This window comes from Megalops cyprinoides, chromosome 4 (assembly GCF_013368585.1).
Source record: "Megalops cyprinoides isolate fMegCyp1 chromosome 4, fMegCyp1.pri, whole genome shotgun sequence".
NCBI classification, from domain to species: domain Eukaryota; kingdom Metazoa; phylum Chordata; class Actinopteri; order Elopiformes; family Megalopidae; genus Megalops; species Megalops cyprinoides.
In genome coordinates, this window is record NC_050586.1 from 35,007,818 (window position 1) to 35,121,051 (window position 113,234).

General features: G+C 46.4%; 3 protein-coding genes across 8 annotated transcripts; 1 reads left to right on the forward strand and 2 right to left on the reverse strand.

Annotated features, from left to right (window-relative positions):
- Positions 1-2,893: 2,893 nt before the first annotated feature.
- On the reverse strand, positions 2,894-81,398 carry wdfy3 (WD repeat and FYVE domain containing 3). Of its 6 annotated transcripts, XM_036526028.1 has the most exons (66): positions 75,956-76,062; positions 66,387-66,597; positions 64,193-64,316; positions 61,855-61,964; positions 59,208-59,369; positions 58,527-58,719; positions 57,459-57,645; positions 56,909-57,075; positions 54,648-55,160; positions 54,111-54,212; positions 51,758-51,951; positions 49,863-50,320; positions 47,548-47,631; positions 46,485-46,671; positions 45,716-45,930; positions 44,474-44,586; positions 42,807-43,044; positions 40,973-41,073; positions 39,713-39,931; positions 38,111-38,292; positions 36,203-36,434; positions 35,223-35,383; positions 34,595-34,706; positions 33,849-34,039; positions 32,290-32,442; positions 31,555-31,628; positions 30,888-31,049; positions 30,486-30,580; positions 30,221-30,341; positions 29,329-29,546; positions 28,461-28,657; positions 27,608-27,742; positions 26,740-26,919; positions 25,914-26,147; positions 25,648-25,747; positions 25,028-25,188; positions 23,744-23,973; positions 22,698-22,807; positions 22,204-22,386; positions 20,752-20,909; positions 20,089-20,166; positions 19,012-19,239; positions 18,394-18,459; positions 15,902-16,070; positions 15,186-15,349; positions 14,514-14,662; positions 13,470-13,590; positions 13,253-13,338; positions 12,770-12,850; positions 12,617-12,671; positions 12,383-12,502; positions 11,207-11,324; positions 10,920-11,026; positions 10,398-10,551; positions 9,974-10,065; positions 9,187-9,399; positions 8,558-8,705; positions 8,094-8,248; positions 7,372-7,530; positions 6,736-6,915; positions 6,092-6,274; positions 5,563-5,659; positions 4,819-5,184; positions 4,309-4,420; positions 3,614-3,811; positions 2,894-3,024 (listed from the first exon to the last, which is right to left on the reverse strand). In XM_036526028.1, the coding sequence occupies exons 1-66, from the start codon at positions 75,982-75,984 to the stop codon at positions 2,904-2,906; spliced, it is 10,716 nt and encodes a 3,571-aa protein (XP_036381921.1). In that variant the 5' UTR covers positions 75,985-76,062; the 3' UTR covers positions 2,894-2,903. The 6 variants fall into 6 exon arrangements, with proteins under 6 accessions (XP_036381921.1, XP_036381916.1, XP_036381919.1 ...); XM_036526023.1 differs by lacking the exon at positions 18,394-18,459 and having other exon boundaries at positions 75,956-75,984; XM_036526026.1 differs by lacking the exons at positions 18,394-18,459; positions 75,956-76,062 and adding an exon at positions 81,229-81,398 and having other exon boundaries at positions 2,904-3,024.
- Positions 81,399-85,315: 3,917 nt separating this feature from the next.
- si:dkey-193c22.1 (uncharacterized protein LOC567837 homolog) lies at positions 85,316-89,501 on the reverse strand. The gene is made up of 9 exons (XM_036526829.1): positions 89,023-89,501; positions 88,113-88,163; positions 87,844-87,993; positions 87,615-87,735; positions 87,115-87,327; positions 86,931-87,014; positions 86,554-86,695; positions 85,920-86,082; positions 85,316-85,550 (listed from the first exon to the last, which is right to left on the reverse strand). Coding segments are annotated over exons 2-9 (1,110 nt in total). The 5' UTR covers positions 88,115-88,163; positions 89,023-89,501.
- Positions 89,502-91,266: 1,765 nt separating this feature from the next.
- Positions 91,267-112,677, forward strand: cspg4b (chondroitin sulfate proteoglycan 4b). The gene is made up of 10 exons (XM_036526830.1): positions 91,267-91,297; positions 95,205-95,368; positions 98,621-102,112; positions 102,517-102,591; positions 102,903-103,079; positions 105,561-105,759; positions 106,310-106,441; positions 109,515-109,687; positions 110,048-110,231; positions 110,705-112,677. Exons 1-10 carry the CDS (start codon positions 91,276-91,278, stop codon positions 112,675-112,677), a joined length of 6,591 nt encoding a protein of 2,196 aa, XP_036382723.1. The 5' UTR covers positions 91,267-91,275.
- The last annotated feature ends 557 nt before the right edge of the window (positions 112,678-113,234 follow it).

Genomic DNA, 113,234 nt, shown 5'->3' on the forward strand with positions numbered 1-113,234 from the left:
GATTTCTTTGTCTTAAAATGTGTTGCCATAGCAGTTATCCCATTTTCTCCTGTTGCTGTTGAAAATCGACTGTCATAAAGCAACGTTGGATACTTTTTGTCCATATCAGGTTAAGGAAATTAGAATCTCCATTTAGAAAGTGATCACTTGAATTTGGTGACATCTATAATCCTACCACCACCAACACTACCAAAATGATATCTGTACTCACATAATTGCTTAAGAGAAGAGATGGCAGTGACTCAATCCATACATATGCAAACAGTACAAACCAGCAGGCTCTTGGTGGTAAACAGCAGGAATTTAATTGAAATAAAAAAGAATTTAAGTACCAGATCTATTGCATTATAGTTACATATTTCTGTTGGGTTACTCTACTCTTTTTTTGTAATTGCACTGAACACAAATATACAGTGAACATTCAGCTATCACAGATTGCACACTAGATACTGTAGTAATGCAATTTAACACAAGACCACCAAAAAATAGTCAGAGGATTAGATCTGTCATTTTTCATATATAGTACAAAATTCCACCCAGACCTGGGACACATGTTCAGTGCTCCTGTCGTTACTGTACACAACAATCTTTCAGAGCTTACAACTAATTAGTTAATGCCTTAAAAAAAAAAAAAACAACAAAAATAATGTAAAACATGTACAATGCACTGACACAGAAAGTCAGCAGTGTTAATAGACATGCAACAAGTAAAGAAACTTGCTGAAATTACAATCATAAAAAAAAAAAATAAAAACCAATATAATTGCATAAATACTTTATACAGTTCATTTAACTGTAAAGAATTGCAACCTTTGAAGTGATAAGCACGCAACATAAAAATGCATTCGATAAAATTATGGTTCCTTACAGTTTGTACATACGAAGGTGCAACATAACTCCGGTCAGTTTTTCTATCTGGTTATGGAGGCTGCCTATCAACAGCAGGTCCTGTCAGCTCGATATAATGATTGCACGCTACATACAGTACATGAACGAACAATAATATGAGTGCACGCTATGTGGCAGAGTATGGGAGACAGGGTCTAAGACTGCGAATCGTAAATGGCCTATTGCACTTATGTTACAGCGGAAAACGCAACATTACGAACGTATATTCTATGTCAAACTTAAGTCCAAAATGGTTGTTACTGAGTCTTAAAGCAGCACATAAATATACTGTTGCCCACAGTAACACATACAAATGACACACAGTGTGAACAGTAAAACGCTTGGTGCTGAAACTTCTTGTATGCTCCTATCTCACAATTTTGTGCACTCAGTTATTGAAAAACCTGAACTCTGTTTCTTTAATGTCCACCAAATATTTTATTTCCTTTCTTGGTGCGCCAACAACATCAGGCTGAAATGTGCCAAATATTTGTCACTTTGTAATATACAGGCTCAACTTCATGCATTTCAGCTGAATTTAAATATGTGAGTTTCATTCATCACCAAAAATCCCATAACAATGATTATATTATCTACAGCAACATCTGAAGTGGAGCCTAACAGTGGGTAAGTCTTGCAAGTATATGTCACTAAACATGTTTCACTTAACGTAATGAATTTGGAGGTTAAATACATCTAAGTGGACTAAGTTACATGTCGTACCTACACAACCTTACAATAAATAGTTAGACAATCACGATTACTGGCACATAGGTTTAAGTTAATGAAACAGACAGTGATGACACATGATTTAAAATAACTGTTGATATTCCCTTGTTTGATGGTGTGCATGGTGAAATACAATGCAGACAAAGACCCACAAAAGCCCACTGTTTGGGAAATAAAATATATGTCACAATGTACACATTTCATATTAAAAAGCATGCAGCGATGATATTTACTTGTGTTACGCTGTCATCTCTGTGCTTCTGTGCTCATTTTTGAAGCAAATGAAGTGTTTCTCAACTGTGCATACAAATCTAATGACTGGGTAAATACGCAATCCGTTTGATGCCTCTTTCAGCAGCTCATTATAACCCGATCACCTTGACAATCATATTACAATTACTGAATTAGGATTTAACGGTAAAATGATGTACAATACAAACAAAATACATGATATGTTGCAGTCAAAAACAGCCATGAATATATCCAAAGCACAAACTGTTAAGCAGTTTAGTGAAAAAAAAAAAAAAACTAAAAATCCACAGATCTTGTTTTAAATTATTTTAAATAGTTAATCTGTTAGTTGATGGCAACTGTATGTAGATACTGTGGGCAACACATGAACAAGTTACATGTTGTAAACAAAAAAACAGATGAAAAAGTAATTGCATAACTAAAGCAGGCTAGTTATGTCACCACATAAACTTTGTGAACATTCGTAGTTCCCCTTTCGTTCTTTCCGGTGGCTAGTGACAGATGCCACTTCATCTTTCGCCTTTCGAGCCAGGGGTAGAGAGTGAGAGGTCCTATGATACAGGCAATTCTGTCTTTCAGTTACGTTTAGATAAAAAGGCCGATTTTGAATGTATTTACAATATAAACAAATATGCTTGGAGGCCTTAGATACCGTTTATCTAAAATCTAAAAAGCCAGTGACTAACTTGAAGATGTTTTGTTGGTTTTAAAGGGGAGGGACTGCAAAAACCTCGGGGGGAGGGGGAATCAAAACAAAGCATGACACTGATCACAAACCACCACATTTTTTTCAGTATCTCCTTTTTCCATTCCCTCCCCCATTCCTGGTCATACTTAACTGCCGTACGTATGTGGAACAATGACTGTTTCTCGATGAGTGATCCCTTTTTGATCAGTGCTTTTACACATGGTACAAAGAACTACGCAGGGGCGTTCCAAACAGGTTTGGGCCCGGTCTTCAGCAGGATGAGGTGACAAGGGAGGGACTGCTGCTCATAGGTCCGGGCCCTTTGGTGGGGGGGGGGGGGGGTGGGCTAGTTTCGGGATCCGTCCTCGGACCCACGCTCATGCTGAAGGTTGTAGTAACAGTTCTGACACACACGAACCGGAGAGGAGATTTTCAGACGCTTAATGTCCGACTGGAAGCGACTGCACCTGAAAGAACAGGAAGGGAGGGGACATTGTTTCTATAGCTTGTTTAGGAGCAAACACAATGACTAATGTAACCACAAGATGATAAGGCACATGCTCTCTTGTGCAACTTTTTTTTACACTACATCAACCATTATAGAGTACTGTATCTGTTTACAAATGGTGTTTGAAGCAGTGTTGTCATGCTAATGATGTTTATGCACACATCATGAGAACCTTAATGGCGTATACTTAATTTAAGCTTAAAATTAATTAAACTTTCAGAGTGAACACCACCTCATTGCTCTCAATACAGCTACTAATTACATCATGAGTACTGTGGGAAAAGAATATGAAACCACTGTGTGGTTTCCAGCCTGATGTCACTCAAAGCTTTAAAAAGGCTTTAAACGGGTAGCTTTTAGACAGAAAGATTGCAAGGGGGTGAGGTTTCATGAGCCCCTATGAGACTCTTTGAACTGATTAATGCAACAGTGAAGACTCTCTGAATTGGTGAATACGAAAGTGAAGCAAACTCCTTGTCACAGGGAGGTAGCACCCCCCCTGAAACACTACACAAAGGCAGGGCCACAGAAAGCATTCGTGGCCTTACTTCTGACAGAAGAGCTGGCCGCAGTTCCTGCAGTGGTGCCTCCTCTCGGTCAGGGAGAAGCGCACGGTGCAGCCGGAGCAGCTGTCTCCCCCCTCGTCCTTCACCCAGTGGTCAGCGGCCGACCGGCCCGGCTGGTCACTCACAGACCAGCTGAAGACCCGGCCCCGCCCGTCCCCGACCAGGATCTTGCTGTGATCCCTGCAGCACAAAAAAAAAAAATCACTGTCACTTTGTCGCTCATTTCTTCCGAGTCAGTTAGCTCACAAAGCTCTTCTCAGCAGTACAAGGTGCACACCTCAGTTATGTTTCTGAACTACCAGGAGTGCAGCCATCCATTTGTAATGCATTCAGACATGATGCACTTTACTCAAAGCCAGGGCTAATCATTACAAACATACCGTACCGGCAGCTTTTTTGAAAACACACTTTAGAGAATGGCACTGCAAATTCATTCTGCAGGGTGCTCTGGAGTTTGACGGCTGATGTGTTTCGAGTCAGGTCTGGTACTTAATTAACATGAAGCAGAATTTCTGACAGACTACAGACACGGGACAAGGAAGCATCTTGAGGCCGCGACGCCGCCTGACACAGCCGGATCGTAGGCATCCGCAGCCACGAGGGGGGGAGCGACCCCTCGAGCCTCCCGTCAGTCAAAGCGACCTTGGCCGACGGCGCCGTGACAGCGGAACACCTACTTGGAGATGGCCAGCGAGGTGATTTCGGCGGGGTGGGCGTTGTCCTTGCGGTCGAACGCCGTGTGCATGGTGAGCTTGCTCCGGAACACCAGCTGGCGCTCCCATCTGTAGCCTGGCGGACGGAGAGAAGGTGGCACAGCACAGACAACAGATCACATTACCCACCGCGGCCTCTGAAGCCTATTCATTTCGGCAGAAATCAATGAGGCCTTGAGCAAACACGAGAGGTACACCTGACGGAGACAAATACAATCTGTGTGATGTGGCATAAATTGAGTTGGGCTCAGGGATTATTCGATTAAAGTAAACACGCCGGGAAGCGAGGAGATTAAAAATCAAGAGGGCTGCTAATTTAGGAAAAGGTGGAATTGATATCTGGGCCGGAGCTGTCAGCTCCAATCCATATGAGGGCTGGTGTGTTGGGGAGACTGAGCTGATGAGATTGAAAGTGCTTGTAAGTGAGTTTAGCGGTAGAGCAGTGGTCGTGCTGGGCTGGGTTGTGTCTCCTACCGGGCCTGAGCTGGTTGTAGGTGCGAGCCTCCATATTGGTGGGCTGCAGGGGCTGAGGTACCCCGCTGTACGGGACGGCGTGCGGGGGCTGGTGGTGGTGGCCGGGCCGCGTCTGGCCCCCGGAGTAATTGACGAACACGAAGCCGTCCTTCTCGTCCAGGCTGAGGGTGTCGGACCAGCGCCGCGAGTCGTCCGAGCCGCTGTCGCCCGACCAGGAGGCCCCGGGCCGGCCCGCGGCGCCCTTGTGCCGGTGGTGGGCGGGGCGGCCAGCCTGCCCGTGGGCGGGCCTGGGCTTGGGCTCCTGGCTCATGCTCTGGTCCTCGCCCTCCGACTCGCTGCTGTCGTCATCGTGAGCCTCGCGGCCATCTGCGGACACGCCCACGCGAGAGCACAGCTTACTGAGAGTTACTGACTCAGCACACAGACTGCTGACCCAAGACTCCCTCAGCTACATCGAAAAGGAAAACACTGCCAACAGACATGTCATATCCCACCTCCTCATCTGCTCGCTGTCTGAACAAAATGATCATGGCACGAATATCGATAATTCTAAAAAGTCTCTCCGTTATTTTCAGTTTAATATAACATAGCAGAACTGTATGACATTTTACCCTTTTACATTGACATTTTTACATTGGAAATGGTTCCCAGATGAATACCTCCTGTGTAAGAAGATGCGGTTAAAGAGGTAACCTGTGCGGTAAAGTGAGAGCAGCGGGGAGAAAGCTGTCTCTGAAGCCTTACCCATCTTTTCCTCAGTGCAGCAGTCGGGCACCTCAGGGGGCTCCTGGGGTTCTGGAGCGGGGGTCTCAGGCACCTGCAGGAACTCCATCCTCCAGAACTGAGGAGACAGAACCGGGTTAGACCCTCAGAGCTCCACACACACACACACACACACACACACACACGGACGCAGACACAAACACAGAAACATTCACTCACACACACGCACGCACGCACACACACACACAGGGACGCAGACACAAACACAGAAACATTCACACACGTATGCACGCACGCACGTACGCATGCACACACACTCGCGCACAGACACACACACACACACACACACACACACACACACACACACACACACACACCTTCACCCCAAAATATTTGGTTAAGCCATTATTTTACTAGAATTATTTCATTATATATTAATATATAATCAAATCTAAAATATATAATTAAATCTAAATCTAAACTACATGATTATATTATCATTACAATTATGATAAAATTTAACAGAGTGAGCCGAGGTCTGGGGACCCACCCGCACGACGCCGTCCGAGTGGCCGGTGACGATGACGTTCTGCGTGTCCCACTCGTTCATCTCGGACACGCAGCAGCACAGGATCTGCTGGCTGCGGCCGGTGAAGGTGTTCACGCTGACCAGGGGGCTGCCGTTGATGCTCCACACGTGGATGTAGGTCCCCGCGCTGGACACGATGTCACCCTGGAAACACGCACGCAGACACACGAAAGCGCGCACGCACGCAGACGCATACATGCACACGCACACACACACACACACACACACACACCGGCAGACATAAACACAGGATCAGAACCTGAGTCACGCACACACTCACATGTGTGGGCACTGGTGTCATTTTTAGGCACCAGTGGATGTGTCACATGTGCATCATGCCCCGTGACTATTTTGGATCACATAACAGCTATGCGTGCTTTTTCCGTTTGCCGTTGAAGCATCTCGGTTTACACCTGTATCCTCAGGACACACTGCAGACAGACCAGCAGCCGGCTAGGGGCCTTTCCATGTACTAAGAGATGAGGGGAAAACTCTGTGGAGTAGCTCATTTCACTTATTGGGGCAAAGCTGGAGGAGAGAGACCCCAACAATGACCCCAGCGGTGTCCCCCCGTCCCAAGTGAGCACGGGGGGTGGGTCACGCACCGTGAGCTCGTTGATACAGAGGGCGGAGACCGGGGCGCGGTGCCCCCTCAGCTGGGTGATGAAGGCCAGCTTGTTCAGGTCCCAGATGATGCAGGTGCGGTCCCGCGAGCCGCTCACGACGATGTGGTACGCCGAGGAGGCCGTCAGGCACGTCACCGCGTCCGTGTGGCCCAGCAAGGCCTGCCGACGACAGGGACGAGGGGATGGTCACACACACACACACACACACACGCACGCACACGCGAGCTGCAAAATCACGGCCTGTGAAGCTCGGACTGTGGCCTCTTTCAGCCACGCTGAACATACTCCCACTGAGGCTGACGAGCCCTGACTCAGTTACCACGAAAAAAGGCCAGGAAAAACGTCAACCGCTAGTCATTGCTAGGCTAATCGGAATTTGGTGTTGCGTCGCTGAACGCTGAATAGCAAGTGAACTTTCGCTGCGTCCGCCCGCTGCCTGAAATTCTCAAATGATTCATGAAATGAGTCAGCCGCACTAAAAATCACAGTACTGGTGTTTCATAATCAGAGGCTGAGACCGACCTATAGTACAGCTATAGGGAATTTTTAAATGGACAGATATAGAAAATCTTTATGAAAAGGTGGGGTTGACAGAAGATGGCCCAGGCGGTTTACCTGTTTGAGGGTGAGCGTCTTGGCCCTCTCTTTGGAGGTGCCCATCTCCCACACACAGATGGCTGTGCTCGTGCCACCAGTGATGACCAGCTTCGGGTTGGGACAGATGGCACACAGGATCTGACCCCATTCGGACAAGCACTCGTATACAATGACCGCCTAAAAAAGACAAAAAAAAAAATCAGGCATTGTCTTGGACTCCTTTTTATGGGCGAAATGACCTTGCCACCAACACAAAAAACTGAGCATGTTAGTATTGCTTTAAGACAACATGGACACCAGGGGGCAGTAGTATCACACTGATCAAACGTAAAGAGTCACTTCATCGTTAAGTCATTTTCATAAGATGTATTTTTAGTGCTACAGAAAAGGCACTTTACTGCCTGTTTCAAAAACAATCATACCAACACAGACAAGAAAATCATTAATTTCTCCTGTTCAGTCACATTCCACAAATTCTTCAAGGCAGAATGAAAAAGGAGAAATGAAACAGCTCAGAATCCAGATATAGAACGGCGTGATTATGTAAGAACGGGTTTGACTGAACATCAGCTTATAAGGTGTGCCGCACGCAGGAACCTGCACTGTGGACAATTAGCAAGCCGCGAGTCAAACCGCCCGAGGTTAAGAAGCCCTTTTTAGGAGCGGGAACCCGCGTGAGCGTGACCCGCCGCGATGTCAGAGCTGGCAGGATCAGCGAGAAGGGGGGCGGAATCGCTGACCTTGTCTGACTCGTAGTTGGCCAGCCGGCAGCTGAGGTCAGCGTAGCCCCAGGCGAAGGTTTTGTTCCAGGCGGGGGGTACCAGGACCTTGTTCTGCTCCACGGCCAGGACGCCTTTGTCTGTGCAAACGATCTGCCCCACCGGCTCCTTCAGCTCTGCACCACGTAAACAGCGGCGTTAAATAATGCATCACACACAGCCTATGCTGTTCTAACTTCAAACCCAGCTGAATTCATGTGGAATCCTGCTATAACTCTTTGTTCCCCCAGCATTGCTGACAGCTGCTTTTTTTTTATTTTTACAAACGCTAATCAAAAGTTAGCAGGCTTAGCACTGCGTGTCTAAACTACAAAATCTAGGAAAATAAATGTAAGCCGTAGACTGCATATAAGCAATACGTGCTGTTTTTTTAAACCAGAATTCCTGAGCATCAGGATGCTTTCTGTCATTTTGACCCCGCCTACCTTTGACGGGGGCCAATGAGGGCCGCAGGTTGTCCAGGTGGTGGAAGAAGATCTTGTCTGTGGCTGAGTTGAGGGACACGGGCATGCCCGGGATCTCCCCATTGGACCTGCTGCGCACACGCTTGGGTGGGTGTGGCTTCTTGAACAGCTGACATAAAGACATGCAGATTCTGATTAGAGCTACGCCCTGCAATGCACTGTTCTGTCCAGTTGGCTGAACGCCTAGACACAGAGAAAGAATTCCACTGAAAGCAAAGAAAGATCTGGAAGGTGGTAAACAGGAACTTATCTAATGGAAAAACTCTTAACACCATGTAAGGCAAAATGTCACTTCAGGTTCCTTCATCTAAAACAAGAGCATTGGTAATGCCCATAATTTGGTGATTTGAGAGGCATGCATTCCATTCTATTCCATTTACTTAGCAGATGCTCCTATCCAGAGCAGTTTACACAATTTTTCAGGCTATTCATTTATATAGCTGAAACTGAGGCAATTCAGGTTTAGTAACTTGCCCCAGGGTACAACAGCAATATCCCACCAGGGAATGAAACTGGCGACCTTTGGTTTACAAGTAATGTCCCTTACCATTACATCACGCTGCTACCCAACACCACCTGCCCGTTCCTACCTGTTTGGGGATCTGGCCGAAGTTGTTGATGAAGCCGATGGTGGCGGTCTCCTTGAGCGGGTCGTTGATGTTGTAGATGTCCACCTGGCCCTCGTAGAAGAGGTGGTGGAAGACGTTGACGGCCTCCACCGCCGGGGCGCCCTGCTGCTTGAAGCCGAAGATCAGGTCGATCCACTCGTGCAGGTGCGCGCTCACGTAGTCACACTCCAGGGCCTGTCAAACGGGAGCACTTTCACTCTTACCGGACACGAAGGGCGCTGGAAGGCCCCTTTGTCTCTAGCGCAACAGTGTGACGCCAACACTTCTGCGCTGCCGTGACTAGCACAGGCTGGATTCGTGCTAGTCATGGCAGTGCAGTCGAGTCGAGTCTGATTACATTACATTATTGTTACTTAGCAGATGGTCGTATCCAGAGCGGCTAACATATACAATTTTACCCATTTATACCACTGGATATTTACAGAGGGGATTCTGGGTTAAGTACCTTCGGTTACAAGCCCTGCTCCTAACACTATGCTACACTACAATATGCTACCCACTACATTACAATACACTACACTACAACAGTCACATAACTGAACTGAAAGAAGGCCGTCGTGTCAAAGAATGTGCCTGGCAACACCGCTGAGTTAGAGAAGTGCCATTCAAGATGGCCCACGAAACATTCGTAAGAGACACCTTTAGGTAACTGTTTGTTAGATTTTCAGTGCCACAGCTGATTCTGCCATGGATTAAATGTGCTTCGATTGGAGCCGTTAGGTCATGGTTTAAAGCGAGAACGCCGTACCTCTCGATGGACCCGGATGAATTCCCTGGGGTCGCCCTTTGCCCACGGGGGCAGGATCACGTCCCCCAGCCTGGTGCCGTTCTGTTTGCTGCCTACAATCATAAAGAGAAATGTTAATGAAGAATGTTTGAATCATAGGTAGAATAAACACATATTTTGTGTCCTTCTTTCTCCTTTTAAGGTGTGTGTTGTCAGTACGGTGCACGCTTCAGTGTTTAGAGAGCTGGACTTTTGAGTTGAAAGTTACAGGGCTGATTCCTTGGTGTGGCACCACCATAATACCCCTAAGTACAATTTTTAACGTAAAGCTTTCAATAAAGTCCAGCTGTATGAATTCATGTTGTTTGAAACATAAGCTGAGTAAATTGTCGTGGATGTGGAACACAAACAGATACTAAAAATAGCCAGTAATATATGTCTTCACCGAGGTCAAAGTTGTTGGAGTTGAGCAGGAACTCTGGGAGGTAGAAGAATTCAGGGATGAGCTCCTTGACGTCGGCCATGTTGTGCTTGGAGGCGGACAGCCAAGCCTCTCGGACGCTGTGGAACATCCTGTCGGCCAGATCGAAGTGACCTCCCTGCGAGAACACAGGAATACAAAGACAATGTCACAAACACGAATGTCATCTCCCTCACGAGGTAAGGGAGAGAAAGGGCTCTCCATAATAATGATGCTGAGTCGAAGCGAAGTGGTAAAGCTGATTCATGGAAACTTGTGCTTCAGCAACAAGCTGTCCTGGGAAAACAATGTCATTGGGAAAGACATCATAGTAGGAGGAGATTGAAGCCAAGGAAAACAAGGATAAGAGGTTCAAGGGTGTGAATTCTTTTCTTGTGAGACAAATCTGCATACTGTATGGCAGAATTTTTGAGGATGGTTTCTTTCAAGCTGGAACGAATGAAATGCGAAATGAAGCTCTGAGGAGGCCAGAGTGATTATAATTACCTGTAATCTGAGGAAGATCTGTGTGAACGGCTCCATCCTGACCAGGTACGATGCCACGATCATGGCTGACGAGTAGTGTGTGCCGTAGTGGTAGGCAGGAGTTTCGCCTGAAACACAAGCCCAACTCTTTGTCACCGACTCGCTAACTGTGACCAACCCACTACCTGTCACAAACCCACAGTCTGTCAAAAACCCACACTCACTGTCAGAAACCCACACTCTGTTCTATACACTCTATACACAGTGCGGTGTTAGCAAACAGCAAGCTTTGTGGTGGGCTAACGCACCATTAGGGTCCTCCCAGTCTTTGAACCTCTTCTTGTACTGGGTCAGCCTGTCGTCCGTCTGGGCGCCCATGGGCTTGGCCAGGTTACGGAACGTCTTGGGATTGGTGAGGTCCAGCTCCTGCAAAATTACCACTGCATCAGTAAACCGAACAACTGCAGCTTCACAATGGAACCCCTCACAGAGCACTTCAAAGAGCACACTGCACTGAAACAATGCCAGTTAGTGTGGGTCTGACATAACAGGAAGAGCGATGGCACTTCTGCTGACAAAGAAAACTAAAGTGAAAGAACTAGAAGGAAAAAGATTCAAACCGTGCTTGAACTTGGCCAGAAACATGTCTTTATGGAACACCTAACAGTTGCATGTAGAAGTATTGTATGCACAACTTACTCTTGAGAGGCTGAAAGAATACAAAAAACCCCTCACACATATCGAAGCAGAATGTGATGAATGTCTTCACTATGTACAACAAATATGAATTTCCAAGTAAATCTGATTTGTCTTTTTGGAAGGATTAAGCTGAAGTGGAAAAAGCTAAGTGGCAACAGATGCACCCATTTTAAAAGCTTTGTCAGTTACTGAAACAGAGGAACACAAAGAGAGAGGAACACAGCCACAGCTCCTGGCATAGAGGAGGGCCTCTGTGCTGACCAGACTGTTACATTAACACAGCACTGCAGTTACAGGCAGGTCCAATTTCTGTGGATGCACCGGACTACACCACTGCAGGGCAAGCTTGTCCACTGCACGTTAAATTACGCACCTTTCCCCATCTGAACGATTCAGGGGTAGTGCAGAATAGAGCAGTTCGTTTGGTTTGTGGAAATGTCTGTAAAAAAAGCTCTGTAAAAAAAGCTATTTCCACTTCAAGCTGACCACATTTTAATATTACAATTTTCCTTTTGGTTGGCATTGATGAAAACAGGCCCTGATGGGCTTGTGTAATGGCCCTCTGACTCATCCGCTTTTAACAGGGATAGATTACGTACACACAGATGATTCACTGTTCAACTGTCAGAGGGAAGGGTGTGTTCACTTGTGACACAGGGAACAGACATGGCATTTTGGGATCTTGGAAAGGCCAGTGTTTAGTTCACCCTTTCACTGGCATCATCAGACTACGCAAACCTGTCTGCAGCAGTTCAGAGACCTAACAGCGGTGGTTCTGAGGGTACCTCCGAGTCGTAGTCGGCCAGGATCCAGGGGAAGACGGGGTACTGCATCAGGTCGTTGTAAGACCGGCCTGCCAAGGTGTTGAGGTGCATAAGGTACTGGAAGTTGCTGATCTCCCCTCTCTGTGTGGTAAAAAAAAAAAAAAAAACAATCACAACATTAACCAAATGCTCCACTGTCAGAAACACCACGTCACCTTCAAGTAGTGATGTGGCAAAAAAAGCCGCTCTGCCTACCTCCCATCTTTGTGTCACAGACTTCTCACCCACCAGAGTGCTCAGCAGGCCAGACCTAATCAAACGAAAGGAGAAGACATCCATGTGGTTAATCAATGTCGAAGTGGTGAACTTGTATTGTCTTAATCAGTTTTCTGTGACTGACTGGCCTACCCTTGCTCTACGCTGGTGTTGGGGCGTTGGCCAGACACGGACTCTGAGCTGTCGGCCAGGGAAGGCACCACTGCCAAGAACCTGCAAGCACGGAAAACACATGTTCCACTTCAGACAAAACCAGCTGATAATAGAGATAACCGATCACTCCAGTTCATTAGTGATACACTTCATATAGGATAGATGTGCTGAAACACTAAGTCCAGATTAGGCGAAGATAACTGATCACTACAGTTCATTGCTGATACACCTCATACAGCAAGGTCATGCTGATACACATGGTCTACATGAGACAAATTAAGCTGATAACAGAGATCACTGATCATTTCCGTTAAAGACTGGTACATCTAAAATAGTAGGGTTATAATAAAACAGGGTCTATATTAGACAAAGCCAGCTGATAACAGAGATAACAACATTTCAGTTAATGTTTGCTACATCTCATATAAAAGGGGTGCACAGTCTGCTAGGAGACAGAGATACCTCTGGTAGACTTTGTTTCGGACTCCTTTCTGGAATGCCAACAGGTAATTTCGTCCATCCCCGGAAAAGACCTCTACCGCCATGGGCTGGAAAACAGAATAATGGAGGGGAAACATGAATTTCTACTGCAGGAAGAGCTAGGCACGGCAAGCCCGGAGCAGAAAGCGAACAAGAGGCAGCAGCAAATGCAATACGAGGGCCCGTCGCGCGTCCTCACCTGCAGCAGGTAGCGGCGCTTGTGCACCTCTTTGATGTCCTCATAGGCAAAGCTGCTGCAGGTCCTCTTCAGCTGGCTCTGCCCCTGGCGTGCCCCCCTGGGGATGATGGCCTCGTGCATGCTGGGATAGCGACAGACACACAAGCGCACCTCACCATTTGAGCTGCAGGGACTTCTACACGCAGGTACCACAACGGCAGCGGAGAAATGTGGCACAGCTCTTGGACTGGGGGGGGTTGTGGGTTTGAATCCAGACGTGGACACCTCTGCCGTTACCCGGCGCTTTGTTTTACCTCGTTTGTGCCCGCAAACATCCAAGCGTGTAAAATGTGCAAGATACACATGGGGTAAAAAGTAAAGAACGGCGGGTCCCGGTGGATCAGGGCATCATCTTTGCCGGTTAATAATGTATGTGCAGCTCTGTGCAGTACATTCTGCAGACAGTCGCTAAAGTGCTGGTTGTGCAAACACAGGAAACACTTTTATTTTCAGAGGATGATGAAAACTGAAGAAAGACATAAAAAAATCAAGGAGCCTCCGTTCACAGCACAAAGGGCCCGTTCTCTCACAGCTTTTAACATGAATTTTAGATCTCGCTTCCAGAATAATGGGCATTAAAATTAGACTAAACCGAGACATGTGGTCGCATAAAGGTCCTCTCTCAATTGTCCTTTCAATATTGCAGTCCCTCTGTTCTGAACTGGGCCCGTCTGTGTGCTGGAACAGAACGGAACGGAGGAAAGGCAAAGGAAAGGAGGCAGAGTCCTGTTTGCTCCACAGATGGGAAAACAAACCTCCCCAAAAAGACAGACACAACAGCACTGTGATTCACGACATATACTTTAACAAGCCACCAGAACGCTAACCACAGATGGCAGCAGGATTCTTTTAACCAACAAAGGCACGGCATGTGCTGTATTTCATTCACATTCTGGGACTGTGTACACAGGCAGAGGGGGTACCATTCTCATTTACAGCATCGCAAACAGAGCCACTGATCCCTACAGGGAGGACGCGGCAGTGGCGGGGGAGAGCGTAACTCACTTGGCGGGTAGCGTGTCGATGTCTCGGATCTCCCGGGTGACGGTCATGGTGTAGCCGTCGATCACGTAGAAGTGCTCCTTCCCGAAGAGCAGCAGGCCCTCGCTGGTGTCCAGGCCTTGCACACGGGCGCAGCGGTACATGTGCTGGATCTGGGAGGCGAGAACACAGCCCGGGTAACGTACCTGTACCCTTCCAAAACACCCCGCCGACTCCTCACTGCTGTCTTCAATTACACTGGCACAAGGGCAGGCAGCAACGCTTTGAAAAGGGCCAATGAGTGAGCAAAGCCCGGGGAAAGTGTTTCGGCTGGACGTACTACAAAGCATTCATAAATCAGACTGCTTGGCACGTCCTGCTAAGTCATTTCCTTGAGGTTTCTTTTCTTATTTTTAATAACTTGAATGAAATTAATTTCAAGGTCCAATTAAAAATCAGACTCAAATGGTAATGCCTTGGCGAACTACTGGTCGTTATTCTGAGAAAAGCCACAAAAATGGCTTTTTAAATGACTCGGGGACAGTCAAAAACATTCCGTCTCAATGACGGTAATCATTGATGACACACTCAGCTCATGTTTCATCATGACGTGCTCATCTGTTTAGCAGTCGATCTGGGCGAGCTGGACCAACGGCAGTCCGCTCTCGTGTCACGTGACATTGGCCCCGGCCTCACCTTCTCCCCCTCCTCCAGCAGCCTCAGCAGCGAGGTGTGGTCCGTCTTCTCCTCCTCGTCCATGCCTGCCAACTCCTGCAGCTGGTCCTGCGGCAGCTCCTGGTTGTCCTCGTCCGTCCCCTCCGCTGTGGAGCGTGACCGCTTTAGGGGGGCCTTCACCAGGCCTGAGGGCAGGCAAGAAGGCAGGAGGGGGGGGGGGGGGGTGGGGGCAAGAACAAGGTCGCCGCTGTGATTAGGTGCCTCGCTCTGACATATTCACATGTCGATAGCGTTTCTCTCCTGTGACGGGCACAAATTGCTGGATTGAACAGATCGCTGTGACAGACAGAGGATTAGTCCTTCTGAAGGTTGAAACCTTAAAGGCAGATGTGTCCCAGTGATAAATGTTTTGCAGCACTGAAAGGCAGATGTGTCCCGATGATATGTGTTTTGCAGCACCGAACTCTGGCACCTGACCACGGGCAATCAGAGAAATCAAGTCTGAACACCAAACAACATTAAATACAACATGTAGGCATATGTCAAGAAGTACTTCTAATCCACTTAAGTGTGCTGAACCGTAATGATGGGAGAGTAGAGCTATATCAATGCCAGACGAGGTGCAAACTATTACTCGCTCTGATAACGCACACCGTTTTGCTGTGAAAGCAACATCAAACCATACCCTTTCCCCTGTCTGAGCTGACCTCTGACCCGCTGACGTGGGCGGCGGTTACCTTTGACCCTGGCGATGGTGTCCTCCCCATGCTCGGGCTCGTGCTGGGCGGTCTCTCTCTCGGAGCTCTGCTCGATGGAGTGCTGGTACATTCCCGGGTTCCCGGACAGCAGCCGCATGTAGTACTCCTTGCTGTCGTAGCTGATGGCTCGGCGGTAGCGGACCGGTTTCTGAGGGAAGGCATCGGGTCAGAGGGTCAGAGGGCGCAAAATTCCTCATGAAAACACGAGTCGTCCTCAATCACTTGGCGTGGCATTAAACATCACGGCAATGCAAGGAAAAGCTAACGTGCGCTGGAGTGTATGAAGAAATGTGTCAAAATTCATAGCTTTATCTGTCTCCTTTTCCGCCCTTTATGCACCCCCTCCATTTGGAAATGCCAACTGGACACTGTCATTTTTTACTAAGATGCCCACTATTCTCATTCAGGAGCATGGGACGTGGAGAATGCAAACCTCTGATGTACACTGACACAGCAACGTGGGTTTTTTTTGCACACTGGAATTCGCCCAGCACACTAGTACCAACCGGAGGATGGGCGAGGCATCACTGTCGTCATTCGGCAACTTGCAGGTACCTGGCCAGTGTGCCCTAAAGCAACCACACGAGCAACCCCTGTCTGATAGAATGAAGCCGCTGTGGGTCGTTCGCTCAGCCTGCTCTCAGAGCGAGGCGCCTTAGCCACTGAGCCACCTGGGACCCCCAGTGGGACTATTTCGATGACTCAAAGACATACTGTGGGCACATTCTTTGCCTCCATCAACCGCGTTTACAGAGCGCCGCGTGGTTCGCGAGGGGCGTCCACAGGGACGTTTCGGTTTGTCAAACATCCCCCTAATATCCTCTCTCGGGCGAACAAACACAGACACAGTCAACCAAAAAAGCTCACAAACCGCTGTGGCGTGACAGACGGAGAAGTCCAAAACAGCAACGCGAAAAACACAGTTCCCTGAACTCCGCCAGTGACACAACCTCACAGGCAAACCCGGGCGACCACAGCCACAACGTGCACGGTGTTAGCCTGTTATCAGTTCAGCACACAGTGTTGTTTTAAGGGGCACTGCAACGTAAAAACAAAAAATTAGACCGGACAGAGTGGCGATTATCCTTGGCCCAAGCGTGGTACAGCTTCCAAGAGATTACCAAGTAGAACAGTGATCGCTTGTACGGTTTTTTGAGAGGCTGTCCTTGTTTAAAAGGAAGGCTGTAAACAGCATGTGGCAAACCATCAAGCAATGCGAGGATTTGTGGGTAAGAAGCTTATGGATACACTGGCCTAGTGGGAGAAGAAATACCTTCTGCAATGTTTTTTTTTTTTGGTTTATTTCTTTGGTTCGTTTGTATTTATTTTTTTTTTGTTAATGGCAACGGAACAAAAATCTGACACGACCTAATTTGCAATCGGAAGAAAGATCTATTTCCAATAAAAAATTATTCCCGACGCACGCAGCCACAAGGATAACTGTGGCATGCTGTGTGATGCAACGCAACCATAAAAGATTCAGCTCCTCTTACAAGAATGCTCATTACAGAGGATGTCTTGTTTTTATTTACTCTGACTTAACCAGGAAGACCAGCTAGAGAACTATTTACTGGCTTTCCTCATCATTTGTCCTTTTGTGTTGTTGTTGTTGTTATTTCTTCTGAACAAACACAGTTTGGTGAGTTACACAACCAAAATTTAGTTTTTTCTTTAGCAATTTGTACCTGCTTTCTACCCAAATGTTCATGAACACCAGCTGAACATAGTACAGAGGACAGGCACATCCCTATCTGAATAACTCGCAGGTGTTCGAGTTCCAAGGTGTCCCAGCAGTGAGGCAAGCAAACCCTGGCTGACCTACCCATCCCTAAAGGAGCCAATGTTTTTGTACAGCCAGAGAACAATGGGGATGAGTAGGTTAGATTAGGTAAAGCCAAGTGTGGCTACGTGTGGCTGAGGTGGGTTCAGAACCTCAGTTTAAGGTCTAATCAGTCTCTACTGTAGCACTGCTGCAGGGAACTGTAGGTTTTACTGGGTGGTAGGAAAAACTCTGGCTTATGTACATGACTTTGAACAGTAACCTGGCTTTTCCTGGTTTTACAGTCCAAGAACTGGCCAGACCCAGCCATGTTAAGCTTCCGGGATCTTACAATGAGGCCACAAGGTTGTCATGATTCCAACAAGAGCTTTCTAGAAGCCAGTTGCTTCCTTTTACACAAAATGTCTATGATGATGCTCACGTAGGACTTAATAAGCTAACAGCTAAGTTATACTCTTTGAAGCATTTGCGTAGAACGAAACGAAAAACGACCGGAGCGAAAACTTCGCAAAGACTGGACCAATCCAGATAAGCTCTGAGCTGCAACTTAATCCCAGAGTCAAAAAACCCACACACATTCTCGCAGCATGCATTCCCAGCAGCCCCTGGGCCTGAGGCCTCTGTGTGACAACGTGCTGAAGTCTGTAAAGCTGCACCAGGGTTAGGATTAGCGTCACACTCGTGCTGATACCTGGAGTGGGATGAGAGCCGGAGAGGCGAAAAGGGGTACAGGAGGGGGGCTTTGAGTGGAGTCAAGCTGGACCGGTGCGTTAGGGAGAGACAGGACACATAATCTATCATTCCAGGTCCCTGCAGTACATTCTCCCTCCAATTCTTTTAACACCTATTTATTCATTTAATCTGCTACATGCAGGTAATTTGTGTAAAACTGTCTTAAAATTAATTCCTCATATTTTATGTCTATTGGGACAGTTCATTTACGGAATGGAGCATTAATCTTCACTAGCATTCCTGAAATAATAATCATTATGAAAACAGTACAGTAAGTGTCACTGACTCGTTTCAAACCAAAAATGAAACCCGGACTTTAAAATATAGCCCTGCATCCATAAAACAGCAACAAAAAATGCATGCGAAAACACCCCGCTTCTCCAGGGATTCTATCTCTGAAGCACTGCCCTACATTTCCAAGAACTGGCCTGAAGCAAGCCAGCCAATAGCAGCCTCTGGTTATTTGACTGTTTAAATACAGTGTAACTGGCCTGGCGCTCAGTCCCGGAGCCAGGGAAAACCGCGGGCCTGGAGTGACAGCCCCGCCGCGGCGGCTCAGCCATGGCGGGCCCCGTACCTGGGAGCTGGTGTTGGGCTCGCTGTCGGGCACGTAGGGGTAGTGGATGTAGAAGAGGTCGTTGCGCACCATCTTCTTCCTCATGCGGCACGGCCCCTCCGTCATGTCCAGCTGGAACTTGTCCAGGTGGGAGCCGATGGGCGGGCCCCACAGGCCCCTCTCCCGCAGCAGCTCGTACTCGATCCCCGCCCACTCCTCCGTCACGTACTTCAGTGCGTTCTGCTGCCTCTGAGGGGGGAGAGGGGAGGGGGGGGTCACGTTATGTGCCTGCCACAGATGGGCGGAGCGAGGGGTGCCATCACTAGACTCCTCCCTGTACTGAGACGCATGGAGGGCGGGGTTTCACGATTTCGCTTTATAAGGGATTGTTGAGGCTGGGTTATACTGTGGGTAGAACATCGGTGGCATTGTCGTTGTTCCCGTCCGATTTGTCAGAAGGGGCTCCCTTTAATGTGAACTTTAAACACTCAGGGAAAGTGTTGAATATACCAAGAACTTGTTAATCCACCATTTCCTTGGTCTGAGCTTGACATATCCAACTAAAAGCTGTCCCCTTTGTTCACTGGAAACACTTGACCCACTTGACTACTGAGTAACCATGAGTTAATGTATTAATGCATTCATTGCAGTGTGTGCCCTAAAACAGACGTCACTAACCCCTGAGAAATAACCACGCCGCAAAGCAAGTCAACCACTGCTTTACAGCATTCATTTTTTATAAGTAATTTATAGGGGATGAGCACTCTCTGTTTCAGGATATGCACTAAAAACAATGAATGTTAATAATAATAGTTAATAATGATTTACTGTTGATTTATTTGTGATTATTCATGTTTATTCATTTTTTTCCACATACTCACTAGATTTTCCCACATACTCACTAGATTTTTCCAGAAAGCCTAAAACAAATGTAAAGAATTTAGTAAACACACATGAATTTAAATGATATTTGTATGGAGCAGTACTGATCAAAGCACACACAGAAAAAAGCTATGTGCCCCCTTTAGCCAAGACGAGCTCCTACACATGAATAATTACACCAGTGTAGGGCATTGTGTTGTGGTGAACACTCCCTACCTCTTGGTACTCTTTGTACTGCATGGCAACCAGGTCCCGAACAACTGCGATGTGTGTGAACATCCACTGGAAAGTTTCCTGAAGAGACAGAGTGAGTTCGGGAACATAAGATGATATCATGAGAGAATGAGGATTTCTCTCCCTTCTCCTCATACTTTAAACCACTTTGCACTGGCAAAACAGCCTTAGGACAGATTTGTACTGACTAGCATCCATCATTTCAGCACAGTAAATGTAATAGCAATGTGAATATAAATTTGAATGTGTTGCTTGCAGATTCTTGCTATAATGTTGATGTTTACGCTTCAGAGGATATGCCCTGAGTGTTTCCTAATGAAGCGTCTCTGGATAAATCCATCTGCGAAATGAATAAATGTAAATGCTTCAGCCTGACAACCACAGCAGGAGGGTGGAGGGCAGATATAATGGCTGGGGGAGCTGGGTTTGTAACCAGGCTGCAGGTTCCATTCTCAAGGGGTCCCCTGCTGTTATACCCTTGAGTAAGCGGTCTAACCTTACAGCCAGCAACATACATACAGTAGATACCATGTGAAAATGTAAGTTGTGCAACTGGTTCTGAAAAAGGACATGCGCTAAGAAAACATGTAATGTGATGGGCTGCAAAAGACGTCACCGGCGCCCCGTTCTCATCCGGGCCTCTACCTGTGCCGAGAGGTTGTTCTTGTTCATGCTGCTCTCCTTCCTGCTGCGCCGCGCCCCGGTCAGTTTGGAGAGGCCGAAGCCGCTGCTGACGCGGGACAGCTTGGACTGGGTGACGGGGGCCACCGCCTCGCCCCTGCTGATGCACTTCTTCTCGTGGGCTGGAGAGGGGATGGAGGGGAGGAGGGCAAAAATCGAGAGAGAGAGAGGCACGCTGGTTAAGGAGCTGAGCCTGTACCTCAAAGCGAGCGGTGCCGGCGGAGCAGTGAGGTGCAGTGGTGAGGGGGGAGCGGACTAATGAGCTGAAGGTTACGGGTTCAAAACCCAGGCGGGGCTCTGCTCTTTGTACCTGTGAGCAAGGAACCTGACCTGCTTCAGAAATTTTCAGCTGTATAAATACTTACGTAAAGAAAGACTAACCTGTAATACACTTACGTAAAGTATACAGGAAATACTTACAGTATGTAAAGAAAGCATAATCCATTAGGCATGTTACATATGCATATGCAAACGAACCTATAAGTAAAGTCTATAAGGTACTTATAAGGAATGTCAATGGCTGCACATGGCTGTGCCCCGGAGGTGCTAGCGTGGCCTTTAACGCTGCTTGTGTTTAGCATTGTATGGCTCTATTAATGTGCTGTTTCTTCAGTAACGAGCAGGCATTTTCTGGCTGAGCTGGCTGGGAGCCTGAAGGCAGCCGTGAGCTTGGAGCCGAGTCGCTCCCTCGGATAAACAGCCTGCGCTATTCACGGCCTGCTCGCTGAAATGCCACACTCTGCGGCTATTGCTCACTCTCGTGGTCGTTAATCTGTCCCACTACTCTGACGGAACAAACTGCGTTATCATTTAGGGGTTTTAAACAACTGCCGATAAAACATCTGTTTGAACTCAATCCGTTTTTACAATATATAACACCAGGCTTCACTGTGTGTGTGTGTGTGTGTGTGCCTGTGCGCCTGTGCATCTGAGTGTGTTCAAACGTCCGTGCACATTCAAGCGCTGAGAAATTCTGTGCGTCTGCACCAGCACGTGTGCGTGTGCCGTATTTGTGCGTCTGTGCACGTATGTGCATGTGTGTGGAGGCGTGTTCACATGATTGCCCCTGCGTCAGTAAGCATGTGCATCAGTTTGGGGAGCACATGTGCTTTGAGTAAGAGAGAGAGTGTGTGTGTGTGTGTGCGTGCGCGTGCGCCTGTCTGTGCGAGTGTGTCTGTGTTTATTTGTGTGTGCATACGTGTGTTTGTGTGTCTGTGTTTATTTGTGTGTGTGTGTGTGTGTTTGTGTTTGTGTGTGTGTGTGTGTGTATGTGTGTGTATGTGTGTGTGTGTGTTTGTGTGTGTGTGAGTGTGTGTGTGTGTGTGTCTGTGTTTGTGTGTGTGTGTGTTTGCGTATTTGTGTTTGTGTGTGTTTGTGTGTGTGTGCACGCATTGGCAGCCCGGTTGCAGCTCTCACCCAGGTGGTTCTGCCAGCTCTTGGCGGCCGGCTCCTCGATGAGCGTGCGGGCGGAGGCGATGTCCACGTGGCCGCGCTCGTTGGCGGGCAGAGTCACTTTGAAGATGTCCTCCAGCATCTGCCTCTTGCTGATCATCAGCTCCGTCCAGACGCGGTTCACCGCCTTCAGCAGGAGCTGGCGGCCTGCGCGAGGCGAACACGGGCAAAGGGCAGGAAGACACACGTGTGTTTGACATGTTACACACATGTACACTACAATATGTGAAATACAGCTATTCAAGACTTAACCTAGCAGGGCCTCACGTAAGTCTCTGCAGCTGTTCTACTAGGTGATTACACTTCAAAATCTGATAATAAGATTGTATTTTAAACAGGCCACAGTTTAACATTTTAAGTGAACTGTGCATAACCTGTGGAGCTATCCGTAGTTAGAGTCTGAGAGCCTCTGGGGGAGAGAAGGAGAAACGCAGTGTGGTGTCACCATTCTGGTATACCTTCGCTGACGTCCTGGCTGTGTGGCGCATCGGTTTCGGACTCGGATGGCATCATGACGTGCCAGGTGGTCATACGTGCCTCTGCTTCCAGGCCGAACCCCTCCGCGCTGCTGATGGTGACACAAAGGTGACACCGTTCGCACAGCAAACCAAACAGACCACTACAAAAAATCGCTGCTGCCATTTCACCGCGTTATTACATGCCGCACTAAATATCTGCATACAGCCTCCGCAACACATTCCTAAGATTTTATACAAGAGTAACTGTCACCAGTCTCATACAGTGGAAAATGATGACAAAGAAAGAATGTTTATTTCTCTTTTTTCAGCATCAGAAGGCCAGGGCTTGCATGTCATGGGTGAGGTCCAATTTCAGAAGCAACAAAACCCTCTCAAAATCCATCGTGCTCCCCTGAGAGTCGGCGCTCTGAAGCGGAATTCCACAAGATCCCGAATCGTTATGAATAATGCTGACAGCGTACCCAGCTCAAGCCCAGGCTGGCTGAGTGAATGCTGAAAGCTCTCTCCTCCTGACACAGAATACAGCAGCGGAGAGAGCAGAGAGCAGGGTAGAGAGATGTACTACAGCGCTCTATTGGTACAGAACAGGGTTTGTAACCCTAAGGTTATCAGTTCAATTCCCCAGTTGGGCACTGCTGCAGTACCCTTGGGCAAGGTACTTAACTTGCATTGCCAGAGAACATATCCAGCCGTATAAATGGATAGCCTGCACAAGCTGTAATCTCTGGATAAGCTCGTCTGCAAAACAACCACAGTGCAGTACACTGTTAGCCTGTCTGGCTGTCTCACCCCCAGCCTCTGCAGAGAGCGTGCAGGCATTTCCCCCCCGCTCTCAGGACACCGATAAACCTTTTCTACCCTTCCTCTCTCTCCACTTCCCCTGTTCTCCCCTCTGGCAAGGATTCTCACCTCAGGAGTCTTTCCCCCACTGCTCTCAGGACAGCGAAAAACCTTTTCTACCTCTCCTCTCCACCTCTCCCCGCTCTCTGGGTTTAACCCTTTCCCCTCCGCGGCGGGATTCTCACCTCCCCGCGTGCAGGTTGATGAAGCAGTGGGCCAGGCAGGCGACGAACTCCTGGTCGTGGTTGCCGGGGCCCAGGACGAGGTTGCGGTTGATGGTGAGCACGCGCAGAGAGTCCAGCAGGGCCACCTGCTGAGGGACGGTCTTGTGCGGCCGGGAGAGCTGGTACAGGATGGTCCGGTTCAGGCAGTGGTACACAGGGTCCAGGGACAAGCCTTGGGACCTCCTCTTGGACTGGGCGGGGACACACAGGGGGGAAACATCACACACACAGAGAGAGGCTTTGTTGAGGTGGAAGAGGCTTTGTGGAAGTCTTAGCGTGACGCTGTGTTTTTTTTTCTCCATAATGCCAATTACAAGGCACAAGTTATGTTTTCTGCAACAGTTTCTCAGAGTGTGTGTGTGTGTGTGTGTGTTGTGTGTTAGAGAGAGCAATTTTCAAATGTCACATGATTCAGTTTTTTTCTGGGTCACAACGAGCGGGACAACTTTCATCATACCATATGGCTGCTTTCAGGTTCATTAAAAATATCTGAAAGCCCAAGAAAAGAAGATGACAGGCTCAAAAAGGAATACAAGGCTGGCTTGAGATTCAGAGAGACTCTTTACTGCGCTTATTTTCCGGAGCTGAGAGAAGCCGTATGTGTTGCTCATGTCTATACTTTTTCTCTCTTTCCCAGCACTCCCCCACTTTGTTGTTGGCTGACAACTATTTCATTGGATAGTACATTTACAGACAGATGGTCTCTTTCAGATTTTAACTACATTATTGCCTATTTGATTACGCAGTTACATTCTTAATTGAGTTCAAATTGGCTTTGGAAGGCTAAGAAGACTAAGAGATGGCTGAATAAAGCGCTTATTCATCACTTAACTGGTAGAAAGTACACAGAACTTTGTATCGTCCCCCTCTGTTTCTTTGGGCAACAGAGAAGCTCTGTCTCATCTGAGCTGAGACTCACTCAATCTGGAGACAGGCAGCTGGATTGAGTTGTGTCAGGAATGAGGAAAATGTCCAGCAGGTACCGTACGTGGGTTGAACATAAATGCTATAAACATGTCTTTGTATGTGTGTAAGTCTATTTATTATGATTACAATACACTGCAGTCTCACAGTGACAGTGCTCTTGGGTAAGGGAAAACCTACGTAAGCAGCTAGCAGGGGGGTGCACGTCCGTACCTGCTTGGTGCAGGGCTGTTTCAGAAACAGGACCCCTGTTAAAGAAAGGGTATTGAACCCTGTGCAGGTTGCCAAGTGCTTACTAGTGCTGCAGCTGGCAGTACCTACCTGTCCAATGAGCTGCACGATGAACTCCACCACTAGCTTGGACTCCTTGTTGAACATGCCCTGCCACAGCTTGTCCACCACACGCTGCGTGAAGTAGAAGACGTTGTTGACCAGGATCTGATAGCTCCCCCCACTGGTGATGGGCAGTGACGCCTCCTCGCCTAAGGACACACACACACACACACACACACACACACACACACACACACAGCGGGACACAGGAGACGGTCAGGAGCCGGAGTGTGGCACGGCGGTATCTGATCTTAAATTAGCAGTCTTCTTCAGCACGTACCCAGCTGTATAAACAGGCAGCATCAAAGAATTAAGTTTTGAAAGCTGTCCTTGACAAGTGCGTGTTTATAAAAGTGTCTGAACTGACAAAAACAAAATGAACAAGGTGAAGAGTCAAGCTTTCAAGTCACTGAGCAAATAAACAAATAGGAAAATACATTTAGACTGCTCCACGTCACACGTTTCACCGCATGTCATGCAAGCCTTTATTCACTGTGGAAAACCATTCCCAGCCAGAGTCACTGAGGGCGTTGTGTAATTTACAATCATGTCCTCAGTAGCTGACAGTGAAGCACCATTAAGGTGTTCCTGAGAACCTGGTGTCTCACCCATGAGGACATCGGCAGCGAGCAGGTGCTCCATGACGCTGTCCAAGATGTAGGACTGGAACTCCTTCTGCTGGGTGCGAGTGGACCGCTCGGGGGAAGCCTAACGACAAGGATCGTGCGAGTTAAGCTACCATGAAGTCACACTAAAAAAAGAATTAGGCTCAACCAAACCTGTTCTTCCTCGCTAACGCAACCACGTTCTCCTAAAACAAAACACTCCTAACCCTATCTTTGTGAATGGATGGAGAGGCGGGAGGGTGGCTCACCTCCAGCAGCAGGTCGACGGTGGGCGTCTGCTTGCTGGCGGGGGTCATGCACAGGTTGTCCATGATGAGCGCCCTCATGAAGTCGAAGACGTACTTCTTGGCGGGGTGGTTGGTCAGGAAGGTCTTGGAGCCCACGTTGCAGTACTCGGACTGGCTGCGGTTCATGCCCGAGTCCGCCGCGAAGGCCTTGAACTCCTCGGTCGGAGAGCCCGCCTCGTCGTCCAGGTCGCTCACCTGAGACGCAGAGCAGGGGGGTCACAGACAACACAAAAACACTCTCATAAAGAGAGGCAGCGGGGAGGCAGTGTAGCATAGTGGTAAGGAGCAGGGCTCGTAACCAAAAGGTTGCTGGTTCAATTCCCTGCTGAGACACTGTTATTGTACCCTTGGGCAAAGTACTTAACCCAGAATTGCCTCAGGAAATATCCAGCTGTATAAATGGATAATGTGTTAAAAAATTGTAACCTATGTCATTTGCTTTAGATAAGAGTGTCTGCTAAATGCCAGTAATGTAATGTAATAGAGGGAGGACAATTACAGGTGAGTCCAGGTTCAATCTAACCTTAATGCACTTTGTCCACACTTTTGTTCACAAACTTCAGCAAGCCTGACAGTTTTTTTTAGATTCTTGTGCTACATTTTTTTCCATTACACTCAACAACTGCAAAGCCTGTGTTGTTTTTAGAGTATAAGGAAAAAAAAAACAACACTCGCTTGGAATAATTACTTGCAGTTAAAGTGACAAAGTGATTTGCAGTTAGACTAAATCCAGACTGGCTTTTTTTTCCATAAGAGCTCAGTGTCTAATCCCTAAATGAAACGGTACCATTTCGGAGTAGGGCCTGATGTTGAAGGGGAAGACACTGGCTGCCAGGGCGCACAGGAACTCGGGGCTGACCCACATGGGCGCCAGGTCGGGCACGTTGTGGTAGAGGTAGCGGAAGAACTGCATCAGAGTCACGGGGTACTCTCTGAGCCAGGAGCCCTCCTCTTCAGACTGCCAGGGCTGCGGGACAACGCCAAAACCGACATCGGTCCAACATTAATACAGCGGCACAAAAACAACATCAGTCCAACGTTAATACAGCGGCACAAAAACAACATCAGTCCAACGTTAATACAGCGGCACAAAAACAACATCAGTGCAACATTCATACAGCAACAGAAAAACAACATCAGTCCAACATCAATACAACAATACAAAATCAACATCGGTCCAACATCAACACAACAATACAAACCAACATCAACAAATTCCCACAATATCTGCATAAGCAGTGATCCCAACAATACAAACACTCTAACACAACATCAGCACAGTCAGATAGCACTGCAAAAGCACTATATGACACAAAAAACACCACACCACAGTGAAGAAATAACGTCAACCTCCACAGAAACACAAAATCAACACTGACTGTGCACACCAGCACAGGGTGGTCACACTACATTAACATCAACATGGAGATCAACATAACACCAACATTAGAGCTAGATAATGTGTAATTATTCCATGGGGAGGTATTAAAACCTATATACTGTAGAATAATAACTTTTATTTTTACACAAGAGCTGATAATTTACCCACAATGCACCCCTGAGATCCCTACATTTGCCTGGCTTTTTGCAACTATGACTCTATCTCAAGTGTATTCCTCCTCCTCCTCCTCCTCCTCCTCCTCTTCCTCACTCACCAGGTTGAGCATGCTGCGCAGCATGGCCAGCAGGAGGAAGGCCGCCTCGGTGCACACGCTGTGAACGGACCCCACCACCGTCCCGCTGGAGGCCGGCACGCCGAAGATGAACGTCCAGATGGAGTCCAGGTCAAACTGTGGAGAGAGCTTCAGTTACCACGCACAGTTACTCACAAAGCGCCATCCTGAGACCAGCCACAGGGGGCGGCAGTGAGCCATTCTGTCTGGGGAGGTAAGTCAATCACTTCATTAACATTCAGGGCAGTATGACAGTGACTTTAAAATGAAAAATTCCTTTCGGACGGATTGGATTAATGGAGTAATTTCCATAACGATACTTTGATACCAGTATAATCTACAATTACATGCTTAATTCAGTTAAGGAAGATCATCGACTGGATTAGTATTTATAATTTAGATTTGAACTGAATTTCAAAAATAGCATTGAGCGAACCAGAGCCAATGTGGTAAAATGGTGTAGAGACGGCTTTCAACCAGTGTGCAATCAGATAAGCTAAGCAATTACAAAGATGAGTCACTTTAAATGATGAATATATTCACATGTTAATGATTTAAGGGGCACATGGATGGCTTTTCTATGAAAAATAATGACCTCTCTTTACAGTCATAATATAACATGCATATCTAATTGGAACGTTAAATGAATTTTAAGTTTTCTGGAAAATGTCAAGGACTGAGCGTAAACCAACGCTTGGTCCTGCCAAGGCTATTTAACAGTCGTCCAACCGAGCGTTATCCCTGGGTTTTTGTCTGTTGTATGAAAGCGAGGAGGAGGTGGAGAGCGAGCGACGGGTGCGGCGGGATAAGTAGGAATGAAAGGTTTGGTACTGACATTTACCTGCAGGCTGTCAGGCAGTTCCGTGACAGGCTGCTGCAGGAAGAGCGCCATCAGCAGGAAGTACAGCTCGGGCACGTTGGTGTGCTTGGGCAGGAAGCTCTGGAGCAGCGGGAACCCGGGGAAGTGGCAGGCGTCCCGGTTGATCTCCCGCACCGTGCACTTGCCCCCGGCGCCGCGGCCCACGTTGAAACCTGAGGGGGAGAGGGTGGGGGAGAGACGCGGTTTCTCATCCAGGTCGTACCCGGGAAACCCCAGCCCCCATGACCCGTGTGTGCAGCGGTGTATCGCAGTGGTAAGGAGCGGAGCTTGTAACCAAAAGGTTGAGTGCAACTGCTGTTGTACTGTGAAGGAGAGCCTCTTCCATGGACTAAATACTAACTGTAAATTGTTAATGAGGTAATGATGTTAATTGATGTCAATCATTGTTAATTGTGGCAATCACTTGTTACTAGTGTGCACTTGTGTTAGTTTGTGTGGGGTCCCAGCCTATTGGATAACGAGCCACACCTCACTGATTGAGGCTGACTAAATACAGGTGTGGCTACAGAGCAGGAAAGGCTCACTTTGTCCCTGCTACTGGCTTGCATAGGCTGGATTCCTTTGTTTTATTGTTTGGTTTTACAATAAATTATTGTTTGTTTTAACCTTTTGTTCTTTTTTTTACTCGTTTATGAAAGAAGTATCAGCCAGCTTCTCTACATGTACCCTTGGGCAAGGTACCTAACCCACAATTGCCTCAACTTTCAGCCGTATAAATGGATAACATGTATCAGCTGTATAAATGGATAACATGTAAAAACTGTAACCTATATAAGTCACTCTGGATAAGATAAGCCAAATGCCAATAATGTAATGTCCTCACCCAGGACGGTGCCGATCTTGTTGGTGAGCACCGAGTCGGTGTGGTCCAGCCAGCCGCCTCCGCTGAGCCCCTCCTTGAAGCGGGCCAGGATGGGCTGGTTGCTGAGCAGCACCACCAGGATGCGCAAGGCGGCCGTCACGGTGCTGGAGTGCAGGTGCTCCTCCATGAACATCAGCAGCCAATCGAAGCCCAGCGTGCGCACCAGCTCCTCGCACGCCCTGCAGGGGAGCACACAAGAGCCGCTAGTAACAGGGAGGGCTGCGGGTTCCAATCCTGGCTGGGACACTGCCATTGAACCCTAAAGCCTCTCTCACGGGTATGATATTTTTAACACAAAAGGATTGAAGATATGCAGACGGTCAGGGAGTCTGCTAAACAAATAAAAAACATACGCCCTCATATCCTGACTCATACCCACACAAATACAGCTGACAGACCAGGAATGTAACATAATCATTCAAAGTTCTCCCTTCCTTTCATGTCTCCAGTTACGGCTACATTCACAGGATGCTCACGTCTTGGATTTTTGCTCTCTGTACTCTGCTGAAATTCACCCTTTGTGTGCCGTCTGTCTGCTCACTCACTAACTACATTTATTGCAAGTTAAAAGACACAGTCTGCGATTTTTCGTGGGAGGCGCCAAATTAGATCGCAGCAGAGGGCTGCTGTTTGCACCTAATGGCATTTACATAATCACTCTCAGTAAAAATCCCACTAATGTGAAATTATTAGCAGACGAGGTGCGATGCACGATCATTTGCACTCACGTCAGTAGATTCCCACCCTATTATAAGCAAGGAAACGCAACCCAGAATATCAAAGCTCGACCTGGCACTACTTTGTCACTTAGTGGTGAAATGCTGGTTTGTCTTTGATGTAAGGGGAGGCTTACTGCATGTTAACAGCACACTTCTCTTTGGAGTTGAAGAGCAGTTTGAGCAAGATGTCCAGGAGCCTGTTCCGCAGCAAGATGAGATTGGCGGAGAGAAGCCCCCCGAAATCATCTTCGTTTCCTGAGCGTGAGAAACAGTAACATCTGTAACTACTGCCAAAGTCAGCTGAGTACAGGATTCAGCTAAATATTAATTACTAACATGTCCTGCCGGGATCACCCGTGGGCACAGAGCTGTGTACACACAGGCCCCCGGGGGCTTTACCTCCATCGATTTTCTCCTCGTTGCTGGCCTCCATGACGACGAATTTCTCACAGACCGCGAACGTGGGCAGAGTGGAGGAAATGAACTGGCCAAATCTGCAAAGAAAGAAGCCAGGGCGCGTTAGCGACGGGAGGAATACCACCATATTCCCGTTTCTGGTTTATATACATGCATATTTTTCCTCTCTTGTCCTTTAAACTACACGGACTCAGACTTTCAGGCCTCTCACTCTTCAGAGCAGGGGACAACTGCAGATGAGGGTTAACTTGGTAAATGTGTCGGGTGTACGGCTGTACATTTCAGCCCGCTGTAACTAAGCAGGTTATGCGTGTCTCAGCTGTAGAGTAGCGTATGTATATTAGCTGTAGGTGAGCGCGCAGTAGCCGCGTCGCTGTGCTGTACCTCAGCAGGTCGTAGCTGTTGGGGAAGCCGTGCAGCAGCAGGCTGAGGACGTTGCTGATGGCGGCGATGGTGGGCTGGGACAGGGACGTGTCCCGCAGGGTCAGCAGCAGTTTGGGGATCAGCTGGAACTCGCGCAGCAGTTTGGCGTTCTTCGCCGCCTCGCTGAGGGATAGGAAATATGCCACAAGTGTTCTCGCTTACATTCCACTGAAGCACAGACACACGGACACACATACACACACACGCCCACACAGACACACACACACATCCACACACATGCACACACACAGGCCACTGTGGCACACCTCGCTGTGTGGCCTTCGTTTTACGCCTCAGCTTTTTTCCAAAGCCAAAACAGCCTTCATAACTTTGAGACCACAGGAAATGCACAGCTCAGATGGAGTACTGCTGCTCATGCAGTTTCCACTCAACAGCCCTGGGCAAATCAGGTGTGCCTTAATTACAATGATCTATCAGCAGTCACCACACAGAGACATTGGTTCACGTTAATAGAGATGATATAAAAACTCCCTGTGGTGATTTATGGTGGGGAAAACACCTCTGACAGTAATGTTTCTTGTCATTTGTCCTTGGGTGGATTATTGGGTCCTGGTCTGCTAAGGATTCTGGGAATGGAGGCCAGACGAGGCCTCACTCGCTCACTCACCTGGATTCGGTCAGCAGCTCGATGAAGTGTTCGAACAGGGAGAGGTGCAGTTCGTACGGCGCGTGAAGCCAAACCTGGGAGAGAAAGCGCGAGCGCCAATGACTGCGGTGTCAGAGAGGAAGTTATTGCAGGACATCACACTCGCCCACGCGATCAACGAACACACTGTGATGTCACACGTCGGGGAAAGAACACGAGAACAGCGAGACACAAACCACAGGCTATGTGTTTATTACGGGGAGTGCGAGAAACCACACGCGCTCAAAGGATAAAACAAATAACTCTCCCTCAGCTCCCCCTCAGGACTTCACTGAATGAAAACAACAAACTAATAAAAGAAAGACGGCACAACAAACCACAGCTAAGACCCCTGAGGGGAAAATAATTCTTTGCTGGCTCTTCAGACTTTTATTTTGTTGGTTCTTCTGGCTCTTTCTTCCCCCCCGCTCTCATTCTCACTCCCCTGCCTCTTCTTGGAAATTGAGATTTTGTATCATGAATCCCACAATTATTAGCAGCATTTTAGTACTGCCTGTCCGCTAAGAGACGTTACACAGTCAAGGAATGCACAGTTAGATGGCACACGTTTTATAACAAATACTGTATGCGCTGGTATACGCTCGAGGAATGCGTACTGAGGGATTGAACGTTAAAGAAATACAAAATGAGGTCTCCAGAACCGTTTCGTTTCTGCACGCCCTGGGGCGGGGCGGGGCGACGAGCGAGCGGGCTCACCTCGAAGTCGCAGAGCAGGTCCTGGAAGGCGGTGGAGTTGGGGATGATGGAGGTCTCGTGGCCGCTGTCCACGGTCCCCACCAGGGAGAAGGTCAGGTGGAGGATGTGGCTGTTCAGCAGAGAGCGCTTCTTCTTCAGCAGCATGGCCAGGAGCTGCGACACGTCCCACAATGCCTCGTTACCGTCGCCACACGACCGTGCTCACAACACAACAGGCCTGGCACTACGTATGGAGCTTCTGACGGTATTTACCACTAGTGACCACCAGAGGGCCTCATACAAGGGGCAGTAGTGTGATGGAAGTAGCGTGTCAGGAGAAGGGATCGTAACCTAAAGGCTGCCAGTTTAATTCCCAGATAGGCCCACTGCTGATGTACCCTTGGACAATTCACTTAACTGAACTGCCTCTGTAAATACCTGCCTGTATAAATGCCTGTATACACACACTGTACACAGTGTAAGCTATCTATGGCACTCTGGGTAAGAGCATCTGGTAAGCAAATGTACTGAAATGAAGAGTAATACAGTAATGACATCCAGTGTGGTGTACAGCTAATTTAATGGCCTCCTTCAAAAACAAGCTGGCACAGCGAGGGGCGTGATCACTATATTAAGTTTCCCTTCAATCATCACAACCAGTAAACATGGCTCTAACGACGCTTGTTGTTGGTGGGTTTACTGGCGGGTCACAAACCCAGCTGCGTAATCCTGCCTACATGCACCAGAGTGCAAAAGGCTTTTATGAGATTTTCGGCGCCAAGAAATTCATAGGATGGTTAAGAGTTGTTTATGAGAGCAAAGCGGCTAGCTCCAGAGAAGCATCTGCGCACTGCCGATTATTACCCACAAAACACACCACGTACCGCGTTACCTCACAGACATTATAGTGGAGAAACACAAAACAAAAATTCACCCCTGTTTTTAGGGGGTGCAGTCTCAGAGGCAAACCCTTTCATATTTCTGGGTAAATTATACTGGCATCAGGCGCGTATGTATTTTCACTGTTATTTTGTAGCATAAGAACAGCATTATCAGTGAGCGCTCACTGCTAAAACCCAGTTAGTTTAAGGGAGTGCTACTGTCATAAGTTAAGGCAGCCAGCAAAACTAATACTTGAAAACAGTGTATGGATAAGCTACGGATAAGGCATGAAATAGGGAACTGAAATGGATTTGTCCAGCAAACAGGTAACAGCACTAGTTTTGCAGGCTGTCTTTTTTTAACATTACATTACTGGCATTTAGCAGACACTCTTCGCCAGAGCAACGTACATCAATGACAGGCTTTTACGTTATCCATTTATAAAACTGGATATTTACTGAGGCGATTGTGGGTTAAGTACCTTGCCCAACGGTACAGAAGCAGTGCCCCCCGTGGGGAATCGAATCAGCAACCTTTGGGTAACGAGTCCTGCTCCTTAACCACTACGCTACACTGCCTCGCCCCTGTCTTTACACTGAGGTGACACTGACATTAACACTGAGATGGTATAAGAAATGACAGGGGCATATAGCAATAAGAGATACAGACTGGGCCAGCACTGGTGACTTAGGACCCACCTGGTACCCTTTGATCCGCTCCATCTCCTTGCTCGCCAGCGGGTTGCTCTTGACAACGCAGACCAACGCTTTCACTGCTGCGTACAGCCCCTCCACGTCTGACGCCATGGCAACCAGGCCCAGTATGGCGGCCGCGCCTCCGACGTACTGCAGATTTGTGGCCACCGGCTTGGGGACAAAGGCGCGGACACCTGAACCGCAAGAAGGAGGTGTTTTTAAAAACCTCGTAAAAGACGCTCAATCTCTACAGCCATCTATGGGCACAGAAAGCTCTGTTGAAATACGTACGATGAAATAAATAAACATCGTCCCATGTTATAAATCAGACTGTGCTCATTATATCAAATAACAGGAGCAATATTTCAGTATGCGAAAGGAATCACAATCATATTCACAATACCAACAATTGTAAAGCATTTCCAGTCTTTTATGGAGTACACACTTAAATGCTTGGAAAATGGAAATGAGCCAATGTATACAGCCAAAGCTCACAGAGGTCCACAGCTGCATGAATCTGCTGTGTGGTAAATTATTACGACAAATTAACTGCCATCCTAATAGAGATTAGTGGGAGCAGGCTCCCTGAATGCCTGCAGTCAGCTGCAGTCCCGTCCTTACACAAGGATCACTGAGCACCAGCGGGGGGGGAAATGGGTTCCTCCTTAACCCCAGCTGAACCGCCGTGGACCGCCTGACATCGCAGCAATGGAGTCATCGTTAGAGCGGTCCAGGTCTTTTGGTCTTACCCAGGTAGCCGATGACCGCGGCCCCCACCGTCCGCGCGGGGCCGTTGAGGTGACCGGCCGCGTTGTGGATCAGCTTGACCGGCGTGGCGTTCTCGTGGGAGGACACCGCCAGCTGGGGAAGGACAGGGGGACACAGGAGCAGCGGTCAGAGCAGCGGTCAGAACGGGGTCAGCACGATCGCTGCTCCCCGCAGGCGAACGGGCACGAGGAGCCCGGGCAAACACAGGAGCAGATAAATGAGTCTCTGCAGCAGGGGTTACATCCACGGCACTTAGGGAACCGCGAGTGGGGTCGAGAGGGTCACCACACTCCGTCAGAGCTTGATCAGGGGGAGTTTGCCTTCGCCGTGAAAAAGCAAGACGAGGGCGTGCACTGCTCCACCGGAGACAGGCAGAGCCGAGCCCTGCGCCACAGACCGCTGCGCCCACAGACCTGCAGCCTCTGTGCTCCGGCAGACCCCACAGCTGCCTCTCCACACAAACACATTCATTCAGACGGGGAAGGACATGACAGGGAGGCCAGAACAAGCAGCACGTTCCGCCTGGTCTCCCTCACCGCCCCGCAGTGGGACTGGATCGACCTCTCGTGCAGGAGGGGGGACGGGTGGTTTTAGGAGAGGGTCTCTCACCTGCTTGGCGATAGCTTTGCTGTCCAGCTTGTTATAGACCTTCCTGATCTTGGCCACGGTGAGGGCAGAGACGGACAGGGCGTAGAGGCTGAAGGACACCTTCTCCTCAGGAACCAGGGCCACGGGCGAAGGAGGGGAGGCCTCCGCCTTGGAGTCTTTACCTGCAGGACAGGTGCGATCGGTCAGCCACAATCTCTTTTAAGGCAGCATTTTGGCTGCGCTTTTCTGCTGAGGGAATGATAAAGATTTGCAAGGCTCGATAAAAGATAACGTTAATGGTCCAATCTAAATGCGCAACGCTCTTTGCCGAAATTGGCCATTCTCTCTAAGAGGAAAATCTATTCATTGCGAATGCGAGAGAGCGGTCCTCAGCTGGGAGAGCGGTGGCAGGCTGCACGGCTAGTTAAGGACGCTGCAGGGAAAGTCTGCCTCCTGTGAAGCGGCTCCATCAGCCTCGACTTCAGAAGCACTCAGGCTCGGCTCCGCTCCCACGCCAGCGATGATTCCGACACACTTGATTTTCTGTCCTTTAAGAAAGCCATTTATCCGAAACTGCAAAGTAGTACATTCTTGAAGTACCCCTCCTGCCAGGTTTAAAGCAAAGTCTCTGCTGGTTTTCCAGTCAGAGGTACAGTATAAACTGCTGGATACTACCCAGAGCAAGGCAATCACACGCACGGATGCATGATTGCACATACTGCATAAGATACACACAGGCACATGCAACCAAGGAAACACTTTGGTGCGACCCACCTAGTGGTAGACCCACTAGAACGTACAGACAGATACAGACACACACAGTCACAGACAGACACAAAGATACACACAGTCACAGACAGACACACAGACACAGACAGACACGCATGGGCATACATGCACAAACAGACATATGCACATGTTCTCTCTCTCTCTCACGTGCACACACACACACACACACACACACACACACACACACACACACACACACACACAGTGCTCACAGGGCAGGTAGACGGCCTGGAAGCTGCCCACGTAGTCCGGGCCCAGCTCGTAGACGGCGGACACGCTGGTGGCGGGGAGCACCTCCTCCAGGAAGTGGGTGGGGCCGAGCCGCCACACCAGCGAGGACAGCTGCCGCTGGGCGGGGGGCGTGCCGACGTAGCTGTACACCGTGCTCACCACCGGCGGGTTGGTGGAGCTTGAGCCGCCCGGCGTGCTGTGGACGTAGTGGAGCTGCGGACACAACAGAGCGTGAATATCACTACTACAACACTACTACACTTCCACTACACCATGCATCTCCAAAGAAGACATTACACAGAGCTCCAGTGGAGCCTAATAATTACTGTAGCACGAATATCACTACTACAACGGCCCTACTACACTACACGTCTGCAGAAAGGACATTATACAGAACTCCAGTGGAGGCTAATAATTACTGCAGTGTGAATATCAGCACTGAAACACCGACAGAAATCTACGGAGACGCCTTTATAGAGAACTCCGGTGGAGCCAGCTCGTTAACTGCAGTGCGAACATCACTACTCCCACGCCACAGAACTTCAGCTACCCTTCATAACTGCAGGGAGGGCTTCATACAGAGCTGAAGCAGTGGTGTTGTGGTTTTATTCAGATTTGGCGATGACATTCTCACATTTTCATCGCACGCTTCCTATCTATGATCAAAGGAAGCCACCTCAAAGCGAGAGGAAACGCGGTTCTCGCCGCGAGCCTCCCCCCCCCGATGTTTTCGGCTCTGGCTGATGGCTGTTTGTGTGGCGCTTGCCTGTGTGAGCGTTACCCGCTGGCCACTTTCACCCGGATGGAGCAGCTGCGGCCACCCAAAACCCTGTTAGGGGGACCCGCCCCCCCCCCCAACCCGCCTCCGTGGCCAGCCAATCAGAGGTGTCGCATCGGGTGGGGAGGCGGGCTGAGCTGTCTCCGCCTCCGTGTTTACTCTCACAATGGGACTCTTCAGAGAACAGAGGATCCACAAGACTAGGGCCTGCTCGCTCTCCTCTCTCTCTGACGATCGGTATATCCCAGCTGCCTTTGCTTTAGAGCCGTGGGGAATACGCAACTGATCCACCCTCCTGCCTTGGGTTAACAGTCCAAACTGGCTTCCTTCAACACGCTCTTACACGCACGCAGGCACACACGCACACTCAAAAGCTTAGCGGCTTTGCAGAGTGCGTGTGCATTCGCGTGTCACGTTTCATCGCTCTGTAAAGAGTGTGTGTTTGATGGCAGGCGGCGGTTTCAACTGATGCGCCACAGAGCTCTCTTGCTATTTTTGCTCTGCGTCACTGCAATGAAGAAGAGCTCTGTGTCTTCCCAATAAAGCTGTGTTTAACATTCATGCTTCACATTTCATCTGTTCTCTGGTCTGAGCAGAGTACCGGGTAGCATCAGTGCTGTACTTTACACGGAAATATAATAGAATACATATGCCAACTAAACATACCAACATGTAATCCGCACAATATAAACAACTGGAATAACAATATGCGTATCACATTAGTCTCTCTTTAAAAAGTATCACATCTTGGTACAAAAGACACTAATATGCACTAACTAACACTAATATGTAAGTAACATTTATAGTATTTTGTGCCTTATTCAAGACTGCATATTAAAATGAATACAGACAGTTTAAAAACATACATATATTATATATATAGAGCTACAAAAATCTTTAACCTTTAAAGAATCTTTAAACCATCTTTGTAAAAAGTATCACATTTTAGCAAAAGAAGACGTCACACTCGCATATAAATGGCATCTGCAGTACTTAGCCCTTAACCAGGAATGTACATTAAAACAGGTGTAGACAGTTTAAAAGAAATGCAGAAGTCTATTTTTGAACGCATGAATGAACGGGCACATTCAGGCCTCCCCGCTGCCCTCACCTTGACCGTGTTCACCAGCTGGCCGTCGATGTAGAGCGCGGCCGTGCTGTTCTTCAGCATGCCTTTACTCATCACCAACACCAGGTGGTGCCACTGTCCCTCGCTGATGAGGTCACCGCAGCGGAAGCGGGCGCAGCAGGGCAGGATCTCGTAAAAGGAGGACTCCTCTGAGAAGTCGTCCGCTGCGGAGGGGGGATGGGGGGGAGGGAGAGAGAGAGAGAGCGGTCACGGTTCAAACGCGTCTGCGGGCCGAGGGATTCACGAACTCCACCGCGGCGGTCGCGGTTTCGGGGAGGCGCTCTCTCACCAACAACAGCTCCCTTCAAGAGCAATTAAACTTGCCACCATAAGGATATAACATTATCCTACAGCAGTGAGGGAAGGGGCTGGTGCCCGTCTGACAGTATGAAAGTCTGAAACGCACCTAGAACTGTTCTACGAGAAGTAAAACTCCAGGATTTAAGCAATGTGAAATCATAACCATGCATTTATAAACCTTGTTAACTTGGCATGTTTTTTCTAATGTCTTGGTAAGGCTGGTTTCGCTTGGTAACATCCAGCTAAACGCTTTCCCTCGGCTTCCTTTTCAAACACTCAGTCACCTTTTCAAAAAAAAATTCAATTTCATTTCGAGCTCCACTCAGAAAGGTCAAATAATAATTTTGACATATACTACAGATAATAAGGCTCTTTAAACTGGAATGAAATCTATTAGGCAGAGTGGTGAAACAGAAGCTCTCATTTTACCCTTTCTACACCTAAATTACACGTTCATACTAAATGTTATATAATTTCCCAGTCATTAATGTATTTTGGAATTTGAGATTCATGTACCCTTTATTCTGGAAAAAAGCTGGACAGAAGGTGCATGTAGGCTACCTTTCTATTTAGTTCTCACATTTTTTCCCAAACACATTTTTGCCCTTAGTGTGGACCCTGGAGGTACCCTTGATTTTTTCCATTTTAATCTGATTCTATGCACTGGCTTTCCTTGAGAAAGGGAAGGGGCTGATCTGTGAACATAGCAGAGCTGAGGGGGCGGGGCTGTGGGGATGGGGCAGGGTCATTGGGCAGGACTGCACAGCAGAGCGGAGCTGCAGAGCCATGGCGATTGGGCAGGGATCGCTCTGAGGGGCAGGGCAGTAGAGCTGAGGGGCGGGCTGCATTGAGGGGCGGGGCAGCTGAGCTGAGGGGCGGGGCTGCACTGAGAGGCGGGGTGGCAGAGCTGTGGGGATTGGGCAGGGCTGCACTGAGGGGCGGGGCAGCTGAGCTGAGGGGCGGGGCTGCACTGAGAGGCGGGGTGGCAGAGCTGTGGGGATTGGGCAGGGCTGCACTGAGGGGCGGGGCAGCTGAGCTGAGGGGCGGGGCTGCACTGAGAGGCGGGGTGGCAGAGCTGTGGGGATTGGGCTGGGCTGCATTGAGGGGCGGGGTGGCAGAGCTGTGGGGCGGGGCAGCAGAGCTGTGGGGGATTGGGCGGGGCTGCGCCGAGGGGCGGGGCAGCTGAGCTGTGAGGCAGGGCCGCAGAGCTGTGGGGGATTGGGCGGGGCTGCGCCGAGGGGCGGGGGCAGCTGAGCTGTGGGGCGGGGCCGCACGGTTCCTCACCGTAGCTCTGCAGCAGCTCCTCCTTGGTGGAGACGGTGAGCGAGCGGTCCTTGGCGGACAGCACGACGGCCAGGCACACGTAGTGCTGCTCCGAGGAGGTGGCCCGGCGCACCACCGTCAGCAGCCGCACCGGGTGGTGCTGCGGCGGGGTGCTGAAGCGCTCGATGCAGAACCAGGTGGAGTAGCTCAGCCCCGAGGGAGGGGGGAAGAGTCGCTCCCCTGGAGACAAAGAAAGGTTCGTCCCATTAGAGGAGCGAGCAGACTGTGAGCCGTCTGAAGCTGTTCTGTGCATCAAAACGGAACAGGAGACAAAACCAGTACTTCACACTTGCAAGTGTGAATAATAACTAATGAAAACTGGTAGCTCTTTGTCTATAGCATATGTACTGCTGATTTAATGAACAAATTATCCATCTGTGTGTCTCAACATTCTAAAACTGAACCTTGCTTTGGTGGCTGGGACAAATTTCAAATGAATGATACTACATGATCTTCACATGAAATGACATGCAATATGCTGCAGTATAAAGAAAAATAAAATAAAGGTTGAAATCATCACTCATCATTCTCCCACAGCTACTGCCACCCAACAGCAGCAATATCTCTCTAAGCACATTTCCACACAAAAGACACAAAGAAATCTGTAGATAAACGGATTGAATAAAACAATATACAACAACAATGTAAGAACATCAATAGCGGTTTTCAAACTGAATTTGGCTAAATGATATTCTTGCTTGAACAGCACACAGAGCATCGGAATGCGGTCGGAGCCTGTGTGAAATCAGGACACGATGCGGCCGCGGCGCGAGGCTGGAGTCTGAATGAACACGTCTGCAGCGGGGAAGGATGACGTCACTTTTAAATATAGGTCAGGGGACACGGGCTGCCGGCTATATATACCCCCGTCTCCATCCGCGCGCGGGGAAGACGGATCCGCCAGCTGACCCCTGGGGAGGCGCTCTGAGGAGCTGAGACCCGCCTCACTTCATTAATGTTACATGCCGGCTCCAGAGTGCTGCTGTGGCCGGCCTCAAACCCATCGCCACCTGTTCTCCGACTCCTCTTTAATCAACGATTAAAGACCACACCGGGGGGGGGGGCCTGCGCCGTGAAAACACTTTCGCTTCCATTTCAGAATAATGTCGGGTGTCTCTGCGCTTGCATCATCATCGCCTCTGAAGCGCTGGCTTTGCGGGCCGGGAGAGCAGCCGCACGCTCAGGGATGAGTCAGAGGTCTGCTGCGCTCGGCGTACTGACCGTTTCCGATTCCGCTGACCACCGCCCCATCGTTGACCCCTGACGCGTTGACGTTATTGGTCGGCGCGTTGTGGGGAGCCAAGCTGGGCAGGAAGAGACAGCTGTGGAAGAGAAGAGAGCGTTTATTTACAGGAGTCCAGAAGATTGAAAACATTCAGATTTTCTTATAGCTAATTATAAGCTGTCTTCAGGGGCTCCCTATGTCTTAAGAATATCTCTGACCGCACATGCTACCCATAGCTCTGTGGACTGGAATTATTACAGCTGAAGAAATATTTAACAGATCACTGGAGTGGACCTCTTCACTCTTTATTCTCCCCCGTCAAAAACAAATAATCTTTTTTCCGTTCCTCTGGGAAATCTGACTCCAACATGAAAAACGACCGGCACTGAGGTGCTACCTTTGGCATACAAATGCGACGTCGCCGTTGTTGCCGCTGAACCTCGCACCAGCGAGAGCTTAGCCGCTATGGCGGCGGCACGGTGAGGCGCTCGGAGTTTCCCGCGCCGCTCGCGGCGGGCGAGGCGTCAGACGGCTCTCGGCCACCGGGGACGGGGCTTAGCGGAGCAGCTGTGACCTTGAGCCCGCGCCGGGGCGAGGTACCGGAGCCCTGTCACTGTCCGATAACATCCTCTCTGCCACCCCCTCCCTCCTCGAGCACATCGCTGTCACCGAACCACCCCCCCCCAACTTCTGGCCGCCCATCACGGCCAGCGCTCCAGCTCTGGCCCCCGAGGGGGTGGGAGGGGTAGGGGGAAAGGACGGGGGGGGGGACAGGGGGGGGCAGGACACCAGACATGTTAATAAACACAGCTTCCCTCAGTGTCTCCTCACGTCCATTGCGGTTTGCTCAAACAGCTGCCCCCTATTCACGGCCTATTAGAGCCCCGGCTCCATCTTAATAGGGAGAGGCCATTAATATTTCATGTCCGTAGACGGGGGGAGAGAACGCAAGCAAATGTTTTCCTGTTTTCGGGTGACAAAAGGAGGAGGCCGATCTGGCACAGAAGCACCCAAACACCTTGTCCTTTAATCAAAACACCTCTGTAACAAAACAGTGCGTAATAGCGGTTGGAGTAGGAAGGAAATAAGGAAGCAGAACAAAGGCACCATATATTTTTTTTTTAACCACAGCAAGGCCCTTTATGTCACACACACACACACACACACACACACACACACACGCACTCATGTCTCGGAGCTGTGTTGCTCTTATTAAATTTCACGTCACACAGACGGTGGTAGAGTCGTGAAATGATATTACAGGCAAAGCACAGCCTTCACACACATCCGTCAGCCTGCATAATAACATGCAAACCCATTAAGATGTCATTTCACTGCTTGGCAGGAATGATAATACCCTGCTTTGAGACAATGCCAGGTTTTCACAACACTATATTATATACATTAAAACACGTTCACATACATATATACACATACAAATACCATGTACTTGTGAAGACTTATTTAAGAGATCAAAACCACAGACTGTGTACAGTTAAAAGCAATATAAAAATCTATTTAGGCTATTATTTGGTCATTCCATACAGTAATTAAATCTTAAGGGCTCTCCCTTCCCCCTCTAAGAATCACGTGCCCAAAACATTATGAAATTCTTGTAAGTGGTTGAGTCTAATGAAAGCACATTTTTATATGGGTGTGTGTCAGCTTGTCTGAAATGCATGTATTATTTTAAGTGACAGATTCACAGAAAGGAAGGCCTAGGCTGCCATAAACAGGTTAACAGGCACAGAGATGTGGATTAGCTGTTTCTGAGAGGGAGGGATGGAGTGAGAGAGAGAGAGAGACAGAGAGAGAGAGATCCCGCCTCACCCAAAGCCTTCCAGAGACGTGTCGAACTCCACAAAGGCCGGGGTGACCGACGAGCCGTGCAGCCTGATGTCGTGCGGCGTCGTCATGGAGACCAGGCACTTGACGCGGGTCAGCGGCACGGTGCTGCCCTCGGGCGAGCGGACCAGGCTCCTGCTGATGCGGTACTGGCTGTTGTCCTCTGTCGTCACGGCAAAGACGCTGTCGGGCCCGAAGCCCTCGGTGGACATCGTCATGCTGTCTGCGGGGCGACGGCACCAAGGGCATTAATCAAAGCAAACAAGCCTTTTTCATGCTCCCCCAATGAATCAGCACTGACACAAGGAACCGAAGCCCCCATAGCTTTTATTTAGTGGCCTAACACAGCCCTTTGTGGCATTTTACAGCAACTGCGACTCTGACTGTGACTGTGACTTCCCACGCCGTTAAGGCTACAGGGCTTCTGACTGTGAAATTGAGTGAGACTGGAGCTCGTCCGCACGCCGCAGAGATGTGTACACTCTCCTTTTTACGACCTCTTTCCCAAACACACAGTTTGACTGTTTGCAGTGATTAAGTTTACTCTGCGCCACTTGGCAAAACAATTTACCTGAACAAACAAGGAACTGAAAGGGCCTCGCAGGAAGCGCACTTCCTGTAATCACCAGACCGACCGCCAGTTAGCGCAAGCGCGCGGAGGAGAACAAAAGCGTTTTTCACAGCCGTAAGTGTCTAAATTGCCCTCGCGAAATCAGATTTGCCGAACCCATTCAGAAGCCAAGAGTCATATTTGAAAGTCATTTTCACGGAAATTAAAACAACAGAAAAAAAGCAAACCAGCGTTTGTGTTTCAGTTAAAGATTTACAACTTGGACACTTTGGCAGGAAGGAGAATTTCCCTTGAGTCTGATACTAAACAAATGCCCTTTTAAGACATGACCTCTCCTTCTCCTGGCGAGCCTCGCCCTCACACCTCCACTAAGCCTTTTCGCCTTAGCATTCCAAATCCCATTTCTTCTACAATGCCACCAGGAGTGTGATGACAGCCGTTTCCATGTTACCGTCCCAAATCACACATACCGCATGCTACACAGCACACGCTATGCTGCATACGCTACGTGAAGTATATACATGGCTTCAGACTTGCCCAGATCTCTCACAAATGTACCTTGAATTTACATTACATTGTTGTCATTTAGCAGACGCTCTCTTCCAGAGCGACTTACAGAGGCTACAGCTTTTTGACATTTTTTTACTGAGGCAATTCTGAGTACCTTGGCCAAGGGTACAACAGAAGTGCCCAAGCAAGGAATCGAACCGCCAACTTTTCGTTTTCGAGCCCTGCTCCTTACCCGCCATGCTACACTGCTGCCCTCAGACTTCTCTCACACTTAAGCCTGGTTTAAGTGGTTTAGGAAAAAGCTGACAAAATCTGGTCTGCAACTGCTACCGTCCCTTTACAAAAGCTGAAAACGTTTTCCCTATTGTGAATGTAAATCGACCACAAAAACTCTAAGCCAATCCTGCATGGAGGGGTTTGTCGCAAGGACTAGGGGAAGCTAAAATCAGGCCACAAGAGCACTGATCCTGGGAGGGGTGCAACCGTATGCGCGTGGAAACAGCACAAACGCTCGGCAGAAACTCTCGCGTCCTTTTTTTTCCCCCAGCGCGGCGAGTGTTTTCCCCCTTACTTCGCATCTCCGCCTCGTAGCTGAGGGAGCTGGGCTTGTGGACCCGGTACTGCTTCAGCAGCTTCTTGTCCCAGGCTCCGCAGTTCAGCGGGTTCCCCAGCCGCAGGAACTCCCTGAGAAGACCGACAGCAGAACGGCTCCTTACCGTGGCAAAATCGACAGTCACAAAGATTTAAAAAAAAAACGGTCAAGCGGGTTACGATTTAACTGAGCTTGCTCATGTGGGTGTTCTGTGCAGTTTAAAGACACTAAAACTTAATCTGATTGCAAAATGTAATAACACAGATTTACCATAGTAAAATTGCGCATGTCGTATTAAATCCAGCAATGGTAATTCTAACACTGAGCCAAAAACAATCAGCTTATACAGTCACCTGACAATAGGGAATTATGATTGTTATGCTGAAGCATCACTCTTCTGTCTATGAATCCACTGAAAAAGCACTGTGTCAATCTGGATGCTGAGGGAGAAAGAAATAAGCTAAAGGGGCTTATTTTCTCTTCATAAAATGACTGACTTTGCCTGCGGAGAAAGCACCCAGCACTGATGACTAACCATGCAGAAAAAAAAAAAAGAGTCAGTCAATGCAGTTACACCGTTTTGTGCATCTCTGCAATTATTACCAAGATGATTTTAAATAAGGCTCAGTCCTGTCTACTTTTAATTGGATTTTACAACTGAGGTAGGAATTGGCTATTTAACATTTCTAATATCTGTTACAGGCTGACACAAACACAAGATACACTGAAAAAAAGCACAATATAAGGATCTTACAGTCCTCAATTTAACGCTCATTTAATCCTGCCTAGCACCACCCCACGCCCACCACATAACAGAAAAATGTAATACTGAATGTTTGATTTGTTTCATTAGCATTGTATCTGAACAGGAGTAGAATACAATTTACTGGCCTGGTAATAACTTCCTATATTCAGAATAAAAAATAACTCAACAGACAGGTAGCAACTGGAGATGTTTTGGCGCTGAAAGGAAGTCTGGTGCTGTGTCATATCAGGCCCTGGGCTGAGCTAAAAGTAATCCGCCGTTTCCCGGGGGAGAGGAACGAGTTCTGATGATGAGTCACTTTCACATTCCCAGCCCGGAAAGTAATCTAAGATCCCTGGAAGCGAAAGTAAGTCTGGTAAACAGACAGATTCCAGGTACCGAGCCCGTGCTGGTTTCGTGGATAAACCGGCAGGTGACTTAGTGTCTGGGCGAGGGTGGGACCCCCGGGGGTTTACCTGAGCACCATGGGCTGCAGCGCCTGCGAGGCCAGCCTCTCGAACATCCTCTGCAGGGGCGGGTGCAGGGGGTGGTCCTCGTCCGCCAGGGCGCTGCTGCAGCGCTGCAGCAGTCGCGAGTGCAGGCCCGACTCGCACAGGACCTGCTGGTTCCGCTCCGAGTGCACCAGCAGCTGCAGGATGTTGGCCACCGCCAGCTGCAGGTCCAGGGCATGCTGGGAACGGGGAGAAAAGGGGCGCCGTCAGTCTCGGGGTGGGGAGAACCCCTTCTTGGAGGCACTGCCACGCAAACCCGTCACCTGTGCATCACTCCTTAGTTTGTACAGTATATCTCCCTAATACTCTCATCAGTCACGTGAACAGAAATAAAAACATCCCACACAAATGGAACAGATTACAGTTTAAGAGTGCCATTACTGTTGCTATAAGTATGAAGATGCTGTAAACAAATGTATATACTGAAATACAAGGCACTGGCATCATTGCATCATTGTTGCATAGGGGACTAATTATTTGACAGCCGGAGTTATGAGTTTGCTGATCTTTCCCTTCAGTCAATTTGAATTTCCATAGCAACGTTTGCCATCGTCAGCGCCGAGCTGGAATTTCCATTAGCCCTCACAAAGCTGCACGGGAGAGATAACTGCCGAAGCGAGGTGGCTTGCCCCTCAAACGCGGGCTGTTTGTGTGCAGATCCGCCGGGGGGAGAGCGGCGGGGGTCCGCGGGGAACGAGGCCCCCCGCCTCTGCAGGCCGTGGGGGGGGCATACCTCGGGCTGAGCGTCGGAGCTGACGGAGGCCAGCAGGTCCAGCATGGCCAGGCCCGCCCCGGGATGGATGACCACAGACTCGGAGGACAGCTGGGATGGGTTCCCCTGGTGGAGCTTGGCATCTACGGTGGCTTTCGCAGGCAGCGCCGCGGACGAGGCGGAGCCATGGTAACCATGGTAGCCATGTCTGCAGGGAAGGGGGGGGGTGTGTGGTGACACAGGGCAGGTTCGGTCTCACAGGAAATGCAGCACACATTCGATTGCATACGTGGGGAGGAATGGAAGGCAACTGACGCAACAATTTCTCCAATTTCACTTCCTACTGTCTACACTGGAACTGAGTCACATGCACACCCTCAAACACATTTGTAGAGCTTGTAAGGTCAGTCAAAATTTATCTAACTGGATGCAGAGGAAGGGACTTTAAACAGCCATTTTTCATTAAAAAAAAGGCATTTCAAAGCGATTCCTAACAGCAGGAGGCCCTGTGGTGCATTCTGGGAGAAAGCAGCGGACGGGGCCTGTTCCACTGCACACCTACACTAGCTTTAGAGTAGAAGGCTGCCTTGATCTGCCTTGGCTCCGTACCCAGAGCAGACACACAAAAACCCAGGGGCCCCCCGGCGCTCTCACACACCCTGCTGTGATTCAGCGGAGCAGTGTACCCCCCCTCCCCCTCCCATTGCGGGCTCTGCCTGGACCTGTCCCTGCTTCACTCTCGCTGCTGAATGTTACGGCCGATCGTCTCTCTCCTGCCTCGCGTTCCGCCTGCTGCCCTTCAGCTCATGCAAATGCCCTGTGTGAATGTGCGCAGAGCTACCCCAAGCCGCGCTGCACTAGTCACTGAAGAGAGAAGTTTTGACGCGATGCAAATTACGGGCTAGGGCTCCAGCGGAAGGCTTCCAGCAGACATCAGCACAATGGGCAGAAGGGAAATTTGCAAGTGCGTGCTTTGTGGGCCAAGAGAGCAGCTTGCGGAGCCTACCCTGGCTGATATGTGCGAGGGAGGGAAGGAGAGGCAGAAAGGCAGAGGGAGCGGGGTGAAGACTGCAGAGAGCAGTACCTCTTCCTGGCGAGTGCCGGCGTGCCCCAGGGGGAGGGCAGGGAGGTCTCGAGCGTCAGGCAGGGAGGCACCTGCTCTGCACGGCTATGTACACACACGCGCGCACACACACACACACACACACGCACACACACGCAAGCACGAACACGCGCACACACCCGCACGCGCACACACACACGCACGCACACACACACCCGCACACGCAAACACGGACGCACACACACACACGCGCACAAACACACGGAAACAAACACACACACGCACGCAGGCACGCGCACACACACACACACACACGCGCACGCGCACACGCACACGCACACGCACACACACACACATGCACACACACACGCACGCGCACACGCACGCGCACACGCACACGCACACACACATGCACACACACACACACACGCAGCAGAGGCCAGCCAGGCAATGGCAGGGCAGGGGTGAGAGGAGAGAGAGGAGACAGGGAGGATGGCGGTTAGTCAGAGCTGAAAACCAGAGCTTTGCAGCAGAGTGCACGGTTACAAAAGAACAGCAGCAGAAGCGCATGCATGCGTCTGTCTTATACACACACACACACACACACACACACACACACACACACACACACGCGTGCATGCAACCGAGTCAACATGCAAGTCAACCAACTTATAAGAGCTGCAGGAAATTGGATGTTTGTTCCTCAAGATCAATCAAGAGTGACTTTCAATTATTCCCCTCAAGAGGAGATTACCCCCCAACCCAGCCAATTACCGGTGTTATCAGGGCCTCTTTCCAAGCCAAAGCATTCTGTGCAAACAGTCCAGGTAGCGACACAGCCAATGCTAATATAACACCAGCCTGCTTAATGACAGTCTTCCCCCTATCTCTTTATGAAGTGCCCCCATTTAGAGGCACTGCTGAACTGCCCAGTCATACTTACAAAAAAGGGTCTCCAGGTTGATGGATGTTTTCAGCAGTGAACATTAGAGAAAGGGGCGAGTTTTCGCAGCCAGGGACAGAGGTTCCTGTACCGCAGAAACTGCCGCGATAAATAACTGTGGCTCGTCGGGGATGAAAGCCTGAGTCTAATTGGTTTTTGTGTTTTTTTTTTAATGACGCCCGAGGCTGCAGACACCGCGCGGGGCGCAGCCAGTCCAGGTGGAGTCCCCGGCGTTCTGAACACAGCGAGGGCCGGCCGAACGCAGCAACCCCAGACAGGAGATCGCACGCGCACACACAGACACACGCGCACGGTCGCGCGCAAGTCAAGCATGCCATAAAAGACCCGACAGACAGAGGACGGCGGGAGGGAGAGGGAACTTTTTTTTTTCCAAAGAAAAGCACCTTCATTTTAAATCAAATCCACCTCGAGGCATTTAACAGAACAATCCAAAGGGGCAGCTAATGAATCTGACGGTCTAAAACAGCGAAGTTCAAGTTACTCCTTACGATCATCACTTGACAAGGGAAACTAGCTCTAACTTCAACTTTAGATCTTAAGTGCCCGGAATCATCTGACAAGTACTATCTATGATACGTTCACATTTAACAATTATTAAATTAGTCTGCTGGCCAGCTATGACACAGAAGATGTCTACAATGTAGACAGATAGGTCACTGTCAGATGACTTTCATTTTCCTGATTCCCGTCTAACTGTTTCAGAGGACGAGCTCCGCGGTAATAAAGGGAACTAGCAGCATGTGGGGGCCCTTGTTTTCACTGGCAAACAACAGTAGTTTGACAAAGCGCACAAAACACATGACTGCACAGTGTGGGGTAAGCGCGATAAAACTGTCTTCCGGCTCCAGCAGCTTACTCTCTAACCACACAAACCAAATCCCTAAAAAAAAAAAAACAAAAAAAAACCTCAAGAGAAATCATAAATGTTGTTAAATTTATTCCCGTACTTGAAATGAGATGACAGGTGCCCGCCCTTGTGCAATAAACCCCAAGGGTATGAAAGTAAACAACAAACCGAACTCTCGGCAGATGATAATGCGGAGTCTTTTATGAGCCGGAACACGTCACGCAGCCCCGGTCACCGGCAGTCTTCCCTTTGTTGGCATACCGGCTCTGATTGCGTTACGCTCCACAAAACCGACCCTTACCTCATCCCTCCGCCGAAACAGGCGCGCAACCGATTTAATGGAAACGAATAAAACACACAGACAAGCCAATATTCAAGGGAGGGATCTTAACAAAGGATCCAGACGCCGGTTAAAAGGATCACCTCGTTGCTCGAGATCCTTTGAACTCAGGTCTTTTTCCCGGTGGGGAGGGTCTGACCAGTGTTGTCGCTGATCAACACCGAGGCCCGGGGGGGGGCGCTTACCTGTCGAAGGAGTCAGTGGCCATCTTGTACAGGTAGATGAAGAGCTTGCTGCAGTGCCTGAGGCGGGGGCAGACGCTGTCGGCGGCCAGCGGCTCGTCCTCCAGCAGCCGCTGGAAGGGCTGGGCGTTGGAGGGCAGCGCCCCGGCCGGCGCCACCTTCTTGGAGTCGGAGAAGCAGCCGAGCAGCCGCACGGCGTCGGCCAGCTTCTCGTACTGGATCTCGGTGCGGAAGAAGTGGGAGTTGGCGGGCTCGTAGCGCATGGCCGCCGTCAGCGTGCTGAAGACGGCGTGCAGCAGCTCGAACACCTGGTTCTGGTTCACCTTCTCCCAGCCGTTCCGGGGCGGCGAGCAGAGGGACGTCTCCATGGCCACCAGCAGGGAGGTGATGTAGACGAAGCCGCCCACCTTGCGGAAGACGGTCCGGGTGCGGTGGCTCTCCCGCAGCACCGCCAGGAGAGCCTGCAGCGGGGGGAGGGGGGGGTTCCATGGGGCAGAGATCAAAGGGGGCTGCATTAGGTGGCGGGGGAAAGTCAGCACAACAAGGCAGCCTCCCACCACAGGGCTAAGCATGGGCAGCCGTGAAGCTACCAGCCGACTCCAACTTGCCAGACCTGTGGCATCTAACATCCCAAATGCAGAGACTGCTTTTTGGCCACATATTGGTCAAGTATGTGTAACAAGTCAATGTACAGTTTCTAAACATCAAGATCATGTGCTTGACATGACGTCCAAGTGTATGTAAGAAAACCTAGTGCCATTAAAAAGTGATTCTACAAGACAGTGAAACAGTTTTTTTTTTCAACAAGAAAGCATTCAGTTGGACATAACACATATTTCTCAATTGACTTTTAAGGCCCACTGACTTTGCAGCTTGACAATTAAGCGATTTATGTACATCTGTTATTTTAGAGTTTTAATTGGATACAGACATAACTCCAAACTACAGAAACTTTTAAGAACTCTATATGCACGTCATAGGAGGCAAATATGTTGATCGGTGGTCTCATCAAGACTAAAGCATGCAGACTGTGAGGTGTATGAAGGATATAGGATTAGTTCAGAAAGTCACCCAGAACTACCAATTACACTTTCCCATCCACAACATACACATAAGCCAAACACAAAGCTAATTTGCATATGTCTTCTAGTAATGAGGGCACACTGCATCATGCGTGTGTGTGCAACACTGCCTGGGAGACCTAACCAGTACAAAATAACATCAACAAAACAAAACTTTATCTTTTTGTTTGAGCAGCTTTTGAAAATTTCCATTTCATTGAGCTAATGAATTCCATTTGCATGAGAATTCTTTTAAAGTCTGCGATTCAAAATTCAGAATAACCAGAGGAGAAAAGCAGACAACGGATAATGAATTCAAAATGCACTAACACAGACTTTTTGAAGCCAGGGTGATTGTGTGTGTGTGTGTGTGTGGGTGGGTGTGTGTGTATAGAACACAAAAAAATCTAATAAAATATCAAGTTAAATGTTAATTTGTTTTGAGTTCTCATCACTAAGTATGAAATTACCTGGATTTGCTACATTTTAAAATATGTGCACTATCAATGTTTACCTTAATGGAAAAGTATGACTTCAGCTTTTGCATTTCCAAATTCTGCACTGATTAAACACACAGATATCTAGGCAAAGCCCCAGCTCCACAAATTAAAACCACAACGTGAATGGTAACTGTGTGAATGGTCTCTTAGTCATTGTGCGAAAGGTGATTCGTGCAGGCGTAAAGAGGACAGGTGATCGGTGCAGATGTGTACAGAGGTGTGCATAGGTAATTGGTGGAGGTCTATAGAGGACAGTGATTAGTGCAGGTGTGTACAGAGGACAGGTGATTGGTTCAGGTGTGTACACAGGCAGGTGATTGGTGCAGGTATCTCTCACCCTGAGGATGTCGGTTTTGAGCTGCAGCTCCGTCGGGGGTGCAGAATGCATGAGTCCCAGCAGAGTCCCCATGTCATCGTCCCCGCTCGGGGACAGCACCAGCTGCTGGATGATCATCAACGCGTGCTCGCGACACTGACGGTACTTCACAATGTTGTGGACACACCTGGCGCCTCCGAACTCCCGGAAAAGACCTGAGAAAGAGAGAGACAGAGAGAGAGAGAGAGACGGAGGAAGGGAAACGGAAGGGAAACAGGAAAGAGAGATAAACATAAACAGAGACAGAGGTTAGACAGAAAGGCAGCAGAGTCGCTCAGCTGAAACAGTGTCATTTACAGACTGCAGGGCCCCGTCTGTAGATGTGAGGTGAAATACCCAGTCAGAAACCTCACTCCAAAAGAGCACCATTTCTGACTGACTGACTGGATGCTGCTGAAGGCTACGCAGAGCAAATCAGGTCTACTTCTAGCCCCTCATCAACTCGGCACATATTGGTTTTGTAACTGCTAAGGGAATGCACAAAATACGTTATTTGTTTTTACACGGAGCAGCAGGCTCCAAGGCAGAAGTCAAAAATAGTCATCATTTACAAAACAAACGGCTGTAACTGTGTGTAACACAACTGCAGGAAGCAGGCAGGCACAAAACTCATGACAGCAGTCTTTGCAAATAGCTCTACGTTAAACGTTCCAGCATAATAGCTGCTGCTTAAAGCCAGTTATTTTTGACGATATGCTATTCCATTAGCCGCGGAAGCTTTAGCCCACCTTGGAGGCAGACTGCTTCGGGGACTTCCCCGCAGAATTTGACTTCCAGACACCTCCAGCCCATCTGCACCACAATGCCACTCAGACGGCATGAATACAACTGAGGATTAACCCCCGAAAGGTCAGATCTGCGGGCCGTTTAACCCCCCCGAAAAGCGAAAAAAGAACTAATACCCGGAGATGTTTAATTCACGAGCCTTTAAACAGATTCTGTGGGCGTGCGGGCGCCGGGTTTCCCCACTCTGCATACGTTCTCTGCATCTTGACTGCATCACCTATCTCAAAGGTCAAATATGTAACGCAGCTGGGCGGGCCCTTTCACCATTCGCACCGAGAGGGGCTGCGAGCGTCAGTGCTGCTGAGCTGGTAGCGAAGGATCCGCTCCAACGCAAGCGTGTCAAAGCGATAAATTATCAACGGGAATATTCCAGGCGGAGTACATAAAAGAGCAGGCACAGACAAAGAACCATGCTCAAAATCTGCCGGAAAGACAAAACGCATCGGCAAAACTCCAAAGGCAAAGACTGACGGACACGTTCTTTTTGGCTTTATTAAGATAAAGGAGAAGCAGCCTTTAATCTGTATATTTATTTAAGTCTCTAGTTTTGACTTAAGCCTATTTTCAAAAGTTTAAGGACAATCAGTGCGCTAATATGTAAGATAAATACGAAGTTCACTTGCCTGACAAATATTGGCGTGCTCAGTATGTTGATCTTGTTATTGATTATCTTTAATACTTTTATTTATACACACAACAGCGCCGAAATGATCGTTCAATCCAGGCCAGCAGTCCTTTATCCTCCTTAATGGCTGTCAGCAAAAGCGTTTATCTTTCTACAAGCAGCACTGATTCAGCAATATTCAAACCGGCACCATTTACATCCAGGTTTAGAGGCAGCGACGGGCGCTAATCTGCCGAGCCGCGGCGCAGGCTGAGGGCGACTTTGTTGTGAGTTTTAGCGGCGCTGGGAGAGAGACGCAGACAGAGGGGGAGGCGGGAACGCTTGTTTACCGCTGTACCGCCACACATCCTGCTCCGCGCTGCGGGACCGGGGATGATTGAAAGTGACAGTGTAAATGAAAGCACTGTGTCCGCCCCGATCCCTAGTGAATGGCCCGCCCCTCCTCCTCCCCCGTCTTCTCCCCAAAGAACCCAGCGGTTTCGGGCCAGCTTGGCCCCGGCCCAAGGAACGGGGCAGAGGGGTGGGGGTGGGGGGTAACAAAAAGGCGGCAGTGGCCCGTTTGCTGGTGCCGGTGCTGTTGCTGCGCAGTAGAAGCCGCTGTTTGCGCAACCTCTGCCCGATGAGTCCATTGTCACACGAGGAGAGGGGCCTCTACCCCCCACGTCCCCAATTTCCTCCTGAATAAGAGATCCATCTCTATCACCGGGACAAAGCACCACGGGCGTGACATCAGATGTCAGCGGATTACGCCTGAATGAGGCCCGGGGGGGTATTAAGGATTCCGGCTGGATTAAGGTCTGTTTTAATCCCGGACGGGGATCCGCGCAAAGAGAATTTTGAGGAATCATGAGGACTGAGGTGACCCCAGTGTCTCTGGTATCGTGGCGGGGGGGGGGCACGCACCTGCATTGGTGTTGGACCCCTGGAGCAGAACCGTTAGGGTCTCCATCACCAGCCAGGCCAGCTGTTTCTGCTCTTCCGCCACACTGTTGTTCTTGGACCCACCTGAAAGAGAGGAGAAGATTTAAAACACCAGCGCACCATCGATCGCTGAGCAAGCCCTTGGAAGTCCTTGGCCCTCTTTGAGCCTGTTATTAACTCTGTTAATCACCATCACTTCCACTATCTACGTAGGCATCTGTGATCAATCAATCAAATCAGTAAAAACTGCAGATTCTACCCCATTCTAGACAAAAACATGTAGTGTTTGATGTGCTTTCCATCAAAATGCCAACATGGTGATTTAGCACAATACATCTGTAATGGTAATTGACCACTCAGTCTGTCGACTGTTATGAGATAAACACTCATTGAAAGCTAATCTCAGTTTCTAGAGACATTTATTTATCTCAGTCCTAACTGCATAAAGATAAGCACTGTTTCAAAAACACAACAACAATGGCGGGAAGCTGCCAAGGGCGAGGGGAGGGGACACGGAACCTTCTGGGATCTCTCCGCGCCCGGCGAGCCGCCCCTCCTCGGCGCCCTGCTCGTTGTGGGCCTGGGCGGGGTCCTTCATCAGGGCGGCGTACTTGTGCAGCAGGTTGACCAGCACCTCCAGCAGGCCCACCTCGCGGAAGACGTCGCTGAAGACGGGGTCGTGGCGGCCGAACTTGAGTAGGGTGCGCGTGGCCGTGATGCTGCACTGGTAGGAGGTGCTGGCCTTCAGCAGCACGCTCACGCTGAACAGCTCCTTGCACGGCACGTAGTTCAGGCTGAACACCACGAACTCCAGCAGCTCGAAGTACTTGGCCTGCACCTCGGGCAGCTTGGCGATCTTCTCGCCGAACTGGGACAGCGTGTGCTGGGACTCCAGGATGAAGTAGTTGGCGTTGTCGGCCATGTAGATGTTGCCGATGGCGTCCAGGATTGTACGGGTGAGGCGGCTGCTCTTGGCTTTCAGGAAGGCGTTCTGGAGCACGGAGAAGGCCTGGACGTTCCTCACCGTGTGCCCTGGGGACGACAGCGAGCACGTGTTTCAAAACGAGCTTCCCGAATTGAAAAACCATGAGGCAAGGCAAAAATCGAAAGCGCCGCTTGGGATTTGAACCCGCAATCCTGCTGTGACAGGATCGTAACCTAAATCACACCCACACACACACAAGCGCCTGGGCAGAGACACAAAACACTGGCTTTGAGAACAAATAAGGTCCAGCGGGGCGCAGCCTTACGAAACAACAGAAACCCACAAGTCATCAATCAAACTGTTTTTTTCATTACGAAAACAGCCATGCCGAACAACCATTCTGCGGGTGAATGAATCCATCATCACAGACGTAGGGTAAACGTCCAGGCACTGATGAGCTTATTAGCCACGACACAGTCACGCTTGGCTGTGCGTTTTGCGGCTTTCGCGTTGGCTTCCCACGACGCGAGGAACTCCCAATGTGACGGGCTGTGGTAAAGCTGACTAATCTAACGCCTGCAGATGCAAATCTCCCCGCCGCAGCCCTTTAGCTGCAGGGCTTCCCTTTATGACCGCAACACAGGCAACACGGACACCTCTCCCGACTCAGACAAAGCAATCTGCGCCACATCAAACCGAACAGCCATTTCCTCTTAATTAAACTCCTGCCTTCTTCAATCCTCGGGAGGACGCTGTGCATTTCCATCCGTCCTTTGATAAGAAAAGCAATCTATTCGCAGACACCAAGGTGGGCTGGGTTCAACTAACTTGCTCGGTGAGGACTTAGGGTCATTCAGAAGGAGCCATTAGATAAGGCAGCTGTGGCTGAGAGAGTGGATAACAAGTGGGCAATTCTGAAGCCAGCATGAAGGCGACCAAAGCAGCCGCTAAAACTGCTGTGACTTCTCAGATACAGTTCCTCGGGTCAACTTTTACAAAGCAAACACACCACTACACATTAGGACACAAAGGAGAAAAGTTTATAAATTGGGTCAATGCTTAATATAATTGTTCAGTGCAAGAAGCTTTGGCAAAAAAAAAAGAATTTAGACTGTTTACAGACGTAACTCACCTTCGGAGTTCAAAGACTTTTTTTTGTTTACTTTCGTTCTAATAAAAGTGACTACGCCCCGTCGTAATGGATGTCAAAACATAAGAGCATTTTTGGAAATTCAATAAAAGTTCCTCTGAGATGAAACAAATAAAAGGGACATATCTCTGTGCACAGCCCTGGAACTGACAGAAAAAGTGACAGAATTCCCTGAAAGTTTATTAAACCCGTTATGAAATATTTATTTGGCTTCAGAGAAAAAAATGAAACCCACTGCCGCACGAATTAGCTTCTAAGAACATTATGTCCATATTTCCAGGAAGTCGTCTTTGGTCAGCCCATCTGCTGCGTAGCCAGCTGAAACTAATAATGAGCATAATAAATGTGGCACAGGACAGCGTGCTGTATCAAAGCAATGCCCCTATGTTCCAGATGAAGCCATGAGACAGCAATTATTCTTCAGCTCATAAACAGATCGACTGTGAGACACTGTCTCCATTTGCGCTTGTTGGGTGCTCACCAGCTCTTCGCGAAGAAGTTTAGCTAGTGCTTTTGATGCCAAATGAGAATTCCTTTGAGAGTTCAGTCTACACTTAAGCTCTTTACCATGGAGAAACTAGTTTTGACTTTATTATGCTAGGCCAACATCTGTCTTTTCCCTATTTGATGGGAACCTGTTTGCAAACGTGGCTGGACGCGACAGACGGGGCAATGCCGAAAGATGCGGCGTCCAATGGGACTGACCGTTTCCGGATGGCTGTGGGACCACAAAGCCGGGCAGGAGAAAGGGCGCTCCCGTGGTGAGCCCGCCCGGCTTCAGATCGCTCACGCCGTACGTGGTCAGAGACGTCACCAGGTTCACTAGGTCCTTCAGGGCGTCTTTGGCGTCATCCTCTTTGGACTGCTCTAACCTAAAAAAAAACACCAATGTGAGATTACTCCTTATTAAGCTTTCAGGGGAACATTTGCTTCAAAGCTCTATACGGCTGACTATTACCTATTTTCAGGTAGACAAGGATGTTAACCTGGAGGTAATATAGACCTTGACTGAAAATACATACAGTGCACACATAGATTATTTTATACTCACTGTATCCAGTCAGACAGACAGACAGACAAGCAGACACAAACACACACACACACACATGTCTACAATGTAGGCAAGACACAAGACCAAACTCTGTCTATCTGCCAACTTGACTCCACAAATCAAGACACCTTAAAGCCCAAGTGCTGGCTTGCTCCTGACAGATGGGCATTTCTGATCGTTGAATCGCTAAATAAAGAGCCGTACCTGAGCACCAGGTCGCAGAGGAAGGTGTACCCCTGGCACATGCGGAAGTCGTCCAGCAGCGTCTGGGACACGTCGCTGGAGTCCTTCAGGAAGCAGGACAGTCCCGCGAACATCTCCACGATCTCCAGGGGTGAGAGGTCATCTGACTGCTGCATGTTCTGGACGCACGTCGACAAGCACTCTTTCTCTGGGGAAATAACGCACGCAACAACACGTTACATTTCTCACACCGCGCACCAAAACAGTCCTATAGTGGAAAAAGGCATGTACCACAGCACATTATATTACAAAAGCAGCTCCCCAAGGCACCTGCAGTAATTGACAGCTTGTACTATAGAGCCGTATAATGTAAAGATAACTCCCTAAGGAAGCTGTAGGAAGCAATAACATGTACTGCAGGCCATTCTATTATGGTAGGAAGAGCTGATTTGTTAAAATGGAAACAATAGACCAAAGTGGCTACAATACGTGCTTCAGCCTAAGACAGCTCGTCCACCGAGGAAGGCAAATAAGAGGTGGTCTCAGGAGACTGAAATCAAGTCTCACTGAAATGGTCGCACTGCCAAGGGCTTTATCACCTGCGCTTTCCTCAGCAACTCCCAACAATGCTGTATTTTGCCCTACGCACACCTTCACTTCATTCGGTTCATTCCACAATGCTCTGCTTGAAGCCTCTCCACCAGAAGCCTCAGACAGACTAACCCTATCAAAACTCAATTCTTATATCACTGACTGCTCACCATTAGGTCACAGATGGCTTCAGAGGTGAATACCACGCAACAACTTTGTTGGTGTGTAGAATTATGGTTGGATCAACCAATCAAATTAATCATATCACACAGGAATCCAATGGGAAAAGTCCATGCACTTTCATTTGAATATATTCCTATTTCTGCCTAATGCAGCGTAACCACGCCCTGGCCACATCCAAAGCTCCAAAGCCAGGTAGTGAGCTGTACCTGGAGAGACCCTTTCATCCACACCTCACCTACACTTAGCTGTAAGTTAACAGGTATTTAAGCGCCCCTGAACGCATGCCGGTGGGAGGAGGCCGCTGGGCACACGCACCGTGGATGTACTTGACCACGTTGACGCTCAGGCCGTGTCGGGAGATGGTGGTCAGCACCTCCCCGGCGCTCTTCCTCCAGGGCAGGTTGTGCGGGGGACACCAGGAGGTGATGGCGCTGAACAGCAGCTGCAGGTCGTCCTTCTGGGCCAGCTCCTCCGCCGGGGACACGTAGCAGCACAGCTTCACCAGGATCTGACGCCGGATTGAAGGTGGGGACACGTCACACGCGGCTACGCCCCCATCCCGCAAGCTGCCGAACTTAAGGCCCTCCAACCGTTCAGAGTATTGACAATGCACTTTACTGGAGCGTGAGCTGAAGGCAAACATGCATGGTTCTCCCAGGATTTGAAATCGAGTTTCATCTCTGGCATGATGAAGGCAATATGCCTATGTGCTGTCATAGACTTTAACACACATCAATACTTGCTAAATAAGATACAGATCCAAGGGCCCTGTTAACTCCTACATAAATTTTATATACAATAAAAAAAAATATACACACATACATATACATATATACTGTAAATATATACTAACTACGCTTACATAAGCAAGCTGCTCCATTATGCTGAGCTGCACAGTAGGTGCCACATGGAGCTGCCACCTCCCTCAAGCTCCCTGTGGTTCACCCGCACTGACGCAGAGTTTGCGGTCCGTGGGTCACGCGACCGCGGTCTCACCTGTACAAAGACCTTCTGCAGCAGGGCGCGGCGTTCAGCCAGGGACAGCTCCGTCTGCGCGGCCCCGGGAGGCTCGGACATGTGCGGCAGGTCGAAGAACAGGTACAGACACTTCACCAGCGTGGAGGGCACCGACATCGTCGTCATGCAGTCCACCGTTTTCTGCACAAGACGGCACATCAAAGAGGGGATTTTCACAACAGGACCCAGAGCAGTATGCTAACATTTGACTGCAGTAAGTCCTACAAGAGTGGTACGGAAAGTAAAGTGCTATTTATGTATATTACATTTACGGGAATAAATATATAAGCATACATAGACATACACACTATATATAGATAAATTCACGCTATATATATATCATGTATGTACAGTATATATACGTAGAGGCTTTACATATATACCCACATGCACATATACACACTCACATGTACTGTTAATCATTGCTTTTTACCTTTTCCTATGGTATGAGTAAACAATAAACCCTTGGAATCCCTTGCCATAAATAGTCTTTAACTTTCTTCGCAACAGTCACAACTTAGTTTTATAAAGGCTAAAATCATGAATTGTGCCGCTTGTAGCTTTATTTTTTCGAGGATGACTGATTCTGCGTGCAGACAGTCTCCTCCGGTACCGGGGAGGGAGGGCTTATTTGCACACTGCCTATCATCCCCAACGCAAACCGCTCTCTGAGGGAAAATGAACAGATGTTACACTCTTGTAGCGGCAGGGTCGCGGGTGTGCGCGAAAGCCGAGCGCGACCTGCAGGAAGATTAGGCGCGTCTGAACGAGCGCGTCATCCGCCCCGCTGACGGGCTGCGACCGGAGGCGGGAAACTGAAACGCGACCGGTTCGGTGCCCGTTCGTGCGGACGAACCGCGCGCCTCTCTCGGCGGCGTTTCGCCTCGGCGCTCTTATTCTCCTCGGAGAAGCCCAAAGACTGGCGCTCCTGATTCTCTCATGGCGCGTCAACACCGATAGCGCGTCTGCTTGTCTGAACAGCGACAGCGGTTATGAACGCAACGGCGCCGAAGTGCAGCTGTGATTCACAGCTGACACAGTGCAGTGCTTTCAGTTTAACGTTAGCTTTTCAGCCTGTCAAAGAATGAGACAATCGGCAACAAGTACTGTTGACAGTGAGCTAATTACCTTTAAATGTGTGCTGAACACAAATCACTATGAGCTGTATAGGACATAATAACAACCGCGAATTGTGACATATCTCTGTACGTCCTAATTATCTCGTAATATATAACTGGACTGCAGAATTAATCACAATATGTATGTTGTTTCTTCTACTTGAGTCTATCAATCAATGCAGAGGTACGGCTACATGTGTCACAAACATATGTTCCATTCTCTCTCAAGGTTAGGTGACAATGTGTGCCAGTATGGTGCCGTTGAGGCAGTAAATCCACTGTTTCTGGCGGGAGACAGCTGGTCCTCCGGGGGTTAACCGCTACAGAAAGACTGAATAATAACGCGGCTAAACCATCCGGGTTGGGTGGAGAGGTCAAGGTTATTTCTCCCTTCTCAGCGGGAAACCGCACAATTATAGTGTCAGACGGAAAGAAATTACACCTGACTCGCGGTCAGGAGCGAAAAGGCCTTTTCATTATCTGCAACGGGACAGCTCTGAGCGGAGAGGGAGAGGGGGAGAGAAAGAAATTGTCCGTGAGGATGAATTGAGTGTGAATGGCAACCCCCCCCTTTCCTCTCCTTCCCCCCCTACCCCCCACCATGAAGGGCGCCCTTTAAGAGCGCAGACACTGGGCTCCGCTGTTCCGCTGACGTTACCCAGCCTGTGCATGCCAGGACGGCCTTTGTCTGTGGCTCAAGGCTGGGAATACAAATACCCAGCCGGACGCTCACGCAAAAACGGATGACAAAGCGGAGGAATAGGCGATTCGAGTGAAGGGAAACAAAGAGAACAGTCGCATCTTTAACAGTATGTTCTACCATTCACACACATTCAGATGGAAACAGTTTCGCTTTGGCTGCAGAGGAGTTTGAGGGACGACTGCTCTGAAGAGTGCCGGTCTGAGGGACACAGTGGCCGTGGCGTCAGCGGCGCCTCACGCAGGAAGCATAAGCTTAGTAATTGGCCAGAACTTGCACTCGGGGAGGTTTGGCCACGCCCCTGGGGAGGCTGTGTCCAAATAAGCAGGAAACTGAACTCTGACTGGGGGGGGGGGGGGGGGGTAAACAGGGAAGAGAGCCGACCATGGATTATGAACAAAGCAGCCGGAGGGACAAGGGCGCAAAAGGGTGAATTACTGACCGCTAGTCAAGCTGCACAGAAAGCCTCCGGAGACTGCGCTGCTGTTTAGAACCACACCACCACCACTACCACTCATACCCCCAAAATCAGAAATGAAGAAAGGCACTCAAAGTGACACTAACAGCCCTGCACACACAACAACGATATATAATTCATTTAAAAAATCAAAAACTTCTGTTTCAATCTGTCTAACTGCAAATGCTTCCAGACTAGAATAGGAAAATACTCAATAAAATTCAAATACATTTTTCAGGATGAAAATATCACAACACAGGCTACTTGAAATGGTTACACATATTTTTCTGTGTAAAATCGTTTGCCTATGCCATTCCCCCATGGCCCCCCAGACACCTCCCCCACACTGACCTGTCCTGATGAGGCCAGCAGGTTGATGGTGGTCAGCAGCATCCAGCCCCGGCTGGTCTCCTCGCTCTGGTTCACCTCCAGGAACTGGACGATGGCCCGGCTGGCTGCCTCTGTGGACCGACAGCACGCTGACATTATCGTCCCGTGTTAAAATGTGTCACCGTGGACCAGAGGATGCTGGGATACATTCACCTACAGCAGCACCCCCCCCCCCCTCCCCCCCGCCCCCCAAGGTGTAAGCAGGTTCATCTGTGTGCATTACGAGTGAATTATCCATGCTGAGGTCACCCTTCAGTTAGTCTGGCATTTTGATCTCCTGGCAGAGTGGCTCACATGACGTAAGGAAGCTCGGCGAATGCCCTTCAGCCACACGTGTAGATGACTGTGCCATGCTATTCACCGCCTGGAATTGATATAGGCTGACATCACCGCAGGAGCCAGGAGGAATCATTTTTTTAAGGCGTAACAATTCAGAATTAAATCACTTTCCAAAAGCAGTTATACTTACGTATGGAGGTGAAAGAAAGGACATAAAAGGCTTCTAAATAGTGAGCGGGTTTTATGGCTTTCAAAGAGGCAGAAAAGGAAAGATGTTCCAGGCGGACTATGGCAGATGTTGGAAATCCCTGGAGCTCGTATGGGGGAAGTGTTTTGTTGCAGAGGACCTGAGATTTGATCACTAAATCAATGCTTTATCCTCTGCAAAACAAGTCACATGACACCTGTGGAGAGAACACTGCACTACGGAGAGCCAGAATAGGCTCCATCTGCGAGACTCGAGAGCTTTGGCCCCCTGTTTGATTACCCGGAATGCTGAAAGAATCGGTAAATCTCCAGCCAAGCACAGCAGAACTGGCATGGGCACACCGGGGAAAAGCACTATATTTGGCACAAATAATTATCTCTGGAAAGAAAAAAATCTCAGCCATTACAGCCTAATCGTGGTTGGGTGACTCTGAATCCTATTACTTTGATTTGTCTGCCCAGCTCAAGAGAACTGTTTCTTACAGTGCTGAAATGGACCCTCATAGAGCTGCGCAGAGCACCTCACCACAATAATACTCCTGTACCATGAATGAATACACTAGCCTTGCCCATCTAACTGCAATGTGCATTTAAAGGGATTTGTTTTACCTTACTTTCATAGCGTATCTAATTATTTTCAGTAACTGGCAAATACAAAATGCTTTGTAAGAAAAGGATTAAAAACACATAACTCTTGTTATTTAAAAATTAACAACAGAGCACACATCTGTTACGCCTAATTTGGGGCAATTTCCATTTTTAAGTGTTCGCTTGTTTGCAACACACCTTATAGAGTGTGATCTATAGCAGTACAAAGGCTTATATAGTGTTCTTCTCTTTGCTACAATACTTCAGCAGCTTAACTAATTGATATAACAGGCACAGCACACTGGGAATGAAGTGAGCTTTGATGTTTTCTAACAGCTGCTCGTATTCACAAAGGGACACCTCACCCATTCTGTCAGTTCTTTTCTTTCACAGACAACACTGGTAAACGACACTCAAGCCGGTTTAATCATCCCGCTTAGTAAATCTGCGGAATCAAGTTATCCGCATTACCGTTTGTTTTGATGGGGCTTAAACAGAGACACTGCAGAGTACTGTCCAAAGATTTAGTGTACCAGACTGGCGAAAGGGAAAGACACGAAGAGAGAACGAGGTGGAAGTGCAAGAGAACCTCAGAGCAACGTGAAGCAGATGGAAACGATTTGACCTTCCCGCAGCAGAAAACACGAGGCAGACAGGGCAGATGCTCCAAAGGTCGTGTTTTTGTCCTTTCGGAAAGGAGGACGGCGGGGTCGCCGCAGGACAGCACGAGAGAAGCACAGATTCACAGAGCCCCCCTTCTAAAATAAGGTCCTGACAGAGCAATGGTCCCCTCTGCATTTAGGAGCATTCATTCACTCGTGGCCAAAGGTCTTTGCAAATTTTCACCCAAACAAGATCGGAGGGAGGATCGGGGGAAGCAGGAATGAAGCAAGTTGACGTTTCGGTGTTATTGCCTCAGACAAATTGCTCTGCTCAGGCGGCCGCTGGATTCAGCAAGGTGGAGGACGCGATCAAAGTCAGTGAACCAAGGTGACATGTGCTCGGAGCTCTGAAATTAGACCTGATTTTAATTTAGAGCTGATTTTAATTAGACCTGAGCGCACCTGTAAAAAACTGCAGATATTCAACTACTGTGGCATAACTGCATAGCTGGCATTGGACTCAGACAGATTAAAGCAGTGAAGGGACTGTAATGTTATAAACTGCTGCGGTATTTTGGTGTGCCCCCCCCCACCCCTCGCCTCGCACGCTCTCCATACGGTACCTGTTGATTTGTTGGACGCCCTCCGTCTGATCTCGGTAACCATCAGCCTGGACACCTGGGTGGTGAACTGCAGCAGGTCAGAGAATTTCTCCGTCATCGTGCTGGGAGGCGCGCTTCCAAACACCTGTGACACAAAAAGGGGGGTCAGATTAGTGTCAGCGGCCAGCTGGTTCGCCCTCCTTACCAATGGGTGATTTCTGTTGGGTTTCAAAGACATCCGTGCGGTCTTCTTCCATTATCATCAACGTGGTCTTGCTAATGCACAATGCCTTCACCTTCTGTCAGTCAGCTTGGTACATTGTCTGTCCTATAGCTTATCCATTTCTTTCTCACCAGTTAAGGAATCCATCTACAGCCTTCTAGGTCAACCTACTGACAGTCTTCTAAATCACAGTCACCTGTGTAATTTTGGTACAGACACACAAAGCTACAAACCATTCAAAGTTTGAAGTTTCAAAGGTGCAAAGTTTCAAAGTTCTTAGAGGACGCAGTGCGGAGTTGGACGTCTTACAAATCCGAGGGAAATAAAACCAAGTCAGGAGAACAGACCGTCATACAGCTGATAAACTCTGGAGACCACTCATCCTCCTATTAATTACCCTTTACATGCTACAAATAGTTACAGCTACAAATAGTTCCCCGCAAACAAGCTAACTTTGTCATTTCCAAAGCCGTGAGCCTTCTCAGGCTTCTGGACAATTAACGGCCAGAAACAAATGTCATGTCTGGACAGCGGCTGGAAGGTGTCGGGCGTAGGCGTGAAATCTGGTTCATTTTTGCCGGCTGCCCGAGAATTCGCCGGCGGATCTGACGGGAAACAGGGCAGGTGTTGCGTCAGAGGCACTCGTCTTGCACTCGACGTTATTCAAATTAATTTCTGCTCCAGAATGCGAGTCAACGACAATGCTGAGTGATTAATGAACGGGTTAAGAGCCTGTGAGTGACGCATTCCTCTCTGGTGAGGGCTCTTCAGTTCCAGCGCCGCTTAGAGAGGAGAGACAATACGCTGTCTTCCATATGAAAGGGGTGCACGTACTGTTCAGGCTTCTTTTGTGACAAACCACTAAACTGAACTAAAACATACCACGCAGGGACAACAAAACAGTCATTACCATGTAGAATGTTTTTATAATATACTTTTTTACCTTCTGAAGTGTCACTGTAAAAATGTCATCGTGAAAATTGTTCATGTTTGTAAAATATTTGCGTTTAAGTCCTATTTATATGAATACATATTTTTGCTTCTTACAGCGCCACATTTGCATAGATCAAACTGGAATCCAAAGTGAAAATCCTTTCAAGTGTTCAAGTCACACAAATGGTTTAAAACATTGATTTATGATTGTGATTCATGATCCAGTACAGCTTAGTACAGTTACGAGAGGCAACTGCAGAGATACTTGGAAGTCTCAATTACTCCTTTTCCTTGGCTTTATTCTCCAACATAAACCATGCAGACATATTAATCAACTAGCTGATTATCTTTTGGTCAAATTTTTGATTAGTAAATTACCTACAATTCCCCATTAGACATGTTTGAAAGAGGCAATAATTGTGTATGAAAGTACACAAACTTTAACATTTAAAAAAGATTTCTAAACATCAATTATGCAATTAAAACAAATAAGGGAACAAGTCTATAATACAGAGCCCATAAAACATGAAGTAATTTGTTTATGGCAATCATAATCTTTGACAATTCATTCAGGACCTAATCAGTTTGCTAGCTGACTAGAACACAGCACCTGTTAAGCTATGCCAGTCTTCTACTTGCATTATTTCTGAATCATTTTATTGTCTCCTTTCAGCACATTAGAGCACCCGGCCACAAAACACAGCTAGCCTGGACTCAGAACAGTCGGGTTAGCATCATTAGCGCTGCGAATGGGAAAGTTGGAATGGAAGGGTGGAAGAGAGAGAGAGGCTAGAGGGCAAAACCAGTTGTCTGATCGTATTCGCTAATGACGAGCAGGACCGTGGTACCCTGGAACACAGATAGTTTCTGATTAAACATTAGGTACGCATTGTCCATCTCCTTCAGACACAGAAAGGAGCTGCGTGAGACAGTGCTCTTTTAGATGTGCGTGTTTCCCTGGCCGGGTTGGTTGGGACTGACAGCAGGGTGACTGGCTGTTCCACGTCTGAGTGACGGACAGCAATGCTCCGCCCCACCCGCCCTCCCTCGCCCGCTCACCCGGTTGAAGACGGGCAGCATCATGTAGAGCTTCTCCTCCTGCTCCTTCTGGGTCATGTGACGGGGCGGGTGGCACAGGTCGGAGAAGAGGCGCCGCAGGTGCATGAGGCCCAGCGCGTTGTCCTGGGGGCTGCACTCCTCCTGCCGCGGCCGGCCCATGATCCTCTTCACCATGTTCATCTTGAGCGGCTTCTTCCGGGCAAAGCCGGCCCTGTTGGGGGGGGGGTCGGGGGTAGGTGGGGGAGGTAGGGTGCAGGAGAAAGTGAGAGGAAAGAACAGATGAAGAAAATTGACGATGGACAGGTAGAGGGGGAGAGAGGAACAGAGGGAGAGGAGGAAAGATGAGAAAGCGTTCAGGAAAGGTGGAGGAAATGAACAGAGATGAATAAAATGCATCAGGCAGAAAAGACAGTGACAGATGGAACAGGGGAGGGACAGAGTGGGAAAGAGGAGGGAAATTGATGAAGAATAAAAAAAGAGAGATCGAGGGAGAAAAGAAAGGGGAGAAAAGACGGTAAGTCAGAGAAATTGATTGGCACTGAACAGGTAAACAAAAGAGACACTCTGTGTCAGATGATATCTTGGTATCAAGTTGCATTAAGACGTCCCTCGCCTCACAGACTTGTACCTGGCAGGTTCTGCGGAAGCGCGTTTGTCAGGTTCACTTTCTGCAATGTCATCCGTTCCTGTAGGAACACTTCACCTGTCCGATCTCCATTCCGTTTCCCTGCCTTTTTCCCTCAGTCATGTAACCAAAGCCACGCAGCACAGGGAAAGGTCTCATAAATTCAAGAGTAAGCAGAGCAGATCCACATCCACATTTACCATAAGAATATTCTTCTGAAAGAAAAAAAAATATACTATTTGCTGTAATTCTCCACACTTTAACAAACTCTTGCTGACATTTCATCCATTTTATCCTTGGCATTTATTCTAGCAAAAACGTGGATGACACAAAAGGTAAAGTGACACTGACCCACATCCTCTTCTAAGACATTTTCTCCAGACTACGTCTCGTGCATTTTCAGGCTGTGTTATGATCAGAGGTACCTAGTCTAAAACCTTGGGTCACAAGACAAATCATGAAGAGTTCCAGGTGATCCTTTCTTTTTTGGTGGTGGGGGGTGCCATCCTATCACACCCCAAAGAGTTCCAAGACGCTGAACTGGAGATACCTAAAGTTTTGAGAACAAGCTACATTTAGCTTCAATGATTTATAGATAAAGCTGACACTTCCTTTTGTCCAAAACCTTCAGCATCCTTGATTCCACAAATGCTCATTGCTTGGCTGACTAGAACTGCTGAAAGCACATGGACCAGCACCCAAAGTTTGTTTTGGATCCTTTCCCAGAATGCACTGTAATGGTAAAGGGTTCTGACAAAGTACTATGCAGCTTAGAAACCGCTTTCCCCCTGGAGGAAGCAAACTACTGAGAGCAAATTATTACCACTTCACGGGTTTAGAAAACGTGCATTTTCAGCCTCAGCGTAGCATTTAGCTAGCAACTGTCACTTAGCTTTCAATCTCTGCACACTTGAACGGAAACGTTTGGAAAAGCACAAAGCGGCTTTTGTTACCTGTGCCCTGAATTAAATTAGCCAACACGTAATCGTTAAGAAGACGAACAAGGTTCGGGTAAATTTCCCTTTTCGCTCAGTCGGCTCTTTTACCTTTCACGGATGGCGTTAACGTAAATGGACACAAGGGCTAGTCAGCACGGGGGTGCCTCTGGTCAGAGCCCAAACAGTAGCAACAGCAATACTGTAGCACTAATGTCATAGTGCTTTTTTTTCTGGCACAGAGAACATGCCCTCTCTTTGAACTCGAGTTACTGGCTTTGTTGTACAAGAGTCTCATATGAGCTGAGACCGTGGAAAATTATTTTCCCCCAGAAATAAGGAACCTGCGTGACTACCACGCTACACATCTTAAATGTTTTTGCGAATGCTTGCATGCAGCTTTTCGGGGGTTATGCAATGAATCCTTAGAACACAGTAATGCCACTGACCTAATATTACCTCCCCCAGTTTATCCTTATTATCGGTATGAGTCTAATCATCAAATGCAAGCCATTTTCACAGAATGTTTACCGGCATTTTCATTCCGACGATCCTGCAGGAAAAGACACAACGTCGAAGTTAAAACCTCAATCGGTGTTTGATCTTTGTACGTACATTTGAAACTAACCGCTGATGGCCAGGCTGCGTGCTTGTTAAACCCCAATGAACTCTTGCTTCGCTGGATCAGCTTTAATTTTAACATGGTATGGAAAACTGTCCGATATACACACGCAATATACAAATTAAACAACAGCCAACACAGAGCTTTGTAAAACAGAATTTTACTGCGTTGACCGCTACTTTGAGACGGTATCCTGGATGCTTTTTAGCATTTAACTCAGACCAACAGTCATGCAGAATATGGTCATTTTCTGGCAGACACTCTTGTTTCTCAGACATTACATCTGGACATGCTTAGGAGTTTTACTGACATGTTCCTTTGAAGATTAGGTCAGGATAAAGATAAAAGAAGTACCCTCCTGCCTTAAAGGAACAACGGCAAGGTGCTACGAGAGACCGATCATGTTTCCCGAATATAGCTGGTGTCTTTGGCACAGGAACCAGCCCTAACCAGACTCATTTTCCTATCCAGACTCATTTTCACCGATAGTGCCACTGAGCTGTCAAGCCGTGTTTTAGCAGCATACACAAGGAGAATCTCTCTTGCGCTTTTCCTAAAAAATCCAGGCTGCAGTCCATATCCCTCACTGAAACTCTCCCAGTTGTTTTTGTTGGGTACAATTTCTGACAGAAGGTGTCACTTGTGAACAGCCCAAACTGTTTGATCCAGCCATTCCTGGTGCCCAATCTGGGCCCTGTGCACACACAAACCAGCCTCGTTCCCTCTTATTCTCTCCAAGAACACACACAAGTTCTGGGTTATGAGGACGTCTCTCCAGCCATCTTGGCCTGCCATGTCAATGGTGGGTTTTCACAATACTTAGGCCCAGCCTATGTGCTATACAGGACACAGCTTAATCATTCAGTCCTGGCTGCCAATGTCCCATCTTTCGCAGGAAGCTGCTTTCAGCACAGAAAACGTACTCTCATGGCTAAATTCGGAAGCGTTCCCACTGTAGGCAACAACCACACACGTACTGCAGTGTTCACACACACAAACTTCTGTTAAAAAAAAAGATGAGAGCCACAAATAGCTCTGATAACTAATTCTAATGAACAGCTTCACATGCAGGTCAGAATTATACGGTGGGTGTACACAGTGCGGCAGCGACCCATCTCGAGAGGGGATCTTCAATGATTCAACAATCCGCAGATGACGAGAATGATTACGTAAAGAAAGCCCACAGTGGCAGCAGGGTAAATAGAACAGCAGCAACGCTACGCGTGATATTTTCAGGAAATGATTCACACAAAATAAATCAGTTGGGAGGAGAGGATTTTGAAAACGATGTGACGATAAGTAAAAACGACAGCACAAACTACCAAAGGGTTTAAGCGTCTGACAGGATATAAACACAAACGGCAAGCGACGAGTAGACGATTCCATCAGCACAGCAGCGCTCTGGCTGATATATAATTACAGCACATCTCCACTCGGAATCTCGAGCGGCGAGGCTGCAGTTAGAACCGGCTTGCGCCAGAAAGGCATCTTTCAAATAACACCGAGCCTGTCCTGACACATACTGTCGGGGATGCTGGGATATAAAGCCACTGATTTAGCTGGGCTCAGGACCATCAAGCGCAGTCATATGTCTCCCTTGAACTAGCACCTTTGAACACTATTCACAACAGACTAAGCACATCTGGGATCCTCCCTTCTGCACAGTAATTGACAATTCTGGTAAAACCCAGTGGTCTCCAACTCATGGATTAGCACCTTTAAAAAAAAAAAAAACCACAAGGGGTTACAAGTGCTTTCCCTCTCCGCTGTAAAATTTGCTGAAATGTCTCACAGGTATGCTGTTTCTGACAGAAAACAAAGGAAGCACAACACAAAGGGACGGTGCTTCGCGGAGAGGAAGAAACAGAACTGCAAACAGGAACATAATTTCACAACCCTGTCGGCGCCCTGTCACAAGCCAAATCTGGGTCGGGTCCCGCGCACCGCCGCGCCTGGCCATGCTATAAAGATGGGCGGAGCCTGGCGGGTCAACACTGGCCTGTCAGACCCACATCACAGAGGCAGAATCTGCCGGAAAGAGAGATCCTTGCCAGTTTCCTGTCGTCAGCTCCCTGCGCCGTCAGTAATGTCAGGCCTGTTAGACCACATAAGTGACAGGTTTTCCAGTGAACTCAACCCACTGAATATGTTTTCCATTGCCTGTGATGGCCTCTTATGCCACATGTTGAAGACAGCCTACTGCAATTGGACCAAGGCAAGATTACGCACGTGTGTTTCGCACCAATGCCCCTGGGATTGCAAGGGATCGTGCAACTGCGAGGCTAAACCAGCGGTGGAAAAAACACGTCTAACAACAATTAGCTGGGACGTTTTAACAGAGCAGTCGTGAATCAACAGGCAGACGTCTCCAAACTCTTCTGTCACTGGAGCACGCATCCAACACACGTTTACACGGCATCACCGCCACTAAAAAAAAAAAATTAACATGGTGCGGCCTTGCCCTCAGCCCAAAGGCTGCGTCTGTGGTCGAACCACAGACTGCCAGCCCCTCAGACACTGCCAAGTACACTTTTGGACGGAAAATGTGAAGCCAGCAGCAGCATTTGGCTGACTAAAAATATCCCCACCCCCTTGCGAGGATCCTGAGTTATTGTTCCAGCGGCCCCGTTCCACCTCAAACACACACAAAGAGAGACACAATGCGAGTCCCGCAATCGCTGTAAGCTCCTTGTAAGCACTGCTAAGGCTCCTGTAAATCTTACTGCTGAAGCCTATTGGCGTGCGCGAGGAACCCATTAATAACAATGAACAGAACGCACACAGACCATCATCTGCACCAGACCTGCAATGTAGCGCACCGCTGGCGACTCATACAGCCGCACCGTCATTTTCCTCGAAAAATGAAAGCAAAGTGAAGTCACGAATTTGGAGACTCATTATCTCGTTCCTCCACCTTGTCGAGGCTGTGGCAGTACCTCTGTCTGCCTCATTTCTTCATCCTGTGAAGCTGGAGACAGTGCCTCTCTCTGCCTCACTTTCGGGGTCCTACTTTTCCATGATCACAAATTCACAACATTGCCAAGCTGACATTTGGAAAAAGAATTTCTATATTTTAATGGCAGTGGACATTTCAGAACAGAGCTGGGCATTTCAAAACTGAATGAAGTAATTTGCGCGGCCATGTAATTTAATGCACGGAAAGTGGGGTAGCACGAGGCAAACTGGAAACACTGTCATATTAACTGATAAAATGGGGCGGGGGGGTGAGCATACACTGATCCACACTTATCTACACTACACTGGAAGTGTGATACAATTAGCTGTAACTCCCGTTGCCTGTGCGGGAAGTGCCTGGTTCCCTTAACCCCTCCATCACAGTCAGCACTGATGCAATGCCGTGCTGTTTCATGAAAACACGCAAGCAAAAAACGCATTTGGCTTTCATTTAACAAACGTATGAAAGCTCGTCCATGGTAAGAAGTAGCTGGCTACACAACTGGAAGATGTCCCACCTCCTGAAAGCCCTCATGAAGTCAGTTCATTTTGGAGTATCTTGATATTTTATATATATGTTTATACATGCTTTTGAAAGTATTTTTTTAACAAAATTAAAGGAAAAAAAAAGGGAAAGGTAGTGGGAAGGGAGACATGTCTATTTTCCCTTGGCTCCTCTGTTTCCACTACCTTACACAGAATCTTATTCTTATAGAATTTATCCGTTTTTTAATAAAAACGCTGGTCTTACCATTGCTCCACCTAGTAGAGACTGAGGCAATGCTTCTCTGTGCCTCGTTTCTCCTCCATGTTAAGGCTGCAGCAGTGCCCCTCTGTGCCTCATTCCTGCACTCCACAGGCCGGGGCAGCCTGCCTCCGTGTGCTAATTCACAGGTCCGTTTGGGACGGGGCCGTCTCTCTTTGTGCCACGGTGAGGCGTGGCGCCCGCTGTTCGGACCATATGTCTGAGGAACAGGGCATGACACAGCGCACAGCAGGGCCGGGCCTCCCAACCAGGACATTTCGTGTGTTAGGGCCAGGTTCTGTTCCCCTGACAACACCCCGGGATACCAAGCTCAGTGCACAAAAGTCTAGCCAATGGAAAAATTGCACAAATTCCTCAAATGGTCCTTGTAAGTGTTGCAGACCGTGCTACCGAAAACATCTTATTCATCAATTCATATTAAGCTTCAGGTGGACATGAAAGACACTTTGGGGTTTGGGTGGTTAAGGTAACATCACAGTTTGCCATAGTTTGCTTAAGTTTACTTATAAAAACAATTTCATGTTAGTCTAGGGTGTATTTGTCTGGCCTAAAACTAATCTGAGGGCGTGGGTGACTGTTTGACTTATGAAGGCAAGGAGGAGCACCTTGTGGAGTGCGAAATGCAATACAAAATGAAAAAGGTACTCAGTTTCCACTACACTAAGACAAATGCATTTTTACCTGGATGCCACTTCACCTGAACTTGGTATCTTCTGAGCCATTTAAAATACATGTATTGAAAAACAGTTAAACAAGCGTGCTAGCTACCATGCCAATGACTTAAAATTCTGCTTGAAATGAACAGTTGTAAGAATTTACCTAGCATTAAAGACCGCATTTTATCTGCATATCAAGATAAATGAGGCTAACTGGCTAGCAACCACCTGCTTCATCAATATTTCAGAACTGCCTGGCTATATTCATAATGGGCTCCAATTAAAAGAGAGAAATCCACTGGTTTGTACCTCTTTTTATCTCTTACAATGTCTTATAATCACGGGATTGCAATGAACGATCAGAAGCACAACACAAAACTGCAGAGGCATTTCCTACATTTTCTGGCCAAATCCTATTAATTTCCTTTCTATGTAAATATCATTCGCCCAGTTTAAAGGGACTGCCAGAAGACCTTTTTATGTCTCACTGCACAACACTTTCCACCTGCTTCAGACCAGACATTGCCAGTTGTTAGAGTCTGACAGTAATGTCGTGGCGATATGGGGCTGTGTCATTTTATCATTCACTTCAATGACATGCAAATCAGGCAACGGGGGCTGCTTGCTAGCTTTGCTGCCTTTGACAGCAAAATGTCAAAGTGTCTGCAAAGCCTCCCCGCACTCACTTTTATGCACTGCTAAACAATGGTGCCTGCATCTCTGCCGGGTTTGGCATCGCAATTAACTTTCATGCATGCAGCCCCTACCTTTAAACTGCAAAGACTTGACTGATCTTGTAAGTTCAAAAGCAGATTGATTATTGCCATTACAAAAGCATTAGCATGTGACTTAGAATTTTTTTCATCAAACGAGGAAGCACTTTGCTATTCCTACAGCAGATGTTATGGACGGGGAATGGCAGTGAAATGCACCATAAAGCCAGTAAATAAAAAAATGCCCACTCTGCATTGGTGCCAAGTGACAAGGTTTTTTTAAGACACAGCAAGAAAAATATGCCAACAAGTATTACTGGTTCCCCTAACAAGTCTACAGTATTACTTAACCATTAGTGATCATAAGCTCATTGTGTTTCCCAGCTGATGCAAAGTGTACGTGTATATAACGTAACAAAAAATTGCTTTAATGATATCGTACAGCAAAGAAAGTAGCAAAGTTCTTGCACTCTGCCTTTCAGTGCTATTCTTGTTAAGAAGTGCCAGCTTCAATAACTGTCAGGTTAGGGAGCCCCGCGTGATATAAGCCCCGTACTAGAAAAATAAAACTCTTCAAAGACTCGCAGTTCCTTTGGAGATTTAAGATGATGTAATCGCTGAAACGAGTCTCTTGACTGCGCTGGTTGATGAAGGCTGGGAACTCCACAGTCGACAATGGCTGGAAAAAAAAAGAATCTTTCATCTCTAAGATGTTATGTAAGCTGTACAGTAAACATGTGAAGCAAAAGGGGAGAGCACTGGAGAAATTATTGATCGGGTCTGCCACTAGCTCCAACCGTTTTAAGAAATGATCAAAGATCTGCTACCATCAGAGAATGATATTTCTGAGCATGCCTTCACCAGACGGACAGGAGTTACACAATTTCCCGACAATCACCTCAAGAGGAAACGGCTGTCTCTCTCAAACGAAATGACTGGGCGAGATTCTGTAGTCTAAACAATTTACTTGCACAGGACTGGTTAACGAAAATCTGATGACTACAGAGCGTTCTGCATTTGGAAAGCGTCTTTAAAGCCCGGGCAGGAAATCAGTTAACACAATAAGCTGATCAGCACTTGAATAGGAAAGAAAAATCCCCTTTTAACTTCCAACTGAGTCAACGTTTCTTACAGTGCTGTGCTGTGTCCTGTCCAACTTCAGACGAAATCAAAAACTACTTCCAATTCCAGTGGATTAGTCCTGGGCGTCTCCACACAATGGCTTGCTGCACTATGAGATCAATACAGCTTAAAATTGCAGGAGCTGGAATCTCTGTGTACCTCCTAAAACCTGTCATTGGACCCACATAATAAACTGAAGAGCAATGCCTTTCTCTAAACCATTTCTACCATTCACAACATAGAACCAAGGCCTTTTTTCTCCCTGGCACATCTCCTTTCAATCTCACTATAGTGCTTCTGCAACACAGAGCACAGAGAATACTAAATTATTTTTCCCCCTTCAATATTTTATTGAAATGAAGCCTTTGCTCCATCCCTGCTGATCAGGCTGTGTGCTAATTGTGCACTCCATTTTTTTGGGATCATCAATTTAAAATGTTGCTTGCTGTACCTGCCCTTACTCGAAGCATTGCAATCCAAGCCTCTCTCCCTCAGGCTTAATTTTCCTCTAGCTTGGCGTGGCAGTATGCTTCAATTTAATATTCAGTGTGTTCTAGTTTGCAGCTCATTTTACACATCAGTTTAGGCCTGTCTAGTTCCTGACATATTTCTTTCAGTCCAGGGAAAATTTATTCAATGTAAAATCTGAGATTTGTATTTTTTTAATGAGACGGTCTTACCACCATTTTTTAGAACTACTGAAAACCCTTGGTTTTTAGCAGAGGCAAACTGGCTGACTAACACAGCTGTGAAAGAAAGCCAAGAGACTACACATGCAGAATTTTAATGAACAGAAAAACACGATGCTAATAAAAAAGTAAACATAAACTATTCTTTAAAGACTCCTTCAGTAAAGACATCACAACCAGAAACGCGACATTCCTTCGCATTTTTTTTTATCATCAGTCATCACTGAATTAACATGAACAGAAAAGGTGTCAAATGTAAAAGAAGGAAAATAACTACAAGCAAAGCATGCCTGTGTTTCAAATAACAATGCAATTTCAGATACACCTGTAGCTCAAATTAGTTCTTTCCACAATCCCTCACTTCCCAGCCACAGAGAGGCCATTTCAAGAAAGCTGTCGCAGCAAAGAGAACGACAACAGACAGCCCCCGGGTCAGAAACAAAGCCCCGATCACCGGGGCAACATGCTCTGCCCAGCTTTCCATACCTGCTGCTCTCCCGGTGGCCCGCCAGCATTGTGGAGACGTCGCCGGCGAAAGTGAGATATTCCTAAAAAAGGCAGCCTGCGACCCGCCCGACTGCCCCCCGGCTTCAGACTGAGGTGCACTGACGCTCGGAGGACGAGTTTGAGCAAACAGGCTGAGCGCGGGGCGGGCGCGGAGCACGGCCCTCTGCTGAGAGTGCCAGGAGACCACTGTGCCAGCGTACAGAGCGGCCTGCAGGGACTGGCACCGCGGAGCTCCCTGTCACCAGCTCCAACATGGACACACACACACAAACACGCACACACACACACCGGGAGTGGAAGATACCATCTGGAATGGGGAGCTGGGGGGGGGGGGTTGGAAAAGCCATGGTACTGAATTGGCCCACACTGAAATAAAATCTGCAGCCAAATTTATCTGAAGATTTTTGGGTTTGTTTCAACTGATGCGAACGTCCACAGGCAACAAGCGGAGATGTTTTGTAACCTGAGATCTGCACCTGCGTGTCTATTTTGTAAGAACTCAGCAAAATAATTTAGCAGCAGCTATGAACATCTTCCCTAAAAATATAATTTGTCATCAAACAAATCTAACAATGCAAGAACTCCGATGTTTGTCTGCTGGTAACACAATCCAAAATGTAACACAGCTCCAGGAATAGTGTCCAAATAAACCATCACCATGGACTTCTTCAGATAATAAAGGGCAGACAGAGTACTGGATACAGCCTTATTAATTTAGTGCTGAAATAAAACAGGATTAAAACTTCTGTGAGAAATACTGTAACCAGAATCCTGTGCTATCCGAAAATGTATGACATGGTAGATGGAGCAAATAATAAACATCAACTATGAACATACTTTGAGCCTAGACCTTTAAGAATAAACTACGTCAGTTAGCACAAAATTTAACATACTTAACTAAGTGTGGATATGTCAAACATCCAAATTATCAAAAAGAAAAAATCTGTTAAAAGTAGACTCTTCATAGTTATTGAGAAGACATCAAGCCAGCTTCCCTAACTGATGGGAACCACTGTGTGGATGCGTTTAGCGAAACAGAGAGCTACCCAACTCATGTTTGTCTACCACATAATAAATACGTGTTTTATTATTGCTTGAACATGTCCCATTTGCATTTATATCCCACCATTATTCCCCCCAGGGCATACTCTACCAACACTTGAGGAGTGGTAATTGCACAAAACAAATCCAATATCATGTTTTCATGCAAATGTTTTCCAATCAGCAAAAGAAAAAAATGTGTTGCGTTAGAGACAATGGGATTTGAATAAAACATCTTTGTAGTGCTAACTAAATGGTAAAAAACCTCTGAACACCAGAGAAACTGATGTAAATATGCAGCCAACAAAACAGTAAATCTATACAGTGGCTTCTACTGTGTAAATTACCCCAGAGGTATGGGCACAGATTGCCCACAACACAACGCATTTCATTACCGTCATTCAGCAGGATATTGAGTAGGTGAGATTCACTCATCCCAGCTACAGAAGTAACCAGCCAACCAGCTAACCCACCATCATAGGAGGGGGGGTTTTCCAAGCGCAGGACCAGGCATCACCCGCCAATGACATTAATTATTTCAGTCGCGGAGTCCATGAAGAGTGGCAGCAGCCAATGACTCCTGCAGGTTGTGAGCAGATTGCAAGGGGAGTCAATGTCCCCCCTGCCTCCAAGCAGGCCTGTGACACCCCCGCACACAGGTTACCTATAACTGGATTAGCATAGCCACGTCTCGCACATCTTTCTGACAGCTATCCCCCTGACGAGGGCGGCCCACCGTTAGCTGCCAAAACACAATCCATCACCTCCCCTGGCCTTCGAACACCTGGTAGGAATTCGTTCATTAATGGAGAAGCCTAATTTGCGCAATTAAGTCAGCGGACGACCCCTGGTCTTGGCAGACTGCTGGAAGCTTGCATCTGTGTTTTGAATTACGCTTAAATTGCTACGGCGAATTCATCAGCAGTGTGCAGTACAACGGGTCCAATCCAGGAGAATGTAACCAAACCTGGTTAACAGGATTATCACATTTACTTTAAATATTAAGAACTTAGTGTGATGATCATTGTAAAGACATGGAAAGTGCGTAAATGATATTCCCTGAAATACTTTTCATAAAAAAAGTGGTGAGGAAAGTTCTCAAAAAGTATCAAGCTGTCAGACCTACAGAGGAACTAGTGCTGATTGTTTTAAAACAATGTGCATCTGCCCAAATCCACCAGATAAGTGGCACGGTTTATCTACCTTCAAGCTCAGTGATTTTTGTTGAGACCTGTTAGGAGCACAATAAAGCTGTGTTCTGTTGGGAGTCAGCTCCACTAAAACACTGCAGACACATCTTTCCATCATTACTTCCATCAGCTACAAACTCAGAGTGGCATATGCAGCACAATTAAGCAGCCAACTGCTTTCCAAAACCCATATATTGCAGTGGAAGCTTGAGCCTGTCTGTGCTCTCTAATCAATCCTTTTTTTTCCCTCCAAACAAAGCCATAACTGTCAGTCAGCAGTTTATGTTATGCATTTTTATTCCTCCACAGTGGCAGAGCTGTATAACTGAGGTATCACGTTGTTTCAGTATGCAACACATCTAAAATGATTTGACAAAATACCCCGTTGATGCCATATTGTATAAGTCTGTATAATGATGATGATGGCCATTGTTGTGTGTCACCCTAATATCAATGATAACTCTTCCCAGATTGCTGGATTGTTTGGTGACAACTGAATGCAGTGGCCTGACAGTCTCCACATCTATTCTACTAGCAGCGAAATAATCCATAATCAAGCTGTCCTCAGTCCTTACATCTTTTTTTAGCCAAACAATGTTCTATTCTTCAACTCTACCGAACCCATTCATTTTGACCAAAGCAAGTAAGGTAAGATCTCCCTCCCCTCCCTCAAATAGATAAATATGTATTGTGTGACATTGATTCAGTATAGTAAATCACAAAACAGCGTTTCTTTCATCACGTGGCAACTGCTGGGAGGCTAATATTTACAGAAACATCCATGAGTGTTTCTTGTGACTTGAGTGGTGTTTCACAAAGACACTGAAGACAGACAATACCACTGGCGGATGCTGCCTGGAAGAACGACAGTTTAAAAGCAGGGCAGGGAGTAAAAATACCAGTTAGCTGCACTGGGCTGTCAGACCGAAGGTTCATTTGCATTACCGCTGAGAAATGTTTTGGTCCAAATCACAATTGCAAAATTACCGCCTCTGCGCCCTAAATCTATAATTATGCCTACGTCAAAATGGCAAAAATAGAGTGGTAACTGAGATTCAACTTAGATGACGATTGTGATTGTAATTAGCATCAACTTCATCAGGCGTCAGTGCCTAGTAATCATCTGAAAAAGGATAGCATGGCTCTTGCGACCTACAGCCAATGGGATGCCCCACTGTATGATGGTAACATTTGATGTGTAAAAACTCAAGAGGCAATTCCATGTGCCATGGAGGTTTACAGTATATTGCATTACAGTGCAATGGAAAGTGAATCCTGCATTGCAGTATTTTCTGCCTCGTCTCTACCCACTGTTAAACCGGACTGGATGAGACGCTGATTGCTCGCGAGGATAATGTGCCAGAGAGGTCAAACAATTGTTCGAGGAGGGCTGGGTTACAAAAGCGTCCTGTCAATCAAAACGCGGTGACGGTGCAGAAGCAGTGAAACGTGCGATTACCAAGCAATTTTCACCAACCGACTGGTGAAATTACAGCCCTGATATTGATGTCAGTGTCTTGATTGGGGTGGAAGTAGGTCTACACCGGAAAATTGCATATTGTTTAGCAGGTGAATGATATGAATCTCTGATGCATGAACTGCAACAAACACCACGTCAACTGTTTATCAAGAGTAAACTTGTAAGTAAGTACTACCTTCTTCAACTGAAACGTCCGCATTGTGCATCAAGTAAGAAAATTATGTGGTGTCGCCTTGGAAACTTACGTCTGTTATCCCTCCCCATTCGACAGCACAAAATGCTGAAAGATACTGTTTTTGGGGAAATAAAAATACAAGTATTAGCACTAAATACTGGCAATTGTGCTTCCAGAAGAACGCTTTCATGTCAATTAACAAGTGTTTACACTGTAATCATGAGCTGGATACTTCCCTTGTCTCATATTTCCATGAGGGGAAGATACCACGTGCAGAACCAGTTACGTCAAGGAAATGCCCGAAAATAAATGGCTGGTTTCAGACATTCCACTGATAATCCATGCAGGCTCCAAAATGCATGTTTAAACTCAGCAACACACCGACACATTTTCAGCAACAAACGCTGGGTGAATGTAGGCTACTGCTAGTCAGCTGATTTTACAAATGTAGGAACAGGGAAGTTCGCTAACTAAACACACTGGAATTGAAATGAGGAAAAAAACGCGTTGCAATTTATGTTAACTGATTTGATGGCTCCCTTACTTGTTAATTTTGCGAGCTAACGATTCACCTAAGCGTTAGAAAATTAGTCGGCGAACTAGGCATTTAGACCAGATGGCTACCTGGCTCCAGTAGTGTGTATTTGCTGTCTATTCGCTAGCCAACTAAATTCTGTGATAAAGGATAGTAGCTACCTAACGTCATATACCAAGATAAAAACATCAACAAAGCATTCAGCTAGCTTCCAAGATAACCTTAATACAGAGATCGCCGCATCATTATACTGCGATTTCGATGGCTACAGTACAGTACAATACAGTGAGGTGACAAATTACCTAGCTAACCACAATATGTTGTTCACATTAACGTTACAGTATCGCTAACGTTAGTAAGATGGCATAGTTAGTACAACCCACAATAAAACAGGACCGGCCTGCAATGAGTCACTTCACTTGTGACAATAGCTAACCACAGACCGGCCTTACTCCAGAGAAACTGTAACGTTACAGTACGGGATATTTCCATTAAGCAATGTTTCTATCCTTTTTGTTTGCTAGCTGACTTGCAAGCTAGCGATCGGACACAAACCGTCAGAAAGAAATAACGTTAACTGTCAAGTTATGGGTGATTAAATTCTAAAACCACTCTCTTGCTTTTCTGTCTCCCTGTCCCGATTTCCTTTTCCTTTTTAGAATAGGAGATGATATTGGCATTAGCTATTTTTGTGTTCATCCTGTCTGGAACATCGACATATCCTTCCTGTAATGAATTACTAGCCAGCTAACAAGCTACAGTAAGCTAGTAGCTGCTACGAGTTGCACGGCTAGCTAGCCACACTGCATATCGTTTTAGTTGCCAACTCACCAGTATATCAGTGTCTGTGTTGAAGGTGGACAAGCCCAGGGAGGCGTAAGTATATTTGTATTGTATTAACGGCGCGTTTCTCGTCCAGTTTTATCCATATATGATACATAATGCCATAATCCCAAAGTGGTTACGATCCCTTCTCCTCCTGCTGGTGGCCATCTTTGATCCTCAACATCCCAACAGCACAGACAGGTTCGAGATCCAGGCAGCGCCGCTTATTCACCGCAGTATGGGTAGCGCGACAAACCTAAATGTACGGGAAATACTGACATCTTGTGGTGCGTGAATGGAAAAGGGACCAAATCATAATATGGGCAGTGATTGTCAATTTTAAACCCCCCTGGTGCCGCAAGGTCTCCTTGTTTCGTTCGGCCTCAGCTCTGAATATTTCTACATTCACAATTTTGAAGTCGATTTATCTGAAAGAATGAAAGGTAACGAAACGGCAGGACCCTGACATCGCAAACTAGTATGTCCATTCCATCCCGAACTATGGGCTAGGGTTGCCTATTCACAATTATATTTGTATAACATTTCATGTTATATGCTTTTTATGTACATTCATAAATTATTTGTACAACCAGACTGAAAAGCTGCAATCTACATCAAACTTTATTACTGCAACTTATATGACAAAACATGGAATATTTCTGGGACTGATATCCCTCTTGCCAAATGTCCATTCTGAGAGAACACACAATCAGAAACAAATGTTCATATTCATGTCAAATAACATCTGTGGAATATGGCCTCTGTTGTGGCTGTAACAATGAGCATTGCCCTCACAGGCCAATTCTAGAAGTCTCAAATAATTCAAGGATCACACTGGCAACAGAATCCAGAACCATTAGAATGCTCATGTCATTAAGTGCTGATTCTAATGAGACCTCTGGGTCACTCAATTCCTAAGTTATATATTACACAACATATATTTATTACATAATGTGTTTGAATGGTGTCTGACCTTTTACATACCTGTTAGATCTTGTCATGCTTACTCTGTAAGAATAATCAGGACTGGCACTCATCTCTAGTGTTACTCCACTAGCTAGTACAAACAACCCAACTATTACTCAAATAGTTCCACATGTGCAACATCAAATATTGCTGAAATCCACTGACAGAACACATATGGACAAATGATGGCGACACCCTCAGCTGTCGCAACTTGCAAGATGGCACAATCAGGGGGGACCAGAATGAAAAATGGTCATTAAAAATTAGCGATTTCAGTAAGGAGCCCCTCTGGCTACAGATAATTAAATTCAATGTGAATGCTAGACTAAAGCAGTCCGCTTAAAACTTTAAAAACTTATTTGGAATTAGGCAAATGTTCAGTCCTCTTGTGAAATGAGTAATTTCCATGCACGCAACCTTCCAGTTCCCCCATTTTGATCAATCAGGGAGGGGAGGGCTTCCAGCCCAGATTTTCCTGACAGACTAAAGTGATATTACTGCGTCTGTACTCAGAGAAAGCAGAGAGGAATCATTGTATTACCACAATATCCATACCAACATGTTTACCAATCATTTTAATGACTTTGTTTACAATGAGTAATAATAATTCTAAAGCACTTGATGCAGTACCTACACAGGAGATTGAAACTGTTTAATTAATATATTTTAAAAAAGCACACCTGTGTATTTATAACAGTGTAAATGGTCTCTGTGGATAGACAGCAAGTTGATGATGAAATTGCTACGTGTTGTGCAATTTCCATAATTAGACTATTGCTTTGGATTACACTGTGCCTTCATTTTTTTTAACATTACATTGCAATTGCTTCTGAGAAACTATTAGGCAGAGCAACTCACATAGCTGACACTTATTGCATATTATCCTTTTACACATCTAAACATAGCTAGATATTTACTGAGGTGATTTAGGTTAAGTACCTTGCCAAAGCGTACAGCAGCAGTGGACCACCTGGGAATCAAGCCAGAAACCTCTGGGATATAAGCACTGCTTATTACCACTATGCTACACTGCTGCCCATGCTCGGTCCCTTTTAATCATACAGACAAAAAAAAAAAAAAAATACAAAAACACATGCACCTCCTACGGTAAGTTTTGGGCATTCCTTGTTTTGGCTCCAATGGTAGAGTTTGTTGCTCCTGAGAATTTTTAATGATGACGAACTATAGCTAAGAAACAACAGCAGCAATCACACGGAAGAGTTTAGCATGAATAGCAATTATTGCACATGAACAACACCTACAAATATGAGGGACATGAGTGGTTAGGACAGTCTCCACAAAAACAACATAAATTCAACAAGACGCATGAAAATATTTACAAAGCTGTTTTTTTACAATGAAGTTTCATGTTTAAAGATACAAGTGATTTGAAACAGGAAAGGGTAAGTAGGAGCATTTCGACGACTCATTTCTGCAGAAATCACACAGATGGAATGAGTCATCATATAGCTTCCTGTTGCATAAGTTTTCAAAATAGCAGCAGTCAGTCATGGCTGTCATTAGCAAGGCCATTCTCTAGTAAATGCCCGTACATTAATGCTCTCTAATGCTCTGTGTAGAGTAGCAATTAAACAGTGCTAAAAGGGCAATGGAGCAACTTAACCCAATTCCATGCTGGGGTTATGCCATTTAGGCCACTACAAAACCTTCCATTAGCGTGTTGCTGAACCACCTACACTCAGTTGAGGTGAGTCGTGTGCTCACCTGTTCTGAATGAGCTTAATCTGGCTGCTTTGTGTTTTCTACAGGATTTATCTAGGCCAGTGTTTCTCAATCCTACTCCTGGAGCCCCCCTGTCCTGCATATCTTCTATCTATCTTTGCCCCAAACACACCTAATTGAAGTGACTAACATGCTCTTGATTAAATCAGGTGTGCTCAGCTAATCAAAAGTGCCACTGATGAGTTCAGACAGGTAGGTAGAGCAGGGAAAGATGGAAAACGTGCAGAGCAGGGGGGCCCCAGGAGCAGGATTGAGAATCAGTGATCTAGGCCAAGAAAGAGTCAAGTTAGAATGTGTTTACTTAGCCAAGCACTACCTCACAAGTCAACTGTAAGAGTCCTGGCGTGCAAATAAGTACACCTCCCCCCAACATTACAGATCTAGTCTTGACACAGCATAATGTTTTGTTAAACAACATAATATCCTAATGGAAGATATGAATAAGCAATTGTGTTGTGATCTGAATTCTAAGGCCCGTGACATACTAACCCAAGTGACACTACGTTTCTTTAGCCACGGTTTGTGTCATGGGTTTCAGAGATCTCATGATTTACATAGATGTAGGACAGTTACAGTTACACAACAGAGTTCATCACTACAGCCGGATTCAGTTTACTTTCAATAGTGAATGATGATTCACTGTGACCCATGAGCAGCAAAGCATAATTCCAGCTACATGCCTCAAAATAACACTCTCCTTCATTTCTCTGGTGCTTCAGAGGTGATGTTATTTCTGGTTCAGATCACAGTATGTATATTTAAAAAATAATAATTACCCTAATTATGGTCAAATGAAAAGAAGGCGATATATTAAATACTAAACATATCAGGTCCATTGTGTTTAAATTCTCAAAAATACACCACTTAGTGGTTTGAACTGTGGTATTATTATACATATCCAAATGTTGTTCCTGATGTGTGATTTCACTGATGTAGCTGAAACTGAAGGGATTATATTTCATTAATGTTAAATAAAAATGCAATTACTGAAACACAGAAAGCACGCCAGATCAGCTTGCTGCAAAATCATAAAAACCTTTTAAACCTGCAGCACTGTAAAAATGACACTTTATGGCATAGTTCCTGTTTGTTTTAGCTTGCATTTTAACAGTGCTGTGACAACTACACTACACACAGCAGATTTACTTTGTCAAGCAGTCAGGTCAGTTAAATACAATCAAAGAGCTCAGGACCAAGCTGTCAAGTAACACAGAAGAAAAACATTGAAACAAATACATACTGTCAAATAAAACCTGCATCAAGACGCAATGTAGGAAGTGTGATAATTAAAATAATTAACATTAATGAATAATTTTTATAACGCATATAAAGACTGTCAGAATACAGAAAATTACATTACACAGAGGTCCATATTGCAGAGAGATCAACACTTCCCCATGAATTTACTGTATTCCTGTTTAATGCAGCCATAGATAGTGTGGTAGAAATGCCTGTCAGAGGCCATGAGGTCAGTGACAATCTCAGTGTGATCCACTTTGGGCAGAAGGTAGAGGGACACCTTCACAGAGAAGTAGGTGAGGACTTCAGAGAACCTGACAGATGACTCCACGGGAACAATGAAGTCTTTGGTTCCATGGATCAGACAGAACGGAGGCACTCTGCAGAAACAACATGTGCAAAGATGAGAACTCACGGGGCCTTCAAAAATCGGTCTCTAAGTTCTTTTGTTGCAGGAAACGTGTTCTGTTCATTTTCTAACTCTCAACATTTATTGAGTCTTATGAGGCAATTTAACTGGGCCTCTCGTTTGATAGAGGTTATCAGGCTTGATTTTTTACATGTGGCTTTTGGTGGCTTTTGTGTATATAATTTATGTATATAAAATTCACATGAGCACACACAGTATATTCCTGGCCTTTGCAGAAATGTATCTGCTGTATGGGGTGCATAATGTAAAACAGTATAAAATACTAATCACACAGTAGTACATCACACCTGCAAAAACTTTACCTTTACCTTCAATTTACCTTTTCAATTTATCTTCAGCGAGGGTCTTCAATAAAGTGTCAGGGGAGTAGTAATCAAAGTTCTCCGCTCCACCCATGGCTTTGTGCATTGTGGAAACATACTCAACTCCACGCATTTTCTCATGCTGATAATGGTCTGTGATATTGTATACGCCGCTCAGCCCTGAAAAGGCAAATACTCCATGTGAATGAACCACCAAACCAACAAAATGGGTGACAGCGTAAAACAGTGGTAAGGAGCACAGCTCGTAACCAAAACGTTGCCGGTTCAATTCTCCGCTGGGGCCCTGCCGTTGTACCCTTAGGCAAGGTACTTAACCCACAATTGCCTCAGTAAAAATATATAGCTGTATAAGTGGATAACATGTAAAACTGCAAACTATGTAAGTCACTCTGAATAAGAAAGTCTGCTAAATGACAATAATGTAATGTAATTATGAATGTAATTATGTAAAGTAACAAAACAAGGGCTTCTACCTTGCTTTATTGTATTGCAACAAGCAAACGTTTACAGAAATTGTAAAGCTCTCAGAATTTGTTATTCACATTTAAATGAACACCTCAGAATTGATCATTCTTAACAATGCATGGTGATAGCAATGATTGCACACAGCAGTTCAGGGGTATTATTCACCTGCTACCCCTCTGATTGACGAGGTGATTTCCCTCTGCTTGGCAGCCTCTATTCCCAGTTCTTTAGCCTCCTCAACCAAAAATAGTGTGGTCAGTGCACACAGATGAGCCCCAGCCGAGTGGCCAATTAACATAACATTGTCCTGAACAAACAAGAACAAAGAAAGAAGTGTTCATCTGCACCAGCTTTAGGCAATATCATTCACCATACAGAATGATCTCCTTTTCTCCAATGTTAGACACAAAGTGGGGTCATTTAAACACAATGTAGCCTACATTAGAAACTATGATTACATAGTGTAATTACTACTAGAAAATGGGAACAGATGCAAAGTCCAACAATTGTGCTTCAATGGCAAATATAAATGCATCACTCACTTTGTCAAGGTTAAACTTACAGCCATTTTCTCTCACCCACACCAGGCTGTCAGCAATATCTTGAACCATGTCCAGAACATTACCCTTGAAGTAAAGAAAAATTATTGCAACTAATCTGTATTCATTCCCTTCTGGGGCAACAATGACAGAGTGTTTGTGCTGAGGCAATATGGTGGCAGTGTACCTTTGGGTAGATGGAATAGTCAGGGCACACCACCACTGCATTGAGCTCCTTTGCCATCTGCAAGGCCAGCAAGCAGTATGTGGCTCTCTCCCCTGAACCCCATGCTCCTCCATACACAAAAACAGCTACAGGCGTAGGGACACCACCCGATTGGTCCGTGTCAGGGGAATAGTACAGGTCCAATTTGTTACCATGACGACCAAAACAGATACCCTGCGTAACACCACGGCAAGCATTAAGAACAACTTTCACAGTGACACTCGATTGTCTAACGTGTATAAAAATAAACATTTTCACAAGTGTCACAACAAATGAACAATTTCCACTAGTGACCATTATCAACCAATGCTTGAAAAGCCTAAGATTGTCTCCCATCCAATTTTCACATTACTAACAGTTACTCTTTTCTGACATTATTTTAGTAAGAGTTTGAAGATAAGGCAAAGGTCAGTATTTTCACTCACTCATCTGACCACACTATGAACCATAAAAGCACTTACTTTTTCATAATATTTGTGGTTAGCAGCGTTCTTGTACCATGACGTCCACTGAAAATACAGTTTGCTGTACTGAAAATACTTCAGCGATTCCAACACTGCTCTGGTTAAACGGTATATCCGCCTGAAGAAAAAGGATCAAGCAGGTTTACTCCACTGTCCACCCAAAACTGAAAACATAAATGACTATCAGCCGGTTTTAACAATTTACAAATCAGTACTGTTAATTCACCTGGGCTTTAGAGCCTCGATGTACTTTTCATATCCAGGTTTGTTTGGCCAGCCATACATCCACTGGGCTACAAGTGAGACACTGTAAGGAATGGCGATGAATATGGTCCCTGCGGCCATGGGCAATGAAACTTGGTACTTCAGGCTCATCCTAGAAAGCACACATGGGATAGTTAAGAGGCACTCCTGAAAATGTTCAGATATACTGGAGATTTTTACATGACCCATTTGAGTCCCCCATTTTATTTGCAAAGGATAGTTGCTACCTACATTTTGATGACGTTTGAGATACTACACCAGGGGACACTGCAGTAAATTCAACTGCAAAAAAAGCACAAGAAAGAAGCAGTGAGCAATTATTTGGTCAATGTATCAACGACAGCTCATGAAATATTTTAAAATGATATGCATTTATACACACTTCTTCCTATAGTCACTCTCTTAACGAGGGTCATTATATACAGTTATTGTTGGCACAAAGGTGAAGAAATGAGAGGTATTAACGTTTTATAAAAACATTCTTAAATCAATTAGATTGTTAATTACGATGAGTATTAGATGACAATATTAAGTTTTGTATTAGTAGACTATTATTTATAAGACTTTAATTGTTGCTTAGTATGTTTCATGAAATCTCAGATTTCAGATTCAGATCGACTGTTCATCACTCGGTTCTGTGTATTGTAAGTCTTTACCAACTGTACATCAAGCAAGTGAACACTGCACGTAAATACTAAACAGGGGTGTTAGCTGTAACTGTGAATTTAATAGGCCACAAGACAAAACTGAGTACAATAAATTTACATTATTCTACAATCACCAAACACGTGGAACGTCATAATCGAATCAACAACCATTACACCCGTTTCCAGAATCTTAATACATTTCATGACTATATCTGTAGTTGTGAAGAAAAGACATAACGTTGCTGTTTATAGAATTATAGAATACAGAAATATCCAAAGCGACTTACAAGTGAGCAACAGCAAGCAAGCTACGGTAGTGTAGGAGACCTTGGAGTAAGCTTTAAGTGCAACCTAAACAACTAAACTCAGCTAAATAAGTCAAGGAGAGCAGAAAACAGAGGTAACCGAGGTGAAAACACAAGGATAGACAGGCAGAGGAGACAAACAAGTAGTGACAGGAGAAAGAAGTGCGAGGCAGAAAGTGATCAGTTCACCTGCCGTCTGCAGTAAAAGGACGGCAGTTTTCCCCAGATGTTCATTAGCAAACATACGAATGCACACACAATGCGTAAATAATATAAAAACTGTTCACGTCACCTACTTAACTCTCAGAAAAGTTCGCAAGGCAACAGGCTACTGTACAACTGTACCAGGTCTGGAATAAAGCTTGAGCTTATAAAACCTACCACCAAAGAGTAAAATATTCCGACTGTAGACACTTCCAAGCTTGCTAAAATAGGCTATTAGGCCTATTTCTGACTATCTGAAAGCCTTTCTCAATGTAGGCTATTCGTGCGCTAGGAGATCAATGTCGGTTGCAGCTTCGTTGTGAGAGCATAAGTCACTCATAGCAACCATGAGACATGCGTTGAGTTCGAAATTAAAAGATCACCTCTCTTTTTGTGTCAACTTAACTGCATTTGGTAGTCTTTTTTGTATATGGCGAGAAGGGGAAACATAGCCCATTCTACAAGCAGGCTACATGACAGCCGGTGTGAGAGTTTGCCTAAACCTGATTTGTACAATGGGATTGGAACCACCTAGGAAGTACGCTTTTGATTGGTCTTTGCAAACTGATTTGAATGTTATTATTGGACGCTACTTGAATTGGGCGGGATGTTGTGACATCGTGGAGCAGATTTCAACGTTCAAAGGTACAAATGAAATATACAGTATAGCCCACCCGTTTCATTTCCAGATAACCGCATTTTCATGCGATAGATGTATTTGATGTTGATGCTGAATAGGCTACATCTTCAACTGAATTGTATGATATTCCATTTCAAATTCAGGAAAGTAATTTTCTTAAAGCTGCATTCTGTGAAGCATTGTGGCTCTAAGGGTTCCATTCTGATCAGAACAAATTTACTGATGAATGGGGTTGCTAAACAAAATCATTTCCATCACATCAGCGGATGGAAAGCAGTCTCGTTTCATCCCATCTGAGACCAATTATATCGCGGAGATTGATGAAAAATGACCAATTATAAACGCAAATCTACGGTGATACTTTGTTACTGTACGTGGGGACCATCCTATCTGCCTGCCAGTGCAGTTCTGCCACTCATACGAAATTCTGTATCACTGGCGTCCCCTATCAGCGAAGCCCAACGATATAAAGAGCATTTAATGTGCACGGCGTCGAAGCGATGCTTGTGAACGAAAATATGTCTCTACTGCATTACCTGCGCGAGACACTGCCCAAATGCGCATTCATATGCCTTTCACCAAAAAACTTTTCCTAGTTTTTTTTTCTTTTTCCCCGCAATTCCCGCTGTTGAAATTAAGAGATTATGCACCTGCTTAAAACGTACCATAGACCGGTATGTTAAAAACAAGTAAAATGGACATGTAAAAAGTTACAATGCAGTCCATATTAGCGCAACTAGATCTGACAGAAAAATGCATATACTCAATTGCATAATGATTATGATTAGCTTTTGACCTTACTGTCTTCCCGTGGATAGGATTCGCAGTGGTTTGACTTCTACATGTCCTGTTCATCAATCATGGAGAGATTCCGCATCTAAATGGCGATAGGAAGCCCTCCCAGACGTTTTATAGACGTTGTGGTTTTTCGATTTAGATAACGGGGGCAGCAGTGTAGCATAGTGGATAAGGAGCAGGACTCGTAACCGAAAGGTTGCTCGTTCGATCCCCCCCCTGGGACACTGCTGCTGTACCCTTGGGCAAGGTACTTAACCCACAATTGCCTCAGTAAATATCCAGCTGTATAAATGGATAACATTGTAAAGAACTGTAACCTATGTAAGTCGCTTTGGATAAATCGTCTGCCAATGTAAATAATAAATGTAATAAATGTAAATAATGTGCGGTCATACTGTTGGCCGTCTAAAAGTAAACCATTCTAATTCTCGTGGTGAGAAATGTATTTAAAATGAGATAAGCAACATGTAGGGTGAAAACTACTGTAAGTGGAAAGACTGCAGTTTTGTGCTAAGCTGTGTGTAACATCGGCTACTGTTTTTTTGGGGAGGGGGCACTGAGGCGGGGCTATAGTCACTGTGGATGCTATTGCACGCGTGGACAACTGGCAGTTTGCTGTCGTTGAGCGCGGAGAAGCAGAACACAGCTAAGGGTGGAAATGTAATCAGCACAGACTAAAAAAAGGAAAAAAAATCGTGGACAGCATAAGAATGAAAAATAAAAAATACCACCACAGAAACATGGGCTCGTTCTTGCTATGTCCCCGTTGGTTATTTTGGAACGGACTTCTTTTGCCGCTGATGAGTGCATTTGCACTTGGAGGTAGGATGGTTAAAAAAACTTTTCAATTCGTTTTGTGTTGTGCCTCTTCGGTCCTGATGAAAATTAAGTGATGAAAATTATGAGTACGAGTTTGTTTCGCAATTAGAGTGCAACTGCATCCTATTATTATGTAATTTCAAGTTTGAATTAGTAATATATGATGTTCAGCAACATGATATTAAATAACACACAGCGAGACATTGTCTGCACAGAAACAGTTTCATATAATATTGTGAAAACGCCTTACATAGAAACTATCAAAGTTGCAACACAAATCTGTAGCTATAATGAAATTCATAGAGCATATTCAGATGGAAATGCAGTTAGTGACGGTATAAATTTTGTGTGTAATCAGGCTTCAACAATGCGCGTTTTCCCAAATGGTCATTAACTGTCCAAACTTAATGTAAACATATCACAAAGTATGTCCGGTATTAATTTGGTATCTTTCATAAAGTTGCATAATAGCTTTAATTTGTTATGCTATTACTCATTCATTAAGTCTGAAATACCCTTAAGGTTTGGATTGGACAATTGGATTTTTTTAAGAGATACTCAGATATCTATTTGCAATTGCACCTCAGAATAGCTGCTTTGCACACCCTGCCTTCGATACTGAGGCATATATTTGTGCAGCCTAACAGCATGCATACTGTATTCTGACCACCATTGTTATTTAGCTGTATTACACTATCTGAGATGTCTAAATTGTCTCAAAGGATCGTGGCTACAGACAGGTCGATGTGCCCAAAAAATGTCAAAAAAAGTTGTGTTTTGCAAGCGATCCTGTCCATAGATGTGACATCCCTAACCCCAGCTCCAACCCCAGATAAATTTGCAGAGACTAGCTGGAGGAGTGTCACATCCATGGGCTGGATCGATGTGATAGGCATGCTTTTTTTGGACAGGTCTGTCTCCGGTGTCTTCATCAGGCACCTATTGGTCAGACGTTTCCTTCCAAGTTGGTAGGTGATCAGGTCACTGGGAGAGCATCCTCTCACATCACTAAACTAAAGGTCTCCTTCGCAGTCTTTCAAATAGAAAACAAGAGGCAGGCGTGCGAGATAAGAAAGCTCTGTTTACTCATCTGGAACATAGTATATGGAAATACCTTCATAATTACAACTGGTGATCCTATTATGATTACAATCTGTGTTGAGGTCCTGTTGTAATTACAGGGAAACTCATGAGTGTTGCATATTATGCTTGTAATTTTCAAATCACTTGTAGGTATAAAATAACTTGAAAACTAAGCTTCTCTTAATTCCTGTGACTGAATCAGGTTTTAATACATATTTTCTAAAATGACTTCTTTTTTTTATCTCAGATTCATTTATTCATAAGAGTAGGAAACCCCCAAGGGTTTTGTTGTCTGATTCTTGCACCATTTAAGACAGCAAAATCTTAAGATTCTATTTTGAGTTGTTTATGTTTTTCTGCAATTCCAAGGAAATTTCCATTGGGCCACTCTGCTTTACACATTTGGTAGTAGTTCAGAGGTGCTCTTCATCTGTTCAGTGCACCAATCAAATCAGCTGGTAATTATATACATTCCCTTGAATAGAGTACAGAAGACAGACTATCAAAAAGTGTAATGTAAATGTATGCTGCCTTTGCAGATTTTGATAACCAGTGGGAGAGGTAATATTTAATTGCGTTGTCACATGTTCTCTGAAAGTTAAGGATATGTCAGTTCTAGACTGTGTTGCTCAAATGATTTAAGATAAGTCTTTGGTGGTTTAATAAAGCATGATTATAGATCTGCAGAATTCACATTTGATCACAATAAATTCTGACTGATGGGGGCACTCATACATTTGTGTTTAAAGGAGGCCAGTCTACCCAGATGCATGGTCTTTACAATCTTTGAATAAATGAATCATGGATTTATTGCTTTGATGATTTCAATGTTACTGAATTGAGTGTGTGTGTGTGTTTGTGTGTGAGTGTGTGTTTGTGTGTTTGTATGAAAAGGCAGTGTGTGACATTTATTTTTTTTTACTAAGTTTTAGGGCTGTACAAATAAAGAAAACAGGAGTAACCTTCCTACAACCCTAAAGCAATTTGTCCCTGATAATGTAGGATGGAGGTTGTTCCTGTTTTCTGATAATGAGATAGATAAATACCATATAGCCTTGTGCAGTTCAGTCAACCGTACTCAACAGAGTGACAGGTTTTATAATAGAGGCTGTATTTTTTGTGAAATTAATCTACGCAATAGTGTCTTCTGGCACAGCTGAAGAAAATGCCACTTCTTTGAGCCGATTGCTGCTCTCAGTACACATGCCTCTAAGCGCATGCTAGGAATATCCAATCATAACAGATCTGCTGCTTTGCATATGGAGTTTTTCTTTGTAATCGACCACTTTACCTTTGAAAAGTTTTGTGCTCATTATATTTTCACATTCAGCACTAAAATTTAAACACGCCTGTTTTTAAATCCCTGACAATGGTCCTTTTTTCTTGCATAGCATTCCCATCCAAACTAAAGTTAAGTTGATTTTAGAATATAGGAAAAAACTTTAAGAAGCAGACTGGCAGAACAGCATCAGTACTGTTAATATTACTATTTTTGATTGCTGTGTTGTTTGTTTTTACATTCCAAGCTTTGCTTGATTAAGTATCTGGTTTTAGATTTTTCTGAGATTCCCCAAACACTATGAAAAATGGCTTAGTGAGCAAATTGTGATGATGTCATTTGTATTCACCTGAAGCATTCAGAGATACAAGCAAAGAGAAATCTACATGCGTGGCTAACAGAGATCTATTTGGATGGATGTATGATTACAGATGCACAGTCAAGTATTTATGCTGACATGCCATATTCAGAGAAGAGCTGTCAGATATCCATGCAGTTTCATTTTTATCCAGTTTTTTAGGGGAAAAGTACATTTTTGTATGGAAGCTCACATGAAACCTACATTTTAGCTTTTCTGAAGCCATTATGCAAAATATACCACTGTCCTTGGTTCAGTAGCTGCACGCACATTTGGTCATAGAGTTCAAAGTATAAGCCTCGGAATCACAGCCTCGTTTCAAATTTTCTGGACAGCAGCATGTTGGAACAAATGAACAAGCTGCTAATTAGCGATTTTAAAAATAACCGAATCCATTAGCGTGCATTAATTGGATTTGGGTAAAACACTTGGCCAGACGAATTGCATTAGCGCATAGCTAATGCTTCATTTTGCTGTAGGCAATTAGTGCAATTTAATGAGAATGTACAGCATTGAACGGTAGTTTATTTTGTGACTAACTTTGCAACCACTGAACCCTGTTTCAACAACAACAAAATGGAGTGGTAGTCAGAGTGTAGATGACAGTAGAGCAAACTAGCACAGACCAGAAGACAGTGGAAAGGGAGCACGGGAGCAGAGCTGCAGTCATACTTCAAGTGAATGGTAGGGTGGGTGAAAGGTGTTCGTCTTGATTCATCTTGCCTTATTTTTTTGACTGAGATGCCAAGTTTGTTACTTGTGTATACTGTATTCATACCATTTTTGCAACATTGCATTGAATAAATATGAGTCGTTTGGCCTCAAAATGACTGATTTACCCTCCAGCGACAAAAGAAAATCCTTAAGAATAGAAACCTTTCTTGAACTGTATTAGTTGACTGTATAATGAGGTTTAATATAATAACAGTAGGTGAAAGTACACAGATATGTTTAATACCATGCAAATGAGTATCTTTTTGCACCTTGAATGAGGAACTTGTGGGGGCATGAACCAAAATCTTTGTATTTGTTGATGTTCATGACCAACTGAATATATCACCAAAATGTAACGTTTTATTTTAACTCTCAGAGCAGCTCTCCTTAAAATATCCACTTAGTGACTCTTAGTGCTCCATGTTTTTTAGTGTTGCTGTAAAACTGTAAAACACTCTCCTGCTCCTGCTCCATAGCTTCCTTCTATGGTGACGGCTTTGTCCATCTGAAGACCGCAGTGTCTTCCAACTACACTTCCCTACACATCCGGTTCCGAACCTCCAGCTCCGACGGACTGCTCTTCCTGGCTGCAGGCCAGACTGACTACCTCCTTGTGGAGCTGCGTTCCGGCCTCCTGCAGGTCAGTTCTCTAGGCCGACACCATCTCTGTCACCGTCACAGCAGTAGCTGACGGTGCCGGTGGCACACTGGTGCTAGGGCTGTCACTAACAAGTACGTCAAGATGCCATCTCCCTTGGTATCAAATTCAGTATGAGTTAGTGTTAGCGCAAGCATGCTTGTCGCAACAGCATCTGTGTCAGCTCGAAGTACCACTCATAACACATGTATCATTGGTCCTGTAAAGATTTATGGACACCTAAACATATGAACTGGCATTATTTGACAGCCAACTAGAAATCTGTCTAAACACCTATTATATCCATTATCAATTAAATCTGGTGTGTTAATGTGACAGAAAATGTCTGTTGTTTGGACATGGTCAGAATGGATGATACCACAACCAGCTCCGTCACTGATGCCAGGGATATGGTAATGATAGAATATATATTGCTGCCCCAACCCTAGCAGTACCTCAGTATATACCTCACGAATTCGTACTTGGCTTGGGGAGTATGAGCTGTGTTGATAGAGTGGATAAACAGTATATTTATTGCTTGCGGACTAGGGCTGAGGTTTGTTGAAAGCTTGTCTGCTTCAGCTGCATAAGCCTGATTTAATCTACAGAGCAAAGGGACAGAAATAGAAATTGTCCTCAGGTAGAAGCCATTGAGGAAAACATCTCATAAAGGCGCGGAAAGTGTTTCATATTTTGTCTACTGCAACACACTGTATTTTTGTTCCTTTCTGCAACCAGTAAATTCATTATCTGTTAGGACAAGCAATTTTTATGTGGATTTGCATTTCCTTCTGGAAGCAGTTTCCAAATCCTGACACAAATCATTATTTTTTTATTTTAAATATAAAGAGACTGATATGGTTGTGCTGCATAATTAAGAGGCTGATTCCTAAACCACTGTGAGAGGTTTGCAAGAAGATTTTACAAAATTCTTGCAAGTGAAAAGATAAATCTCTTTGTGAGTTTTAAGGGTGGGGCATGCAGGGTCTTGTGCCAGGTTCAGTAGGCACTGACCTGAAGACTAGATAGCAGACTTCTCAGGTTTTAACGTCAGTGAACTGAATATAAGCATGTTTTGTTAAAAAAATAGCAATGCTTTTGAATTAGTCACACAAAGATAAGGGCAAAGCACATTGCTGTCAGAGCAGTGGTCTTAGTTTTCTGTGTTTATCAGGAAAACAAATTTTCATGTAAAGAAATTGTTTTCACAGGATTTTTTGACATGACTTTGCTATGAGAATAGTTAGGGTTGTGTTTGGCTGGGAGTGTGAGGAGGAGAGTGCATCTGCCCATTGGGGTTTGGGTAGCTCTCCCTCCACGGTCATCACTGAATGGAAAAGCACAGAAGAGCTAGGTGGGGAATTCTGGGTAGGGTAAGGGATTCTGGGGACAAGTGATGAGAGAGAGAGTAAAAGCACTGCACATCTGATTTTTATACCAACTGTCTATTGGTAAAGCTGAATTTTCACACCTGAGATAAATCCATGCTGATCGTTGTAAGCTTCCCTCAAGAATATCCTGAAACTGAAGGTGTTTTCAGGCTAGAACAGAAAAGTTTTCATGTGGATAGGATTGTTATTAGGGCAAAATTTGATTTTTGCCCTTTTGATTAAGCATGAGGCGAGTTCATCTGACTTCCTTGCCTGACACCATCTCACATCACCCGATATAGTTTATCCCTTAGTGTCTCTAGGCAGGGGACCCTTTCAGTGTGAATCATGCTGTTGATGCACATAGCTTTTCTTGATACAGAAGCCACCCACAACAACTTTTGCTGAACAAGTCTTGACACACTTGCCTCCAAAATCAGCAAATATCAGAATGAGATGCAGTTTGAAGAATAGCCAAAAGGCAAGAAATATTCCATTCAGTCTGCTTGCGCCATGTCCCAAATACAATTGTGCTGACCATACGTTAGATCAGGGGAAATTAATTCATGAGTGGAATCCTCTCATGTTTTGTTTTGATTTCCGGGATAGAAGAATGTCCAAATGAATACATGATTCATATTTGTGTTTTATACACAGAATGTGCTGATAGAGGGGGCACCGCAATGTCTCTGTAAGAGTGAATGAGTTGGGACTTCAGTATCAATTCCAATATTCCTGACTTGCTTCACCCTTGATTATTTCGGGTCTTATCACTTATATAATTTTATTACTGCTCCTTGGACTCCACTGTGCTCCACATTTCAGACATTAAAAGGCCTATGTAATGATTTTAATTGTATTTTCAATGTTTATATACACCAATAAATCCATCAACTTTATTATATAAGATGTCTTCCCTTTTCTGCTGACCACGCTTTAAAAGCTATTAATTTCATCACATAAAGAAATCATCAATGATTCCTAACAAAGTAAATCTGCGTCTCTAAAATCAAGAAAATCCAAACACATTCTCATATGAGATCAAAAAAAGTTTCACAAGCAGGGGTTAAAGTGGCTATCTGTCTTACTAGCTACTGGTACGGTAGCTGACACTTCGGCTAGCTTAGCTAGAGTGACATTAGGTCCTGCTCAGAAGTGGAGCTAGCATGGGGGGGCATCTGCTAAATGTCAATCTTGTAGGCCCAGACGTTCAAAAAGTTTAATCTGGATCAGAATGATGCGGATTTGGAAATCTCATGTTTTGCTATCCAGGATCAGATAATCCATCTTACTTTTGTGCCGGTTTTTCAAGGCAACATTGGATTGGATCACCCTGATCCAGATACAGATTTTTCAAGATGACCAAATCTGGATTACCAGTGCTCTAAATGGGACTACATATCACAATGTAGGCTACTAGCTATGGAAAGAACAACAGATAGAATAGCCAGCGTGGGGTCATTTAAGTGTTTTTATTTGAAGAGACAGAAAACAGCACATGGAGCGTGCAACATAATACTTGCCTGTATTGTCCTGCACAACATCGCTACCAGGCGCAATGTCCCTCTCTGAGATGACATTTATGATGCACCTGAGCCTGTTGTAGACCCAGACATGATCCTGATTTTTTGGATCAAAGGTATCCCAATCCTACTAAAAAGTTTTGAACAACACATACTGAAGATTTGATCCAGATCAAAACCAAGACTGGATTACGTGATCTAATCCGATTTCAGAATCCTTTTTTTCCTTTTGAACAACCCATTTTCAAGATTTGATCCAATCCGATAGCCGATATCCGATCAGATTACTTCTGAACAACTGGGCCGTAGTGTATAATGAAGACCATTTCCTTTAACATGTTTTTTAACTGTGACTTCTGCAGGTAACACTGGATCTGGGGTCTGGTGAACGAGTGCTCCACTCAGAAAGAGGAAGCCCTCTGAACGACCTGGCCTGGCATACTGTAGAGTTACAGCACGAGCATCAGAAGGTCAGGCTGACCGTGGACAAGCGCTCCCAGACTGGCCTGGAGATGCATGGCCCAGAGGAGGAGCTGAGTGCTGAAGGCGGGCTTTATGTGGGCGGGGCCGGGGACCTAGAGAAACCGTACCTCCCTGGGAACCGGACGGGCTTCCGCGGGTGCATTGACGAGGCTGTCTTCAATCAACACACCCTCCTGGTGTCGCTGAAGCCTTACCCCGGCCTCAGGAGCATCCACGAGGTTCACCCAGGCTGCAGCCAGCAGTTCTCTGCAAGCGCAGATGACCCCATCAGCTTCTTCAGCTCCAGAGCCTTCATCGCCCTCCCATCCTGGAACGGGCAGCCTGAGGGGTTCGAATGTTTGGTCCGCACTGCAGCTGAGGAGGGGATTATCCTGTACAGCTCGAGCCGTCAGGGGGACTCTGTGGCCATGGAGATGCGGAAGGGCTTGGTTGTTGCTGTTGTGGTGAAGGGAGAAACTCGAATGGAACTACGCCCCCGTGCTTTAGTTAGTGACAGGAAATGGCACTCTGTCAGGGTCTTATTTACCAAGAACAGCCTCCAGGTTACAGTGGATGAGGAGACTGTTCAAACCAGTATGGGTTCCCCCTCCAGCCCTCTTAATTTAAGGGGTTATCTGTATGTTGGCGGTGTTGATGATGACGTCCGTATAGAGGTCAGAAAAATGGGACTGGTCTCTGTGTCTGGGAAACGTGCTAAAGGAGGGTCCCTCAAAGCTTGTTTGAAGAATATCACAATAAATGGTGTACATATGGGGCTTCAAGATGCAGTGCTCACCAAAGACATCTCTGTGGGCTGTGAACCAGAGAAAGAACTGGAAAGTAGAGTAACACCAGTCCACAAGTACAGTCTCGCCAAGGGGAACTTCCTGTTGCTCAGAGATCTTCTGGTTCCAGAGGGCAGTCATGCTGCTCTGGAGTCTAAGCACATCAAAGTGAACCTGGAGTTTGAGAGATTGGGGATCATCCAGTCTCAGATCTTGTTCAGGATCAGGGAGCAGCCATTACAAGGTGAGATAAGACTGGATGTAGACCCGGGACGTGAGGAGAACACCTTCAGCATGCTGGATCTGTGGCGGGGGAGAGTGATATACATTCACAGTGGCTCAGAAGACCTTACTGACTTCTTCATGTTCTCTGTCCTCACCAGCAGAAGTAGATCAGTCCCTGCCTACTTAAATGGAGATATGATTCACAGATTCAACATCACCATCATGCCAACAAATGATGCCCCTGAACTGAGCCTTCCTGAAGGAAACCTGTTTGTGCTGCTAGAGAACTCTAAGAAGCTCCTGACCACTGATGTGCTAAAAGCCACTGACATAGACAGCAACTCCACAGACCTGGTATTTTCTGTGATTGGTAGTCCAGGTGAAGACACCGGCTCTCTGGAGATTGATGGCCACCTCAGTAAAGCCTTCTCCTACTCTGATTTGGAGGAAGGGAGAGTCAGCTACGTCCACACCGGGGTCAGGAAGTCTGGAAAGATGGAATTTAAGGTCAGCGACGGGGACAAGGTGAGCAACACCGTAGTTCTGAGGATCATGGTCCTTCGGCTGGAATACAAAATCGCCAACAACACGGGACTGGAAGTCACGCAAGGCGGCACAGCTCTGATTGGCACAAGGCATCTGGCAGTGTGGACCAATGCCGTGAATCAGATGGTGGATATCCGGTATGATGTCATCGAGCCCCCTCAGTTCGGGGAGCTGCAGAGGTTACACACCAGCGGAGAATGGAAGCCCGTCAGCACCTTCTCCCAGAGGCTGCTGGAGAAGGAACGGCTGAAGTACGTCAGCACCTTCCGCCAAATCCAGACAGGTAACATCACGGATCACTTCAAATGCAAAGTCAGGGTGGGCTCCACGGCCACCAATGAGCTGGTGTTCCCAATCACAGTGAAGTGGATACAGTACAAACTAACGAGGAATGAAACAATGGAAGTCAGCAAGGTCAGGAGAGTGGCTCTGAGCTCCCAATATCTTTATGTTACTGTCGAAGGTGTGGAGCTGTCTGAAGATGAGCTCCACTTCAGGCTGCAGACAGTACCGAAGAAAGGAAACCTTCTGCTCAATGATATGGTCCTGAAAAAAAATTCAGTGTTCAGCCAAAGGAGCGTTGCTGACAAGCAGGTGCAATATGAGCTGGCAGATCAACCACGCAAGGACACAACAGACATGTTTACTTTCCAAGTGTTTTCCAAGCATGCAAGTTCAGCAAGTTATGACTTCAGGATTGCCATTAAGGTAGATACAGACAGAATTTTAATAATAAATAATGGACTGTCTGTCATGGAAGGGGAAGGCAGACTCATCTCCAAGGATGAGCTTTATTCAGAAACACTGAGTGCAAAATCTGTGTTTTACACTATCAAAAACCATCCTAAACATGGGAAATTAAAATACAGCAACCTCTCCAACTCCACCTCTGGGAGAGACAATGTCTTAGTATTTACCAACCAGGATATCCTGGAGAAATGCATAATGTATGTTCACGATGACAGTGAAACCATACATGACCAGTTCTCATTCTTAGCCTCTGTCGGTGAGGCATCAGACCGCATAACCATGGAGGGAGGCAATGGGACAGTGGAGGGCACTTTCATCATCTCGGTCCAACCAGTCAATGATGAGAAACCTGTCCGCGTGGTCGATAAGGTGTTCCACGTGGTCAGAGAGGGGCGTAGGCTGCTGACGCTGGAGGACCTGCGCTACCATGATGCAGACTCAGACTTCAGTGACAGCTGGCTGGTCTACACCCGCCGGGCGATCCCCATGGGCGAGCTGGTCATGGCGAACGACACCTCGCACAAGCTGTACCGCTTCCGGCAGGAGGACCTGGAGAGGAAGAGGGTCCTCTTCATCCACAGAGGGGTGAGCTCCGGGCGTTTCGTGCTGCTGGTGTCGGATGGGAGGCACCACGTGTCGACGCTGCTGGACGTCCGCGCGAGTGACCCTTACCTCAGGATAGGCAACAGCACAGACCTGCTGGTCCGGAAAGGGCAAGCGACTGCATTCAATTCCTCCACTTTCAGCGTGGTCACCAACATGGACGTCAGAGACGACAGGGAGATCACCTACAAGGTGTCTGCCCCTCCAAGGCATGGTGTCCTTTACCGTGGCGATGAGGTGGTGGCCTCCTTCACTCAGGGAGACCTGAAGATGGGCCATCTGTCGTATCATCATCATGATGATAGCAGTAACCTGAGAGACTCTTTCAGTTTCACAGTGAGAGTTAAAGACATGCGTCTGGACACAGGGGTTAACGTGACGGTGTATCTAGGAAGTCAACAGCAACTGCCTGATGATATTCGTAATAACACGCTTATGGTGGATGAGGGACAGCCTGGGAAAATTAACAAAACAAAAATGGAGGTTAGTTTTTTGTTGATTTGGAATGCCCTTTTTGTTGAAGTTAAATCCACAAGCAAGTATATTTCCATAAATTCTGAAGTATGTTTCCTGCAGTTTAGCTTCTACATTTCACATAAATCATGTCCCAAATGGGTACTGAGAAAGTGATTAATATTTTGTGATTTACAAGAATGCATGCTTGTAGACATCATACAGAGTTATATATTATGTGGCTGGGACTGTTTTTTTTTAATCAAGTCCCTGTTGGTTTCACTTTAGAATCATAACTGAAAGAAATTACACTGTTGTTCCACCACTTGGCAATTACCTTGCACCATCATCAGTAGCTGCAGAGGAGTTTTTAAATGTCAGAATCTGTAAAAAAGATTTACAGAACTTCTTTCTGAAAAAGGATGGAAACGCAGTTACCACCTCCACACTGTGACCACATTGAGTACTCACACTTCCCTGTCCCCTTAACCGCTCTCACCAGGAGGCAGGTAACGGTAGAAGTCACTTTATACTATTCTTTATCTGTACTTTGAGAAAAGGATCAGCACAGCCTATCATAACTACTTTTCTGTCATCACATCATGCTGTGATGCTCAAGTCTGGTCCTGGAGGGCTGCTGTTGTAGTTGAAGGTTTTTATTCAAGCCAGGCCTTGAAACACCTGATCTAATGACCCATTGTCTTAACTGCACCAGTGACTCCCCATTGGAGTGTAAAGAGTGAGAGCGGCCTGCTGGGACAGGTGAGTCCTCCCATAAATATTGACTGTGATTTCGGCAGCGCTGTCTTCACTGCTTCAGGCGGAGCAGGAGTTCACACACTACGTTCAGGACAGCAGCGAGACGCTGGAAGAATGCTTCACCGGCATCGCCAATGACAGCGACCTCCAGAAGCAGAACCAGTCTCGTGTGGCGTATGTCCAGGTCGCGGTCGTCAACACCGAGCCTCCGGTCATCACAGCCAACAGGATTCTGAAGGTGACATTACAGGTCTTTTCCTTTTTAACTGGAGTCACAGAAACTTTTGCCACAAACTGCACAGCCTAGGGGTATTATACTGGTACCCATGGCAAAACTGTCCACAAAGTGCAGGAGGAGTTGATTTCACCACACGTTTTTGCAGTGGGAGTGAAATGTCAATATGAGACATTTTTGGCTATCTGATGTGTCAGCATTAGATATTTACTAATGTGTACATATCTAATGATGACATATCTAATATGTACAGCATTAGGTATTAGTGCATAATATTGTATTTGCTTAAAATATTATGGATTAACTTTTTATACATTTATTTCATAATTACATGACATGGCTGTAGTGGAGAAGTACATAGCATTTGTACACTGAAGCATGGTGTAGTCGTGCCTTTTTTAAAATATTAAATAGTTGACTTGTGACACAACCCAAAAATGTCCTATACTGAAATTTTACTCACCCTGGACAAAATGTCAGATATCGTTGTTTGAGCTGAGATCAGGTTTGGTTTTCTGCAACAGAGACAGACACTGTCAGATGCTATCGGACACTGTCAGACACAGTCAGAGGCTGAGGTCTTCAGAAAGTCATAGGAAGAGCAAGCCTGTGTGGATGGTTAACCTTGTGACCAGCGCAGCAAGGGTTGAGTTAATCAGCGATTTGGGGCCAATAGGGTGTATTCTCATGGTCCCAATTTTGAAGCCATGAGGAAATTCTTCCACCAGGTGGCGTACTATGTCTACAATTGAAATTACAGGGTCAAAAGAATGATTTCTTTTTTTTTAAAGAAAAGTAGGGGGTATTTCCCAATGAATAATTCTAAATCAAAGAATTGCTTTGGCCTTGCAGTGAATTGGAACATTAATTATAAAAAAGCGATGAAAATATTAGACCATGCAAAGTGAACTTACAAAGTGGATTGTAAATTCATTTCCCCACAGGTACAGAGATCAATATGGCTCTTTAATGTTAAGAGAAACTATTTGTTCATCATCTGTCTCATTTTAACTGCGGCAAGACCCCTAAACCTTTCAAGACCTTCTCTGATTTTCCAGCACACTGACACATTTTCACACAATGAGTCATTGGTCAAACAGGATATTGTGGTTTCCTGAGAAAGCACTTATCTTTTGTAGTGTTTGCAAATGCAAATGAAAAGATCTCATCTTAAAACTGATACACATTTATTTCTCACTTTCTGGTGTCTGTAAAAGTAAGAGTCACTGCCAGATTCATGTTTTCTTATTGTTTGAAACTACTGCATCCAGCAGTACTTTTCAGCAGTGGGCTTCAAAAATTACTTACACAAGTATGACCAAAGGGAGCAAGCTATAACCGTTGAAAGCCACATTTCATTTTATATTCCCAGAAGTGTGATGTTATTTCCTTCAGCTCAATTGCTTTGACCTTTAAGTTTGAAGTACAGTCATACTTGGTGTGTGTATTAAAGGGGAGTTTTCAGAATATGAAATGCTGCCATACTGTTGGTGTTGCTATAGGGTAGTGGTTTGAACTGTCTAATACCACAATCTTCAACTATAAGCTTGTCCCCACCCCAGCTAACTATGCTTTTTCACATCATGTTCTTGTATTAGATAAGCTGTAAATTAAAAACAGCTGGGAAGTGTATTCTCAGCTCAGTTCATAATATGTCTATCATTGCTACCAAAGCTTGTAGAACATGTCTGTGTAGCTGAAATGTACAACAGAGAAGTGTAGTTGTTTAGATTGATGTGAAGCCCCTTCACACGTTAAACAGGAATGGGAAGTTATGCTGTTGCAGATTGTGCATGCAGCACTGTCTGCATCCTGTTGTAAAATGTTAACCATATTATATTTCACTGTGGTAGGAAACCTTAACGTGGCAGCAGACTTAGTTTTCGGGCATGGGTGATTCATATACCTGTTTGCTCACAGGACGGCTGCTCCCACTGTGATGATCTCTGAAGTCTGGCTTTCCCTCAGGGAGATAGCTTTGGTGATGTGAATTCAATTAAAAGTCTGCCAGGTGCTAATTGAGGATGGCTGCCTGGGGCAAAGAGAGTGGGGTTTGGACAGAGAATGTGAAAACAGGCTGCACGGACACTGCACCACATCATGCATTTTAGGCAGCGCCATGACATTAAGTACAGCCTTGCCCACTCCTCCCATCTAAACCACAGCTTCACACATCCGCCAGATCGAAACTAACTCCGGCGCTGCAGACTGCAGTCTAAAACCACATAAGCACTGCGTGCTACAGTCTGTGTATAGAAGAGGTGTGAAGATGTCTCAGACACAACTAATCCTCTTCTCGCGGTTGCTGCCGACCCCCTCGGGGAGGAGGAGGCACAGGTTTGTAAGTGGGGTGACTCATGATGAGCAGGACAGGGGAGGGTGAAGGTGCGAAGCAGCCCCGAGGGGGAGCCTCGCCGCGCTCCGAGTGAATCAGCCTCACACCTGCCTGTGCTCGGGGCGGTGACGCTGTGTGATGTCACCCAGGTGTGGGAGGGCTCCGTCACGGAGATCTGCCCGGACGACCTCGGCGCCCGGGACGAGGACACACCCCCGGAGGGGCTGGAGTTCGTCGTGACCCCTCCCAGCAACGGACACCTGGCACTGAAGAGCGCCCCCTCTTGGCCTGTCCTCAACTTCACCCAGGCCCATATTGACCAGGGCCAGCTGCTGTTTGTTCACAGCGGTGAGTGGACTCGCTGTTTGTTCATGGGCGTCAGTTCACAGCGGACACCAATCTTTGCATTGAATGGGTGTGATATTTGAATTATCTGGGTCCACTATTAGCCTATCCAAGTGACGTAAAGGCCAGGTGATTCACACAGACCCTGCTCTGAAGTGAGGCTCATGAACACGGTTGAACAAGTTATGTGATAAAACTCTGAAAGGACTGTAATATAAACACTGCTTTAATTGCAATGATGCCAAACTCTCTCTATTTAAATAAAACTATTTTTAGGACTCATCAGCGTAGGTATAATTTGACACACAGTGCTAGCAATCAATGGCAATTCAATAATGTGTACCGACCCAGATAGCTCCCTGCCATGCAGGCTGATTATTATCCCTCTTTATAATCACATGCCTGAATTTTTATGGCAAATGAATGCAATATATTTACGGTGTTGTAAACTTACTGTTAGAAATGGAGCAAGGTAATAATGATAGCGGGGACGTGATATTCCAGTGAAGGGGTTACACTGTGCTTGTATTTCTCCTCTTTTGTTGTTTTCCAGGTGCGCTGTCAGGGGGCTGCATGTTTCAAGTGACCGATGGTGTGAACTTTGCCCCCATCCAGATCTTCACTGTAAAGGCCAGGCCTTTGGTCCTAACGCTGGAAAGGAACCGCCCCCTCCAGGTGTTCCCAGGTAACCAAGCAGGGCCCTGCCTTTGTGGTTGTAGCTTAGCCTGTAGCCTGTGCTTCTTTGGTCTGAGCGGTTTCTGCATTGTTCTTATTTTATCAGCTGTCGTTCACTCCCTGCAGAGTTTGGCATGGTTAAAAAAAGCTCCACAGTAGCAACTAAGTGAAAGTAAAGTTGATAGAATAACTGCTCCATTTAAACATTCATTTTTTAAACCCTTGAGGTCAAGCTTTTTAATTTACTTTAAATCTGGTATTCAAGCCTATTTTCTGGGCAGTGTAAGAATGTAAAAAAAAGACATTGTCCTCCCCTGGTCATGTTGACAATACGATATAAAAAGAACTTAGTTTCTCCTTTTCACACATGCTCTATTTTTGTTAACAAGTAGCAGACACTATAGCATGGTTTCTCAGTTCTGTCTGTCCTACAGAAATTGCATTGTGATGAAAATAACATATTCTTGTGAAATACACCCATTACTTTCGAAAGCTGACATCCTAAAAGTAGGGCTACAGTGTGTTTGTGCTGGCTGGCTATGAAACTACAGTATACAGAAGAGCTATATTTCAAGGCCTCGGTACATCACTGGCAACATGCTTAGCTCCTCTCCTACAATCCAGTTGCACTGCTCAGGCATTTAGACTAATACACACGGATCAGACTAATACAGACTTGATGTATGGGACAAATTTACATGTGTAGGGTATTTTACTGCGTGTCTGATCGGCAACACTGCCTCCCACTTGAGCTTCAGAATACCCCAGATTTTCACAAACTCAAGGGTGCTGTCTGGGTTTGCGTTAGCGGCTGTCCATCAAACGCTGCCCAATCTAATCAACTGCACGGTCCCTATAATCTTAGTCGTAATCCATTTAATGGAAAGAGCTGCTAAAAATATAAAGCGACCTCACAGTAAGTGTGCTGCCTCCTGCAGTCAGTTCAAAAAAGCCTTGAGGTCAACAGTATTGTGACCACATTGTTTGTTTTTATTATCTCAGTACTCAGTCATACATTATAATTAATATTAGGCAGTCTGTGTTTAAAGAGGTCACAGCCAAACTTGGAACCAGCGGTGGCAGCCGCTGAAGGTTATGACGGGATGTTGGCGGTGGCCAGGTGGCGCATGAGCGCATGGAGGGAGGGGGCGTCCTGGCAGAGCGTGACCGGCTGGAGGCATGGCACGAGCGTGACACGCCCTCAGCACGGGAGCTTTAAGCGGGGCAGCCTGGCGTGAAGTCCGTCTGGTGACCTCAGGCCTCTGTGAAGCGCTTTCTGCTTTTGCTGCAGTTTGCGCAGACAGGGCCCACACCCCTATTCCATTCCACCACCACAGCCAGGGCGGCTGGGCCCCACGCTGGTGAGCAGACAGACAGTCATGCTTCAGGCGGGGATTCCCCAGGCTTGGGTATCTATTTCAAAGGCCACTGCCCTTCTTCACGTTCTCTGCCCAAGCTCTTCACAGGTACACCACCGTGATTACAGTTAGAATATGGAAGAGTGTATTTTGTAAACAGCTGTATGTACTAGTTGCAGAGTGTACTTTTGGATCTTGACTTTTATCATGTTTGAGGTATCACTGTGCCCTGAGTCTTTTGCGCTTGCCTTAGATGTCTTAAAGAAGTCATACTGATCAGAGTTTGAATGCTGTTCTGTCAGTTAATATTACTTCAAGGTTATTTGCACAAGATTGTGTGTACAGTGACTGGCTGGTCCACAACTATGACGCACAAGCAGACTGCCCATTGTATTCCTCAAGGATATTTTCTGTGGTGGGGCGATTTCTCTTTAAAGCTCCTGAAGTTAAATTCACACTCTCTTCACATTTTTTCCTAGTTATTTTTAGAGGAATAAAAAAAAAATCCATGGATTCTGTTAGTGATTCAGTAATTAAATTTTATGAATTGAGTTTTTTTTTTTTAAATTCATAGATTAGAGGCACTTTGGGTGAGTAAAAGTACTGCTAAGTGAAGTTCTTGGGGCTTTGTAGACTAAGTGGGTGTGTCTGAAGTGCATCATTGTGTGCTTTTTAAGAGAACTGTCCACAGCTTGAAATGCCATCAAAATGCACTACAGCCCGACTTTCCCTTTCTCTGCTTGAATAAATTAAAATTTCAAACCGAATCTGCATTTATGACTACATTAAAAGCTAGACCTGATTATGTGCTGTTTTTAGAGACATTTGCTGCTCACCATTTCTCCTGAAAATATTATTTTTTGGAAAGACCATCGTGAAACACTGTTGGAGGAACAGAAAGGGAACATTTGCTATGAGCCCAAAATGGTTGTAATTGCCCTTAAAGGTGGAAGTCTGTAGTGTAGTGTCTGATTGTTCCATGTAGAAAATACCATTGAGTATATACAGTATAGCTGTTATATGTTGAAATAAGTTGCAAGATCTTCACCCCTGGTTGAGAAATTCTGCCTCTGTGTAATGTAAAGCACGAAGGGCAGAGTCTGGGAGGAACAGATGAGTGAATTTTTCATGTCTGTTCATGAATGATAGATCAGAATGAGTAATCCTCCCACAGTTAAAGGAGGTGGAGGTTATAAATCTGTTCTAATACATATACTCTATCGTTGTCCTCTTTTCATCATGTGTTACTTATGGACATGCACACACTCATTGGACCATGCTGGTCACTGGCAACCATGGATGCAGCCCCTTTACAATGCAGGGTGCATAGATCATGCAAGTATATCATTGGTCAGGTCTTCAACAATGGTAACAGTCAACTTGCTGCCGTTGGCCACACTTTTGAGATGCATTGTTCTGTGAGTGGAAAAATACAGTATTGTCTGTGGCATTTACGTCAATTTCACCGTAATCAGAGATGGCATGTTTCACAAACACCAAGTTCCCACTGCAAAGTTCCATTGTGGGTTTTCAAACCACACTGTGTATCTGGTGTTGAAGAGATGAGAAACTGCCAGACAGCTTTGAAAGAGATATTACAGCCACAATTAAAGTGCGTGACCATGTTCATTAAAACTGGTTGTTTGCGATATTTTTGAGGGAATGTTTTTTGACAGGGGATGTGTTGTATGTGCGTCACTAAGCCCTGTGTCGGTCTCCACCCAGGTTCCTCAGTACTTATTTCTGCGGAGCATTTACTGGCAGTAACCAATGACGACGGTGTCAAAGGGAACCACACTGTTCTCTTCAGCGTGATCAGGCCGCCAAAACTGGGGAAGCTGGTGAAGGTCGACGCTGACAACTGCACTGCAGAAATTTCCTCCTTCACTCAGAGCATGGTGGGTGTGGCTCTCTGCTGCGGTTCACCAGAATCGAGCATGCACAGAATGCATGCGATTGTAAATTATGAACATGCTTCCGTTCTAAAAAATCATCCACAGGCCACATCTTCTCTGGCTGAATAGCTAACACCATGTTTTTCATTCTTAACTCACTCATACGCCTTTGAACAGGGTGGTTGAGTCAGAACAGCCTGGTTAAGGGAGTAGGATATTATGTCTTGCGGTAGTAAAGAGATTAAAGTTGGTTGATAAAAGGTGTGTAGGATGGGGGTGGAATGCAACTCCCACTGAGGACAATCAGGAAGGTTTTACTGAGAACAGAGATCCCACATGGCCCTGATATGAGCTGTATTTCAGGTGAATGAGAGCATGGTTGCATATGAGCATACGCACAACGAGTCTCTGGGACAGGTGGCCTCGGACGTCTTCACTTTCACCGTGACCTCGCCCCCAGCCTCCCTCGAAACTGAGACTTTCCAAATACGCATTGTGTACGAAAACGCCAGAGCTGAACGTGAATATCCCCTCCTTGCAAACAGTGGTAAGACGCCTCTGCTGTGTAAGAACATACAGTTCCAGGCACTGAGAGGCCCAGGAGTACGCTGTTGTTACTGTATCTACCAGGATCACTGTCTAACTCTGTATAAGTCAACAGATTTCTTTGTAAGAATGAATGCCTCTGAAAGGTCAGAGAGCAGTTTTTAAATGCTATTCTGTGATCTTTCAGGAATACTTCCATCCCAGATACCTGCTGTAGGAACTCCCCTACCCCCATTTTTTATAACTTTATTTCTGAAATACAGTGCTTTCTGATGCTTGCACTGACAATGCTAATGTTTTCAGAATTAATTGTCATATAATGGTGATATATCTATATCAGGCTAGACTTTAATGATTAAGAGATCTGTAACTGTAACTGTAGGCTAACTAAGGGAGCACAGTTAGAATGTTGAGGAGACAGGTTCAGTAAAACTCAATGCAGTACTAATTGGTGATTTCTGTTTGTCTGTAAAGGGGCTGTGGTGATTGAAGGGGAGAGAGTTACCATTGACAAGTCAAAGCTGGATGCCTCTAACCTCTTGGAGGAACTTCCTAAGTTGCAGCAGGACTCCTATGAAGTCTGGTACTGGGTCAAGCTCCTACCCCAGCACGGAGTCATCATTGCAGGTGAGCAGAACCTAACCAATCAGAAGCCCAGTTTCTCCCAGTCTGTCCTGACCAAGGAGGGGATCATATACCTGCATGACAACTCTGAGACGAACCACGATAGCTTCGTCTTTAGGGCGTGGCTAAAACTTAAGAGCAGGCCGGACCAGCGGCCTCTGGAGGACAGCAAAGCGGTGGAGGCATCGTTCAACATCACGGTCGTGCCTGTGAATGACCAGCCACCAGAGCTAAAGACACTGGCCCCCAGTCTGAGCGTGGAGCGGGGAGGCAGAGTGGCCTTGGGTCCTGAAAACCTCAATGTGGTGGATCTGGACAACCCTCCTGAGGACATCAAATACACTCTGATCCGCAAACCGAACAATGGCTTCTTGGCCCTGGAGGGTAGTCTGAATGGGTCTGTAGTGGCCTTCACCCAGGCCCAAATAAACAGGGGGAAAGTGTATTTCATCCAAGGTGGAAGCCTCATCTCTGGAAATTTTTACCTGAGTGTTACAGATGGCCATCACCAGCCAGTCTACACAGAGTTCAATGTGGAGGTGACTGAGAATGAGACCGGCAACTCTCTTGTTAAGAAACCTAATCTGACACTGGAGCAAGGTCAGACCTCTGCAGTTCTGACCCATGAGCATCTCACAGCGGCAACTAGTGGGAAGGATACAACCATACATTACCAGGTGACAAAGCCTCCACGTTATGGCAACCTTCTCATTGACAATAACATAGTAACCCAGTTTGACCACACAGATCTGCAGCTGGGAAAGTTGTCTTATCACATGGTAGACCTGTCGTCCTCCCATGATAGCTTTGAGCTCACTAGCTTTGTGTCGGAGGGTAATGGGACCAGGCAGGTCGTCAACATTACAGTGAAACCCTTCATCCGAATAGCAGAAGATGCGAGGCTCCCGAATGGTATTGCTGTAAAACTGGGGACAGATTTACTTGACGCCACTGAGTTATCCACCTTAAGTGGCAGCGACCCTCATTTTGAAGTTCTGTCCTCTCCCAAGCCCGGCAAGATGGTCCAAATCCTGACTGTCAAGGATGGGGTGTCCCAGCCTGTGACGTCCTTCTCCTTCCAGGATGTGGAGCAGGGAAGAGTAGCCATCGTGGCAACTGTGAACACCACCATAGACCAGGAGCTGAATGACTCGTTGGGGTTCGTCCTAAAAGCGGACAATGTGCAACCCGCGAGGGGTGAGCTTCTGTTCACCATTGTACCCCAACACCAGGTGCAAATAAAATCAGTCCAGACACCCAGACACACCCAGGCTGAGGAGGATCTATTGGATACTCCATCAAACTCACAGAGCTCTCACAAGACCTTAGAAAGCACAAATGGTCAGATTCACATGGGCATTCGTAAACAGAATAATTCATCACTCCAGACTGTCCCAAGACCCACCTCGGGGAAACGGGACATTTTTCAGAGGAGCACCCCTGTGGGGGTGGAGTCCTTCTCCACACAGGCCTCTAACACCCTGCTGATCATCCTGCCCGTGATGGCTGTCCTCTTCCTCATTGTCATCATAGTTGTGCTGACCCTAGTCTCCTGCTACCACGGCGACAAGCAAAGCCTCTCGAGTGGGACAGACTCTGGCCAGCCAGAGGTGAGCGCTGCTCTCCCTTCCGTTACAGTCACCCCACTGGCCCCTGGCTACCAGGGAAGTCCAGTTCAGGAAAAGCCCGACCAGGAAACTCTGGCACCTATGGTTGGGCCTCACGACCCCTGTCTGATGCTCTGTGCCTTGCCCATCTCAAACCAGGCTGTCCAACAACTGGCCACAAGCCCAACACTGCAGCACAACCAGTACTGGGTATGATCACTGCCCCCCGACTCTTTACATGGTGTCTGTCATCAGGCAAAGATAATACACATTGTCAGGTCTGTCTTGGAAAAAAAGAGGTTCTTAACCTGAAGAGATGGTCTAGTTAAGTAATGGTTAAATAAATCTCCACCACTGGTCAGCAATTGCAGTCTTTCTAAACCATTTTCTTGCCAAACAACAGTCTTCTGTCTTGCCCTCAGAGGGGCCAGCATATTAATGCTAAAAGTTTTAAAAAGGATAGATGGAGAGCAGCATATTTATTTATTTATTTATTTATTTATTTTTTAAACTCGAATGAAGCTTTCCTTATTCCATCCTACAGATTTCTATCCATGCATTACAATTCAGCCTTAATGTTTTATTTAATATTGTTGGATCTTAGATTGACATTAGACTGTTACAATGTATTTACTTCTGTTATATTTTTCACGGAAAATATTTTAGAAACATTTCAAAGATAAAAAAACGACATTGGATACATCTGGCGTACTCTTGGAGGTCGTTGTTTTTGTGTTTTTTATTTTGGACTTGGGCATTTCAAGGGGCATCTC

Bases quoted from the DNA above. Each gene is read 5' to 3' on its own strand.
- wdfy3 (XM_036526028.1), bottom strand. From the start codon at position 75,984: ATGCTGGCGGGCCACCGGGAGAGCAGCAG. The intron at 59,370-61,854 runs GTCAGTGTGGGG...CGTCTTGTGCAG, and splicing joins TGCTGGCCTCATCAGGACAG to AAAACGGTGGACTGCATGAC. The intron at 50,321-51,757 runs GTGAGAGATACC...CCCCCGCTGCAG, and splicing joins TCAAAACCGACATCCTCAGG to GCTCTCCTGGCGGTGCTGCG.
- si:dkey-193c22.1 (XM_036526829.1), bottom strand. The intron at 87,328-87,614 runs GTAAGTGCTTTT...GGTGTTACGCAG, and splicing joins ACCACAAATATTATGAAAAA to GGTATCTGTTTTGGTCGTCA. The intron at 85,551-85,919 runs GTAAATTGAAGG...TTGTTTCTGCAG, and splicing joins GCTGAAGATAAATTGAAAAG to AGTGCCTCCGTTCTGTCTGA.
- cspg4b (XM_036526830.1), top strand. From the start codon at position 91,276: ATGAGTGCATTTGCACTTGGAG. The intron at 95,369-98,620 runs GTCAGTTCTCTA...TGACTTCTGCAG, and splicing joins TGCGTTCCGGCCTCCTGCAG to GTAACACTGGATCTGGGGTC. The intron at 102,592-102,902 runs GTAACGGTAGAA...TCACTGCTTCAG, and splicing joins CCGCTCTCACCAGGAGGCAG to GCGGAGCAGGAGTTCACACA.